Source organism: Bombus impatiens, unplaced genomic scaffold, assembly GCF_000188095.3.
Source record: "Bombus impatiens unplaced genomic scaffold, BIMP_2.2 scf_0320, whole genome shotgun sequence".
NCBI lineage: Eukaryota > Metazoa > Arthropoda > Insecta > Hymenoptera > Apidae > Bombus > Bombus impatiens.
Genome location: NT_176739.1, coordinates 14422 through 158600, shown reverse-complemented (window position 1 = coordinate 158600; position 144179 = coordinate 14422). Strand labels below are relative to the sequence as shown.

Genomic DNA, 144179 nt, shown 5'->3' with positions numbered 1-144179 from the left:
TTATCGAATTTACATTGTATACTTTCGTAATATGGAATATTTTAATTTTGTTATTATTTCTTCTTTTATCTAAATTTTATACTTTCATAAAATAAAAAAAAAAAATTAAAGTATTTTATAACACTATGATGTATCATTTTTTTCAAGTGAAATTCTTATCGTACCTTCGATTTGTGTAATGAACTTCTATAATGTATCTACTATTTTAATATACGTTTTGTAACCTGATAAAACAATAACCTACTTTGTTTACGTTTTTCTAATAGCATTTACGCAACTTTTACGTATTACATGCATGTATTTTACTGCTTGGTCTTTAATGGGTTAAATAATGATACTCCAAATTGGCCACAATATCGAATCCACCTATACTTACCTTAATTCTCCCAATATCTCGATTTCGACGAGATTATTATCACCAATTATTCCGCGATCGTCGAAACGGAGCTATTAATCGTAAAATAACTTCTAACTTTCATCACGATGTCCTAACGTCAATATGAAAGTAATTTTCCAAGGATTTTGAACGTTTCATCGATGCACGAGCTCGCGTTTCTCTAAAAAAAAAAAGGAAAAAAAGAAAAGCTTGGGATTATCGGTGATGAAGAACTCGCGACTAATTAACGATAGCCACTGGTTCACACGGTTCAAATATGTCTCATTGCGAACTGCACTCCCGTTTTCAATCGACACTCATCCCTTTTTGTCCACTTTGTACGCGAAATCACCTTGCGATCGGACGTTTTTGGAATATCTACATGATCAACTTCGGATCGCGACTGTCTTCTCTTTCGTATTTCAATTGTTACGCGGCGTGATGCGCACGCATCCTCGAGACCAGATGCAGGAGGGGCCGTAGGCGCATGCGCAGTGCGACAACAGAGATTTGGCGCTTAAGTGCGTTCACGTAACAAGAACAAGAAATGTTATTACACATACTGTAAGAAATAAAAGATTAGAATAGTTTATATTTTAATACTTACAAACTTATAAAATAAACTTATAAAATAAAGGTATATACGATTTTTATTTTGAATAATCGTTATTTAAGGAATTGAAACTTTTCTTCTCATTATAATTCTTATATCGGTTACTATATATCACTACTAGCTTATTGCTTTGCTTGTTTCGATTCTTGTATCAATTTTACAATACATTAAAATAGTTCATTGTTTATTAGACTGCGGATATCTATTCATTTATGGGAAACTTCAGAAATGCACGTAATATGCAAAAATATATGAAATATTCAAAATGTAACATCTGTTATGATATTTAATAGATACAAAAAATTTCTGTTAAGCTTATGTATATCATAAATAGAGTTGGAGAGATATTTATGCAAACTATTATAATATTTTTAAGGATAAAATTTGAAAATTTTTATTTCTACATTCTCTCTTATTGTAAATTTCAAGAAATTGAAGTATTTATAACAATATGATTTGTAATTTCATATCTTTAATAATATAACTAAGAAAGTGGAACTTGTACATAAAAATTTATTTCGTTCACTAAATATTATAACAAGTGCTTCATTTTAAATATTTTATAATTTATATTTTTGTATGTTATGTTTTTGTACTATGTTCTGTTAGATTGTGAAAATATAAGTAATATAGTAGTTAAAGATATAAACAGTATAGATAGGAATAGAAAGAATGGGTTTAAAGAACAGATTTAAAAAATAGATTCAAGAAATGAAGAAATGCAAACCGGAAATCATACTAAATTGAAAGGTAAAGAATAAGAATAATAAATAAAAAAATAAATATTATGTTCTTTACATATATTTGCATTCTGTGCATTCTTGCATTTGTAGATTTTTGATAAACGCATAAGAATCTACAATCTACGATAAATTATGTTTTACTTGATCATAATACGCTAATAATTAAAATTCATTTGACCCCTACATATATGCAACCCAAGTTGCGTGTATGTAGGACCGCGTTGACGCTGCGGACGAGTTGATTTCGAGAAGAGATCGACGTCCGTTTTGCGTATTTATTTATTCGCTGTAGAAACACGGAGACTAGCAGCGTTCAAGGTCAAGGTGACATCACGCAAATAAAAGGATAGAAGGCGACAGAGTTGGATTTTTACCATCCACGGGGCTGTACTCATAATCGGTACATTTTTGGGTAGAGTGTGAAGTGTATGTATCCACTGCGCACAGATCATAGACATCAGAAGTATAGACCGCGGATGCCGTGTTGAGAAAATGGGCTTCGTTAAAAAAGAGATAGAGAAATAAATAACGCGTCTCTCTTTCCTTTTCTATGGGCGGAGCGTAGTATCTGTTAGAAAGAGACAGTGATACCACGTTAGATATGTCTATCTCTTTTTTAACGAGGACCATGCTCTTCATTTGACACCCGCGGTCTATATTTTTCATGTCTATGGCAGGGATGAACGTCATGAAGAATGACATTTAAAATTTGCAGTTAAAGATCAAACGATAACAGAACAGAGAAGTCTCACGGATTCGCGGTGTGACAGTTCCCATTACATGGAGTATTGAACGAGGGACGAAATACATTATGAACATGGACAACGTGGACCAGCATTTGCTTCACCAGTTTAGTTGTCTAGGCACCACCGACAGAGATGATCTGGTGAAGCAGCTGCAGAAGCTGCTGGCTGGCAGCCAGCTCAACGAAACTACTGCTGAGTTCTTTTTGGATATGAATAATTGGTGAGATACTCTCCCACTTGTAATCGTTCTATGTTGGTCAAGTTTAGTCCACCGACCTAACCCTACTGTCGCCATGTTTACTTGTTGTATTACCTTATCCATCCTTGCTTATTTATGCATTTATATCACTGACAACTCACACTCGCATAACATTTGCAATTTCTTCAGTTATTGTTCATGTATTACATAAATTGTTGTTCAATGGAGTAACTGCTACATTAGAATATCAACTTATTCTTTAAAACTGTAATTATGAAAGACAAATATGGTGACTATTGTATAGACATTTGTTGATGAAACATAAACAAATACGTAAATGTATATGTACGTGCAAATAATCTACATAAAATTTTAGGAATCTCCAAGCGGCAATTTGTAGCTACTTTGACTTTGAGTCTCCAGTTCAACATAAATTTCCTTGTATGATGCTGATAAGCGATAGCACTATTGGCGAAGGAGAATCAATACCACCACTTACTAATTTTCGAAAATCATGGCATATACAAAACAGTGGTAGAGAAGCATGGCCTGATGGAGTTTGCTTACAGTATATAGGAGGAGTGCAAATGGGTGAATGTACAAAAATACCAGTCCCATCTCTAGGCCCAGGAGAAATAACAGAGGTGAGCGTGGATCTTCAAAGTCCTCCACATTGTGGTACATTTCAAAGTAAATGGAGGATGATGGTAAAATCTACAGAAATCTTGTTTGGAGGTAAAATCATTTACCTTCTTGTTGTTAGTCATTTGTGATATTATCTTTTAGTAATAATCTCTTTTTTCAAATTTAGATATTATTTGGATAACTATTACAGTAAGTGAAAGTGGCACTCTGGCCATTACTCAACAACTGCATCAATTAAGTACTTCATCGTCTAATGATACAAGGATGTGCTAGCCCCTAATATCCAGAGAATTTTCTTAATTTTCTTCTCACATTTTTTAAACGCTTCCGATTATTTTTTAAATCAACCAAATTAAATATGACATGTTCGTTTAAAATATCACTTTAAAGATACTAGAAACGTTTTTATTTCCTTCTACAATCACGCGAGAAAGTAATATTTTCAATGGATAATTATATATATGATTTAAGATAGTACTGGACCTAGACACTGTATAAAAGTAAAATTTTGTTAAATTGTGAAAGTTGCTTACACAAGGCCTTTTACCGTCCATGCTTGTCAGTTACATCCTTTTGAAAAATCTTCTTTTACTTGATTGTTTCTGTGATGCAAAGTGTGGCGAAATGATTATGGTTTATACTTGTTAGAGCTGTAACAGACATGTATGGACCACTTTTGAAAATAATACTGATAGAAATTGATATAAATATAAAAAACTAGAAAAAATATATATATACAAAAATATATATATATTTTTTTGCGTGTATATGTATGTATAATTATTAAGATACGAGTTTATTAAAGATATGAACGAAAACTTTTTATTAGAAAATAAAGTATAGATATGGTTGAAATATAATAATGCTATATGAATATATATTCATTTACCAATTTAATATCAATCGAACATGTATTTTCTTAATGACCGAATCTTACTTCTAGATAAAAACGTGTACATAAGCTTGTGTCAGTACTCTGTGTTCAATTTTGTTTTTAAACAGCCATTGGCATAGATAACTTTGTGTGTGGGTTGTATCCGATAAGTTCGATATCATCTGCTGTAAAATCTTCTATGTTTTCAACGTTCCTAACGATTTTTAAATATGGGAATGGTTTTGGCACACGTTTTATTTGTTCCTCGAGTGCGGATATGTGATTGAGGTATACGTGACAGTCACCCATTGTATGTACAAATTCACCTGGCTAAAAATAAACAAAGAGATACAAGTTTCCGTTAAAAAATTTTGCCAATTTTCCTTTCTTGTAAATTTACCTTTAAATTTGAAATGTGTGCCAGCATGTAAGTTAACAAAGAATAAGATGCGATATTAAATGGTACGCCAAGACCCATGTCAGCGCTTCTTTGATAAAGTTGGCATGATAACTCTCCATTGTTTACATAAAATTGTACAAGACAGTGACAGGGAGGTAGAGCCATTTTTGAAATGTCGCCTGGGTTCCATGCTGACATTACAATTCGCCTATCATTGGGAGAATGTTGTATCTTATCTATGATCTGTTTTAACTGATCTATCCCTGTATAAACAAACCTTTCAGTGTACTTGTAGATAATTAAATTTGTACAATTAAACATAGGAATATTCGATTATTGTCTCACCTTGTCCACTATAATCTGTATCCATATTTTGGTACCTTGCACCATAGTGTCTCCATTGAAATCCATAAACAGGTCCTAAATCTCCTTCTTTCCTATCTGTGAAGCCACAAGAGTCTAGGAACTCGCGTGAACTGTTTGCATCCCATATGTGGACATCCTTTTGACTTAATTCTTTGGCATTTGTCGATCCTCTAATAAACCATAACAACTCCTCCACTACACCCCTCCAAAATACTCGCTTTGTAGTTAGCAATGGGAATACATCTATGGTAATGATATCTTGTTATTGTAATTAAATATATAAGATATTAAACTTCTATTAAAGTATGAAAAACACTTACTGTCTCGTAAATTAAATCGCATCTGTGTCCCAAAAATGGACAATGTGCCTACACCTGTACGATCATCTTTCCTCGTCCCTTCTTTTATAATTTTCTTTATTAAATTTAAATATTGATATTCTTCGTGTTCTTCCCCGTTCTGAGTACATTTTTGGATTTCATTCGTTTCATTCGTTATTCTATATTTATTCATAATTCAAGAAAATAAGAGATTTATAATACTATAATAACTAATGTTAATGATTTCACCGTATAACATGGAGTAAATTTTGACGGTATTATGTAGCTATAGTAACAAAAATTTTTAATTTAAAAGCTTTTTAAATACGTTAAAATTTGTTAAGAATGAATTTTATTAAAAGCAAAAAATTATTAATATTAATTAAAATTATAATATATTTCTTATTTTCATCAATAATTTACGAGAACTTTATATAGACCTGATAGGCGGGAAAATTAATTATATACTTGTACGATTGTTACATCGATGAATGAATTTAATTTGTAAATTTGTACATTTAACATAAGTTTAGAATGATAATAAAATGTATTATGCTAGCATGTTTTAATTTTTCATCATTACTAAATACTATTACGATATTAATATTTATTATAAAAACTAATTCTAATTACATGTGAAATTATTATATCGATAAATATAAAAGAACTTAATATAAATTTAGAATAATTATAAAATATTGTATATCATACTAAGATGTTTTAACTTCTCGTTATTATTAGATATTATTATGTCATTAATATTCATTACAAAATATTTATACTTTTAATACATCTTACACAATTTCTCATACTATGTTGTATATATATAGAGAACATGTTTATTCTGACAAGAATTCTATTATATGATAAATTGTTATCACAACTGATAGAAAACAAAATTAAAAACAAATGTTCTTTGTTTGCCCGATCTATCGGAAGAGACCAATGATTTTTGTTCTGTACTATATATAGTGCATAAAATATAGTATATTAATATTGGAAGGTTAATTATTATTGATCACAAAGATCATATTTTATTAGATTGTTTAACAGATCAAAATGGTGTTGGGCAATGTAAATTCTTCCGTGTTGAAAATCATCGAACCATATAGAAAATGGGTTATAGAAAATCCACAATTGTTATCTGAGATTGAAAATACGGTCCATTGCTTACCTTACTTCACGGCTGGTTAGAAAAATTCGTTATTTTTATTCTTCAAATACGATGACTTTTCTCCTCGATTTTTATTCAGTAAACATTTTTTTTAGGTCATTTTAATAATTCCGCCTTTTGGTCGGAATTATTATACTCAGCTTCGAATTTGATAGTATTTTTCAATGATTTGTTAATGTGCAGCGGAAAATGCGTTCATTTACAGTTTCCTCAGTTCGAATCAAAAATTAAAATTTGGTTGACTGTGGTAGAATATACGGAGGCTCTTTTTGAGATCACTGCAAAAAAGTTATGTGGTCAAACTGGAAGATGGTTCATGATCACTATGGTCCAAATATTTAAGTAAGTAGCATAATATTTCTGAAGTTTAGATTACACGTTCCTCTCAATTATTAATATTTATAAATGAATCCTTCATAGGACTGTGTTAAGACTTCTACTGATTCATCTGTATAAGGAACGTATAATAAAAAGCCCTCCAATACAGCCACTAAACAGAGAAAAGCTAAGCAACTCACATGATGAAAAATTATACGAAGGATTCAGATTGAAACGGTCTGGCACTATTGTTAGGAGTATAAGAAATATCAAGCATTCACACATGCGTACTTGGGAACCATTGTCTTCTAATATTGACAATAATGATAACTTAAATAGATCTTCAGTATCAGAAAAAGATTTAATATTAGCTGAGGTAGAAATGTATTCAAATTCAACTAAGTATAATAGCTCCAGAAAATACTTATTCATTAATATTTCTTATTTCATTTTTAGACTCTTTATATTTTGAAACCACTTTTTCATTTGGCATGTATATCTTTTACTGGAGAAAAACGTTGGCCACCATGGTTGTTATCATTTGCTATTGATTTACTCAGGTAAAAGATAAAATTTAGTACCAAACTTATCAAATAACTACATAAAAAGGGTTGAATTATATAATGATATAAAAACTCAATGTTATTTTACAGTTTAAATATAGCTAGTAAAAGGACAAAAAATATATCATTTAGCAAAGAAGAAGAGAAAGAATTCTTCAGGCGAAGACTTGCTCTGCTCCTTTACATATTAAAGTCTCCATTTTATGATAAGTATAGCTGCATTAGAATATATGCGACTCTAACTGCACTTTCCAATAGAGTACCTTTAGCAAAATTTTTAACAGAGCCAATAAAAAAGTACTTGCCACATTGGCAAAATACATATTTTTACATGTGGTCAAGTTAGTTTATGGAGTTATTAAATGTTTAAGAGAGTTATTGATACACCTTATTTTTGGGGGAATAGGGATTATAAAAGGAATAAGGATAATTTTAAATTTAAAAAAAGAATATTTTTAGCATAAATTTGAAATGACTGATTTTTGTCATAAATTATATAACTGTTGACAAATTTTTATTTATTATAGGTAAGGATAAATTAGCTCTACAATTTACTGAAGCACTTGACAATTCATAGATATATTATTAATATATTTTACATTTGATAGAAAAATTAGAAATATTGTTTTAACTCTATAGCAAAATTGAAAGCCACCATTCCATTTTTGCAAATGCTGTGTTTTAATCAAAATTAGATTGAATACTTTTATAGTATTTGTAGATACATTCTGTTTAAATATGCGCGAGTACAATATTTTTGTAATTCGTTTCCAAACACACAAATAAAAATATATAAATGTACACGTTTATTATTTTTTATAAATAGTAAGATCTAAATACAGATTTCTTAACGAATACGGGATCTCCAATATGTAAATATAGAAAATTGAAATTTTTTATGTTATAGAACGAAACATATGTAGAACGAAACATATAGCTGTATATATAAGATGAAAACAAATGTAAACAGGATGAATGAATATATAAACGATTAAAAGAGATATTTCTTTAAAAAATATATTTCCCTGCCCAATATATTTTATGGATTCCCTTATATTAAAATCACTAAATGTTAATATACCATAAAATGCATGGTAGTAATTTGCAAATATATTACACATTCAAATACAATATAGCAAGAAAATACAAATATGGCCTTTGGAGTTAAATGACGAGTTGCATAAAAAGTTACTTATTCACACATTTGGAGTAATGAATTTATAGTTACATCTTTCTTTCCATTATTTGCATCATAAACTGATTTAATTACCTCTTTATCCACATTCGGGAACATCTCTGAAATCTATAAGTTATTACATTATTACAAAAGTTGTTTTATTGCGGAAAAAAGTGAAGCTATTATCTTCTTACATTACCTGTTTTAATATAACTTCAGCATCTGGCATAGAACTGGGAATAATAGGCGGCACTGCAGCTGTAGGAGGTGCTGTGTAGACATTTACTGGTGCATACTGTGTCATGCCAAGCATTGTTGAAGAAGGAACCATCATAATTGGAGGTGCACTCATGTATGGATGACACTTAGTCTATCAAAATGGATAAATTATTAAATACAGGTATTAACTTATTGGTAGTAGATTAAATATATTTTCTGTTATATTACTAATAACTTTTACCGTATAACTAAAAACTAAATTTATCATTCCTTCTTGATTGTCTCCTTGCTTTCCACTAAGCATGTACCAATCTTCGTGCATCTCCCCTTTCTGGAGGACCTTTGATGGAATATCTATGTGACCCCATGCAATTAATTCATCCATTACAAACGAACATTCATCATAAACTTCTACATATATTTGTGAGACTCCTGGTGGCAAGTAACTGAATAATAAAAAGATAAAAGAAAGTAATGGATGGAATAAGTATATAAATTTGATTTATAATAAATTTATTATACAAATTACATACCATTGAATAACTTTGTTCCAGTGTGGATTTTTTGCTCCGTTTGAACATGTGTGTGTTTCATATACAGCATGGCCTACTCTTAATCTCACATAAGGATCCATTCTTGTCATCCCATAGTTTTTTACAAGCTTAGCCTATAGGAAGTATCTTTTTGAAATTATGATTAAAACATTATTACAAAACATACACTACTACTTTTTAAATCTGAATTAACTCCTACATGTCTACTAAAATCATAGAATTACCTGAACAATTGTAATACTAAGTCTACCGACATGGGGTTCATGCATTGTTGGCATGTTCTGCATTTGCAGCTGGTGAAGAGCAAGTGCAGCCTGCTGATCTGCAGCTTCTTGCTGTTGTTGAGCATTGCGCTCTTCCAATCTAAGAAATCCTTGCGGAAGTGGACCTAGAAAAGCCTGGAACATTATTATTATTATTATTTCAAATCAATATTTATTTATTCATATATATTGTAAATTTTGCTGGAGGTGTGACAAATTCCACTGAATAATTACATCTCATTAATTGGCAACGTTATGTTAATGCAACATTTTATTTGCAGTTTCTTTTCAATCAATTTGCATTACTAATTCTATCATTTAATATAGAATTCCAAGAATTTTTTAAATGTATAATAGTATAATAAACTAATATTGTTTAACAAATCGGCGAATGAGTCATCAAAAAATGAATATTTATGAACTTAACTGTTAATTAATAATAATTAACGAAATGAATCTTTAATTTTAAAATACTATACGATTTGCATTTTAATTTAATTGAATATTAAAAATGAATTGACGTGATGGTATCAGTACTTGATTTCAAAAAGAATTGCAACGTTTGTTGTAAAAGTTACATTATTTACCCGTCTTTTCCACTCTTCGTACAAATCTGATCGCCTTTCGGTTTCCCTAACAGTTATCCGAAGATTTACTGAATTCATAACTTTTCCTTAATATTCTTAATATAATAGTATAATCGACTTCGATATAAGTGAAACCTGTCAAACTACACGTATTTTTTTTTGCATCAGAATAATCATAACACACATCTGTCACGCTGATGTCACGACATCTTAAGAGAATCTTTCAAACACTCGAATTACGTGTACATTTCAAACGCGAATGATATTACAGAAATTCCAATTCCAAACGAAAATCTAGAAGATACGTGAGCTAATAATACAAATGATTCTTATAAAAATATATTTTCCAGCACTAATTAAAAATCTTGAAATAAAATTAAAATATTGTTGTAAGATATAAATCAATTATAAGTAAATATGTATATGTAATGCAATTAATATTAGATTACAATATATAGTAAAATAATAGACTGCATATTTTTATGTACTTATAGAGAAAAAATATAAGAAAGAATATAAAATATCCAAAGTGTAGTGCTTCCTATAATACTTTGTAAATAAAATAATCTTCTACTGAGATTTTATTATTTTAATTATCGTTTTAAATATGTATATGAATTTGCATAAAAATCCGTAATTTAATAATGTGATTAAGTTTGTAAATGGAACTGAAGATTTGTTAAAACAGATACACGCGAATAAAGGGCAAAATTTCATGTTGCAAAATTTCAAAAATTTTTATTCGTCTTAATAATAATATTTGAATAAGTTGCATTTTTCGCGTTTGAAATAATTTTCTGTGGGTTTTTACGTCGCTTCTTTTTCAGTTAAGATTTTTTTGTTCAAGATAATAAATTATAATCGCTTGGTTTAGAGCACGGTCGTACGGCCGTGATTTGGAGCATTCTTGACAGGTTCACTGGCGTGACGTACGTTTCTCTGTTGCTAGGATCCTCCCGAAAAGTTCTCCTCTAAATAGGTTGTGTATCGGTGGTTTCCCCTAATTTCGGATTCTGTTGCGATTTTTTTCATCGTGTTCTAGTCATTTGAACGGTCCGTTTGTGGTGGTGGTGGTGGATCTTTCGTTCACGATTAATCCGAAGAGGTCGGGGAGGAAGCGCGACTAATTTCCTACCATATTTTCAACAGAGCTCGAATTTTTTACGAACCATGTCACATCAGACAGGGATCAAAGGTACTCATTATTACATTGTAATATTGATTCCACATAACAATCTCGTAGAAAGTTCTACAATATAGGCCATTAACCTCAAAACATCTTTACAACAATAATGACAAATTAATGGTTTGGTTATTTCAGCGAACGATGCCCTTAAGAAATTGTTTGCTAAATGTCGAGATGGAAAAATACGAGTCTTGAAAGTTTCCATTGAGAATGGTAAGTTTGCCTCTTGCCCTCAGTGAGTGTGAATTTAATACAAGTTTCATGAATAAAAGTGTATCTTTGTTTCATAGAGGAACTAACACCTGCTGCTTCTTCAAAACCAGTGAACAAGTGGCAAGATGATTATGATAAGATGATCAAACCGTTGATCATTGAGAATCAACCTGCATATATTCTTTATCGATTAGATACTAAGTCTTCTGACTCTGGTTATGACTGGTTATTTATCTCTTGGTCACCTGATACTGCACCAGTTAGGCAAAAGATGTTATATGCGTCGACAAAAGCAACTTTGAAACAAGAATTTGGAACTGCGTCTATAAAGGAAGAATTGCATGGTACGGTGCCAGAGGATATAACATTAGAAGGTTATCACAAATACAAAAGGAATAATGCTGCACCGGCACCATTAACCACTGCAGAAGAAGAATTAGCAGAACTTAAAAAAAGCACAGTTACTACAGATTATAGCGTAGAAACAAGGCATCAAACATTGAGTGGTGTTGCCTTCCCTGTTACGGACGAGGCAAAACAAGCGATCATGGAGCTTGGTAAAGGTATACATGAATATGTTCAATTAAAAATCGACTTAGAAGAGGAGAAGATACATTTAGTTATGGCTTGTGAAGTTTCACTGGATAAACTACCAACAAAAGTCCCATCTGATTCTGCTAGATATCATCTTTATAATTTTAAGCACACGCACGAAGGAGATTACATGGAATGTATAGGTATGTTCTAAAAATAAAAATGTTAGTCTTTCAATCAATAATGTACCTCTATGTTGCAGTTTTTATATATAGCATGCCAGGATACAGTTGCAGTATTAAGGAAAGGATGTTATATTCATCGTGTAAAGCTCCGCTATTAGAACTTATTCAATCACTTGGAGTGACTATAACGAAAAAAGTAAGTAAATAAATAAAAGTTCTTGATGTAAACCATATTTTCTAATTTATTTTGTTTCTATTGGTTTGTTTTTGCATGAATGTCTTAACAGGATCATTTAAAACTGGTAAATCATATTAGAATCTATACGCTTTTTGAAAGATAAAAATATTCAATTGTATGTTGTGCATTTTTTATACCAGTGAGAAATGTATTTCATATTTAATTAAAAAAAGATAGTTCTTATAGCGTGCATTGATATTAACGAATATTTTACCCTTTTAGTCGCATTGTGTAGTATTTCTTACTTTCAAATTTCATTTCTCTTCATGTGAATCTTAATGTTGAAATTAAATTATTTCTTTTTTTCTTTTTTTATTTTCGTAAAAATTTGATAAATCCTAGTTGGAAGTAAATAGTGGTGAGGAATTGGCAGACATGTTGGAAGATCCTCCAACTATAAAAGAAACAGCTGCAATAACTCCTGCAACTCCATCAACGCCCTATGCTCCTCCTCAATCTATATCCGAGAAAAAGTCAAAACAGAAGAGATCTTGTATCTTGAGTTAACCGAATCTACGTTCTTTGTCTGTCATTTTTAAATGTTTCTTAAATGTTATAAAATATTTCAGATGTTTTACACATTTAATATCTTCCTTCGTAAATTCTGAATTTGTGATAATACGATATTAATTGATCGAATATGTTATGTAGTGTAAGATGGTGTAATCGGTTTTGAATAACTTCGACATTAGCACAGTATAGTTATGCAGTTATTATGGAGTGATTTAAATGAGAAAATGTTTAATGCGCATCTTTACAGAGATAAATCTTTTATTAATTAGCAATATATTTATTGATATTTAGTAATAATTGGTCAAAGTGATATGTATATCTATGTAGCAATTCAGAGTAGACCAAACAATGTATTTTTCTAAATTTTAAAGAGCAAAATTGTCATGTTAAGATCTTTACAAAATATCTTTTTGATAACTATGAGAAACTCGCAATGCATAGAATTCCCATGAGATGTAGTTCTTGTTGATCCAGTACCATAATGTAATGGATAATTGTTTATTCGTGCAGAAAATACTGTACGAAAAAGAACAAGAAAAGCAGAAAGATCATGAAGTGAGAATTAGTTGCTTGACATTGAAAGTGAAGCCTTCTATTGGATTTTGCATTTTTTTAATTGCGTTCCAATGTCTAATAAAAAATCTTATGAAGATATTTTTTTCTCTATATAGTTCCTTTAATTTACATCTTTTATAGTTTATATAATTCTTATGCTACTTTTAATGTTTATTGTGTCAGATGTGAAAAATAAACCCAGTGAGTTAACTGTGTGAATTAGTTCCTAGTCCAATGAAAAGTGATATATTGTATTTTTAAGTATTCATTTTTCATATATTAGTAATTTTATTAAGTGAAACTCGAAGGCTTGACTTTCAAATTCATTCGAACACTCATATAGGAATTAGTGATAAATAGAGGTAGAGTGTTTCAAACAAATATCTGTGGTAAAACCTGCATACCTTATGTGATTATTAGAGAGTTAGGGAAAATTCCATGTGCTCCAGTTAGCTAATGCCACTCACCTAACTTCTCTATGAAATATAAATAAGAAGATAAATGGATAAGTGATAAACGTGCAAATTACCACATTAATTTGTGGATATATTTTCTTTGCACATGATTATCATTTTTGAACACAAGCTAGTGATAATACTATTTACTTTATATACATATTAAATTATATATGTATATATATATTTATATACATTATATTATATATGTATGTATGTGTGTGTGTATATATATATATATATATATATATTATCATATTCTATACTATTGTAAATTATACAAAACATTAGATTCCACAAATATATATATAAAGACTGAACTTGGTATGTCCCATTAGTTGTACAATCGGAAAAATTGTGCAGTGTTTGAATTTATATAGATAAAAATATTTGAACATTCATATACACGTATGTACGCACTTACCCATACACCCACACCCACACACATTCTATATACTTTACGGTTATTTTTTAACTTTTTATTACTTTCATTTTTAATAAAAGATGTAAGGTATAATAAGATATGTTTTAAATAAGAAAATTCATATATCATATTCTTATACGCTTCAATTTAATAATTTAAACTAATTAGAGAACAGCGCATAATGAATTGTGATAAGTTACTGTTATCTCTTCTAAAGTATTTTTACATTTCTTCTAAAACATTCCTAATACGAAATGTATAGCAAATGGGACTATAATCTAGTAGCCAGCAAACAAGATATTCGAGAGGCATTCTATTTTTTGTGATCTGTATTTTTTTAACTCTCGTAGCTTTTTATAAACTTTTTAAAAATTTTCGTCCAAGAAATAAATAAAAAACTTATTGAAAGAGTTTGGCCTAATTTAACAAGTTTTATAATAATAAAAAAGTGTGTCAGATTCTTGGCATTTATTCAAATCCATTGAAAAATTTTTGTTACTTTTCATTTGCTACCAAGTATATATTATTATACATACATTTACATTGATATGAAAGTTAAGCTCAAAGTATGAGATTTTTTACAAGAATTGGAAGTTCTTGAATATAATATACTCATAATTTATTAGTATTTCATTCCTTTATAGTTGTGTAAAAGCTTTTTCAGCTTAAATTCCTTATCGATGTTTTCCTATTTTTACATGTTGACGAACAAATAGAATTTGGCACACATTTCTATGTCTAGTTGCAAAAAAAAGGAAAGTTTTTCGCGAAGTGCTCAAAAACTTGTTAATGAATAATGTGTTCTATATTTAAACATAACGCACACTGTAGCCTGGGAATATTTCAATTTATAATATACTGTACCAGGCCTATTCTGTAAGTTTTTAGTATAATTCCGTTTCCAACCTGTTAGTACATAATTGTAGGTTCATTATGATCAAACAAATTGTGTATCTTGCCAATACTAAACACGCTAGAAATAATAAAGCATTATGCAATTTAATCTCACACTTTGTTGTGTTTTAATTTGCCAATAAGGTAACGTGTAACACTTCTTTATTTATCATGATTTATCTGCACAGAATTTAATAGGTTTCTAAGGAGCGAACGTGAATCAGTCGTTGGATGGGTATGTAATTATGATTAAGATTTTAAGATATGTTTAAGACATTCAGCTTACAGAATAGGCCTATCAAGTTAGAGTTTTATTTTTCATTTTTCATGTATTTTTTTCTCACAAAGTAAATGATGTTTCTAGTTTGTAATGCAATGTAATAATTCTCTTTAAAATATGTTGATTATATAGCTTGAAATAGATGATGGAAGAGAACTAACTGAAGAATTTTTACAAGAGGAATTACATCCAAAAATCAGTTTACATCAGCCAAAATTTGCGAAACCTAAGGGTCCACCAGGCAGAGGGGCAAAACGCTTAACCAAGGTTCAAGATTTAGGAACTTCTGAACAAGAGATTTAAAAAAATGTTTTTCAAATTTGTTGAGTTGAACTAAGAAGATATATAATATGCTCATCACATATACAGATAAATATATATTGTGTTCTCTTGTGTTAAAAGATGAAAGTTTTTTGTTTTATCTAGCTTTTTTCCTTATTAAGGAGGATTATTTGTTTTATAATTTAAGAACCATTTATATGCAGATACTTCAAATCTTAAAAAGAAGTTTCAAATATTAGGCCTATTCTGTAACTACGATTTTAAACTTGTATTTATACTACATTCATTTATAATTTAATGCACAGAGTATTATTAGGATGTAAATAAGGATTGTTCTTAATGACAATTGATTATATTACAGAATGATATTTTTATTTATCATTCATCTTAAATATTATGGATAAGACCAGAATGATTTGAATATGTTCTATAGATGTTTTGTATTTATCAAATATAAATATTATTACATAATATTTCATGTAATAATTACATAAATTAATAGATATATGTTAATAAGATATATACATTCGTTATTAAATTTTTATCTTTTAAATTCTTACTCTTTCTTCTCCTTATTAAGTGCTTCATTCGCTTCTTGATTCTTAATATACATCATTTGCAGTTCTGATAATTCGTTTGTTTTCATGGACTTTGCATATTCTTTTATTTTACTAAAAAATGGAAATTTATCTTTGGTATTCAAATTTGGAATGGAAAATTTTTAAGTTCAATTAATATAGCAAACATACTCTCGTCTTATGTTCATTAATTTGCTTCCAGCTTCATAAGCGTTCTCCATTTCAGATCCAGTTATCCATAAAAAGAATTTTGTGACAGAGCCATAAAAGGTACCCAATATTGTACCTACTATAGTTCCTGCAGTTAATCCCTTTATACCCATATTCATTTTGAATATGAAACCAGTTATAGCACCACTAAACGTGGAATTTAGTATATCAAATTTGTATCCTCTATATACATAGAAGAATGAAGACATGCTCCTGATAAAGAATATTAGATTAATTTATATTTGTACAATGTTATAATAGAAATTAGTTGCAAGACTTACGAGAATAAGAAACAAAACAGTCCAGTTTTCATGGCAAATGGAAAACCTGCTTTAAACGTAACAATTTCAATTCTTCTTTGCAGATTCGATTGATATACAAACTTGTTTTCATATAATACAGCTTGATTCTCATGTTTGAATTTTTGTGGCACCTCTTTTAATTTATATAATGCCCCCAAGACAAATCCTGTTACACTCCCTGCACATGTTGCATTCAAGACTGATTGTACCTCTTTGGTTGGATACCCTTTTCTGTGCAAAGTAAATATTGTAATAATGTGTTAAATAAATGGATGAATATAAATTAAATGATTATTCTTACTCGTCATAAAAGTAACATCTGTATTTGCCTAAAAATCCTTTTACTTTGGATGTATCATTGGAAGTGTTGTCGGACGAAGAAGCAAATGGGAAAAACGCAGTGCAGATTAATCTTCTATCTATTACTGTACGTAGCATGTTTCTTCTATATTTATCAGGTCATGTATTATTTAACATACATTCAATAAGCACTGATAACACGAAATACTATAAACATATATTCATAGTTTATTGGCAGCAAAATTAATATTATTACAAACTAGATTCCAAATTCAATTATTTTATTATACAATCATTACTTAATAACGAAAGTGAGGTTAAGGATTCAATTTATTAACACTTAGCCAACCTCGCGCATCAGAGCGAGCTACACGCTTCTCACTGTACTAGACAACCCAACCTATAAGCTGTGCACCGTACATTTTTTCAAGTAACGAGGACTAATATTCACTACTTGAAAAACAAAGAACTCTAAAAATTATTTAAGTGGTCAATTATATTTTGAAATAATGATTTTGTTTAACGATTTCACATATCGTTTATACAAAACATCAAATTAAAAGTATATATTAAAAGTACAAAAAAATATAGGTAAAATTAAAAACATTAAAGATGACTAAAAATAAATAACACAACTTGAATGTGAAATTAAAAATTCGATATTGTTGATAATTCGGTATTGTTCGATTATAACTTTATTTAGTCATAACTGGTAGTATAACTTTTTAATTAATTTTAACACCATCAAATTGGTGTATTTTATTATATACCGTACTTCATAAAAGCAGAAAAAGTATCGCAATTAATTGGGAACAATTCCAGGTAAACAATAACTGATAATAACAATAAAAAAAGAAGAAAACGCCTTGCTAAAGGCAAAAAGGGGGATCTCCCCGTTTGGTTGACTAAGATCGATTATATAAATATCGAGAATTGTACGAATATAAAAATGGCAATATATGTATGACTCGAGAATCGAAATTATAAGAATCGATATATTAGTATTGCGTTTGAATTTCTCAATGTGAATTACGTGTACTTCGTTAACGTAATGTTTCCGTGTTTTATTCAGATTTATCCCGTGTTTATTCGTTTTCGTTACTTTCTACATATCCTGAAAGCCATTAGGCATCAAAGTTATATATTTTCAACTGCCATATTCACAAATTATGTCGATCTTTAATAGACTTCGCTCCTCTTCCGTAAGTACTACATGAGAAACAAAAAAACACAATTTCTATCGTAATTTCTAAAAAAATAATTTAAAAAATTTAGTTAAATTTCCGTGTGAACAAATACAATGAATGGTTTATTTAAAAAAATGAAGGTTTATGTTTATTAACTTAACCTTGAAATGATACTTTGGGGTCTTTTATAATCTCAACAGGATACTGGTTTTGATTACCGTATTGCAAAATAATTGCAAAAGAAGGGTTCTTTAACTTTTTTGAATATTTGAATATTCGAATTTTATAGTTTGCATTTTAGGTATGTAAAGTATATTTAGTGAATTGGAGTCCTATCTAAGAGAAGACACTATTTCTTTTAATGATCTTCTTAGATTGAAATTAATGATAAAAGCCCCATTAAGGAGAAAACATTATAGTAGAAGAAACAAATTTTAAATATGTATTATATATTGATATTAATCAACACGTTTCACGCATAATTCATCACTATAATTATATCTAATTAGAAATAGTTATAGTTATTTTATATAGTTACAAAAAATAGCTTAAATATTATTATAAATTAATGGTTTAAATATTCTAAATTAATGTCACTATATAATTACAGACTAATGCTATGCACAAAATAGGTAGAATTATAAATGCATAAATCGTATTTAAAGTTATAAATATGCAATTGTCAATTCTTTAACCTATATCGGGTAAACTTAAAATGGATATGAGGATTTCATTTTATGAACTTCATTTTGGATCATACTGAACTTATGACTTTATTTTATAACATTTAATAGTTTTTGACGAAAAGAATATAAAAATGTATTAATTTTAAGACGTCCTGTAAAAGAGATTCGTATCATGACGATGACTTTGTCTACTAAGTCAATATGGCGTCCAACCGTGCAATATGATTTTTATATGCGTGTAACTTTGAAAGTCATTATTTTCACGCTTTAGTACCAATATTTTTGGATTTTACTTTATAGAACTATCATATGTTATAATAAAAATTTTGTATATATCAAGAAAAAGTTCGACCAAAATTTACTTCCAACCTATTCGAATTAATCTCGTGAACGACATCTAAACCTAAAAGAAACGAACAGGTGCATCGTATATGCGCCGGCGTACGATGCTGTTCTGACGTAACAATATTACGTCAGAGCATGGCCTGTGATACGCAAGAGGGATAGTACGCGTGGGTGTGCTGGAAAAGATGAAGGAGGCGTGGAGGGAGAGCTGTGGAGGGGGTAGAACGTCAATAGGAGAATCCTTCATGCGCATGGTGGGGGAACCAGAAGAAGGTGAGGGAGGAGAACGTAGGGATGGGCGCTAGGGGTGGAACCAGGGCCGTACATTGGAGTAATATTGTAATTGTATTGTAAATATAATATGCATAATGTACATAATTTTTGTACAAAAATACAACATATAGATGAATAATTCAAATCTTTTTGTTTTTTAAATATAATTTATTCGTAAAACATAGTTTGTAAAATCAAATTATTATATCATTCACAATTAAAATATTTCTTCTATATTATAGAACGATATAGAGTATTTTTAATTGGACCTTTAAGAGGCAATTATTTACATCTTCTCTTCGTTTTATTAAAATCATTTACCGAGCATTAACATCATTTATTTCATTCCTTCATCGAGTGAGTCAAATTTTCATTTAATAATTTTACTTAACTTTCCAAATACATTGGTATAAATTGTACCGTGAGATTAATTTGGATGGGCGATACTCCTCGTTTTACTTGCCGTTCTTGATTAGTTGTTTTTACGAGGCCGTGAATTTTTATCGGGCAACATTTGGGATTCTCAGTTTTCTTAGAGTCGCCCCCCCCTTGGTTTCTTTACGGCACTGTTGGGATCGTCACGCTCGGAGTGAAAGTTGGCACAGGACGGACAGGTTACGTTTCGCCTCGCACAGTTTTCTCAGTACTCGACTTGGAAGCCTCCGGGACCGAATAATTCAATGCATTTACTATAATTATCACGTCGAGATCTATCGATCGAACGATGTCTCGCTTTCACGTTCTACGTTCCAAACGTTTATGGGTCTTTCTCTATGAAAGTCTACAGAGAATTCAAGTCTACTGAAAATTATTAATCGAGTCTAATATTAATTCTTCGTCTGACCATTCTCGAAAACAACATTTTTTCGAAAACTTAAAGGCAATTGAATGGAGTTTAATTTCTCGTGTAATTTACTCAAAAAACGAATTCTCTCAAATACTTGACGAGACGAACATGTTCCCTCGTTCATTGACTCAGAGTCTCTAAGTAAAAAATGTTATTTTTGAATAAAGAAAAATTCAATAAGGTTTCTGCATGTCTTTATTTATTTAAATTTAATTTCTAACATTCTAATAAATTTTGTAGCAAGGCAAGGTTACATATTCTTGGTCTTTCAGTTCTATATTCTGAGATATCACAATTCATCGAACTTCATCTGGACCACAGTGTAGATACCTTTTGCAAAGCCCCGTAGCAAGATCAGTTAGCTTCAGTCACTAGTCTTATAGGCTCACAGATCAAAACAAGTTTTGTCCATTTAACCAGGGCCAGGAAGGCAGACACGGTCTCTAGATAGACGTATCTAGATAGCACGTCTGCGTACACTATTGAGCCGGGGGTGCTCTTGAAGCCACGATGCGGCAGGGGTGGCTTGCTCGACGGGGATAAGCTGCCGCTTTTCTGGGGATGCCACAGACACGTACTGTTTTTTGGGTTCCATACCACTATTGTATTATTTGTATCTTAAATAGTTAGTTAGAAATTACTTAGCCAGTAATTTATTGTTGGGTCCAAGCTAGTCAATGTGAGTGATATTAAGGAATTTTAGGGAGTTCGTTTTTTGCATCTGGAAATTTGGAGATTTTTGGCTACAGAAATTGAAGAATTAGAAATTCAGAAATACCCAGGCCTGGAAGTTGGAGATTTGAAAATCTGCAGATTAGAAAATTGGAAATTAGAATTTCTCGAGTCTGGCAAATGGAAATTTGGAAATTTCCAAGTCTGAAGATCGGAAACTTCAACGTTGTCCGGTTTGAAAATTATGAAAAATTGGACATTTCCAACTCTGGAGATTGGAAACTTGAAAATTTCCAAGTTTAGAAATTGGAAGCGTGAAAATCCTGAAATATGGAAATTGGACATTTTTCCAAGTCAAAAATCCCAAAATAATCGATCTTTAGATCACCGTAGAATTCATCTATGCTATTGATAAAGGGGTTGAGGAACTTGATCGATCTCTTTGTTTCAAATTTTCCATCTTAATTATCTAAATTTTCTCTCGATGATCTGGCAAGCTCAATTCTTCGAATTTAATTACTTCAATGCAGTCGCTCTATCTCGAACAACATCGAAGAGATACCGTGTGAATATTTCAACAGTTTAAGTTTAAAGGGATTGTGAAAGTTTGGTCAATCGATAATCGTCGGGGGAGCGGGTGAATTTTGGGCCAGGATAAAATTCCTAGTCTAAGGGAGGATCGTCTGCAAATGCTGACAATCACAACGTTCAGCTATTTTAAAAATAAATTGCACCATGGTACCGGTTTAGTCATGCAAATATCGGGTCGTTTACAGGTTCCTATTTAGAAGAGGTTCCTCGGACTGGATGGTCGTTTACAGCAACTGGTGGATCTGACCGCTGGAATTATCTCTTTGAAAAGGGACTTCTCCGAGACGACTTTAGTAATTAATTAATTCCGAGGAGGTATCACGTTGCATACGAGATATTAAACTACTCCCTTTGTATAGTAATAGCTGCTATAATAATAGGCAATTATATGGCTACTTATGTGTGATTACGAATAATTACGTTGAATGGAAAAATAGAGGAAGAATAGAGAGTCATATAGATCTTCTCAGCTGAATGCTTCAAATAGTGCTTTCTAATGTTCGCAGGTCCCTATTTGTTTGTGCAGGAGATTTGTAGAATATTTTAGGGAACAGGGTGCCCCTGGAGATAGTACACTACCGGGTTTTATTGGTTTGTGGAGGGGAAGCATGGTGAGGCTTCAGTGGTGTATCATTTGGCAGGGGTGTTTCAGGGGGTGCTAGTGATGGAAATAACTTGACACAATCTACAATTTTTCTGTGGAACTATCATCCCAGTTCTAAAAAATAATGAACAAAAAACATACTTGATGCTAAAGTACTAATATACTTCTAATATTGTACTGAACTATTGTTATTTATTTGTTCAGTATACCATGGATGGTATTATAATACTAAAATACCATGCCATAGATATACTACAATTACAAAAGTTTACTTGCAATAATGTACTAATACCAAATCATTTTCCAGGTGTTCCTGTAGTACCAATAAATCCACAACAAACAATGTAACTGGTTACACTGCCAGGGGTCTGGAAACGATATTTTCATGAGCAAACCGATACCATGAAGAGGTCTAAACCATCATTACTATAGCTACCACCACCATCACCACCACTCTGTTGGGGGTGTATCGTCAGGGGGTTGCACGCAGGTGGGGATTCGCGATAGTGGGGTCGGTTGTCTAGGGGCGGGATAGAGGCTCGACCAAGGCGGACAGAGACGGAGGCAAGCTGAGAGAGAGCGTAGCCCCACGGAGTACCGCCACCCGTGTGTGTCGCACTAAAATGTGACTCTGGCCAACAGCATCGGGAGCCGTGTGTGAGCGCGAGCGCGAGAGCGAGAGAGAGTCGTGTGTGCCGGAATTTTCGTTAGTTTAGAAAGCGGCAGCTACGTTTTTCTCACTTAAACAGCCGACCAGCGAGCTGACACCAAATAACACCAACCAAGCAAGAACAAAAAGCTGAGGAAGAACAGAAAAAGAGGGCAAAGACAAGAAGAGAAAAAAGGCCCAATAAGGAAGGGAGGAAATCCGGCTGGACGACCGTCGTTGGTGAACCAAACATATCATAAAATATCATTTTCTCGTAGCTGTGGATCACTTGGCTGGTCTGAACTAGCTAGAATAGACGAAGCTGGACTGAATGGTGAAGAAGAAGAAGAGCCAGCGTACCTAGTGCAAGGATAGGAGAGACTGATGGGTCATATCGTGCGAGTCTGATCAAATCTAGACCGATAGGCTTATAGATAGATAGATAGATAGGTATATATGTGCATTTAGAAACGGAGAGAGTGTAGCTGGTTTCGTCCTCCGTTGTACCATCGTTATCCTCGTCTGTTCGCGTTCCCCTGCTACGTGTGGCAGCACAACTGGCGTGTTACACGTCCAGGATCACTCAGCTAGTTCCGATGACCGTTTTGGATTAGTGTACCAATTCGTACCACTCCACCGTGAACTGTGATTCCTTGTGGCGTGGACGCAGAGGAGGGTGACCGCGACGACGGGGTAGACGAGACGAGGTAAGTACCTTATTCTGTCATTTTCTATTAATTGGTTGTACTCTTTGTCGAATAGTGTTGGACAGACTTCTATAGACTTGGATCAGTTTTGGTGCTTTCTTTTTTAGAAAGATTACGAGTTCTAAGCCTCTACAAAAGCTAAGTCTTATACGAGCTTTGTCTTATGGAGATATTTCAAGTAGTTAATGACTACGGATGATTGAAAGGGACTGTGATAAAGTAAGACACACTTATTGGGGTAATTCTTGTCTGGCATAAGAAAGTTGGAATGTAGAGAAATGGTGTTGATAGTCTTGTTTGCTTAGCTTTGAGCTTTATATAGGATGGTCTAAGTGTCTCTAGAGGAGGATCCTGGTTTTTATATTTGTTCAGAGGCACTAAGGCCGGGAAACAAGAAGTTAGACTTTAGGAATCTTCATTGGAATAAAGATAGAGATTATCTGCTAATACAAATTATCTGCTATCTATTGGAAATCATTTTAATTGCCAAGAAATTTCATAAATTTGATCACTATTTGTTTTCCAATTTCATACCATTGACCCTAATCAATTCTCTATAAAACCGCCTTGAAAGACATCCACTCAGTTACAACAATTCACAATGTGTTATCACAGAGGTGATATTTCCAGAAAAGAAGCAGTCCATCGCGTGCACTGTGATCTCCTTCGCGATGTCTAATTTTAGATCAGTAGTAAACAGTAGAAAAGAGAACTATTTCTCTTGCTTATGGTCCTCTCTCCATTAACTTTGACGTTCCCTTACTTTCGAAGACGTAGCACGAACCTATACATATATATAATATATCATTCTGAAATAAAGAAAGCTGGTTAATTTGCGACAGGCGGCGGCATTGCATGATCCATGAAACGGGAAGAAAGGGAATAATTGAAGAGGAGTTTCGATTCGAATTTAGTCTGGTCGGCTGATGAGGAACGACATCTTATTCTTTTTCCTTCTTACACGTCGATGGAATGAAGCATGTCAAACTTTCCTTAAGAACTGAGGCGACGGATAATAGAAGAAAGTGCAAAAGATCCAATGTTTCCCTCCGAGGGGCTAGAAACTTGTTCTTGTCGTTAATTTCAGATTAATTTCTTGAGAAATAGACAGGAGAAAACCTTGTTCTGAAGAAATTTCGCTGGGTTTTGAAATTGAAAAGCTGTGAAAAATGACTTGATATCATTTTTAGTTTCACAGTTTATAAGTCTAATGTTGAGGAAATTTAGATGACTTTCATCAACATTTTTTGAGATACAGATCTTTCGGGAAAATATTATTAAAATATAGGTTTGAAGAAATATTGACAGCTTTTCTCATTAATAAGTGGAAAGTTATGGAAACGAATTAGATAATTGTTAGACTTGGTCTTTTTCTTCTATAATTCTTTCATTCACAAAATTTTATGTAACTACAGATTTGGTAATATTTGGAATTTATCTTCTGTCACTTTTCTTCAACTTAAATTATCCTATTTATACAAAAAGTAATTTCTTCACAGTCCTTGTTATGTCAAAGTAAAGCTTTCAAGTTCGTTCCTATTTATTTAATTAGCCTTTAAAGTTATTATCTATTTTCCATCCTAAAAAGATTTTTCAAATAAGATACCAATCAGTGTAATAATTATTTCAGTTGTTCTGGGATCAAGTGTCCCAAGGCTAGGCAATATAACAGTGCTTTTCTCCTTCGCATATTCCCAGTGGAACATCTCTATGAAGGTCCTCTTCGATCTGTCCGATGTCTAGCACTCTCGTTTCCAGTAATACCTGGCAGTGACATTAAACGGCCCTGTCCAGGCTATCGTATTTCCGTGACCGATCGACCAAACAGTTAAGCCGCTCGTCGTAAACACGAAAGACTTGTCTCGATGCGTCGGGAACGTGATAAAAATGTTCCTCTGCACGCAACAGTAGCCTCTTTACATTTTGTTTATTTCAACTATGATCATTTCACGTTAAATGACAAATTTCTCTATATGAATATCTAAAGAAATTATTACTCTCTTTTGGGCTTCAAATTGAAACCGTGAATTGCAAAATAACATAAGTTCATCAACCAATATTTTGACAAAATCAGCTTTTTGTGCTTATCCTTTAATATATGTCAGGTTTCGTGTAGTAAATATCGAAAGGAATTATTATTCTCTTTTGGGCTTAAAATTGAAGACATGAATTGCAAAATAGGGCAAGCCCAATAATCGATATATTGAGAAAATTAGGTTTTTGTGCTTATCTCCTTAGAAGTCAGGTTTTATATGGTAAGGATTCTTCGCTTCAATTTGTCAGAAGTAGGAGCTTGTAAAGAATTTTTGCAATATTCAGCTTATTGATTTTCTGTTCAGTTTTTGAGATGTCTGTGATCTTGCTGGTCTGAAACCTGGAGACTCAAGAGGACTGGGTTATTTGGAATATAGAAGATTCATAGTGTGTACTAAAATATAGGAGATTTAAATCTAGAATGCAAGACTTCATTAGATGATTTAAATACAGAGATTTAGGAAATGCAAATTTAGAATATCAACACATTGCACATTTAACATATGAAGAAATTGTAGTATAGGAATTCTAAGCTTAGATTGTCCACAAAATCAATAACATTTACCCTATTGAAATAGCCTGAGTTTACATTAGACATAGAGGATCCAATTTTAGATCAAGGAGAATAAAATACGAAAGGTCTAAATTTAGAATATAGAATTTCTACCTTTACCATTCAGAAATTGAAACATACAAACTGTAAGCTTAAGATGTCAACAAAATCAATAGCACATTTATTCTATTAATGTAACCTGAGTTTATATTTTTAATACATAATTAATTGAATAATTATTTATATATATATAAAATAGAAACTTAAATCTAAGAATTAGAATTTAAATGCAGAATACATGTAGAACTCCTATTTTGAAACTACAGCAATTTTATATAATGTCCAAGAAATTTCAACCAAACGATAACAAAATAATTTTATTTCTTCTATCATCCACGTAATTCCCTGAAATGAAGAAAGTAGAGAGTAATATGCCACTGCCAGAATTTGGAACACAAAAACAAGAACAAATGGAGGGGGAGGGGTTGAGAATATTAAGTTGAAGAGACAATTTTGCAGACAAGTTTTTCTAGAAATACCTCTTAATGATAGCTCATGCTTGTCGTTAAAAGTAAAAGAAGAGGAAAAAGGTCGATTTGAAAGAGCAACGACGAAGGAAACAGAAGTAAAAATGGAGAAAAGAGGAAGGTTTTTATCGAACGAAAGTTTGTTATATGACCGCTTGATTGCATCTCTGCATATATGCTTGTCAATTTTTTCCTGACCACGATAAAATAGAAGAGCAAACAAAATAAAGAAGCAAATGGTCCGTGATGAATAAATAGTAGATGGTATATTCAGATCTAGTGGGAGCACCAAATTGGAGCGATAAACTGGAAAGTGGGACGATAATGTAAGGATTAAATTGGTCCCTGGTCGTTTACAAAACGTGAAACATTTTCCAGTGTGAAAGGCAACAGTTTTCATTGGTTGATGATCCAAATACTATGAAAGAGAAGAAATATGATGCAGAAACTGGCTTCTGTGGGATTATTTGATTTAATGGTTTATGATAATATTCGAATACCTATACAAATAATTTGTGAATATATTATATGCATTGTACACTGCAGGTCATACGTATTAGGACACCTATTTGTTACATTGATTGGAGAACTCAACTAAATTCTATTTTAATAAGCTTTTTTACATTATGAGGTATAATTAGAAAATACAAGCAATGAAAAGAATACACTTTTTATTAGATATTGTCAGGTGTTCCAATATTTATGGCTGGTGGTATATGTACAGTAAAACCATCTTTATTACCATTAACTATATGTTTGATACTATTCATGCTGTATTCAAATATTTTACAACTACTATGGTAAATGTTCGAATACTATCGTGAGCCACTGTATTTTTTTTAAATGAACGCTGGGATCCAGTGCTAACGTGAAATTGCTCGGAGTACTCTACCTTGCTTCACGCGAAACCAGCCATTGTGCGAACCTATTCCTGTTAATTGACCGACTTCTCGAGTCTGTGCGATTATTCGAGGCAGCTATTCTCCTCAGCCATTTCCGGTAATCCGTATTTTCCTTGTTTATTCAGAAACCGTGTAACTGATACCTCCTTTTCTTACTAATTAATCGTATTCCATGATTATTATCCTAATATCTGCTTCTATGGATGATTTACCCTATACTTAAGAGAATAATCGTCGATTGTCTGAATGGCTTGTAATGGAGGAACTGATAATGTTGATTCGAGTTTGGTGGATTTTCAATGGGTTATTTCGAACAGCAATTGCTCAGGCAATTTTATTTTTCCTAATCTAGAAATTGTTCAGTGGACTCTTCATTCTGCAATTTATAATTCGATTCTTATCTAAATTATCTTTACTAGAAACGTAAAGCAAAAGCTCCGTGAGAATTGTATACATAATAGTTACTTTTCTTAACCTAAAGATTCATCTGGGGACATTTCACTTAACTTTTTCTGAACATGTACTGTTTCTATCGCTCTGTTTATTTATGAATTATATTTATTCTCTTAAGCCATTCACATCGGACTTTTATTTCATTGTGACTCGATTTGTATATGAAATATGTTCCAAATAATTATAATCGCGCAGAAATCGAATCATAAAGAAGTGAAAATTCATCGAGGCTACTGTGAGAAGTTGACTGAAAGATTTTTAGGTTAGAAAAAGATAATTACACAATTCTTTTATACTTGTGGGCCGAAGTGTTTCGAACAAAAAGTAGAATTCAAGGTGGAAGGGCGGGTTTTCAAAGAAAGCCACAAAATTCTCAATTAGGCCCAGCCTAACGCTGCCTTCTGTGAATTTTTAGCAGGGTTTCTTGATTTTTATTCTTGAAAGACCGACTTCCAAGCGGGTCAAGTATGAATTCATGCGTCTGGCCGCGCACTCGTTCATACCCATTCCTGAATTAAATATCTGGTTTCATACCTATAACTATATAACTTAGTTATGCTGCTTAAGATAGTTATGGAATCACTACACTACTTCTTTATTTACTCCTACATCCATAACTATAAGAAAGCTTCGAATAAATAACACGTAGTGTTCCAATAATTATGGCGCAGCTGGCAAAAGGGCAATTCTATATGTAAAAATAAGTCGAACATATACAATAAAATTTATTCAGAGCACATTTCGTTTTCGATTAAATTAATGTTCATTGATTAAATTAATTTTAGGATGTCTGACTTTATTTTGTAAGCTGCACTTCGCAAGATAAAGGTTATCAAATGGTTCTTAACGTAAAATTAACCGAAATGACAAAGAATTGAGAAATAAGTAACCTAACCTAGCTTAATGGTAGTAGATAAAGAATTAAGTAACCTAACCTAAACTAATAGTATTAGATAATTCTTAATTCTTTATCTTTTAGGTTAACAACACTTAACTTGCAAAGCATAGCTTACAAAATAAAGTCTGATATCATAAAATGATAAATTAATTGAATTTTTCATTCCTCAAATTTTGTTAAACTATTGCTATAGCCATCCATCGGTATAATACTCTGAGCACTTAATATTACTGTAACTTTCAATGATACACATCCATTGAAAGTTAAGATCCCTAGTTGTAAATTAAGTACAGTCGAATTAGAATCAAAGACTGACAGAATGAAACACGATTGAACGTGAAGAATGGCGTAAGAGTTAGGTATTAACCACTTGTACAGAATCAGCGTTGAAGCTTTTCACGAAACTCGTTGAAATCTTCAAACGAGACGACGGAGTACGTGATTCTATCAAATCAAACTCATTAAACGAAACATGTTATTGGGTGGAAAAAATACTGGTACGAACCTGATACTAATTGCTTCCATTCTAATTGCATCGATGTTGTGACCTAACTTGTTAACTTTGCTAAGTCACAGAAGACAAAAATTATTACGAAAAATTAAGAGACAACTGTATAAAAAGATAAGATTTACATAATAAGGCGAGTAGAAACCGTGAGAAAGTTTGCGATACAATAGATCGAAGAGTGATAATTTCTCCTTCTGGTATCGATAGCACAAATAATTTCAATGCTTCGACATAGCAGATCCATTAAAAGTGGATGTCCTGTATAATCAGTGGCAACGTTCGAAAGTACAGGGGAGAAAAAAACACGACGGAAAAATAGCGAAACGTTCCGGCATGAATATCAGTCGGTCGACGTGCAAACCGGAACAATCGCGTGCCACATACACTATCGGGTAAAAGTAGGAGGGCAGAGCTTAGTGCAAGCACTAAAGATCAATTTACAAAGCGCCACCGAAGCTATCTGAACGTTTTACAATATAACCTCTCCACTAAATCAATTTTACACACTTTAAATAATTTCACGAATTTCGTAGATACACACACAGATCAAATGTCTATTTATAGTGCTTTTAACGAGCACTATATACATATAGTGATTGATAAAAGTACATATATACATATATATCTTACAACTGCAATGGTTTCTTTCGGTTTTTTTCTGCCTAGAAATAAGATTTGGCTTATACTTCTTCGCATTCGTTCTTTATTATTCATCTGCTGTTTATCCGCTTTTAACAGCTTTGCTAATTTATGAAAACCGGGTCTCTAAGTGATAAAACAGTTTCTACTGCTCGTTGAAATCTTTTCCTGTTCTTCTCTTTCATCCTTTCCTTCTTTTTTATGTTGATGATTGTGAAATTGTCGGCTGGAAGGATAATCTCCAGCAGCAGACTTCCGGTTGGATGGCTTTGCCTAGGCTCCACCCATTACCACGATGAAGTAAAACGTATTTCCCATTCTCTGCGATTATTTCTCGTTAATACTTTTTCGCTTCTTCCATCTGGTTGCTCTCTTGTTAGCCAGCGAATGTTAGCCAGAGCAATTTGCTTCTAATCCGTTGTTACTCGGCTTGGAAAATTGTTGCCAGGCTTCCATCCACTTGTTCTACATTCAGGTTTTTAATCATTCGATAAAAAGTTAAGGATCAAGTAGTAAAATAACGTGTAAAACACAGGCATTGTGAAATTAATATACAATTTTATATTAATATATTTATAAATTAGATATTTATATTAATATAAATATATAATTTTCAATTTACAAGTCCTATGATAAATAATATTTTTATTTTTCCCTCAAATTCTTGTAGTCTATATATTCGGAAAATAATTTTGTATATTCAGTGAAAATTTACTTGATTTTGCTGTCCTTGGTCCCAGGAAAATTGATAAAAATGAATTATATCGTGGAATTATCAGGATTGATGATAAAATAAAATCAAATTTGATAATAAAATAAGATACTGTGGCTTAAAAATTGCATAATAAGCAGAAACAAAGCGAAGAGATTAGATAGTGAGTCTTCTAAAGAATACGGATGAATGAAATTTTAAAGGAGGGAGCGTGGTAGAGCAACTGAAAGATACTCTTTGTTCTGCACAGTATGAAACAGCGTTACATCCTACACTTTTCCTCTGGAGGAACTATGACCATCTCTAGAAACTTCTACGCCCTGCCTCAGGCGTTTCCCGCCACGTTTTAATAGGTTTACTCTTTAATGCAAGTTAGATTCAATTTTTTCGCTCAACTTCCGACAAACCTGCGGTCTCGTAGCAAAAAATTGTTCCAGTGAAATTGCTTCTTAGCAACTCAGAAACCGTATAAATTCAGTTTAACGAGCTATTATATTGTAGATCTTTCGAGAAATCTGTTTTTTCTCTCTTTTCTTCTTCGCATTTTCTCGAGAAATTGTTAATGTAGGACGCACCCGGTGCGTCATCAATTTGCAACAATTTAAGATAAATTAATTGACCAATTTACAATAATTTTCATTCATTCCAAGTGCATTTAATCGATAAAAATGATAAAGACGAAGAATTGGTTAACACCACTAATTTCTAGATTCCCGAGTTTCATTATGCATATGAATTAAAAAAAAAAACAAACGACTTGGTATCATAAATTCATTATTAATATTCAATTAAAATTAACAATTAAATTCATTCTTAAAAAATGATGTAAATAATGGTAAAGACCAAGGCATATTTTAAAAAACTTGTTATCGCTATTCTCTATTTTCCAATTTTGGTGTTGATCGATGATAGCTTCTGAACGCGCGCTACTTGACAAATTTTCAAACTCGAGTTTCCTGATAACGAGGCCTCGGACCAACAAATTTTATTGTTTCTTTTCGAATTGCCAATCAATTGTCCACAAATCGTGATATACCCTGTACATTTTCGTGTATTAATAGATTACGAATAGGGTTAGGCAGAAATAAATTCTTTTCGACACACTTCGCATTGATTACATACAAATTTTGCACAAAACTCGAGAAGAATTCATCTCTGCATTTAATATATGCATTGTTATATGTGCATCTTTGCACCTTCGAATATTTCGTAAATGCAAATATTTCGTATCAATATCAGTGAAGCAGCCTATGAATTTTATTCCTATCAGTCCCTCTATAATTCTTTTGTATAATAACTATGCCACATAGTGTCAATGTTTAAAGTATACCTTCCTCGGTCTTCTCCACTCGAGAGGATCTTCTTTCCCGGGTTCTTCTTTCGCACGAGGAGGCTTCCTGGTATTTCTGCCCGTTGCATTGCGGTAGATCGATGTACCAGAGTTCAGGGTTACGTTGTAAGGCCTCCTCGTCGCCAACAAAATCTGCAGTCGCGCGTACGCCGCGTTAATCAACGACAATGCAGTGATATTTCGTTAAGAATAATTCCCTGTAATTGACGAACGACAGCTTTCCTCCCGTGAGAGCTTCAGTAGCTCGAAAATCTATCGTCCTTCTAAAATGGACGCTTTATCTGGTATTATAAAACGTGTCCGAGACGGAATTCCTCTATATATCGTCTAGGAATTTTTAGACTTTTATTTTTTCAACTTTATATTTTTAGAATCTTAGAGGCTTTACTTCTTTTTGTGTCAAATTTAGATCAAATTGTGTTAAATTAGCGTTTAATTCTGCTAAAACTGCCAAAAGTTCGTTTATACTGAAATTTTCTTACAATTTTGTTGGAATTTTACTAGGCCTTGATTCCTAGGGACATTTTTAACGAAACTGCTCATAGTTTGATTTTGGCTAGCTTTGTTGTATGCTTGTTGCTAATTCTTTCACTAAGAACATCCGTTTTCTCTTTTATGTGAATCTGTTTTTGAATTGTTTTTGTTTGACGATTCTGATATTTTGGTGACGATTCTTGAAATTCAATTCCAACACTAATTATACATCTGTACAGTCTCCGGCATATTTTGTTGCCGAACTTCGTCCACAAATTATGTAAGGTTTTGATAATTACTGTTCGCCAGTTTTAGTTTCCGGTAACAGTTTCCATATCACGTGCACGCACACGAAATCTCGCTTGTTCCACTTTACTTCTCATTAAAAGTTTCATCATTCAAGTGCATTTTCTCAATCGTAGTGAGAATTCCTCTCATCGTAACGTTATTAATAAATTTCTTTACCATTTTCTAAGCTCTATTTTGTAATTTAATATTTCAAAAATCAATCTTAATATTTAATCCCTTTTTCGAGATTTCGTTATATGAATCTTTATTTTCTTAAATTCTAATGTTTTACTAGAACCGCGCTTTTGTCAGTACCTTGTACTTTTTCAAATATTTTTTTCCGTTTGTTATTCTTCAATTTTTTAAAATCTTCTATATTTTAAATTTCGAATCTTGTTTTTAAAACGAGCGGAAGGAACGAAACTTTTTCAACAGCTTGAATAGGATAGTCGAACTTAAGACCAATTGCAGACCGATTTTCCGCGGATTAAGCCTCGGCTAGAAATCGTAAGCCGATTTCCCCACGGTTTTGTAAAATTCCCGCAATCTAATTCTCCGTGGTCTCGTTTTGGACGCGTTCCAACCAGATAATCTCCCGAAACATCTGTTTGCCACCATTTCTCTTAACTCTGAGTAATTTTGATCCTGGCCTTGTCTTTGTTTTTCTTACTGAATGTCTAGAATTTCCAAACATTTTCCAGTTTTTTCCATTTTTTTTCTCAAACTTTTATTAAAGAGAATTTAGTTTTTAAAATATTTATATCCTTCCCTATGGTTTCCTCTCGTACCTTCAATTTTACGCTTTAAGTTTATCTTTTTTTATTTTAATGTTTTTTAATGTTCTACATTTTGTATACAGTAATTTACATATTACTAACCTCGAAACAAATAATGTATCAAGGTCAATAGCAACTAAGAAACAGAAATCTACTAGACAAATCAAAGATATAAAAAAGGTTTCTAGATCTAGGAAAATTTCCTGGATGTACATCCTGCTTCTATTTCTGTTTGCTCATCTAGAAGTTGGCATTGGCTTTTTCCTTGAATTGGAATGGATAGACGATTAATAGTTTCAAAATGAGAATTGTCGAAACAACACCTTCCCTCTACTCCTGTGATTTTGTATATTTTATTAGATGAAATAAAATTAAAATAAAATTGCAATCGTGCAGAAAGGCTAATTTTATAGGGAATTTTCGTATCTTAACGAATATGTTTAACAGGTTTATTTTTTCCCCTATACAGTCCAACCGGAATGGTAACCAACGAAGATTAGTGGAAATGGAATGAAAGTAATATCACAATCATGCAAATGAATACAGAGAATATGCCATACGGAGAATATTTGATTTCAAACGATGATTAGGGTAAATAAAAATGTAATCATGCAGATGAATGCACCGTATAGGGAATTTTCTATGGCGATCGATTTCTAATGAAGATTAGGGAAAGTATAATGGCGGTAATTAACGATTGGAAACGATAAATGGTATAGAGACCTCCAGCCTCATTGCTCGGTGGCATGCACGTGGAACTGGGTCACGTGGTAGGAGATAAAACTGTTCTTAACTAGGAAAAATCTAATTGTGAGCAAAACAAGTCGCATTCGTATTCTTGATCCATTGATTAGATAGCAGCGAAGCTTCAAAGGAATCTGCCAACCAGTTCTGTCGAATAACCAACGATTCCACGTGTGAAAATATAAAATTTTGATGAACCTGGCTGAAAATAGGGGAATGCAAATTGATTCTCGCTCATAATTAAATTGTAAAGAAACAGAAGCTATGAATGGACCCCTGGAATAAAATATGGAATAAAAAGACAACGATTAATCCATTCAGGGTTAGAATAACCTCAAAATTTCATTCGCATTCGAAACCATAAAAATTCCAAAAAGACCACCTTTTGCCACTATGAGATATCGCTTCAGTTGTTTCCAAGTTATTTACACTTGTTTAATAACGTTTCAATTGACATAAAAATCTCACCTCTTAAGTACTTTTTAAGGGGAAAATTATTTAATGAAAAGTAAGTAATGTCAAAATTATTCACATACGAATTTTTGTGGCAGTAGTCTGATGTAGGCCTAAAAATTTAAAAATGAATTTACAGTATAATATACATTTTTTATTTTACATTTTTCACTATTTTTGTGCAAAACTCATACGTTATTAAAGAAGATACGAGAAATCTGGTGTATCTTTAAACGAAGTTCAACCATTTAGAAGCAATAATTTAATGAGATTATAGCCAAGTGGAAGCGACATTAATGCGACCATTTGTTGCAATGAGCCACGTGGAGAAAAGAGGTGCATGATCGATGACCACGATGGCTGGCGAGCGTGCGTGTCAACGTTTTCACGGTACAGCGCCGTATTTTTTGAGTGGGCTCTTCGCCCAACTATTACGCGACGATCGATTTAAATTCGCCGATGAAGATAATGATCAACCGTATTAATTATCGTTGCTCGAGCAACGGTACATTAATAAACTTTTATTGTTATTGTTAATTTTCAATTAACAAGGGCTGAACATGTTTGCCGGCTTCCTAGAAATCGTCATTTATTATTGTCCAAGAGGCGTGCGTCAATTTTAATTAGACAAGTGGGACAGTCATTTATACGATCGGTGTTTCGCATAACACGACACATTTTCAATGAACAGGTTGTACAAGCGAAAGGATCGTATTAATGAACTTGTCGTTAATTATCCGATACTTTTAATTCGATAATTTCAATTTAATTTGACTAAGAAAAGAAAATAGCCTTAAAGAAAAAAAAAACTTTGTTTTTATATTAAAATGTATAAAATACAGTAAGAATAAAATTCAATATAATATAATAATATATATCGCAATGAGATGAGAACGGAATGAAATACATATCTTCGATGAATTTTCAAGTTGCTAAAGTTTCAAATGTTAATGCAATTTGACATTAGGGATTATAATTCCGACGATGATACATTTAATTTTCAGTAGTAGCGTTTTCAAGTATATCACGAGAGGGATTAATAATAACTCCGGTTTTATCCATTGTTTCGCAAGAAACAACGCGCAGTCGAAACAATCGAATTACATATTTCGCGTTGCCAATGGCTGACCCGCATCCTAACCTCATTTCAACGATATATACTATACGTTCCAATCCTCTGCTCAACACACTGTCTCTACCATTTTACTGGAAATACACGGTTTGTTCGTTGGCCACGACATTGGAAAAATAGAGGGGAAAAGGTATTGAATCCAGTTACATCACACAGTTATCGACCCTAATCGAAATGCAATTAGCGACGTTAACAGGTTTTATCCACTGTCTTCATTCTGCTTCGCTTTACACTCCCAGCTGGATGTCGATTTAATGAAATCTTCTCTTATAATCGAGTTTCTCCTAAACTTGAAATATTTTCGATTGTTTCAAATAAAACTGGAAATTTTGAAACCTATATTATTTTCCACGTGTTTCGAATCTCCATATTTATATTATTTTACGAATTTTTCAGATTTCGAAATTTATATTGCATTTATGTTACGAGTTGGTTGAATTGATGAAATGTTTTCTTGCACAAAATTTCCAATATGTTTAACACATTGCAATGAGATCTCTAATTTTAAAATATTCTCAAAATAAAGAAATTTCCCCGATATGGGTACTGCCAGGAAATGAAATCGTAAAAATAACAAGTCGCACCTAACCTAAAAAAATGGTCCGGTAGCGGTCTGGATCCATTTAATTAAACGCGCCCGTGTATAATCATCGTGGTAGCCATGTAAATATTCATCCAGATCATTGGAAAATAAAGAATGGTCGATGTTTAACATTCGAAACGGTTAGGGACGGGAAGAAAAATCGTTTGGGTCGTTCCGTTCAATTAAACCGGTCGCTCGAAATGGTAATTGCGGCAGAACGCGATGTTTTTGACGCTGTCACGGTGAAACACGAGCGAACGTAATTGCAGTTCTACAAAGACACCATTTTACCTGGCGCATCCTGTCGTGTACACAACTGCCTGTCCGTTAAAATGTCAGCCCTTGCAGGGTTGAAAGAAATGTGACGACTGTAATTATTGCGCGGGCAACGTATGCTGTTATTTGTTGTTGGTATCTTCCAGTTCATTAGATGCTGGTGTTTCGTGTGTCACATTGTAATTGTTTTTAATCGCTCAAAGTTCCAGATCCTCTATTATGAACCCTCTGGAGGAATTACAATGGAACGCATCTTAGAAATTGTTCCTTTAAACTATAGCGGGAAAATGGTACATAATAGGTTAGTAGTACGAGAGATTCATTTAATAGCATTAGTAGTAGTAGTTTAGTAATACTAGGGTCCTCATAGCAGTACACTAGGTCCCGGTGGAGGAAGTATAATGGAGTTTATCTTGAAATTGTTTGTTTAAAATATAGCGAGAAAATGGTAGATAGTATGTTAATTGTTAATAGTACTAGGTTCCAGAGGAGGAATAATAATAGACTGCGTCTTGGAATTGTTCATTTAAAACATAGCGAAGAAACGGTGGATAATAGATAGGTTAGCAGTAGCAGATTCCAGCAGAGAAATCATAATTGAGTTCGTCTTGGAATTGTTCGTTTAAAATACAGCGAGAGAAAATTATTAGATTAGTTTAAGGTAAGAGTAATTTCTATTATGGTCTCATTGAGTCATTCATGAATTTCGATGCAATAGTTTGAGGTTAGGTTACTAAATTTTAGAATTTTCAATTTTATTTTGTACTTTTTGCTTTTTACGTGGTACCGATGATCTTTATCATTACTTGTAAAGTATAAACCGAAATAAAAATTAATGGTTAGGTTTATATGCGTAAATTGTTGCATAATATGTTCATAAAACTTGTCTGCGAGTGTCTGAATACTTTTATGAGCTTGTACATATTTCCCATGGTTGTCTTTATCTCTGTTAATAAATGGAGTGTGATAGGTTAGGTTGATACAATTTTTTGTATTGCTGATTTGAAATTGCTGATGCATTCAGAATGTCCATTTGACAGTTAGATCAGAATGTAGAAACGGACTGATATATCGAATTCTCGTCGCTCAAAGGCGGGGCATATCCTCGTTGGATCAGGTGCGCCGAAACCGTATGAAAACCAGGTCAAAAGAGGGCCGTGCGACGAAATTAGACCGTGGTCCTTGACGCAAAAATACTCAATTCTATTATTGTAATACACGGTATTGAAATATATTTTATTTGATTATTCATAATCGTCCAAGATTCCCCTCTTGTTTTTAAAAATGTCAGGAACAATTGTGAAACTATTTCATATTCTCTTCGAATCTCAGTTCACTTTTCTTAAGCGAATGGAGCGAAATTTTATCAGCTTGAATTTCTTTCCTACAGGTTTTATTCTTATCGAGAAAGGTTTCAAATATTTTGCTTCATATAACAATCGCATAACGTAACAGAGGCATTGATACGTACCTCGCAATATTTTTTGAATTTTTGAAGGTTTAAGCGACTCCTGTTTGCCTATGGAATATGATCGACGCTTTCGCTATGACCAACGCAACTGTTGCGTCTTCACGCGTTTTGACAAAATTATGTACAACTAGAGAGAGCGAGGAAGCAATAGATAATGTGTTTGTACAAATATATGTGTGAAACAAATTTTTGTTTAATCTTTGTTGCTCTGATTTTATTCATAAACACATGAATTTGCATAATCATTTAGTCTAATCATTTCTTAAACTAAAAGCACATGAAAAATGTATAATTCTATACATTAAATAATCTAAATCCAAAATTATGATATTTTGAATAAACAAATCTTTTCGTAACAAGCTATAAACATCTGACAGGAATCTCACGGATGTAAATCTTTTCTTTTACTTGGTTCTCGAGTTTGCCAACTGCAAAAGTTCTCAACTTTCAAGTCGGAAGTTTCTGTTCCATTTTTGATAAATTTATGCGGTGTTTCACGGTCGTACGCGTTTCCGTGTCAGAAGTAAAAAGATTTCTGTGCGAGTGTTTGACCCGGAAAGGCCAGGTTGAAATCGGATGCTCCACACACCTTGACGTTGAATTACGACTATTTATACGACTTTCGAACGATCTACAAATTATCTTCGTGTCTGAAATCGAAATTTCATGGAAGTAGAATCGCCCATAAAAGAAAAAAATCGAACGCGTGTGTGGTTACGTTTATCAATGTTTTACGAATATGTTATGTGTGCTATACGAAATACATAGAAATTTCATTAATCTTATTACGAGATTCTACCATCATAATTGGACAAGCTTGAAACAAATTGGAAAATGCACGTAGGAAGTATAAGATATTTAGTGCAAGTATGTATTTCACAGGAATCACAAAAATATTTCAAGAATCAATTATCCATTGTATTAATAAGACTCTCGATATTCAATCATTTTAAAACTATCTATGCTCTATATTATACTCTATACTTAATATATGTTTGCTGTAAATATACTGTAACTCCTACATACGATACACTTTCAGGTTAGTTTCCAACTTTTTCTCTCGTCATAGTGTTAATCAAGTTTTAAAATGTTTTATATAAGATGCATAATATATATACATACAATTTTTCTGTGATGAATGTTGAGATACATTGACAAGTCACTGTATGACTACATCTATCAAACGAAATTTTGCTTAAGTTATTTATACAGTTGGTAAAAATAGAGAAACGTAAGGCACGCCGATACAGGATTATCTCCGTGAACTTCAAAGTCGAGAAATAATGCACGAGGGTTGAAATAGGCGATTGGAGAAGTTGGGTTACGCCCCCGATAGATGCGTCCCTGGGTTCAGGTCGTTCTCGGTGCGAAGGTCGACCCTAGAGAAGTTGGATGACAGCCAAGAACCGGCTTGCTAGCTATCTTCATAGGGGAAATAAATTCACGGGCAAGTGTGCCTTCGTTTTCTGCTGTTCCTGACACGAGAACGAACTGTGGGATGCTTTTCCCCTCTTCACCTTCCTCTCTCCATCCGATTTAATTGAATGAGATCCCACCCCCGTTCCATCCTTTCTCCTCCTTACTCCGCTTTCGTTTATCGCAGACCTACTTTTTCACGCGTTCAAGTTTTTCTTTGTCTTTACACTCACCCCCTTGTGTTATCTTATTTTAGAAATGTCAAGATAATTTTTTCCTTGGAATTTTTCATCTTACACTGCTTTTACTTTTTATTTATGTTTCGTTCCTTTGTGAAACAGCTCCGTATATTTCCTCCCTTAACCATGATATTTTCTACGAATTTCTAATTCCATTTTTTACAGGAGCTTCGAACAGTGTTGATTATATCTAGTTTGTTTCTGGAAAACTAATATTTTTTGTGGGTCGGATTTTTCTCTTCGTCCGTGTGTCCTTCCATGCTCTTTCCTTTACTTTAATTTACTACCTTCCCACATTTTCATTATCCTCTTTATCTCTATATTTTCCTTATTCCTAAAATATTTTCTTCTGATACTCAGGTTATATTTATATGTCCATTTTTCTTTTCGAATACCTATTTTCTTCTTCCTTTTTCACGCAACCTACTTCTTTTTTCCTTCTAATTTCCATTAGAACTTCTTTCCTTACCCCAAAGCTTTGAAGACTAATTTTCCGCTCCGTTTTCTAGGAAAACTGCTATTTCCTCCCATTTTCCGTAAATTTGCCGCCACATTTTTCCCCCGTTTCCCCCTAATCAGTTTCCTCAACTATATGGCCATTAAAAATCTTGGAAAATAAATTTTCTTAGTATTGAGGATCCGAACCTTGTTCAATCTCGTGGTGGCCAACCATGTTACCCACTGAGCCAACCATTCTATTTTGAACCCTTAACCTATTTTCATCTATTCCTTCCATTCGAATCCATTTTGTCTTCACCAGTGGTTTCCAGATGAACAACGGTTCGCACTTTTCTCGTGATTTCCCTCGAAAATTGCTACACGTGAAAGCATAGAAGCATGCAGGGCATTGTTTATCGTGATTGAAATTAGGGTAAATAAAGTGTAATGAATCTTCTTAGGAGTCCAGCGGCGAATTATTAATGTTTCGCGACAGGAAATCGAGTTCTTCGTCTTACTGGCAGGTACAAGAGTTGGGCTTTGGAAAAACGCTGCGGGAAACGTCTGGATGCATCGCGTGTATACTAGTGCTCATAAGACTTTTCGAAAAATTTCCAATTTTTAATGTATTGTTTGATACATTTGTTATCATTATTGAAATATAGTTATTAAACTTAACAAATGGTGGGGAACCGTTCGAAACCGTGAAACATCACGTGATCCAATTTCGTTCCCACTTGGAAAAATTTTTAAATGATTCGCGCCGGGAGTGCTCGCGGTACTTTGTTGCCTTAAAAAAAGCATTAAGTGAATTTTAGTCGACAATGCTCTTAGAAACAATTTTCAGAGTATATAACTATAATGTACGATAATGTATGATAATAAAAAAAAGTCGTTGCATTGCCTTGCTCAGTGCAATTTTATTTTAACGTCTGACCATGTACGAAGTTACTCCCCTTAAAAGTTGGCTACCATGTATAATTCCGTTCTACTTGCCTGTGTCTGACTACAGTCTATTACATTCTGGGAACGCTATATTCTGCCTGTAAAATTCGTGAGACAGATTTTAGTCGATGATCGTGACACAAACAATTTTTGTAACATACAACACATGAAGTATAAAAGATATATACGAAGTATGCTTTTACATGTACGATACTCACAAAGATAAAAAAATAAATTGTTCCATTATCCTGTTTACTAATCTTATTTTATGGCCTGTATGTGTGCTATAAAAATCTTAAAATGAATTTTCGCCAGAAATAATTATAATTAAAATATGCTTATAGTTAACTAAAAATACAGATTATTACAATATTCTGCTTACAGCAATTTTATTGTCAAGTCTGACCATATACAAGGTTGTTTTTCTTAAAAACTGAATGTTACTATTATAATATTGTATGTACATTTCTCTTTTATTTGCTATAATCTGATCATAACTTATATTCTACTTAGAAATCGTGTCATTCTGTCAAATTTTGCGAGACCATTGCGTGTCCGAGCATATAGTGTTTAATTCCACTTATAGCATGTCTAGACGGACATAAAAGCTTTCTAATTTTATCCCGTTTTATTTCTATTCGATTTAACGAATATTTACGATAAAATGATCGATTCAGACATTGAGTTCCATATAGTAAACATTGAGATGTTGTTCTATTAGCTAAAACATGTTCCATACTTGCACAAGGTTACAATATTTTTTTTATTCTTTTTTTTGATATTTTATGACATTTTTCTCCCAGTTCTGACAGAAAGAATGATATTCTATGATTTTGACTACGATTTTAAATTACCCGTTTCGTGTGGATACATGTTTTAAAGAGAATTATGAAAAATGCCTTGAATAAAAAAAAAAAAAAAGAAAAAGTAGGGAAAAAAGCGGATATCGCGCTTTTCTATTGGATATTCAAGGGGATGCGGATGAAGAAGTGCGGGATGCTGGTCAGGACGTGCTGTAAATAAATCCATACCGGTGCAATATCGTTTCTTGCAGCGGCGACCTCGTTAAACGCGTAATGGATAACCAATAGCAGTCGGTAGATTAAAGGACTGATTCGAAATTGCGATCGTTGATCAGCTTAACGAGTCACGACATGCGAGAGGTTTCAAAGGCGTCTATCCATGGAATTGGCAAACGTTCTCTGTTTCCTTTCAGATATTTCCAAAAATATCCTGACCTGTATAGGTCTTCGCACACTGCAAAAAAGAGAAAAAAAAATTGTACTTGAAAAGCAGAACTTTTTTCAAGGTCACTATCCATGAAGGAACTCTTGATATTCTTTTGCGAAAAATTTATACAAACTGATTTGATATAAGAATCAAAATTATTTAACATTGATAATTCATTTAAAATAAAAATTGATTTGATACGTAAATGAAAAGTATATATCTAATTCATTAATAATTACTTCATTCCATAATACAATTTACCCTTTCAGCTAAAAATTTGTACACCATTGCATTATTACGAATTAAAAAGAAAATTGCTAATTATTCGAACTTTAGAAAATGAGAAAAATTAAAGAAATTGCTCAGATGTGAAAAGAGCCTTATATTTCCAGGATTACCAATAAGGAAAATGATTTTTTAAAAATTCTGTTCCATTGTGACTCCCCATCTGTAATAAGCCATGGACGTATTTAAAATTAATAGAATGGAAAGTGGAATAACAATCAGTATTGCTTTGGGTTATGGATACTGCGAAAAGAGACCCGAATAGGGAATTCCTTTGTCCCGGTTGTGCTGGAAGATGGAGGCCGTGATTGGCCGACCAGTAGCGAAGCACTTTCCTCAAAGAAACGTTCAGGTTCTGCTGAGTTAATTGTCCTCGAGCAGTTTCTCTACATCATTGGCCCGGCATCGGTGCCACTAGGTCATTTCACGGCTCGATTTCTCAAGGAAACGCCTTATGGTATTGTCAGCACTTCTATCGTCTGATCTACTGACTTCTGACTAGGGAATTTTATTCATGGCACGCATTGATGCATTGAAATTGTAATGCGATGGAATGTACAGATCTTTTTTCTTACATAAAAATGAAAAAAACAAGAAGAAGGAAAATTTATTTTCTGGAGCAAGTAGAAAAATACCGGACAAATGGTTTATACGAGGAAAAAATAGCGTAGATACATCGACAAAGGGATTCGATCAATCACACCAGGTTCTATTTGACAGGAACCAGTTACCACTTTCAGCGGACTGTAAAAATATCCACGGGTCATCTATGTCCATTTTCATGCCTTAAAATACAGCGAGTAAATCAATGGATGGGTGCAACGAAGCGTAAACGAGTATCCATCGAACGAGATTTCATTCGCCGGCTGTTCTCAATCTGTCACGTGATTTATCTGTAGCAATGGCGGCAGCAAAGTTAACGCCATAGGGTCTCTGACCCCGCTAAGTTTTATTTATGCGTATTGCTAGTAACAGAATTTTAATTTGATAACTTCGAATTAGACAACTTCACACCTCTCCTTAGATAAAATTTCTAGAAAGCCGCAAAAAAAATTTATTTTTTATCCTGAATAAAAATCTCACTCCTACAAATATATTGAAAATTTCGTTACTTCACGGATAGGTTATGTACAAACTAATCTTCACAGGTTGGTTCATAACTGAAGAGCGTCTGAGGCATCATCTGTGCTGCGATTTCGCGTTGCGTTTACGCATCACGGCTCTTCCATACGATAATTCTACTGTCTGGCATGAAATACGTCTGGAACGATGATATAATTAATGGTGAAACTAGAGCACACATTTCTGACGGCAGACTGAGTTGACGTCTACCTGGCTGTCTAATTATAACCTCGCGTATTTCACCTTTTGTTTTTGTTTTCCCATTTTCTCTCGTTTTCCTTCTTTTACGACCGCATTACTTCTAATTGCTTCGCTGCTTATTACCTTCGGCGTTTCTTCTACCCTGTTCACGGTCTTAGTCGTTCTTGCTACTAGTTGTTTGCTAAACAATTATCGTTTGAGGTTAGGGTTAACCTAACATTCATAATTCACATTGTTACACATGCGCATGGTTCACAATGCGCAACTACAATGTTCACGAAACGTCGTAATTTTGTTTCTTTTGGGCTCGGCTCTTCCTCGGGAGCCTGTTCGACAAAATAGTGTTAAACATAATACTGTCAAGCGTGTAACAGGCTGAACTGCGATATCCTGAGCTGTGAAAGACTGTAACCTAACCTTGTTTTCCTCACTATACAAGGTATTTCAAAAATTGTGGTACAAATAGAAAGTGGGTGGTAATGTATGACAAAATAAAACAAAATTAAGTTGAAAACTGAAGGTATTGCAGGTAAAGATACAGTTTTCAGTTAAACAAGATAGGAAATTTAGTCTTCCCAAATTTTTTTCTATAATTTGACCTTATTTGTTCAGAAGAAGCATACCCTTTCCAATTGAATCACAATTTCTAGGACACTCTGTATAATTCGAAGTGTAAGGGTGATTTTATGCAAATTGTGAATGTTGCAAAGCTTTGGAGGTTATTGTAGGTTAGGTTTTCTCGTTAAAGAACTGGAAGTGGGGAACGAAGCTGCGTTGAGCAGCTTATTTCTGATTAACCATCGCGATTCTTCCTTAATTACGAATTAAAAACGAGCGGAAAAAGAGTAGAATAGAGGAGAATGCAATTTTCTGAAAGTTTCGCAGAAGGTTTTCTTGGGGGGACACCTGTTCTCGCTCGAAAGAACTTAGAACCTCGTTAGGAATTAATGTGAGAACTTGGAAGTTTTTCATCTATCATATTCATCCGGTAGCACCTTAGTTGGCTTCTTTCATAAGTAGCCTTCTTCAACAAAGTTGATATTCTGATGTAATCTTTAGGTTAAAACTAAACTAACCTAATTTATATATTATTAACTTTGCTTTTTAACCGATATCAACCTTATCAATCAAATTATTTTTTAATATTTCGACTATTTTCTCTGCAAATTTGTTGCGAGTACATCCATCGGAAGTCTCGCAAATCTTCAAAAGATATTTACACCTTTTTGGAGCAAAAAAATAAGTGCGTTTCACCTTGGCAAGCTCTTGGCGAACGTCTAGGTTAGGTCGTATCGCGCTTCTTCATGCAGAAGGCAGTTTAGTAGCCGGCGGCCCCGTTTATCGCCCGTTGCGGATGCACCGTCAGCCATAAATAAACAAATGAATCGCGCTTCATAAATTTCCTCGGTGCACGAATCCACCATGAAAGTTTGGTAAAAGGGTAGAATTCTCGTTTCCATGCCTTTCGAAATGAATGGCTTTGGATGAGCCTCCTTTCGAACCATTAAAAGTTCGAAAAAGAACTTTAAACGACTTTATGGCGAGTTTGGCATTAGTCTTGTATCATTTGACACATTTGTTGCTATGAAAATAGCCAAGGAGGCGATACTACGTGAAAAAATATATCGAAAATATGGAATGAAATTTTTCTATCGCCTCTTTTCATGCTGCACACACCTAAGCCAGGTTCTCATTAATTGCGAGCAAGATTTCTCCGAGAATATGCACTAAATTAGATTTTCGTCTAGAGCTTGGAGAACTTGTTTGATCGTGGTACTTCCAAGTTAACCTCTTTCAAACTTTTCACTGGGATGGATAATGTGCTGTCTGACGCCATGTTTGAAATCGTTCAACAGGAGCGAATTATCCGGGGCAAATCAGTTAATGCCGGATAATAGCGTGTTCACGAAAAAAATCTAAAGGAACCTCGTAATCTATTTTGAAGGTTTCGCAGTTCGTTCCACAAAGGAGGATGGAACCCTTTACAGATACCGAGTTAACTCTTAAAATAGTTCCTCTAAAGTGTGTTTTACGAGAGTGTACATGAGATAGAATGAGGTGGGATTCGTAATTTTGGAGGTGCACAAAATTCACAGTGGTACGAAAATAAAATTTGCATGGCATCGAGAAATCTCTCAACAAGTTTTTTACCTAATAATCTTCGAAACTACTTGCCAAAATTTTCTTCTCTAAATATCGAAATTGCAATTTCTCTACAACGTTCTTAATTTTAATTTGTATTATACACTTTACGCCACTATGGTTTTTATCGAGTTAAATGTGAGGTTAAATTTGGGCAAGGTTAGGTTACAGTTGAATTGGATTTGGGTGAAATTTGGGTTAGATTACAGTTTAGGTTACTTTACGTTGTTACTTAATTTTAATTTGCTTGGTACTTGGTTACCTAATTTTAATTTATATCGTGCACGAGAATAACCACTAATGGCCTTCATCACGTTAAATATGAAATATCAAATAAAATTGTTGTGGTCAGCTATGATCCATGCCAGGATTAATAAAACTTGATAAATTGCGGCAAGGTATACGCTTGGTAGTTTGACGTCAGAAGGCTATCTAACCCACGGAGTTGAACGATATGGATAGTGATACAATTAACAACAATATACTGCAGTTGGAATTTCAGACTCAAGGAGACAACGCAGATGAAAGAGACAACATGCACTGCACGCATCAGTCGCCAACAAACAATCGCGTACAAGCTCATCTCTCTGAAAGACTCGACATCCGGGACCTAGATTGCGTCGTGGAAATGCCACCTCAGAGACATTCCATTATTATTCATAAAAATTTCCTAATCTGTAATGTGCATCTTCCTTTTGGAAGAGCAATTTGGAATAAGCATTTTAGGAACTAATATTGAAAGTAAAATTTCGGTATGAAGTATTACTTTAGAGGTTAGAAATCGTTTGCGAATAACGATTAACCAATGAGTCTTAAAAATGATATATATTCTGTTCTCACAAGAATCCTTATTCCTTGTTTATTCTCGTCTACGATGTTTCCTAATCTCTCTATAAGCCTTTACAGGCCTCTTCTTGCTGGAACTATGAGCATGAACATTTTAGAAATTATTTAGAAGATAAAATATCAATACGAAGTGTTGTTCTAGAGGTTAGGAATCGTTCACAAGTAATAATCGACATATTTTGTCCTCACGAGAATTCCTCCTAACCTTTTGATTTCCTTCCTAACCTTTAAACTATCTTTTTGTATAAAAATGTCCAGAACGATTGTTTTTAGACGCCATTTTCTATTTTTGAGTGAACATTTACATGTAAACGAAACGCACTCGGTCATATAAGTTTTATTGAAGCGAAATAGAAATGTAAAATAGACAGAGAGAGGTTAGGTAGAAGTTTTATGAAAGAAAAATCGCGTAAAGCTTTCGAAAAACTGGTCGGAACTGTGCGAAACCGCGTACGTGTCCGTTATGACGGGAAATGCCGCGTCGCATACCGACGAACCACTTTTGTGGCTCGTTACCAAGTAACCGGAAAAATCACGTCCCGCCCCCATTGCGCTGAAAGCTCGCGATTATTTCTTGCACGCTCGTGTGCATGCCCGAACGTCATCCGTGAAATTGCGAAACTTTCATCCGCTATTCTATCGTGCCGCCATCTCGCCTTTAATTGGCATTTTCGTTTCGCGTGCATCCTACCTCCGCGATGGAAACGCACCAGAAACAACCGCTATAAAAACTTGCTCGACGGAGAAATTCCAAAATAGTTTTGATACTTGGAAAGTAAATTGCCAACTTAAACTTGATGCGATTTAACTCAAACTTAACTCCAATGTAACTGAAAATTGACCCGGATCTAATTCAATTCTAACCTAGCTTTTCCCAAATTTCATTCAACCTAACATAAACCTAAATTATTCTCAAGTTTACCCAAATATAGTATAAATATAACCTTAACGCTAATCTATAGGCGTGGTCACCACGATCCAATTATTTTAAATGAAATTTTGCTTTTACTCAAATACAGTCTAGATATAATCTAACCTAATTCAAACTTAACTTACAGCTGTGGCCACCATGGTCTAATTATTTGAAATAAATTTCTCCATTCTCTCGTATATTTGGATACCATTTTAATATACAGATAAATCATTTATTATCAAATATTTAGCTGTATGGATTAAGGCAGTATTCGAATTGAAAGATGTCGGACAGCTTAAAATGTAACAGTTGATTTAAAATGGGCAGGATTTGGATGCAGTAGAATGGGTCTGTGAGCGATCGGACAACGTTCAGGAATTCCATTAGCATCGCTGAACGCAAGGGGCATTTTCATAGACGCCACTTTCGGAGCGTGCCTTGAATAATTTATCTGCCAGTACCCTTCACTGAGTGCACCTTTTTTTTCCTGAACGATTATCCTTCCTGTTTACACCCTTGCACAATCCTTCTTTTCTCTATTGCGTCCATGCTACTCTCTGGAACTACACTGGCGTCTTTCACTCTATTTTTAGTCCACTGTCTTTTTCTCCTTGAAAGTAGCACCTCCCTAAATGGAACAGTCTGTTCTAAAAATTGCTCATTTAACTTTTAGCAATCACTTTCGAAATATCTCAATATTCTCTCTTCTTTTATCATTTCTAATTAACTTCTTCGTTGCACGAGATATTTCTTCGATCTAAAGTTCTGATTTTCAACAATTACCTACGAAATATTTCGATATTTGTCTATCTGTTTCGTCTATTTTTTATTTTATTACTCTCATAGACAATGTCGTCGTAGTTTTAAGAAATGAATTTTTCGTTTCGTACAAAATTGAGATAAACGTTTGAAAATGGCATCTACGTGGAGAAAGGTTGCTAGAAATAAATGTTGATACGCTAGAATGTCCTGGTCGCGTGTTGGATAGGTGGTTTTCTGTTTGGCCGTGGTTTCCCCGGGGCAATATGGTTCCTAGCAAGTGACTAAGAGTGATGAGGTCGCGGGACGTAATTTTCTTCTTTCGCGTGGTTCTTTTTTTCCAGGGATATCGTGTGGAAGGACAAAAGACGCACGCTGCGCAGACGACGTCAGACGTCGCTGGATAATAAATCGATAATTCGCCTGTGCGACTCCCTAACCTTTCGAAAATCTATGAGGGACATTATCGAGCCCATCCGCGAATCTTCATGTCAAATTTTCATTCGAATCCAATAATTCGATTCTAGGGATTTTTTTTCTTAAATTTGACCTCCCCATTTTTCTGTAGACTTTTCTCAGTCTTGTATACTAGACCTCAATTTTTCTTTACGAAATAAGGAAATATTTAAAAAATTGGCTTTTTCTTCATGAAATAATAAAAAGCGCAGTGATTTCTCGAGATAGTGAGAAACTAAAATTTTCAAGCAAAAAATCTCGAGTCAAATAGCTAAAACTGGGAAATGTCTCTAAACTTGAATAAACGTGAATAAATTTAATTTTGTAAAATAGAAAGTAAAGGAGGGACACCGAAGTGCAGGCGTTTGTTAATTAGACGAAGAATAGGGACTTTCGGAATGACGAATGTTGCCATTAAAATGTCCCTGGTAGAAAGAAAAGTTGACATCGTGAAATATGAGTCAGCCAAATTTCAATTAGACTAGAACTTTGCGAGGTTGATTTAAAATTTTGTCGAGAGATTTCGACTATTAACATTAACATTTCTTTTCTTTTTCAAATTTCAAGAGAAAGATGATCCTGTTTGTTGTTTGTTAAATATTTTGATGGCATTTTGTTGCAGGAAAAATGAAGCTCGAATTGATGAACCGAGAAAAGGGCCTGGAGCTCTTCGGGAAATTTATACGAACGAAGAATGTAGACAGTCTTCAGGGTGACCAGAGGAAAACTGGACCGGAGCCACTGCATCCGACCGATTCCAAGCAGAAATTACAGGCAAGTATCTTCTCATACTAGATCTCCATTCTCTTTTGAACTTCTTCAAACATAACCTCAAACAATCCAACTGAAAATGGGTTCAATTCTGTCTGTTGAACTTTTGATATTGTAAACAACGGTCCTAATTTTTCAGTAATTTCAATTATCTTAGCCCTCAGAAATATACGAAAAATTTAAAAAGGAAACTTGTACAGAACTAATGTTAATTTATCCTACGATTCCTTTTTTCCCATAAAATAATTCTAACTGCTCTTTACAATTATAATCGAATATTTTAACAGCTTTACGGAAGATTTTACCAAATATTAGTAGAAAGATACAAAGTGCCAATTTGTCTCATAGGGACTTTTTATTTTCCCTAGAAATACGATTCTTTCTGAAAGATTTCCCACTTGCACGGTTTCATACGATCCTCCAGCGAATCAGAAACTTTATTTATCTCATCGAATGGATGTTGGTTCGCGTAGGTAGGTACGTTCCGATAATAGACAAGGTGAAATAGAGTCGTGGAACAAATTTAACTCTCCTTTTTGTGCCGGGGAGCAATCTCCATGTTTCTTTCGACGACAAGCCGGCTGACATTAAGATTCTGGATTCTTGAGAGGAAGAAGCATCTGTGTACGTGTTATCCACCTGCACGTATCGATCCCTAGCTATTTTTAACAGGATTTTACAAGCCCTTGCGCTCGACTCCTACGCTACTTCAGATCTCCTGTTCTGGCTAGGTGATCAATCATCGCGATGATAGACCATGGGGAATTAATTTCTTTTCGCAATATGTTATGTCTTCGCTCCTACACATCATCTTTCTTGTCTGATAAAATAGGGAAACAGATTAGTGTCTTTCTATATTAGGACGTTCGGAAATTGTTTCCTTCAATTTAGTTATTTCTTTTTCAGTGGAAGTTTGTGTCTGTCACTTGATTTTTTTTTTATTTGAAAAATTGGGAAAGAGATTACTCTCTTCACGAGTTGGGATTGTTTGAAATTATCTAGTGAATTTTATTTTTCTTTATCACCAGATATGATGAGAAGACTTGTAAAAATCCTCTAGATATCTTCTAGAGTTTATTTTTCTTATTTTGAGAACAGTGGAAGAAAATAGTTTCTTTACATTTTGGAATTTCTTGCAGTCACTAGAATTTGATGAAAAAATTCTTGGATATCTATCCGTATATTTTTCTCTTTTTTAATGAAATTCGACAGACAATTTTCTAATGTCAATGACATAATTCTTCTACAAAGGACTAAATATATTACTGAATATCATATGTATATATAATATTGCATTAAATATTGAAAATAATATGAGATGCAATGTTCTATTAAATATTATATTAAAGGAAGATTATAAAATAGACTGTTAAACGAAAGTTTTTGTGCTACAGAAGTGCCTGACGACTCTGGACCTGACGTCCTTGGGGGTTGGCTCCTGCGTTGGGACAGGGATGTACCTAGTCGCGGGGATGGTGGCGCGCAGCGTCGCCGGGCCAGGCGTCGTCATCTCCTTCATAATCGCGGCCATTGCTTCCATCTTTTCCGGTAAGTCAGCTCTTACAAGAATTTGCAAAATTTATACGATATAGAAGAAGCCAAAAAATTGCAAAAGGGTACAATTCCACCAATCAGTATTTCGACAAAAATTGTTATTTTTGATTCGTTATTGATCTCGCTTATTTTTTCTTAATATTTCAAAATATGGTTGCTTGCTTCTACCAATGACAACAGCATCTTGCAAATTTTCTGATATCTCGCTATTCCAAGTACAATTGTAAATACTGAAAAATGTAGCCAACATCCAGAAACAAAATATTGAAAATAAAATGAAATATTGTAAGATAAACATCGGCCTGTAATAACAAGTCCAAGGATTATGTGTTTTTCCCTCGAGATGAAGGATGTTTTAACCCTCTTGTGTGTTAGAGAAACGTTTGGGAAAAGTATAGTATACGCAGCTGTGGGAGCAGTATGTCTTCATGGGAAGCGTTGTTTTACCATCGCTGCCGGCGAGAATTCTCGACCGTATTTATCGTCGGCTAGATACGCGGTCGGATTAGATTTACGGTGTTTGTGTGGCGGAAACCGTCGAGAACGGTCCAAGGCGGTAAAACATCACGTGATCTAATTCTGTTTCCACTTGGAAAAATTTTAAAGTGGCTCACGCCGATCGTACACGCGGTTCATCGTTGCCTTAGGGCGCGTTTACATCAGACGAATGAATGCTCGATCGCTCCCCACTCTAATGAAATTATCCTCGTCTGAACGAGGATTCGGGACAAAGATCAACAAATGCATATAATTTTTAATGTATAATTTTCCTAAAAATCGATATCAGATGTTTAGAAGCCTGTTTATTAAATCTTTATAAAGCAATAAAATTAATAAGAAGTAAAACGAATGAAATTATCTTTACGCATTTACAGGTGATCTCTTAAATAGTGATCTTATAAATAGTCGGGAAATCGCATATCATCGTTTCCTCTTTGTCATTTAGAATTAATCGAACATTTGCAAGCATACGCCATAAAAACATTCTTTCTCGTTGCTCATTCATTCTGTGACGAGAACAATCAAGGCTGTTTTCAAACATTCGTAGAATATTCACAAAAATGCTCATTTTAAATCATAAGGTGAATTTTAGTCGATGACGCTATTAGACAAAATTTTTGGATGCGCAACTATAATATACGCGAAGATAATTAAAAGATAAATCGTCATATTGCCTTCCCTAGGGGAATTTTACTTCGAAGTCTGACCATGTACGTAGTTACTCTCCTTAGAACCTGGCTGTTATGTATAATTCTGTTCTACTTGCTTCTGTCCAGTTACAGTCAAGTATATTCTACTTGGAACGTTGTATTCCGCTTAGAGAATTCGTAAAATAGAATTTAGTCGACGTGCATGCCAGAAACAATTTTTCTAATGTGCAATACATGAAGTATATCTTTACACGTACGACATGCACGAAGATAATAGAAATAAATTCTTCCATTGTCCTGTTTAGTACAACTGCATTTTATGGTCTGTCTATATGTGAAGTTACTCCCCTTAACATCTGATCACAGTCTGATCACAATTGGTGATATTCTACTCGGAACACTGTGTTGTACTTATCAAAATGCTGAAACGAATTTTAAATAGAAATAATTGCAATTAAAACACACGTGTTAAGTTGATGAGAAATACAAATTATTATAATATTCTGCTTACCGCAATTTTATTCTAAAGTCTGATTACACACAAAGTTATTCTCCTTAAAAACAGAATGCTACGTATAACTCTATTCTACTTGCTGTACTCGGGATATCGCGTATATTCTACTTACAAATCGTGTTATCATGTCACATCTTAAAAGACTTACAAATGTCTGACAATGTACAGTCTGCTTCTACTTATAGGCTGTCTAGACAGATATAGCCTGACTATACTTTTCTTTGTCCGACCGGTGTATATCGTGGGATACTTTTTAACAGTTGTCTAATTAGTTATAGGAATCGTTGTTTCTTCGTATTATAAGACAGAATCAACTAAAATCCTGTTTTTTAATTATTTCGTTTGAATTATTCTCTTCGAGTTTTCCTCGTGGATTGAAATAAAATTTTCCGCAAAAATATATCAAAATGAACGCGCGTGAAAACGACTAATTGAACAGATATTCGAAAATTTCAACGTTGCGGCATAGTGCTCAGATTCGTTGCTTAAAATTTTGTAAAATCAAACTTCACAGAGCTTTCAAGCTTATTTTCCACGTTGATGCCATACCATAAAAAAATGTACTGACCTCGAAACCTCTACAATATTCTCACTCGTAAATAGTCAATCTAAGCAATTTCATTTTATCTTGATAAAATCTTTTACCGCTTTCGTTGCAAAACTATTTTCTCAAAATTACAGTTACACGACACGTGGTATATAATCGTATTATCCATTTTCTCGTCTAACTTGTATCATCAAAACTTCCCTTGCCGCTGGAAAAACCCGTTTTCCTATTTTCCCTATATCAGGCCACCGGTCACGAATATGGTCCATGATCACCATGGTGCACGTGCTTCCATACATCTCTGTTTGCTGACACATATACGGTAGGACAGCTGCTATGGCTCGAGGCGAGTGGAAAAGAATGTCGGATTAGATTTACGGGCTGCGCATCAGCCTTGCTTTCCTGTAACCAGACGCGCGAATCCCATAACTGTACGTGGATTGCTACGTGGCGATTTTACATAATACGTTTGTCTCTCAGTTTTCTATGATATACAATAATAATATATTATAAAAAGACATGTACATGATACATTGCATTATCTTTAAAATAGAAATATCTTCTGTATGAAATATATTCTTTTTGTTGTAAAGGAGATGCTCGGTGCTGCATCGATTAATTTTCATTTTCAATTTGCGAAAGTAAAAATATGAAATATGTTTAGTTAATGGAAATACGTTGTATATACAATATGTTGATTGATAAAATATGTTACAACAACACACAACACATTGTATTAATAAATCTCCAACTTGTGAAAGTTGAGATATCTTCTATGTAAAATATGTTATATTATATATAATATATAATATTCTCTCTAAAATATGTTAGTATCCTTTTCGAGGTAAAATACAACGTAGCTTGTCTTCTAAAGGTACAGCATATTGTATCTTCTTTTTTTTTTTTTTGCATTGAAGAGAATATTTAGAGAAGATTTTTCAGTTTGAAGAAAACGTACGATATGTTTCCTACTTATATCGAAGAGAATACTAACATAATTTTATACAGAAAATATTTTTGCTTCCATAAATTTGCCACAAATTAAACAAAAACATAAGCTAATTATTCATTCCTTATTCTTACCATCGCGGCGTTATTTTGTCCGATATTTGCCGAGTTAAAATTTCCAGTTTCCAGACCGAAACTCCTATATCTGTACCGATAACGTAAATCTAAAATACCACGGAAATTGCACGTTGATATCCTCGCGAAATACGCTAGTTTCATAAATAAACGAATTAAACAAACACGTGGTAAACGTGCTTAATTATCATGTCTGAAAATTATCCGCCGCCGTACGTCGAGATTATCGGCGATGAAACGCGAATCGAACATTTTAATATTTATTCGAGCGAGGCACGTGTCACGGTCAATGAAATTAAAAAAAAAAAAAAAGTGAAAAATCAGGAAGGAAATTGACGCCGTGAGGCTAATTAATTTAAATCATTGCAGGTCGTACTCGCGCATCAATTAGCGGCCTTTAAACGCGTGAAGCTTTAATCAGCTGTTACATCAGAACGTGGCTGGTTGTCCGATCGAATCAACCAACGGATTAAAACGTCGATAACTGATGTACGCCGGTGCCGACTGCTAATTTATCATGTCATATCGTTAATCGCCGCCTCTGCCTCATTATTCCGTTGATGTTTCTCTGGCTACTATCCATCGATTTTTTTTTTCCGACGCCAATCAGACGTTTCAGGAATTTTTTGCTGTTTTGCTGAAACAATAGCTTGACAAAGCTTGTTGATATTAATGAAAAAGGGCGAAATGGCTTCGAGAGCTTTTGTGATATTTTCCATTGGAAAATATTCTCAGAGGAATTTTCAATACAGTACGAAACTTTTGAAACTATTGAAAATGCGAACTTCTTGGTTGCTTTACTTATTAGTATTTTCAGAACATTTTTTATATTTGGTTGAAATTCAGGTTGGACAGGGGTTTTGATATTGTTGGAAAGAGAAAGAGAGAACGAAAAAAGGAGTTTGGGAATTTGCGTGGTGTATTTAATTTGCAAGAATTTTCACAACATTTTTCATATCGTATTGAAAAATATTCTGGCTACTTTTTGTTCATTCTACGTAGAAATAATTTTAAGAAATTTTCTGGTATTTTGCTAGAGTGATGATTTGAACATTTTTCTTTTTGATATTATGGGAAAAAGGGTTTTGCAAATTCTATACGTATCTTTAATTAGCAAGAAGTCTGAGAATGTTTTTTTTTATTATATGTGAAAGAGTTTTGGAAACTTTTTGGATATTTTACAGACAACTCGTACCGAGAAATTTGTCTATGTTAGAGCAAAAAGGTCTTTGAGTATTTTTAAAATATTCCGAATTGAGCGTGTTTGTCACGTGAAAAAGCATTTTGGTAAATTTTGGATATTTTATCAACAATTCATATTAAGAAATTTTGTTACGTCTCAACGAAAATGTGTTTGCGAATGAACAAATTTTTCCTGGGAGAAGATTCCGAGCATATTTGTTATATTGTAATACAAAATATTTGTAGAAACTTTCCAAATATTTTACCAACAGCTTTTTACAAATTTTGTTGTATCATATCGAAGAAAGTTTCGAGAATTTTTCTCATATTCTCTATCGTGTTATCGTGGACAGAAATCTACATCGTGTGACTATGCATTTGATTGGCCAGAAAGTTCGGTCAGTTTTTTATACGGTAGCCTCCTTTTACCAAAGATAGGGAATTTTACTAAGAAATGTATGAACCAAGTTAAATTGCAATCTTTGAAATTCTACGTTACTGTCCAAACTAATATCTGCTCCTGTTGAAAATGCAACGTGAGTTCGCGCTCGCCATCTATATGCAGATGCGCTAGTTACAATAAATAGTAACTAGAAGATAGTTCTAGATACAATCGATAGATTTAATCGATAGGTTCAAGGTATTCTTTTGCTTTTTATCCCTAGTCTATGTAAGAAAGTGCAATAAAGGTTTCTCGGCTCAGAACGGTGTGATGGATTTATCCAAAGAAAAAAATAATAGCTTTTGTGATCCTACGTCTAAATACAGAAATAACAACAGGTTATGGGCCCAGGTTCAATAATTAGTTATTATTTTATCGAAAGTATTATTAATAGTAATAATATTGCGGAGCGCAGAAGATAACCTGAAAAAAAGATTCAGTGTAGAATATCATAAAGGCGCTTTATCAAATATATAATAAACGCTTACGTGATAATACGGTTATCAAAAGAATAATCCCGAAATGTGGGGGTAAGAAAAATTAGCCAAAGAAATAACAACGGCTCGTTTGGATTTTATTTAACTTAACATGATATCTCGTGTTGATGTTACAGGAGCATGTTACGCCGAGTTTGGAGTACGAGTGCCTCACACAACTGGCAGCGCTTACATGTACAGTTACGTGACCGTAGGCGAATTAATAGCATTCATTATTGGATGGAACATGATACTGGAGTACCTTATAGGTACGAGCGCGTGTGCCTGCGCTCTTAGCGCCTGCCTGGATGCCCTTACGAATGGAGCCGTTTCCGGAGCGATAGCCAACAGCGTGGGAACCATTTTTGGTGAGCTACTATCCCATTCAACCGTTTAACTACGTTCCTACCCCATCCGCTCACTATACCGCGACTACAAAATGTATAGTGGAATCCGCTAATTACCATTATATTGGGACTTGAAATATTTCATAATATTACGCGCAGGATAAACAAGTTCCACCATTGAAGTGAATTTATTAGAAACGATTCTGACAATAGTATGTCAATTGTACGATTTGTATTTATCACGAACTGTACACGTAACACACAACATTTACACATTTATGCTACGTTGCTGACGAACGACTGTTTTTAGAAACAACGTGAAATCTATTTGAAAAACTTATCGACTGTTTGTCGGCTGTTTGCGTTTATTAGCTGCTGAGTATGCATCATTCTCACAAGGATAATGTTTTTCGAACATTCCAACGACGCATAGTGTTCGTGTTTGTTCCTGGCCATTACATATTGTGAAGAGTATATTTCGAAAAGATGAATTTATTTTTTACGATTTATTTACGTATTTTCGAAGAATTTTTGCCGAATTCCTGAGAATCTATTTTCGAGTTTGAAAACTTGCAAAAGAAAAAAAAAATAAATAAAAATGATAATGGGTACAGCTGTTGATTATTATGAGGTCATCCCTTACGATAAATTTCAAAATGAAATTTTCCCTCTGGGAAGAGCGGTAAAGGCTGCCATTATGACTAATTGAAAAATAGTTTCACGTGAAAAGATGTTTAAAAGATACTATATAATACGTTACTTGGTAAAAAGCGTTTCTTAAAGGAAACGGTTAGGAGATGGCATTATGATTCGCTGAAAAATTGCACCTGCGCTAAAAAGTACTAAGAGGTGGTACACTATCGCTTCTAGGCAAAATGGTAAAAAGGTAGCCACAGTGCTTTTATACAACAGGCCCGACAATTTTTTCCGTGATCCATCAAAGGAGCTGAAATGCATAGGCGAAAATGCACGAAGAAGAGAGATTTACATCGCGTACAAGCTCAAAGAAACTTCATTTGATAGTCTGTTTCTTTCACTCACGCTCGTCGTAGTCGTTAATACGATGTTTCACAAGTGGCAGTGCTGCGAAGACTGAGCATGAAGATTTCATGGCTGGTCCGATAAATCGTTGGCTCGTACTACATGCACATGTACAGGATGTCCAGATGTCATGGTACGATGGAAAGGAGAGTAACTCTACGTTAAAAAATAAATTGGAAATGTAGAATAAAGATTTCTCATACGATGCTTCGTTTTCCAAAGAATTGAATCTGAAAATTTGTCGGGTATACTCAAACTTGGCTAATTTTCGATTGGACAGGATAAAATCATCGACAGGAGGTTATCGTACGTGTGGAAATATGTGGAAAATGTAGAATGAAATTTGTTCGTGCGACGTTTCGAGTTTGAGAAAATCGAATTTGAAATTTTGTCAAATATATTCGAATTTGGTCGGACCCGAGTTGGACAGGAGAGAAGAGTCGGCGGGATGTTATTCTACGTGTGAAAATTGATCGAAAATGTAGAGTACAGTTTTTTCACAGGATACTCTATTTCCGAGAAAATCAAATTTGAAAATTTACTTTTTTTTTACGGAATACGTTTTCAAATTTTATTTTCCTGAAAACGAGGCCTTTTAAAGGGAAAATCTTATTCCATATATTCCACTTGTTTTCGTTTCAAACCACTAACTGTTTCTCTCGTATTCAGTCAGCAATTAACCAAGTTTAAATATGAAGGATCCACGAGGAAAAAGGGAAATGTCAATTTTAGCGAATTTTGAATTTTACATTTTTCCTACTGTGTTATGCTACCGTGTGTGCTCATTATCACGGGCTACGTCCTATTAATTTGAATGAAAATTTCCTGCAGTTTCATGGTAATTACAAGAAATTGTGGTGCACAATGTACTTTCCATTTTTCACAGTCTAATTTAACGCATTATATATTACTTCGTATCATAAAGAAAAGTTAAAAATGGTGCCGAATAAAACGATGAATAAAATATCTCATTCTTATCTAACACCTATGAGAGAATATAAAATTATGACATGATACATCGAAAAACAAGTGTTCGTTTTCTCAGAAATACTAAAACCTCCCATTTTTCCATTTTATTATGATACTCCATATATTTTGCATATTTTCCATTTATTTTTTCACGTAGAAATACTCTCTTTGTCGCCTATATCAAAATTGTTAGGACACTGTGCCTGCGGACTTGTGCTAGGATTATTCTACTGCATCCGATTATTACACGGTATGAATACGGGTTGATGAAACAACAAAGAGGAACCCGGGTAACTGGATATCCGGTCTCCCTGTTACGAGTTACATTTCTGGATGTCTGGCTACTCACGCGGCGCTTCTACTGGCGAACGCGAAAGTGGAACATTCTATTCGCGGTGGATCGATCGCGTACAAGGATCATTCTACTCGAGTGTCTCACCAGTGGCGGATTGTTCTACTTGAGAGTATTGGTTATGCATCTCGTATTTGGCTCGTGACACTTTGATGTCTGTATGAGTATGGGATTGTTCTACTGATACCGAGGCCTGTGTAAATGCATTCTTTCAGGACAATCGGACTTTAAATAATTTATAGAACATTTATTTAGCAAATGTTTAATAATTCATATGTTCAGTGTAGTTACTTCAATGTGCAATTTATCATTTATTTTATATTATTTTCACTGTTATTTGTAGTTAAGAAAATCATGAAGAGTGTGCTCTTGTACGGATCGTTTAAAGCAATTAGCTTAGGTCATTGGTTGTCTGCAACGAAAAGGCAACAGTGATGAATTACAGGAACGGAAAATCCCGATTACAAAAGGGGATGGGAAAACAAATTTTATGTTCTAAAAAGTAGAATTTGTAATCGGTTTCATTATCTTATCGTTATTTCTTATCGTATTAGACGGGAGATAGTGATGAATTTTTTTATAAAAATAATCTTACTGCAAAGGTCAATAAAACTCATGAATCTCGCGGAAAATCTTCTAAATTAAATTATCAAATCTTCTAAAATTATTGAATTTATTAATATTATTTAAAATACTTTATAATTTGTTTTATCAATGCTATACTTGATTTTTTCACAGAAACACACGTGTTATGTAAAGAGAAAAGAAAATAGAAAAAGTACTGCTGATCCGACCATTTTCTCGCTACTATCGCTAGGAAAGCAAGTGAAGCAACGAGAGTTGAGTTTGCGGTAAAATTAATTTCATGAGATCGAGTCGACCCTTCGCACCTAAAGGTTTGTTCTTTACCCCGCGACAAATACGTTCGTAATCTGATTATCAGATTTCTCTAGCGCGAGAAAAGATTCTACGAATCCAGTTCGGATCTTCACTCGAACAATGCGGTTCGTTTCGCAATTTCTAACAAGCGCTGATTACGTCTAAATGCATGAACGCCTTCCCTGTAAAGGTAATTGTGTAATACAAAATCAAAAGAGTAAATTTGTTTGTGAAGATAGATCTTTGAACGTACGTTTATATAAGTCTTTTTCATTCTTATTTGTCGTACAACCAGCTTCTAAAGTTAGTCTCGCATGTTCTATTATACCCTGTGTAATTTCAAAATAAAATCCAATTTCTCAATCAATTGAACAGTCTTTCTTCTAAATGTTTCATACAAGACACATAAGCTGTCCACAGGTGTTTCATCGCTTTTACGATCCATTATATCCAAATATATTTGTTGAAAACGTTGGCAATCTTGATTCAGCGAAACTTTTTTTTACGAGAATTCTGCTTTGTGGGTTGTGAAGAGCGTGGTTGAGGAGTTAGGGAAGTTTATGGTCAGACAGTTGGGACAGTAGTACGTATGGTGGAACGCGGTGCAAGTGGCATGAATTCGACCCTAGTCAGACCTGCGGTTTAAGTAGCAAGTTTCAGATAGTCGGACTTACAGTTGCTAAAGTCGATATAGCGTGCTCGTAAAATCAATGGGGCGTTAAAGTTGACGCGTTTCGAGTGACGAAACGGTCATTTGAGGCAAATAAAAATCTTCAGTACAGTTCTATTACGAGCTTATACCGTGTGCACTCCTAATCTTCTTCTTTTGTAATCGTTAATATATTGTAGGAAAATTTGAAAAAGACGCGATTTAGGGCATAGATTCTAAGGATATGTAATTTAATATTTTTCAGAACTTAAAAATGTCATAACGTTAGATTTTATAACTTTTATATTTGAATTTTTAATTTTATATTTTACCTTCTTCTCAGTTGTAACTTATTACTTGTTTTTTATTTCTATCATCTTGTGTTGTAGTATTTTTTTTTACACTTCTCCTACATCGTCTTCTTTTTCACTAAAAGAGCTTTCCTACTCCGTCAAAGTAACAATAAATAATAATTTTCTGAAAATCTAATCTTCAACTGATTAGCGAAAAAGACTGACTCGCCATTACTTTTAATTTTAACTTTGATTTCAGCTAGTTTCAGGGAGAATTCTAAATGAAATATACTGAAATTGTAAATTTATAACACGATCGTTTAATTTATAGCAAATTATTCTATGTTTCATACAAGTGTACAAATTTACCTTGAATTTAATTCCAGGCAAAGAGTCGATGAAAATCTAGAATTCAAAAATGACTTTCTCGTTCAAAGAATCTACACGCTAGGAACCGTATAACATAGCATACTAAAATGATTTAAAACATATTGAAACGATACGTTGCAGTTCCAATTCGCGTTACAAAGGATCGATTAAAAAAATTAATTATCGGGAAAAGGTGAGAAAAAAGAAGGGAAAAATTGGAAAGTGGATTGCGTTTATGATTTTGTAGGATAGAATACTATAGAGATCGTTTAAAAATCCTCTACGGAAATAGAAAGAGACGAAGAGAATAAGAGATGAAAAAACAGACAACGCGTTTCAGTTCAATATTCCTGGCCACCATTTGTCTCTTTGTGAAACAAGCTTGAATTCCTTTCTTCCTTTCTTTGTTTCACTGTTTTTTTCCTTCCACCATTTGCGAAGCCATCTGTTTCCAAATCGACCCGCCAGTACAAAAGTTCCAGCCATATTTTTTGTCTGTGTTCCAAATCCCTTTTAATCCCTTTTCCTTTTATTTTTATTTATTCGCGACGATGGTCAAAAATCTCTTGTCTCGCAGACTAGTGTTTTCATATGTTGAAAATGGCAACACTAGTTCGTGCTCGCCATCCATATGCAGATACGCTAGTTACAATAAATAGTAACTAGAAGATAGTTCTAGATATAATCGATAGGTTTAAGATGTTCTTTTGTTTTTATCCCTAGTCCATGTAAGAAAGTGTAATAATGTTTTTTCGACTCAGAACGGTGTGATAGATTTATCCAAAGAATAAAATAATAGCTAATATGATCCTACCTTTGAATACAGAAATAGCAACATTATATGACACATATTATACAATAAAATAATTCAATAAATTATTTTCTCTATATCTTCTTGGAAATTTTTAACAAACAGTATTGTAAAAAGTTGCTCAGCCGGACATTGAAACTTCTATTAAATAGTTAATAAATATATATATATAGAAATATGTGATATAAAATATAACCTACGAAATCGAAGAATTACCATCATTCAGCTATCGTTGAACACAGGTTAGTTGTTCGTGAGACAAATGAGATGGGAAATTTCTCTATCTGAGGAAAGACGAGAGAAATATCGGAATTTCCCTTTTATCGGATCGTTTTCAGGAAAACTCGTGGTAGAAGAAACAATGGAAGACATCGGCATGGCGATTGAGCTAATCGAACATGGCAGTTTGATCTTCGCTAAGGATGTTTTAGTCTGAAACAACATAACCGTAGAAACAACGATATAAAGGCCGGAAATTAGAAACCGGACGCGGTGAAAATATGAAATGTAAAAAGAGAGAAGGGGAAATGAAAGGAAACTGGAAAAGGTTTGCGCATAAATTAGTCGAACATTTCCATTGCTTGTAATAAATTAAGAATACCGGAATGCAATAAGTAACGATTAATAATGACAGGTTTATCAGTACATTCGATATGCGAAGTGTTCCGTTTTAATATCTCACAATTTTTCACTTGTTCATGACAGTTTAATAAGGGAAGTTATTTGTTCATCAAAATTTATTTATGTAAATTAAGCTATGTCTGTTTAATAAAGGTTGGTTATTTGATATTTATAGCTGTGGATCTTTTTCTAGTAAAATATGGAGAAGAATGTTTGAGATTTTATGAACTACGCTTTTTCCGTGGAAAACAACTTTATTGTATTCGTAATTTACTTCTAAAGAGTTTCCTTTGAATTTTAATTTAGAAGATTAATAAAAATCTTATATTCTCTTAAATCCTGATATAAAATATCTGATGTATAATATTCTTGGATACTTTATACTTCCTAAATTATAATAATGTAATAATACTCAAACTACGTTTCTTTAACAAAGACTAGTAATATCGTATCTATTTTTTAGCTAGGGAATTTTTTCAATCGGTTCGGGTTATTCAAACATGGTGGACAATAAACCGTTCCACGTATAGAAATAACCTAAGAATTGATACTTCGTTAGCTCGATTATCAAGTTAGGGCTCTCGAGTGCACGAGGCCAAAGGAATATTTCCTGGCAAACAATGAAACTCTTCTTTGTTTCCTGCCTTGAATTGTTTCAACGCAAAAAAAGCTTAACGAGTCACGAAGACCTGCGATTTGCCGATAAGGCACGTTTTCCCGCATTTTAATCGTCGAGGGTCGGTTTCATCGTCCAAGAGATACAGTTCTTAGCAAAATTTTAATGTCGTTGCAAATTTTTGACTACACTTTACGTTGACACACGATAGTTTCAATGGTTATGTCATGAGGCTATTGAAGAACTTGGTGGAAAAACTAAGTTAGGTTATCTGTAATAGTGATAAATCTAGGTTTATGGGAAATTAGAATTATGCAAACTTAATCTACATAACCTCAAACTATTCAGATTTGTTTATTTTCACCAAGAAGTATTTCAAGATAAGGATAAATCACAATTTTTCATTAACTGCAATCAGTTTATTTCTCATAATCTTTGTGACTATGTATAATAGAATATCGCCAATCCAGTCAAGTGTTTACTTAGAGTTCAAGTTTACGTTCGATCAAAAAGCATTTTTCCATGATTTTCCACCCAATTTTCTTCTCAAATCTTCAAATATACTTAAACATGTCAAATATTAACTACTATTATGTTGTTGCTTCATCTTTTAGGTTATGTTTGTCTGAAGCAATAGTAATATCTGAACTATCTGACACACTTCCACGTGTTCGCCAAGGGTTGCTTTAACCAAAGCATTGAAAAATCTAGTGAGAACATGGAAAAGCGACATTTTCTGTATATTTCCAGCTGGCTGATGAAAGTTCCTTGCACGATGATCCTTGAATGAATTTCCTTAACATCTTCACCTTTGCCATTTCATCGTCCCAGCAGATGGTAACGGTTCAGCCAGCTTTCTCAACGAAGCGTGCGTTCGCCATTATTCGAATGCACCACGTATGCTTCGCTTCCTAGATACTTTGCAGCTAGGTCGTACTTAGGAGTCCCATCGGAGAACAAAGGAAGAAGTGCCAACTTATTTTCCTCGTTTTTCTTTTTTTCTTGGTCTCAGCCATGTAAAATCTACGGGGTGCTCCATAGATTTCGATCCACGTCATTACATTTAGTCATATTTTTCATAAAAATACCTAATGTGTATTTTTATTCTTTCGTCATTAACAGATTTAAATTAGTTGTAGAAGTTTAAGTTAATTTGAAGAAGATTTATTCTGTAACAAGTTACAATAGAATATAATCTATATTTAACAAGGCTTCAATTTGGGCTTAGAATGATCTTAGAATGACTTTAGAATGACAATTCTTTCAGTATTAATAAATTCCAAATGTTACCAAAATTCATTGAAGTCTCAGGTTATTTAAATAAGGTTTACTCTGCAACAAGTCGAAGTAAAGCTAACCTATTGTTAACAGGATCCAATTTGGATTTAAAATCGCTTTAGAGTGTTCTTCGAAGCTGATAGAAAGACTTTCGATGTTAGTACAACAATGATATTTAATTGTTACATTTTTAATAGTTACATTAGACTTTAGTGACTCCATACGATCTGTAGTGCTGCTATAATTTGTCATGAAATTTGTATACTCCGATAAAATACACATACTATTTTTTACAGACGAAGTATCCTATATATATATTTATGAGTGACAGTGTATATTCAACCAAATTCAATTTATTCTTGAAGAAAAATAACCCTAACTTAATTATAAGCAGCCATATTTCAAGGATCCCCACAGGATTGTATCCGAAGGAGTAAATTGAGTTTAGAAATCAGATCTGCCAACTGCAGTGTTAGAGGTTAGGAAGAGATCAAAGGATCGATTTACAATAAGAGAGAAGACGAAGAATCCGACATCCACCGGATGCAGAGAATAAGAATAGAGAAAGTGGGTTCAGGTGGGCAGGTTAAAGAGCATCGAAGTGCTCGGCTTCGTTTCGGATCGATGAGGTCCACAGGTGCTAGACTTGATCCGCGCAAGCGCCCCTCTCGCACCCCTTTTTGTTATCCCCGGGTTCCCTTCTTCCTCTGGGCGACCCTTCGCCGCTTTTTCCCCTCGTTTCGCAGCCAAGGATACACTGGGTGATCCATGATTCACGTATCCAACACGTACACGCTATTCGAACTTAATATTCATGAGGACAAGCCTTAAAGAGAGGCTGGATAACGTGAACTAAGGTATCCTAGGATGAAGAGGGGCTTTCGTAGTTTTCGCTGATTTCTCACATTTTTCTTTTCATTCGTTTTTGACGTTAGGTTTCATTTGTTCAATATTTCATTAGAAAATGGAGAATCTATTTGATCGGTGATTAGAGGAATTTTGATCCATGATTGACGAGGCATCTATAGGTTAACCTATATTAATTTCCTATTTTGAACATTTTTCTTTATTCAAATTGGGTTATATTAATCTTCCTTTTTAAACATCTGTTCTTTCCATTTTCCTCTAACCTTGGGAAATTAGCTTCTAAAAAATGTAGCCATGAAATGGGATAAAAATGGTTTACTTCAATACTTGATAAACATATACTTTCCTAACCTTAATCTTAGTCTTAATAAATTCATTCCTAAAGGGGTTATGTATAAAATGGAACTGTAGCCTTTGTTTCACATGGAGAAATAAATCCTTAATGTTACTGAATAACAATATTGGTAAAATTCAAATTATGAAATAGATTCTCAATAAACTCATAAAATGTACAATTCCTAACCTCCAAAATACTACAGGTTCGATTCAAACCCCACCGATGTTAGATTTAATCCATAATGCCGAAAACTTTCACATTATCAAGTCTTCAGTTCCTCAAACGAGTACAATGGAGCACACTGATGATCGATTCGATTGGAACCTAGGAGATTCCCTCTGAGAATTGTCTTCTTTGTTCTATCAAGCGGACCAATGCGCCATTCGACGATATATTGTTCGATCAAACAGACTTCCAGTTCCGCAGGACGAACTTCCTAAGCTCTGCCAGGCGTTACCATTATCATTGTTCGCCCAAGATGATCGAAGTCCTCTCTTTAACTTCGACATTTTCGCTTCTCCATCATACACATCGATTTTCTATATTTTTTTCTTTCACGTCCCGGTGGCTCCAGTAACTTGATAGCTTTTCAACAATTCTTTTTCTGCTTTTTATAGGGTATGTGTATAGTGAAAAGTATATGGTTTTCGATATTGGACGCCAAGCCTAATACCAATCAGCTTTTAGATAATTATTAGAATATATTAATTTTGAATAATGGCAAAGATCTTTTGGATAATTATTTAAGGGGTTGGGAATCATAGTGGTGTAAGACAGTCCACTACCGTTTCTCGTAAGTTGGAATTAAATGAACGATTAATTTCGATAGTGTTCTGACAGAGAATTTCATTTGTTAGAAAACTCATTATATTTTTCCGAAAAAAGAAAAATAAGCAGGAAAGGATAAAGAGAAGAAGGAAAAGCAATTTTACCAGGAAGGGTCACAATGTTTCGATCTCGAGAAAAGAACTAAAAAAAAAAAAAAAAAAAGGGAAGGGAAGAATAATGGAAAAAAGAAGTGAAAAAAGAATATAGCGAATCGAAGTTAATGTCTCGGTGGAAAACGGACGAGAAATAGAGCACAGTAAAATTCATATCCAACGAATGGATGCAAAATCGACAATAGTGGTGTGGATGTAGGGGGAGGGGAGGAAAAGGGACTGGTGAAATAAATAAAACAACGATCAAGGGATGAAGACGGTCAACCGCTGCAGGGGATGAAGATACTGGACGATTGAAATGCAGAAATTGATTTTCTACAGAAATCCCGACGATGAGGGAACACGTAAAGGAAACAATTCGGTATTAACGCCGCCACGACGGAAATTGAGATCCCTTCGACGCGTTTCCATCAATGCAGCGACTTTGCCTCGTTTCGTTCGATCGAAAATTATGTTTCTGTCGCGATTCTTCTACTCTATTTTTATATTGTTAAATTGTTGAAGAATCTTTCGAAGAGTATTGCCGTTGTATCCGTTATTATGGTAACTCTTCGTATAAATTAGAGTCTAGGGACTTCTTCAGCTTTAGGGACTTCTTGAGGATCAAGTTGTTACATTTAGTATTATGTATCATGATTGCCAACTATTTAGATTCCAAGATCCCTTCTAAGAATATCTTTTTAAAATCGTAAAAATTGAAAAATTGTTCAGATATTATTGAAATTGAACAAATGGTATCATATCGTACAGGGTGTCTCAATAATCATGGTAAAATCGGTGAAAATGTGATGCTACCTGAAAGGATTTTTTCACTCGAATGAGGACTCGGAACAAAAGATACAAAATTGCACATAATCTGTATCTTTCCCGATCAATTTTCAAATTTCATTCTCTCAGAAGAAAGCGTCCTGCGAAAAAATTGTACTCAACATTTTTCACTTATTTTCTCACATAGAATCGTCGTCTTATCCATCATACCATGTTTATTACTATTTTTACGACACCCTATGTAATATATCTAACACTTCGTAAAGTATGGAAAGTATCGTGGTTGTGCATAGGAATGGTTCAGATTGAAAGCAATCGACTCTCAAAAAGTCAGAAGGGGTGAGATTTCGAGCTATCGAGAATGGTTTACAGAGACGAAGTGAACCGGAAACGTTCCACTAAGTCCGATATCCCTGGTCTCGTTAGTCGATGGCACAAATTGGGTTCCGTTAATTAGCATGACACTTTTCAATCGCATATATTCCAAGCTTAATAAAGATGCAAAAAAATGAACAAACATTTCATTTCGATACCACGGAGTTTCCTATTTTAACATTAATTAATTTATAACAATGATCTTTATGGTTTACGTATATATGCAACGAATTATTTTTGAGGAGAATTCGTTCGACGATCCAACGCGAAAAGAGTATAAATGACGACGAATGAGATAATTTTGATTTGTTAAAGGTCGGCCGCCCGATTTCCTCGCATTCGTCATCACCCTACTGATGATGCTGCTAATGGCCGCAGGCGTGAAGAAATCATTGGTGTTCAATAACGTGTTAAACGCCATCAATCTCGCCGTTTGGGTGTTCATTATGACGGCGGGGATGTACTACGTGGATACCGATAACTGGAACGAGCACGACGGCTTCTTTCCGTATGACTGGAGTGGTGTAAGTATTTTTAAATGCATATGCAAGTTAAACTATTACAAGGAGTGCATGTAACGATGGAAAGAACTTTCTTCGAGTTCATTTTGTCGAGGAGATTTTAAGGCCATCGGTAGTTTTTTTTAAATAGAACTCTAGATTTTTTATTTTATACAGAAAGGTATTAAGACATTTGTGTTAGAAAATGGATAATTTAAGAGTTATTCGGCTTTTAATTTCATCGAATGTAATGCATGAAAGACAAGGTAAATACGAACTTCTTTGAATTTACTATATATGATACTATAAAGAATCTTAGCCGAATTGAATGAAAATTTAAGTAAAATTGCACCAAAAACTAATTTCAGTTTAAACTAAACTGGATGCATGCTTGGTCTAACCTCAATAAACCTAATCACAGTCTTTGCTATGTCAAATTTAACTGGAATGTTACTAGGACTTTATTTAAAGACGACACAAACTTAATAACCAAACCTAACCTAAAGCTAATCACAATTTTAGTTAACTTAAAATTTCAACACAAAAGTCCAATTTTCATGCAAATCTAATTATAAATCAAGTCAAACTTAATGTGGATTGTACCAAATCTAGACCAGTTCTTGCATATGCTAGTACTAACCTGATCTACAAAGCTAATTTAACCTAACTCGACAGAAATTCATTCGGATCTAACTCTTATTAACTTCATCCACCAATTAATTCAATCGGAAAAAAATATGGAAGCATCTTCTCTAAATGCTTGAATATCTTCAGAGATTAATCTTCCATAAATGAAAAAGTATGTATTCGATTTCTTAAATTATTCCTAACCTATACAGAATCAAACGTCTGTACACCTTTCAATTAAAATCCTCTATATCCTTGAATGCTTTCAGATATTAGTCTTCCATAAATGAAAAAGTCAATATACAGGGTGGTTGGTAACTATAGAATAAAAGTTTGCTTTTTTAATTTTTTTTTTTAAATTTTTCCATCGAGACAATGATCTACAGTGAGATTGAGACGCGAAGAAGTGCACGCGTACCGAGCGAAAATTCAAAGTCGATTTTCTCGAAAACAGAGCCTCAAACGAAAAATCGTTACTCTATATTTTCGACTTCTTTTTTCGCGTAGAATCACCCCCTTTCCGCTTGTACCACCAGTTACCAACCACCCTGTATATTCGATTTCCAAAAATTCGCGCTACGAATTTTAAATATCGAAAAGTACGAATATTTCAACATTAATCGTACCAGGCCCGATCTTTAACTTCATCTTCATGTAAATTATTATAAATTTATGTAAATTATCATAAAAGGTATTTAACTTTATGTAAATCCCTACATTAACAAAAATCGAGATATTGATTAATCGGATAATATAAGAATTTGCACAAAGTTAGACGAACAAGAGATACAACAATGCATGTACAATTTTCAATTAAATTTTGAAACTGGCCGTATAATCCTGTAAAGTTAGCGTTAAATATCGTGAAATCTACGCGATTCTGTCACCAAATCGAATAGCTTCAGCATCTCGTCTCAGCGAGGGACAAAAGAAAAAGTGTGGGAAAGCGCGAGGTGTTTGAAAGGAAGCAGAGTTGCCGGTCCATTTCCGGCAGCTTTTCACTCGCGGTTCACGGAACAATGGCAAACTTGTTGCGTCGAAAGGGTTTCAACGAAACCGGTGAAACCGTACAGTGCATCAGGTGGACAAACGGAGAAAGGGAATTCGGATTCACGGCTCGCGGGCGGGGAATCCACGCTAGCCGGGAACCGTGTGACCCGTACGGATGGAATTGGATTTAGTACGGGGATGCATTATTTACGTTTCAACGGGGATATCGTTCGTTAAGTAGTCGTTTCTCGAAAATCATCCGTAATCCTTTCATTTGCCAGGCGAGAAATCTATCGAATCAGAGATTTCTTTAAATATTCATCTTATGCGACGTTAATTAATCTGTTCCACAGAATTTATAGTATTTTTTATCTCATCTTGAATAATAATATAATTATTATCTCATTTTTCTTTACGTTATTTATAATCGATTCTCCTTAGCCAGTAAAATCTCGAATTTTGTCGATCTTCATCTCGCGTTACTTAATTTGTTTTATAGAATTTCCAGTATCTATTAGTTTTATTTTATGCTATCTATAATCAATTCCTCTTAACCGATAAGATTTTAAATAAACAATATATCTAATCTAATAAGATCATCAAATAGACATTTACAAATAGACATATATATATATATATATATATATATATATATATATATATATATATATATATATATATATATATATATATATATATATATATATATATATATATATATATATATATATATATATATATATATATATATATATATATATATATATATATATATATATATATATATATATATATATATATATATATATATATATATATATATATATATATATATATATATATATATATATATATATATATATATATATATATATATATATATATATATATATATATATATATATATATATATATATATATATATATATATATATATATATATATATATATATATATATATATATATATATATATATATATATATATATATATATATATATATATATATATATATATATATATATATATATATATATATATATATATATATATATATATATATATATATATATATATATATATATATATATATATATATAAACATTATTACATCTCACAGAAAATAACTCTTTTGATATAAGGTATTTCCTCATAGAAACGAGTCACATTTAAACCACTCCATTTTCTTCAAACCACTCGACAACCATTCTTCCACTCGAACTTCCTGCAATTTTCAAGAGCAAACTTTAGTAAAATTTCATTGTTCGATAACTCGATTATTTTACACGCATGGCTGCTCAAGTACGTGGCATGCAGAGTAGCATTTTTGCACGGGACCAAGGGGCAGATAGGAGGCAAACGAAAAAAGACAATATTCATGATACTAAATATCCCGTGGGTGCAGCGGAGTTTCTTCATCCCGAAGGATTCGCGAAACGTTTATTCAAAGGACGTCGGAGGTGTTGAAACGGGTAAATATTGGAATATTCATCTCGTTGAAAAGCAGAATAAATAGAAGAAAATTGACAACGCCCGCATTTTATCATTTTCAGGTTTTTCTATCTTCGTGTTTCTCAATGAAACGTTTCCATCGAAGAAAAATGTTCAAAAATGGCCAACTGTGGTATCACCCGGAGTTGAGAAATTCATGCGGTATCTTCAAACGTGTTTCCCAAGGAACAAAAGATGTCGCTTTCTGAACAAACGATGAGAAACTTATGAATGATGAGATATAGTGATGGAGCTCACCTAAGCGTTATATTTGCCCTTTTGTTTAAGATACTAAAACCGTCTTGAAAGTAGTTAGAATGGGAAAATTAGCAACCAAATCAATTGCAGATTGCGAATCGTGCGAATCCAAAATAATATCATTGTCACATGCGACCAGCAACCAACAACGTGAACAACGACTTTGCATCCGCATGTGTTCGTAAGAATATGCTCGGGTTTTGGTCGATTTAAAACTTTAGTCATTTTATCATCGATAACTTTAGTCGATTTATCAACTGACTTTCCTCGTTCATCTTCTTGAAAATCGTTCAATATCTGAAAAAGAGCAAGATGAAATATAGCGCTTAGGTAAGTACGATTACTGTCATGTTCGCATATTTGGATTTAATTTTTAACAACTTATCCATCGTTTCTCAGGGAAATGGTAAGAACGTTTCTTCTTCCTTGGGGAGACACAGTCTTAAGGTTGTGCATGAATTTTTCAATTCCAGGCGATGTGAAAAATGGCGATTTTCTAACATTCTGCTTGCCCTCCCTTTCACACTGTTTCAAAATAAAAATTAGATTCAACTGCGTTACGTGGCATACAGAATTTATGATTTCCTTTCATGACACATGATGTTGCTTTTTACGAGTAGTATCTAGAAATACTAGTTTCACATTAAGTGTAATATACAGTACAGTGAGCTATAATACATGCATTATTTTTAGGATAATGATCTTCGAGCCTTGAGAGCAGTCTTTTTGCATTCTACTCGTCGAAAATTATCCATATGTTATAAAAAAAAAATATCACAAATTTGCCTCAAAACGAAGTTCAGCCAAACGTTATGTATTTAGTGTCGGTCGTCAGCGATCCAAAGTGTCGACGGTCGTGAATTATTAATTAAAAAGAGAAAAAGTTTGCCTAGTCGTATTCTGGCATTTATGCACGCGATACTTTCCCTTTTCAACCCCCTCAGCAACCCCCATCGCGTGTTTATCGGCGATCCACGATGAATATTTCCGTCGCCGAGACCGTGTGTGTCCCCTTGAAAACGTGAATTTTTCATCGTCACGTTTCCAACTTGCGTTACTTTCCCTGAAAAGCCTGTTCGTGCCTTGGAAAAACCACCCCATACCACTTCATTATTCGCCCCTACCGAGAAAGCAACCTTTCATTGACCTGATTCTACCATTTCTTCGATAAATATTCCAAGTTAAAACTTGTTTGTATAAAATTTCGAAAACCTGACGAAAGTGAAGTTAACTTTGCTGAATATGCATCCGTGCGGATCGAAAATAAATTTTAGGGATAAAATGAACGTAGGTTATCCGCTATAATTCTATTTTCTTTTGACGTTTTTCCGAAGAGATCCGAACGAGTCTTTAATCCCATTCTGTTAAATGTCCGATATTAATATTGCTTGGCTTTGTTAAATTAACACTTTCGCCTGCTAACGCAACGTATGCGTCATGGGTATTTTCTGTTAGGTGTTTAGTGACGTGACCTGTGCATCATAGGGATTTTCTGCGGTACGTCTAATGACGCAAACGATGCGCCATCAAGTTATTTTCGGCAAAACTTCATACTGAGAGAAATATCTTGCACATAAAGGGCGTTTATTATGTAATGATAATAATAACAACAATACCTATCGTTATGGCGCAATATTGTTCTTTCAAGCACAAAGCTGTATGCGTTAAAGGCGGCAAAGATATTAACTTATATGAAGGATTTTATAATAAACCTAACCTATAACAGTCTTATAGTCTTAGAACCATAAACAAATATAAGAGAATACATATTGATATTTAAATAGAGAAATTAAATTCAGAAATATAAATTAAGGAAGTTAACTTCTAATTTTCGACAAAAATTCTCTAGATCCTTAATTGTCATTAGAGATCTTTCAAATGTATGAAGCTTTTTTAACCGTTGCTAATCTATAAAAAACTTTCTTTTCTCCTTTTTCAATGAAAATCCTCGAGATTCACAAACACCCTTAAAGATTATATATATTCGGTTTTCTGAATTACTCCTAACGTACACAAAATTAAACTTTTCCTCGAGTTTCAATTAAAATCCTGCAGATTCCAGTTTCTTCAATGCCTTCAGATATTAATCTTCTAGAAATGAAAGAGCCAGCGGTATGTACACACTAACTCGTTTGCCTAAATTATTCCTAACCTATTCAAAATCATACTTCCTCCTCGCCTTTCCATGGAAATTCGCCAAATTCTCAAATGCCTGGAGAAATCAACGTTCCAGAAACGGTTAATACGCGCATTCTATCTGACCTTAGGAGTATGCGTGGGTTTTCTGGGGGTGGCTTTTCAAATCTTTAGCGACCTCGTCCCTTCCTATTTCTCACCCCCACGCCGGAAATTGCTCGAGAGGTCACGGCAGACTGCTTGTGTCAACCTCTCGATTAATATTAATGCATGCGTTAACTACCTCCTCTCTCTTTGATCACACCTCTGAAACTACCCCTTTGTAAGGGCTGACTATCGACCATCGAGCAATTTCGATTGATTATGTTCCGTAATGTCCATCGAATAGTGACGCGGGAATTCTGTAGTTGTTTCTCTTGTTGTAACTTCGATCCCTGTTGAGGCCTCTTGCAAATACAACTGGGGATAAAGAGGTGCGTTGTAGGTCAATGGCCATCCGAACCGCCGTCATTAATTCGGAATAATAAGAATACGGACGAATCGCGATTCTTTAACGACCCAAAGATACTTTGAAACTCCTCCGTTCAGCGTTAGGGGAAATTTTATTTCCCTATTAAATAATAAATAGAAAGTCAAAATAATGTTTTAATCGTGAATAAGAATTAAGTTTCTTATTGAAATAAAGATCGTTTTAACGATGTTAACAATAATTTATTTATTATTTATTATTTGCAAATGAAACTCTACTTTTTGACGTATTCATGATAGCTAACAAACATTATTAAAAATTACAAATCTTAATATACAGTCATCTTTCTCATTGAAATGTTATATTCGTGTAAAGATTAAAGTCTTCTTTAGGAATATTAACTTTTTGGAAGTGGCTACCTCTTTGCCTTTGGCTTGGTATTCTGATCTCTTGTTTCGCTTAATTACTTCGTTCCCTAGCTGCTTAATGAGAATATATCCTTTTGGTTCGTATATTTTTGTAATAAAGATATTTTTTACGATAAAGCAACGTTGTCTACTCTACTTAAAACTGACAACATCAACAAATATATTTTTATACAATTTGATGCAACATTTAATAGAGTATAATTATTTAGTAGAATTTACTCTATTACTTTCTTTAATGATTCCTCCTTTGTTGTTTTGGGCCTTGAGGGGCTTTGGTTTTACATCCCTATATCTGCCAATTTACTCCGCTAAAAGCGAGCCATTTTGTTCGTTAACGTTCTCTTGTACGACCATGTATTTCATCGTGGTAACATTTGCTTCCAACATAACCTACAAATTTGCTCGTTTAGCTCCACGCAAAAAGCACGTAATAAATTTCAGAAATAAAACGAAGCGTAAGAAAAAAGAACGAAGGCTACAGGGCGAATGGTTGGAGGGGGGTTACGCCCGTTTAAATTCAGATGTCTGTGTCTTTTTAACGAGGAAATGCATTCTCTGCTTGGAGCATTTCCACTCGAGGCTTTACGTGGGCGGTGCTTGGAATATGGGGGCGTGAGAGAACTGCGGAGGCGAAATACTACAGGGTCAAGCGTGTATTCTCAAACATTCACGAGATTTTTCTCTTCCAAGAAAAGAAGTCATCCTATAGAACCTGTTAACATTTCAACTTGCCAAGTTCCTTCCTCGATGAACACTTTGAACGAATAAACCTGTCCGTCTAAACTAGTTTCCCTCCTATCTTTTACTCCTTTTTATTTCATTCGATCGTTCGGCTGAAAGAAACACGCGAAATGGTCGTAGAAAATAAAATTCCGATCAGTTTTTAGGAATCCCCAGTATTCTAGGGATTTTTACGGCGATTCGGTTAATAGGGAAAAGCTAGTTGCTCTCAATCTAGTTGCTTTGAATTACATTCCAATCTACTTCTATTCCCCTTCTATTCTTCCCGTCCTATCGGAGTAAAGAAATCCCCATAAAATATAATTTCGATCAATTCCTAGGGATTTCGTTTTTAAATCCGATTTTTAGTATTCCGTGGATTTTCACAGTGATCCAGTTGATCGTGGTATTTCGTCTTCAGATTTAGTTCCTCTCAATTGGATTTTGATCCATTCCTATTCCAGCGAGAAATTTTTGTTATTTCATCTTCATACTCATTTTTCGTTCCAACATCTACACACTGCATCGTTCTCTTCTTGTTTAAGTCTTTCCTCCGTTAAGAAGATTAACATAACATGTAGCAAACAAATACTATTACATAATATTCTACAAACATGGAAGAGCGTTCGAGCATTTTGGGATTCGAATTTTCAAAGAAACCTATAAAAGAAATTGTATGGACTTAAACGATCCAATGTACAGACGACGTGACGTAAAGAGTCAAGTAAAGATAAGGTTACAGACGGAGCGTTAAGTATAATTTCTAGAATTCTAGAAGAGATGCCTAGTATTTTCCGAATAATTCGATCGATAGCGGTAGCCTTTTTTCACATCCAATTTAGTATCCAAGGTTGTAACATTATTCCAGTTTACGATTCGTCACTTTTATGAAATAAAGATGGTCGTAATGCTCAGGTTTCGTTTCCTACGAGATTGAATTAAATTTTCAATTTTATTCAGTTTCGTTGAAGCTGCCTACATCAGAATTCATAACGACATTAGGGGACCTTGAAAAATTTAATGGGCTACGGAGTATCCGCGTTGAAAGGAGGCCTGGAAGACTCTTCAGCTCTCAAAGAACGTTTTTATTAAGGTAGCAACTTAATTTGCCGATTTCTATCCTTCCCGTCCTGGGGATCTACTCTTCCCAAGTAACGAAATATCCTTTGCCATTGTTCCACTGATTTATTCATTCCAGTATCTGGTTATTTCAATCGCATAGTTATTTTATCCCTAAATAACTTTCTCATAGATTAATTACTAAATATTAGGTTGTTAGAAAATTCTTCAAAGAATCGTTTCTTTTTGTTAATCAGCAATCGTCGAGTTGTCCAAAATGCTCCTATGATTTTCACAATTGGAAAATTTCAGTGAAACCATATTATTAATTGTGAATATTATCGTACATTTATACTATGTATATCGGATTGTAGATCAGATTTAAATTCCTTGTAAAGTTATCAACGATATTTCATTGTGAGTTAGATTTCAATTCGTTGCGAAATAAGTCTCAGCCAGAATTGCAGGTTAAACGGTTGTGCAGAAAAGTTGCAACATGTTGAGGTTAGTAACGAAACGAGCGCAACTTCTCGTTTGTCATTCTGCTCACCAGAACTCCAACCCTAACAGGCTGCAGAACATTTCTCATCCTCAATTATTCCCCCTTGTTCGCGATCGAGCTTCACCCAGAATGTGATCAGTATCTTATTTTAACTTTTCAGATAAATTTCCCATCACTTTGTACGAAGGGATATGAATTTTCAATTCGACAAGATATTAATAACAAAATTCTGATGCAGAATTCTATGGATAAATCGCCTATTCGAAAGCGTACAATTTTTATATCATCTTCCAGGATATTTATTCTATAAATTCTTAGTTGAAAAATATACCGTTGTTACAGAACATTTTGTAGACAAAATGTCCTATTCGGTGACATAAAGTTTCTGTAGAATATCCCCTGAATAAATTCTTAAATAAAGAATGCGGGGTTTTACCTAGAAAATTCTAAGGATAACCTTCTAAGTTAAAGAATATGAAACTCTTCAAGAATATTCTACGAATATTTTCATCATTGTAGAATGTGTCATTCTTTCGGAATGTTCTATGAATTATTTTCCAGACCAAGGGTACATGGAACTCTTTAAAAATTTATTCCATGGACAAATTCTCCACTTGGGGATATTGAAAGTATGAATTGCAAACTAGAACAAATCCATCGATAAATATTTCAGAAAGAAAAAACGAAACGATCGTGTGCTGTTGACACATTCATACACACGTCTGAACAGGAATTCCTGACTTTAACTGTCCTATTAATAGGCAATATACTTGTTGCAGGTGTTCACCGGTGCAGCGACGTGTTTTTACGCGTTCATCGGCTTCGATATTATAGCGACCACCGGCGAAGAGGCGACAAACCCGAAGAGGAGCATCCCCCTCGCTATAGTCGCCTCGTTAATCATAATACTCACCGCTTATGTCACCACCAGCATGATGCTGACGCTGGTTGGTAAGTACTTGTCCGGTTCCCTTTACTCTCTGCTGTTTCTACAATTTTCAGATGCAAACAGGACCAAACATAGGAAATACAAAAACAGAAAAGTAGAAGAGTTCCAATTAAAAGATTAAGCTTCGATTTAAATTCACCCTTTCGTGGAAAGAAGAAATATTTGGAATTGTACAGCCTGTGTCTTCATAACAAATGACAAAACAACTGCCAATAATGAATATATATATATAATACTATTTTAGAGGGAATAAAGAAAAATGAAATTTCTTAATTTTAATATTTAAAAAATTTTATATAATTTAATAAACATTAATCTCTTTCTTCTTTTGTATCTTGAATTATAGAAAATGTGAACAATTGGATAAATATATTATGGCTTGCAACATGCTAAAGCAAGAATGTTAACATCGTCTTAATTTAAACTTTAAGTGCTTACATTCAAACAAATGGTATAAGTTCCAAGATGAAATATAATTGTGACAACAATAGTTTACAAGTGCAGCATAAGGAGTAACCAAATATTCGATTATTTTATGAATTCAATCTCTTAGTTTTATTAACATTATTAACACAGAAATTTGAAAATTATTCTAATCTCAATTTGACGTTTGCTTTAATTGCAACAAGCAACAAAATAAATATAGCTACGAGAACAACATTCTATAGATGTTCTAGACTGAATAGTTGTTATTTAATGACGCTAGTTTAATTATTAACAGGCAAGTGATGGCATTTCCACAGATTATTCGCTTCAACTCTGTCATCCGTCGACCAAAAGGCCTTTGGCCATCCTTGACCTCCCTTCACGCATCTCTGGCCACCCTTCAACGACACGTGATCCTTCGCTTACCCTCGTCACACAGGCACGGTTCGTTATGCTTCTAAATAACGGACATAATTGTTGCTTCTAAAAAGCCAACCTTTACATTTTTCGAACGCGAATACTTGGCAGTTCTCTTAACACAGTCTGCTGATAAAAGTCCTTAGAAAAACAGCCTAAAAAAGAAGAAGGGAAAAAGTAAGAAGAAGTAAGAAAGGTACTAGGTGGGAAACTGATAGAATGTTCTACTTCCTTTTTTCAGTGCCATACGATGAGGTAGATCAAGATTCAGCATTGGTGGAGATGTTTGGTCAAGTTGGAGCATACAAGTGCAAATATATCGTGGCAGTTGGTGCGTTGGCTGGATTGACAGTCTCCATGTTTGGTAGCATGTTTCCCATGCCTAGGATAGTCTATGCTATGGCCCAGGATGGCCTTATATTCAGGTAAGTTTGACCTGACAGCGTTGTCGGTAAGACTCGACTCATTTGCGTTTTTAAATCTTCTTCTATGTAAAGTTGAATTGGTATTAGTTAAAATAAATATTAATTGAAATTAACTAAATAAGATGAGAACAAAATTGGCAATACATTTTCTAGAGATGTTACAAATTTCTATTTGAAAAATCCCAATTTCGATTTTTGTATCTTTATTTAATTCATAAATATCCTTTTGTATATTTCATTAATGATCACTTTGTAAGATTTACACTTTCTAATGATGTATTTTTGTATGGTCACTAGGACTCTGAGCCAAGTGTGGCCAGCAACAGGTACTCCAGTCATAGCAACACTGACTTCCGGTGTATGTGCAGCCTTGGCTGCGCTGTTTATTCAATTAGAGGTGTTGGTAGAGATGATGTCCATCGGTGAGTCCTATAAAAAAATCAGCTCTCCCTCTTCCTTCACACCGTAAAGAATCGAAGTAACCCGAACCAGTTAATTCTTTCAATATCGAGTCTTCTTTAAGTCACGTGAAATATTTCTTTTCATCGATTACTAACGATAGCGAGACGTATCTATCGTTATCTGGTTAATAGTTCGTTAAACTATAGTTAAAACACAGAGCGACTTTCTTCACTTGAGGCTACAAAAAGGAGAAGTTGCCCTTGAAGAGTTAAAAATAAGAACCGTTTCCAGTCATTGTTTAGGTGGAAACAATGTTCAATCAGCAGCTTCTTCTTTGACGTCTCCAGCGAGATAGTCACCTCGTATATAGTATCAAATACATAGTTAAAATGTTCTTTGTCCTTGGATTTTTAGGTACTCTACTAGCGTACACTTTGGTGTCTACCTGTGTACTGATTCTCCGTTATCAACCTCACTCAACGAACCTTGTAGAGTTGCTACCACAGAGTTTAAGAACACCTTGCCGATCACCAACTAAAGAAAATCAGGGAAATGGTCAAGTGACTTATGGAAAGGAGCTGAGACCCGATCAGCTAACTACTGCGCTGAATTCTGTCCAGGCTACACAGTCAGATCTTGCTGCAGCAAACAGTGGCCAACGTATCATGGTAAAGTTGCAAGAATAATGAACACTGTTGTGACAATAATGATAAAAATGTTTATACGAATGAACAGTCAAAGATGAACTGCTTGTTCTTCAGGTAAGAAGAGTGAGGAGATGCAATAGTTCGTCGCCAGACTCGGACGACACTTATGGTGCAGAGGAGGATGAAGTTGGTCTGGGTAAAGATGACCAATATTTAGTCAGTGATAGAACTGAGAATAAATTCTACGGTAGTGTGCATGCAGCTGCAGCTGCCTCCGGTTGTGGCAGTGCGCATCAGTATCCAGGAAATACGCCAATAATTGGACCACCTTTGAATTACCTCCAACGTCGATTGCAGGTATAAAATTTAGAAGCTTCCAAATGTTTCTTTCTTTCTCTAATTATAATTCTGGAATATTCTTTACTTTCCTAATTATAACTCTGTAACATTCCTGTTTTCCCTGATTATAACGGTATAGAATACTGTTTTATTCTTCTAGCTATAATTTTATTTATTTTATTTATTTTTTGTTATACTCTATTAAAGTAATACATATTTTTTACTGCCAATTATAATTTTATTCTAGAATCTTCTTTCAGTATTTAATATTGAATCTTTCCCTTTTTTCTTGAATTTAACAATTAAATATTTTTGTAGTGTACAAAGTATATAGTATAAGTATAATAATTAATCTGTAATTTTTTCGTTTTTAAAATTTAATTTGGAGTTTATTCTGATATCTAATATAAAATGTCTTGTTATCTTAGGCAGCGCAATATCTCTGTCCTGCCATCTTCCCCTGGGTTGACAGAGGCCCAGCGACGGAGGCGTCTGGTCGCTACGTCATGAAATTAGTCGGCGTACTCTTTTTGCTGATCCTCATCTTCGATTTGATTATAGTTTGCGGCATGGGTGAGCCACAGAGAAATAAACCTTTAACCTTTCACCTTTCTTTCAACTTTCCAATCGATATCAATAATGTAATACTAACGTTATTCATTTTAGGAAATATGGGAACGTTCACAACAATAATGATGTTCGTGTTCCTCTTTGCCATAATTGGAGTGTTGCTTGCCATAAGTAGAAAGTCACAAAACAGGTAAATTTCAATTCGAAATAGAACTTTTACTTAAACTTTAACTAAATATTCTCTTACTCAGTTATTGTGAAATTGGAACATTTTTAGAAGTAGCGTAATGTTTATGACACCGGGACTTCCATTTGTACCGGCGATTGCTATCACTGTGAACATATACCTCATCTTCAAGCTGAGCATCTTGACACTCGTCAGATTCACTGTCTGGATGATTCTCGGTAAACCTAACAAATTTCTTTTTTACTTTAACGCAATTTGAATCATAACTACTCGAAGAGATACTGCATCTTGTAAGCACCTTGTAAGCTAATGCAATGCTAATGCAAAATCCAAATATAATTCTTATTAGATATCTGGTTTACAACCTGAAGCTTCCAGAAGTAATAATTTATGTAATATGTACAGTACTTTGGATATTCTAGTACTTTGGATGTTTCTTTATATTATTAACTGCTAATACATTTTTGTATCTTTAAATTTCCCATAAATGCACAGAAATGTCAAATTCCTATTAATAATAATTCTACTCCTAATCTATTTTATCCTATTGATTACCTAGAATCACTAATAAGAAACGTTTAAGGTACCCTAGTCTAAATATGTCCTAATAACATTTTAAACTTTCTCAAGCTTCTAAAGTTCCAAATTATAAAACCTAACATAACCTAATCTATAACCAATTCTAGGTTTCATCATGTACTTCTACTACGGTATCAAGCACAGCAGCCTGGAGGAGGGAAGCACTTCGGAGAATCTAGAGGAAAGTGTGTCAGCCGGGAACATCGAATTGACAGTAACAGATACACAAAAGCAACAACCGCAACAACAACAAACGCATCCGTCGTACACGACGACTGATCGCAGCATCTATGAGGGCCAGCAACTAGATGCATTTGGGCAGCCTGTGTTCGGCAGCACGAACTTCGGTGGGACACCAAGTCAAAGGCCAGAAACTGCTGGCCAATCATCGCTGTTCATCGACCACGAAAGCTTCCCCACCTGGGACGATTGAGCGGCTACCAGCGCCGATATAAATATATATATTTGATGATATCAAGATAAATTATTATGCGAGCCTGACCGGCGTCGAGCGTTCATCGGCGTAAAAAAACGACCCTTTCGGAGCTCGCGGTGTATAATGGCCTTTGAGAGGTTATGAGGCGAGGGACTATGGAGTTGGTACTCGCGAGGCTATTCATTTATAATTTTTAGTTAGCTAATACACAAGTTAAATATTTGGTAAGTGCCATTATGTTTGAAAATATTTCATTGGTTTTGAGGTTTGGATGGTTCACAGGAGGAAGTTGGATAATTGTTTTTCAAGAAGGTACTTTTAAGTTCATGTTATGATTAATGGAGGACTATTTGAGATTATGATGGTTGACAGGAATAGGTCGGATAGTTGCTTTTCAAGGAGATATTTTAACGTTAGGTTATGTTATAATTATTGGAGAATTGTTTGAGATTAGAATGATTGACATAAATAAGTTGGATAGCTGCTTCTGAAAGGTCTTTTAAGGTTAGATTATGTTATACTTAATGGTGAACTGATGCATCTTGCTATAGTAAAATTAGAGTTTCATTGATTGTAAGGTTACAGTGGTAAACAGATAAATTAGATAATTGGTTTTCAAAGAGATTTCTTTAATGTTATAATTTATATTATGATTAATGCAGAATATGCATTAATGTTTGATCTCGAATTGCTTTAAAACAATTTTGTTGATTTTAAAATTAGGGTGCCCGACACAAATAAGTTGGAAATTTATTATTTAAGATGGCTGAAAGAGAATTGATGCATATGCTTCTTCGAGTAGAGTGTAATGATTTAATCATTTGTTTCTTCTATGAAGAATTAACGAGGAAATTTCACGAACTGGTTTTTTTAAAAAAAAGGATATAGAAACCCAGAATCTTTCTCGATAAGCGCTCGACGATTGTGCAGGAGGTGCTGCTTCGAAATTCTGAGCTTCCCTTACTAATTTCACTTCTCCACACTGAGAAACGTCAATTTCCAAATCCATCCTAATCGATCGTCGAGCATAATCCACCTTTTAATGATCATTCAAAAGAATCCCGTTCAAAAAAACGTAAAGACAGAAACAAAAATAGCGGAACCGCGAGTCTCCGATGGGCGAACTTGTTGACTACTGTTTGGGACGAATGTAGCAAATAATTTTCGCGGCAATATTTATTATTCTAGTTGTATAAAAGTGAGAGAGAGCGCGAGAGAATGGGAGAGTCTGAGAGTGCGAGAGAATGAGAGGCAGAGCTGTCAGAGGCGGAATCATGAAGAAGAAGAACAAAAATAGAAGTTGGGGGAGAGACCACGGCTAAACTTTATTTTGGAGCATTCCGAATTTTTTACCTTTTTAATAATATGTGGTAGTTTTCGACGAATAAAATCTGAAAATACCGTATTTAAAACGCAGAGATTATTATCTTTAATGTTGTCTATACATAAAGTTTATGAATATTGGACAGTTTACTTGGATATACATGTTTTATGACTCATTCAGGTTGAGAGCTCGATTAACTGAATAAATTGATCTTTGTTTGAGTTAGGTATAAGTTAGATTTAATTAGTATTATTAAGAAACATGTTGTTCTTAGATAGATACCAGCAAACTGAAGACCCGCAAATGACGGGATGCGTTATAGAAGCCAATATGATAAAGACAAAGACCTTGCTGATCAAAGTCTAAACATCGTCCAAACAAACTGCGCAATGTGTTTGAACTTTATATACACATAATATATAAAATGATGATCCCTATCCATGAAAGTCATAGTTCTGCATTTTACTTCTCAAAAACTCTCATACGTTATAAAAATAAGTATAAATTTGGTATGCCCCAAAAAGAAGTTGAAGCGCAACCATTACCATTCTTAGGTGTAAAGCGACACTTATGTTTTCCAAGAGAGCATTTTATCTGCTGAAAGATGCGTGTAGACGTGCAGCTAATTGATGAAGAGAGAAGAATTAAAGAACAAGACGATCGTAACGAAGAAACGTTGTTCCTGAGAGTTGAAGAAAACACGAGAGTAGAAGATGAAGATGGAAAGAAACAAAATGGCGGAGAAAATATGAAGAAAGAAAGAAACTGGATCTTGCCTAAATCTAGTCTTTCCCAATCTTGAAGAAAGCTTAGAATTATATGATTATAATCTTACAAGAGGAATTTTAATCTTATCTTGTACATTAAACTGGAATTGCGACGTGAAGTCGCGTTTCCATTGGACATATTCGATTAAAGATTGTTAGCCCCCTGCTAGACACCATAAATAGGGTTCTATGGGAGTTGCAGAGGGCTGGTATGAATCAACAAACAGGCAAATTAAATAAATAAATAGATAGAAAGACAGAGACACAGAGAGAGAGAGAAAGAGAGAGCAATATGTAGATTTGAAATTATTGATATTTTGAAATTGATACAAATTCTCAGCTCTGGGGTGCCCTACTGTGGAGCACCATAGGAAAATGGTATCTGTTATTTGATTATAAATGTTCTTCAGTAGAGAACATCCAGTTCTAATAATGACAAGTTCCTACAACGACTGTTGACCACTCAATTGTTATTATTTATAAATGGTTTTATGTATCTTACGTTCTAGAGTAGAGTTGTGATTGTTACTAGTGGATATATTACCGACAACCTTAGGTTTGTTTGTTTTTAAAATTTACAAAGAAGAGAATACTCTTGGAATATCATAAACGTCCATTCGATGATCGTATTTGTCACTTTGCTTTGGGAAACAAAGAGAAGAAATTGTAATGAGGAAAATTGTGAGAACAAAGGTAGCTGGTATAATCGTATGAAATGACAAGGATGACAATGATAAGGAAGATACTAACTAAATATAAAAAATATAGGAAAATTGGGTAAAGTGAGAAAAGTTGGTAAGTGAAAAAATTGAGAAACTGAATAGAAGAGTTAAAAAATGGGAAAATTGGGAAAATGAGCAAGTGGAAAAGTGATAAGGCAAAAGGGAAAGAAGAAATTACAGAGGAAAGACAGCTACAGGGGGCAGCTTGGGAAATTTACGTCTCTCCATTTATTCTATTCTCGGATCTCCATATCGGATCTACATATCGATCAGTGATCTTTTCACATATCAGTCTGCACCTTTTGCAAGGGAAAAACCGTGAAATTCTGGTAGTGGAACGAATGATCAAAGAAGAGAGCGCAAGAGTGGGAGTAAATGTCGCGGAAGAATGAAAGATTGATCTGAACATTTATCTTTAAGTATTAATGCGTCTGTTAAAAAAATTTTTCTAATATATATATATATATTATATTATATTATATTATATATATATGTATCATATATATATATATGACGAGATATACTTTCTATGCGCGACCATCGATCTATAGGTTCGATCGCGGATCGATCGATCCAAGAACGAGGCTGCTGTATTAGGATTTTTTTAGTTTTCAGTTCCGGCCCCTGTAACGTCGCCATTAGGAGCTTATCGGCGGATGAAGAAGAGTAACAAACAGTATTTTCCAAATATGACTTTAACTACGATATCGATTTTGTTATGTTTACTAGGTTAGGTTAGAAAGATTCTAGAAAAATTTACTTGAAAACAAAGTACAACCATATCTCAATTAAGATAATCTAAAAAGGAAGATCGATTAAGGAAGGCACGAGTCTTCAATGTGGACTAGTAACATAATTAGGGGAAAATGTCTTCTTCATCCCCCATATGCTTCGATCTAAGTTGAGCGGTGATCGCTGTTCCGAATATCCGCTTATTCAGCATTGATTAGCAATCTTTGAACATCCCTGACGACAGTTTTTGAACGAGTATCAATAACATCGAAGCACTTTTAATCCCTGGAACAATATTTGAAAAGGGAATTGCCCAAGAAAAATTCCTTAGAAGGCATAGCAATCAAGTTACTGGACATATTATCAACTTTGTTCGTCTAAAAGAGCTTTAATATACTCCGAACAGTTGGTAGCATTTGATTTAAATCCAAGTCAAACTATTTACCGGCTGGGTATATTCTCAGTTTGTGTTGTTAACCGAATACATATCACTATGACTAACGTCCTAATAGAAGAATATTAGAAAAGAAAATGGTTAATGATTGTTGATACTCGTTGAAGAATGAAAGATTGGAAACTATAGCGTAATTATCGATCCACAAAACGAATTAGACCTTCGCGCTAGGGAAAAAGCCAGGAGCTGAAGTTGTTTGAAATGGTTCCATTTTGTGAAAGAACAGTGCCTGCACATCCACTTAAAAAATCCCTGGATCGTCAAACAAGGCTCAGAAATAATTCGAGCCCCCCAAAAAATAGAGAACTTTTGATCTTTCTTTTTTCTCGTGGAACGTAAAATTTCGAGAATCTCTTTTACAAACCAATGGAGAAGAATAATGACGGCAAAAGCGGAATCTCGACGCGGCACTTTGCTCTTTGCTTTTTTAGTTAGTCTTTCAAATTCTTAGATAGGAGGAAATGGCCTACTGCGACGTATGGCTGCTCGATGAACCTCTGACATCTTCCTACCAACGCGAATAAAATCTCAGAAACTCCCTAGAAAGAAGAAACTTTTATTTTTTGACAACATACATAAGACGAGCATAAAATTACCAAAAATTCTTATCAAGTTGATTGACAATTTTTAAAAAGAAATGTTCTTGTGTGATTGTATAAGTATTGGAAACATAAGGCGACGTGTTGTTCAAATTTTTCTTCTACTCGTTCTCTCGTAAGGAAAACAGGCGAGAAAAATGATTTTTCCAGTAGAATCGACTAACGTTAGGTTCACTCAGGCTCATCAAGCACCATGCTCGAACAAAGCGTACTTCGAAATTGCGGTAAATTACTCCGGAACACCGAGAAGAGAGCGGAATGGTGTTAGAAAACTATAGTCACGTGTTCAGTGGCGCAGTTTACGATGAGAATTATCTTCCAACGCGTTTAACGAGCGAGAGGGATCGTGTGCGTCCATTTGAATAAACATTCGCTTCTTTTTCTCGTTTGCTGCAAATAGGGAAGTGACGCCAGTACGGGGAAGAAACTAGTTTTCTTCGTTTCCCGTTCGGTTTCTACCTCCAAGTGACCACAGAGTTCCCATCCAGATCCCTTTCTCTTCGTTCTCTACATATATGGACAAATTCGTGAAATTTCGTTCGAAAACGAGGGTATCTCGATGGAAAACTCGCTTTTCAGAGTTCTGATCGTGCATCCTCCACCAAAAGTGGGGAATTATCTCGTTTGGTACATCGTGTGGAGCGATGTTGGTCCTTCCACACATTCGGTTGGATGATACATGGTCCACCCACACTCTGGACGAAACAAGAAATCAGATTCGTTATTTATTCAACTTTTATTCGGTATATTTAACATTTTACAGTATTATATACTTACAATTCTATATTGTTTTGAGGTTAGGATACGTTTCTTGTTACGGGAACGGATAAGGAGTAAAACAAAGAACATTGCAGGAAAATAGATAATCGGACAAAGACATATCGTTTGAGTATTATTTGGAGAGGTCAATTTGATTGTTTTTGAATTGAATAATGCAGAAGCTTTTCGAGTCGTCTTTAAAGTTAATAATTTTAGAAACAATGTGAAAATTGAGTAATATGTTCCAGTGTGGAGGAGTGAAAAATGACAAACGATAACGGAGTAAGAGAGACAGAGAGTGAAAGGTTGAGCGTGAGAGGGAGAACTAGATCGGAGAATGTGTGAGTCGGTGTAATTATCGAAATACAAATTTTTTTTCTTCTCTCGGGGAAAATCGTGGTATCTTGGGAAGATATATGCGCACTAGGAAGACAGAATTTTCCATGTAATATATATACCCTTACGTAACTACGTTGTTTAATATTGATAAGGATCAAAAATAAAAGTGATTATTCAGAAAGTAACCAACTGTAGATTTATTTTCGAAAAATGAAATGTCTAACATTCCCGAAAGAATCTCGAAATGTAACTCAGCTTGACGTTGACGAATAGAGTCAATTATTATCATATGTAATAATATTTTAGGAAAAGTGCAGGCACAACGAGATTGAAACTCTGGTTTCGTGGTGGTAGCCGGCCACGTTACCGTCTTAGGCACTGGTCTGCCAGATTAATTCTCTTAATTTCTTAACTTTCTTTGCAAATGAAAATTTGTTTGATTTGTAGACATAGTGACTGATCTCAGAGCTACACACATCGCCAACTTTAGACCAAAGAAGTGCAGGGCAACAACTTCAGGCTAAAGAAGTTCCCTGCGTTATCATCCGCCAAAGAAATCTATGTTACTGATCAACGATAACACCTTGTTGCATATTATTATCGACTGAGGGCATAAAAGATTGTGACATACCTACCTGCCAAAAAATCGGAGTGTTTTCTATACGAACTCGATTAAAAATGTAGTTTTATACCTTATTTGTAATTTCATAGAAAAATTTAGTTTCGATTCAAACCGCTACTCTACTGTTGATAACGTCGCATGCGATACAAAAATGATACGAGGAGTCAGGTGACCCCGAAAATGCAGGACATGAAAAAACATTGAACGTCACATCTATTCGGTACCTCGGCAGTGACATTGTTATCATATCACATTTTACATATATTTTAATTATTTTTATTTGTTATCAACGTATTTCTTTTTGTAAATAATCGATTAGGGACAAGAGTTCGAAGCATTGAGACGTGCCGAGAAGGTAGGGAAATTTTAACGAAGTTTATTATAAAGTTTAGCTTCGATTTAGAAGATTGGATTAGGTTAAAGTGTTAAATAAATAAGCTTAGTTCCGCTTATGTAAAAATAAAGTGTTTATTGTGTCCAAAGTGATTCTGAGCATTTGAAATAAGTCACAAGATCCTCACAGTGTCCATAAAGTGAACAAACCTTCATCAATAAAACAAAATTTAATTAAAGGGATTAAATTCAGCTTTCTCTCTATATTCCTTTTAAATCACGAAATATCTATATAAAGGTTTACAAATTCTAATCAAAAGATCGAAGTACTCATTTAAATAATATTTAATTTTTCGCAAACTAGTTTTAAACTATGAATCGAGATTGCACGTAGGCGCAATTGAAAGTATTTAAAAGGAAGCAGATTAGTTCGCTTAAATATTGTGGAATGTGTAATTAATACAAATGGAGGAGACTGAATAATTCAATGAACACGTATAATATAACCTTCACTCGTTTTAGGTCGAATTATCCAGTATTATCATATTTAATCCAATATCATAATCTGGCAATGTAAAATATGTGTATTCCTATAACTTATCCTGGCTCAAATATGTTATTCAGAATAGTGACAACAATCGACAAAACAAAATAAAAACTTTCATTGTAAATTTCACAAATATTAATCAATTAATAAAGATTAATTAACATTCGTTTTATTAATAATTTGTTTTATAATGATAATATTCTTCATTGTATATCAGATTTTACATCTATTAAGAGGAATTTTATTATAATAATTTAAATGTATTTTATTAGTAAATATTAATTCATATTTATTATCTTTAAAATTTCATTGCCCATTCCACTTTGCATAATATTAAAATACATGAAAATTTAAATAGGATATCTGAAGGTTATATTAGTTTTCCATATTGTTATCAATATTTATTATTTTATTTGACTTACTAAAATAATCTATAGCGTCCGGAATTATAACCATATGCTCCATCATGGGTAAGGAGATGCAATAAAATTTCATATCACGAGTCCCACGCATCTCGTTAATTTTTCAATTTGAATTCTCTCGTAAAAATAATGCTCAACCATACTATAAGGCGTAAACCAAAATCGATTTCACGTTATAATAACCATCGAACGCTACACAAAGGATCGTATCGAAACACTGCTGGGAACGAATTCTGCTGCAAGACCAGAGTCATGTAATTACTCGTTACAATGGCAATGAATGAAACGGTGCAAAGTCAATTCTTCCTCCTGCAAATTAACACGAAAAACAATTGCTTAAATAAATTGGAGATATAGAAAAGAATAGAAATTAATAAATTTAAAACGAAAAATAGAAAAAATAAAGATCAAAGTGTACAAATGCATTCACCTAAGTGCAAAACTAATTATCTCGTAAGAGTTTTATCTACCATAATTTTGATTATCGATAGAACACATAAAACATTTCCAAAAAAAAAAAAAAAAAAAATAATACAGACAATGTAACTGTGTTTACGAAGAGATTATGAATATTCAATTTCGATGATTCACTTTCACATGAAAGTTTTAAGGATACAAATCCTTTCGCGGAAGTACGAAAGAAAGAATAATACACATATAGAAGATATAGGAAAAAAGCGGTTAAAAAGATACAGGAATTTGCGTAACGTCGGACGATGTGCTAAGTTTCGCGATTGGAGAAGCCTCGGGCGTCCAACCAGCAGAGCCTTGACATTTTCTTCGATTTTTTCTACGTATCGCTCGTCTACAAACCTTTTCTTCGATACATTAGAAAAATATGCTGTAAGATGGACAGACTCGGTTTGGAATGTTACTTTGTATTGCGAGCTCGAAGAAAGTGAGGTTAGGATGGCATTATAGACGCCGTTTTGAGGAATCAATATTTCAAATCGGAAGAACTATTTTTGAATAAGAAAGGTAATGCAATTGTATGAAAAAGATTAATTTATTCATACACATAGGTACGGAAATTTTCTATTTTAATTGTACCTATAGATTGAGATATAAAAAATATAATTTAAAAAAACATAATTATGCATTAGGTCATCGTTTACATTTTGTAATATAGAAATACACCAAAATATAATTGGTGTATTTCTATATTACAAAATATAATTCCATAAATACAGTTTTTGAAAAATAAATGAAACGTACATAATGCATACAAAATATGTAAAATATCCAAAGTAGATGAAACAAATCTCAATTCTAGGTCCTATCCTTTTATTTGTGTTTCTAAAAATATATATTCGCAGAAATATTTGCAGTCAAATATGATTTTATCTAATTAAACATTATTGAATCAAGTATAAATATACGATGCGCTACTAATATACAATATTCTCATCCAATTTTCAATTCCTATCCAAATTCAAATTTCTATCATCCTCCCATAGTAATCCATTGTAAATCCAAATTTGTCTTATGTAACATAGCATCTCAAAATTTTGAGTGATCCCAAAAAACGTATGAGGGAGGAGAAGACCGAGAAGGAGCCGGCATGCGTGGTGGTAGAGCGAAGATCATAAAAGCTCGTGAGCAGGAGGATTCAGATAGTTTTGGTTTCGGAAGTCGAGACAGCAGGAGCTCGAGATGACCATAACAACAACGACCGTTCGTTTGTTGATCGCCTGCGGCGTCCTCGGCTTCGCGAGCTGTGAGTACTGTGACCAGTTGGAAAGTTTCGCGGGACGGCACAGGGGCAAGAGAGGGTCTGCCCTCTATGGCCCTTTTCACACGCGATACGTGTATCACGAACTGCGTATTGCGATACACGTTCGTGATACACTTCTGGAAATGAAACATACAGTCTCATTTGTTCGTGTATAGGTTGCCTGTGTCTATCGCCTGTGTTGATCATTCTTTGATCTACCGACTTCGTACGAAAAGTATCGCCAGCGGCGGAGGTACTTGGGATACAGGAAACCAGTATCGCTATACTATGTATCACGAAAATCGTCATGTGAACGCCTCCATTGGTATATACGTAGGGTAAGTGCTCCTAATATCGCCTAGGCCTAGCCCGTAATATCGCTCACCAGTAATATTTTGAAAAAAAAGAAGATATAAAAATATATATATATATATATATATATATATATATATATATAAAGACGTATTTTATATTTGTACATGAAACACAAATAGTATCTCTTTCGCTTGAGACCTTACCTTTTATTTGAGAACAACTGAAAATTTGGTAGGCGATATTGGGGGCACTTACCCTAGATTCAGTATCTATCTGAAAGGAGGACTATCGCTCACGTATTTTTATATCCGATATTTCCATATGTGGCACTTTCAGCCAATACGCGTGCTCCTCTTTATGATTGTGTTACGTCTATTAGAAATAACCAAGCAGACTCGCATTCCTTCCAGAGGGCTTCTTTTCAACTCTCGTCTATACAAGATCGTATCTTCGAGAAAGCGAACGCCGTTCTCTTCATTTTGCAAAGCAGAATCGGTGACATTTCTTGTGTCTTATAATGCATGGTTCCTGAAGATATGTGTGCTCATCTGTGATTACTTATGAGAGACTCTTCCTTAGGCAGACTATCTTATTCGTGACAGACTGCAAAATGAAAGATATTGTTATCCCTTGCAATTGAAATTATTCAAAATATATCGTTTAACGAAGAATACGTTTTATTTGCAAAAAGAAAAATATTATCACTTGTAATTTGCTCGTTATGATGGAATTTATTAAGAATGGATGATTGACAAAAAAGAAATTGTGTAATCATAGAAAAAAATCTCTATTTTCAAGGATAACGTTTCTAATTTTTCAATTTTCTAATAAACTATGAAACTTTAATGAATATTTTTAATAAATATCATATTAATTTCTGCCAAAGGCCTTCGATTAATTAAATGTTATTTAATTAAATGCAAATACTAAGATATTAATATACGATTCTTATTCATACATACGTTCTTATTCAAGCTAGAAGAATACATACCAATTCTTAAAACATATAGATAGATGAATATACATTTTCCAAGTTCAAGTGTCACATGATAGAACAGGTATAATTAGCAATTTTGTATTCAGTCAATGGAATCATATGATTATCACAGTTATTGCGATAATAGGGATTCCAGAATCAGTGTAAGTGCTAGTAATTGCAGCGAAGATAAAAATTGGCAGAGTACTTGTTGCAATGAAGTTTACAGCTCTTTAAAATCTGATCTTCTATAATACTGAATTCTATAATACTCATATTAGACGTCTTCTGTCATAATGCCCCATAAAACAAGATATCTACAATAATACTAATGTTATCAAATATGTTATCTATAATAATACTACAGATTCATATATAATACAGAATATCCATAGAATATTTCCCATAATACTGATCTAACCGGTTCTTTCAAGAATCCAAGAATTACTGCCTCTTTTATGGATTCAGAATGCATTAAAAGATACTTCAACAGATTCTTCTGGTCATTATGTAGGTTTGTAAATTAGTGGAAACAGATGGAGAGAGATATTTCAATGGCTTCAGCTTGTTTGCTCATGTAAATTGTGTCTTGTTGCTTAGGTTCCAAATTATCCCATCGATAAAAATAGTCGTGTTTGTTAAAATTCATTGACTGTCCCGGTAAACCATTCAGCTTTTCATCATCATGTTGCATCACCATGTCACGTTTTGCACGACCATTCTCCCACGATAATTCTCATTATCGCTTTATGATCAAAACACACCGTTTCTCATTAAGATACTCACTCGATTGCCAACCTGAGTGTTATTCATTATTCACGCTACAAAAGAAATCAATTTTTTAATGCCGAAAATTTATCTAGAAAAAAGGAAACTTCCAAGTTTTAATTCGCTAATACCGAACACATCAACTAAGAAGTGAAACATTTACAATATACGCTTGCAATATTTTCTAATCGTGTAAACAAACGGAGAGTTCCAATAAAGCATACTATAAATCATAGATTTCCGATTTTGTAATAAGTTACGTAAACTGAAGACGACGATCTCGACGCCCGAGGGAAGCTACAGCTTCCGCTAAGTGAAACAGAGATGCCTAATCCTCAACTGGCATTAAGGTGGTAATTTAACAGTATCGTCACGCTATACTTTCAGACTTTCATACTTTCCGTGATTTTTACGCGTTTTACATATACACATATATGTAAGAAATTCTACAAAAGTTCACTTAAGTACTTTCAACCATATAGTTTGAATCTATAACATTTAAATTTTCAAAAAGGTTAAACGGGGGAATCCTTTTATTTGCAACTATTTTCTATCGCCAACTACTTTTCCAAAATACTTTTCCACAATTGCATAACAATGTTTTATGTACGTCTTTTAATAACATTGCATTTACATAACTTTTACGCATTATTTCACTCCTTAGTTGCTAGTCAGTGAACTGAGCTGCTTATTTGCCAAATCGGTTAACTTCGCAAATCGTAAAATAGAGAAAGTTGATGAAATTATGTAAGATAAGCGTCAATTAAATGCTTTTCCATCAAGAAGTTTCAAAAATATCAAAAAATAGAATTAACCACTTCGATCTGTGAACGACTTGAATTAGTATCAATTTCTATTTCGGTTCGTATAATTGAATAATATTCAGTGTAAGATGAAGATAGATAGAGAAGTGCGGAGGTCAAATCGCATCCTCGAACTTTCTCCGTTCGAGAATTCGATAGTGAGCGTGAATACATGCGCAGTTCAGGGACCGGTTTCGTCTTCAAGGTGCTGCATTATGCAAGGGGCCAGGGTTTCCCAATTCGAAGGACCGCGAAAAGAGCTCTGCAAGTATTAACCATTCATTAGCAATCAGCGTCTTCTGTGTTTGTTTAACTTATCAATAAAGAAATAGAATGGCGTTAAGCGTAAAAGGAGGAAGACATTTTTTAAAAGCTCTGAATACGTAAAACAGGAAAAAGTATATTACAGAACTGATAATCAAGGATATTTTTGATATTCGATAATAATAAATGAAAGAATTTGGAGAAAAGATTTTATGGGAAGCTTGTGCAAAAAATGTTGAAATAAATTATGATAGATATATAAAAGACAGTAGTGAATAAATTCGAACAATTAATATACATATATACATAATCTTATATTGAGATTGACGAGTTGAAGAAGAACTAGACCAGATTTATAGAGAACAGATTATTAAATTTAGTAAAACTAAATCGAGTGGATAAAGAGTGGATCAAAAATTCTTAATAAACTGTGACGAGTTACTTTTATCTTTTAAAAAATGATAAATCACAGAATTTCTTAAAATCTACTTTGAACTGATGGAAAATGAAAACATTTGGCAATATCTATTCCTGGAAGATCATCGTCGTGGATCACTTCAGAAATTATGAAGTAAGAGGCACAGAACCAGTGCAAAATGATTCTGTAACAGAAGGTGAAGTAACTCGGACGATTTCATAAAACTCTCATCGAGAAACTCTGTCGTGAAATAATATTGGAACAGGTGTTTGACAAATGTACGTTGAAAAACCTGGATTCTCCTAACAGCTTCATCTTCACGTTCCGTAACAGTTACTTGCAATCTCAAGAGAATGTTTTTCTGTTATACTGTGACTGCTTTATTATTTTCCCTGAAATTCAAATTTTCATTATTAATTTATTTCATTATTAAATATATAACATATATTATATATATACTAAATATAATACATATTAAATTATTATTAAACAATTTTACTGATAGCATTACATATAAACATATTTTTTAGTATTACATAGGCAAACTGGATCATTTAATATGTTTAGGACAATTTCCATCTATTACTTCAATTAAAAAATATATTTGGAGATTGCAAAAATATTAACAAATATATACTGCAACATATCAACAGAAACAGTTGTATAGGCTGCTGTAAAAAAATTCCAAAAGGGAAACCTAAAAGAACCATATGTTATAATGAACTTATTATTTCTCTGAACCAAATTGTTTCAAACATTTTTCAATGTAACAATTCCTCTGGAGGAAAATCGAGGGTGGAATATTTACTGGATCATTAACAACCCAATTTTTCCCACAGAGTATGGAAATAACATGATTCAAGATTAAATAGAGTTAGCAAGTAAAGAAAACTGTTTATCTTATTTTTACAGCGGCCAGCGTACACAAAGATAGCTGTCCTGAAAAGAATGGTCGATTTTCTGTGCCATCCCAATGTGACGCTTACATCGAATGCATCGATGGTATCCCGGAACACAAATTATGTCCTGAGGGACTCTTATTCAATCCTAACGTGAGGTTCGCCTATCCTTGTGAATATCCTGCCGGTGTGAATTGTGATGGAAGACCTAACCGACGTTAGTATCATGTGACAATAGTCTTTTCAAATTTGATCATTTTTTGTAAATTAACTCTTCAATATTATACTTACATTTTACAGGTATAGAATTTCATCGTTGAAGATATATGAAGACAGCATTTAAATGCCTGAAAAATAATTTTATTGGCAGTTAAATTAAAATAATAAAAATTAATTTTCAGAGACACCACAGCCAACGGATGACTGTCCCCATCAGTATGGTTTCTTCAAAATCGGAGATCAACAGAATTGTGGCAAATTCATGTCCTGTGTAGAGGGGAGAGCACATGTTTTCCATTGTCCCGAAGGGTTGGCCTTCAACTCTGAATCTTATCGTTGCGACTGGCCTGATCAAGTACCAGACTGCGATGTTGAATGTGAGCGGATTTTATATCTCCTCTTCTTTACATCTTTTAAACATGTTTTTTATCTTCTTTCGTCGCATCACAGCGTAAGGAATTTTTTACATATTAAAAGCATCATACAAGAGCAGGATTCCTACAGAAAGTGGAAGATGACGACTTAACCTAAACACATCATTCTTTTCACATTCTCGAATTCTTACAAATATATATATTTCAATATTGAAGAATTATAAACATTTGTAAGATATTAGTTTATTTTTAATTTTCAAGTTTATCGTCAAAATTTCAAGTTAATGAAAGACTTGCCAATTATATTGGGAATAACTGTTTTTGTTATTGCAATTGAGGTGCATTCTGTAACAGGACAGATACACCAATTAATATTTCAAGAGAGTTAGATTTTTTGGAGTAAGTTCAAACAGAGTCTTTCATACATTTGTGATGTTGTTGACACTGTTGTCGTTAAGATACCCAAAGGAAAAGATTTTGATGTTATTTTAAATGTCATTAAATATGTCTAATTAGAGCGAGAACATTTATACCAATAACTTACATAGTATGGTAGCAAAAAGTGAAATTGTGCTGTTGTGTGATTCGTGACTTCAATTACACTGTTTAATTGTTAATTGCTGCTTTACTATTGTCAATATAGCGTTCTTAGGACTACGGTGCCCAAGTGATCCTAACGATGAAAATCGACTGTACAAGTTTGAGTTCTACGCCAGTCCTTATGACTGTCAACGTTATTTCGTGTGTGTGAATGGTCGGCCACGATTGCAGGTCTGCGAAGAAGGAAAGGCTTTCAGCCAGCTGGAAAACACATGTCTTCCCGCGCACAACGTCAGTGGATGGTAAGTGGATTTATAATAAATTTTCAATAAATCTCAAACAAGAGATGCAATTCTGTCAACACTTCTTCACTCGCCTATTTGACTTATAAGTCCTTCACGTACAAAGGAAATTAAACATTATATAGTCTAATAGTTATATCAGATAATTAGTGTAGAATTCATAATAATAACAATAATAATAATAACAATTTTTCAATTCTCTAATAAATCTTTTTCACTATTTTGTATTATTAAATATTAGTAATATAACTATTTGTCTACTTTAGTAGTTAGGTAAATTTTGTGATTGGAGCTTCTAGGTAATTGACCAACGTATAGAAACGCAATATTCCATTAAAGTCTTTCCTCCATAATTTAATATTACGTAATTCTTCCATAAAATTGTTCATTTTTTGTGAATTTTTATTTAATATACCCTTTTTATTTTCAGTGAACCACTCGGTTTGCCGCATGAGAAAAAGAAAGTTCCATTAATAGGTACAGTTATAGAGGGAGAATCATAGTGATGACTTTAATGTACGAATGAATGATTTGCAAAGAGATACGCTCATTTGAGAGTAAAACTATCACGAGTTGCTTTCGAGACCATTTCTCGCAAATGGACACTATGTTCAGAATGAATATCCGATTTGATAGTGGCCAGCATAGTCGATCTCAACGCAGTGTCTACTTGCAAGATATATCTCAAGAAAATAACACATGCAATTTCTATTGTGTGCCACTGTAGAAACTACAAGAAAATGAGTAGAATGTAATAATGTAAATACATGAATCATTGATAAGAACTATTGTAAAAATGATGTGCTTGTATTTAGCACAAAATTGTAGACCAAATAGTTTTCAAATAAAAAAATCTGTTAGGAAAATAACAAACAATGTATACATATACTTTCACTGTATACATATACGTTCCACTTTATTTCAATCAATTATGAACTTTTACATCGAATATACATATATAAGAGCTTCGACTTGATCTTTAAAATAGAAAGCTGTTGAGACAAAAGGTAATATAAATGTTTTTAAATATGGTACGATCCAAAGCAATTACGCATTTGTACTTTTTAACAGATATAGTACTTTTCCATGATTTAATCAGAGAAAATGTTGTATCAGAGACGCTCTCATACACTGGAATATTTTATGTATCTAAAAATTTACATATCAAAGTACTGAATCTGTTTATCAAGTCTTCATTTTAAATTCAAGCTACTACACTGATTTATTAATTATGATTCTCATTCTTAATATTGATATGTTCGTTCAATAATATTTTTCCAACGAATCTTCCTGGTAAAACAATAACAGCGAACAAGAAGGAAACCAATAATTGACAATGAAATTGACATCGAAAAAATTCCACGTAACCCTCGTTAATCGGAATGTCTCCATACATCTATGTTTAATTATGAACAGTCGAGAACGTGATAACGGATAATGAATTGATTAGATTTGAAATACAGATAGGCAATAAAGCACGTGGAAAATTTTCAAGCGATCTCCTCGTGTTCGTAAACTGAATTCATTGCAAGAAATAACAACCCGAATACACACATACAAGTATACACAAGAATAAAAACATACATTTGCTTGCAATTGTACATCATAAATACACACGTCACTGACAATTATTCACATATCCTATGTACAAAGTGATAAACGACAAAGGACTACATCTTGACAATTAATCCAGACTCATTGGGAACGGATATGGACATCATTCGATTTCAATCCGTTCCATATTAGCAAAGTACAAGTCTCAGGAAATCCACGTAACCCTGGTCAAATGAATTCTTTGCTGACACTAGTACTACCAACCTGAACTATTTCCTTAATCTTTTTATCCTGATAAGAATCAAGAGTAATTTCGTCAAACCTATGTTTTATATTTTTCGCAAAACAATTATTGGGTGGTAGTTCTAGAGATAATGCGATATTCACAGACTAACGGTCGTTCACTTTGCTCGTTGACTACACGAAAAAATAATTGAAGATGGATGTACAATATATAAAGCTAATACATATGTATATCCAACTTGAATTATTATATATCTACATCCGTTTACAGTCGGGTTCAGCAGATTCTGATGCAGTATATATAACATCTACAGGTCAAAGGATAGAAGAACATGTATAAAAAAATAAACGTGTGTCTTTAAGTTTAAAATCTCCAGTTTATAATTTTAAAGAATCTGAGATATATTATTATATAAAAAATAGCTGCTTAAAAGTCTTGAAAAACATTTGTCGTTAATAATTTATTACAAGTATATCCACAGTGCAATGTTAAACGAGGGAAGATAGATTTATTAGCCAATAGTTTCTTATTTTCTAGTCGTACAATAAATATTTCTGTAAAGAATAAATCTGTGTGTTTACAGTTAGCAATTTAAAGCAAAATGGTCATAGAAATACTGGCAAGTCATTCATCACTGTTACAGTTCAGCGTTAAATTGCATTAATTACCCTACGGTGATAATACTTGTCAATTAAATTGTTTCGTAAATCACTCTATAGTAAAACTCAATGAAATCCTTTAGAAACCTTTGTATAACAATTATAGTGCAAATAGTAACATCTACTACAAAAATAGAAATTTTGTAAGTCCATCTTCCCTCGTTTTAGCAACTTCATTATAAAAAATATAGAGTAATACAAAAGCAGTAGAAGAAATGTGGATTTTGAACAATTCGAGACTTTTTAGCAGCGTTATGATTAAAACAATTTTGGCGGACCGTTGATGTATTTACAGTCTTCGTACGTTTTATAATAACCGTGTATAGTACACGTTCTTCCACTGAAGAAATTTTCTCATTATTTTTATTAGCTGTTTGCACGCAGAGTCTTAGTAGTAAACTGATTTAAATCTGATTACGGGTTTTATGAGGACCCATGATGTAAATTGTGTAGCTCGTAGGCGAGATGACAACACTCTGAATCACTCCAACAATGCTGCTCTCGAATTCTATCTGTATTGAGCCCTGTGCAAGGCGTTACTTCCGAAACCTAAAATGAAATCCAATCTTAGAACATAGATCTATTAATCCCTAGTTAGCTGAAAGTTCATGAAAAAATACATTACCTCCATTTAATATACTTTTAAGTATATTATTAAATATTTAATTAATTCATTAATTAATTACATTTATTTATATAAGTAAATAAACGCTTCGATATCTTTGAAATTTCTATAACATTTTCTGAACATAAAAAATTACTTTTATAAAATTGCTTTTTACACTTGACCATGTGAATAAAGAGAGTGTGACTCCATCATGTAGATGGGTGAAGAAAACTCTGTACTCACGTTCGAGCAAAAGGAAAGTAAGGATTGATCCGTGTATTTACTGTAGAGGGGTGACGCGTGATTCGCCTGTTGATCCTGATTTCCCGGATATGCGCTCTGTCCGTTCCCTGCGATTTCCAAGTAACCTCTGCTGCTCGCTAAACTACCTCCTCGCGTGCCAATATCTGAGAGAATGAGCAGTCACATTCCTTAACGCTTCACCCTCTTCAACTCCATCAGAAATACATCAATTTTACAAACAGAATACTTTCAATGTTGACATAAACAAATATAGAATGGCAAATAAAATTGTTTACAAAGAGTTTGAGAATTTACAATTATTCTCCCGTCTAAAACTCATTTTTTGGGGACAACATTATATATGGCAAGACAAAGGAGCAATTTTGCATGAAAGATTGAAGAGGCATCGGTAAATCAACGTGGAAAGCATTGAAAGCGATATATCATACTATCTCTAAAATTTTAATATTCTTTCCACTTCGGGATGAAAAATATTGGAGATCTACAAGCAAGAGAGCAACTATTCTGTACAGAGATTTGCAAGGACAAATGCAGAGATTCGCTGCTTCTACTGAACCATCTCGCGTGCCAATATCTGAGAGAATGAGCAGTCACATTCCTTAACGCTTCACCCTCTTCAACTCCATCAGAAATACATCAATTTTACAAACAGAATACTTTCAATGTTGACATAAACAAATATAGAATGGCAAATAAAATTGTTTACAAAGAGTTTGAGAATTTACAATTATTCTCCCGTCTAAAACTCATTTTTTGGGGACAACATTATATATGGCAAGACAAAGGAGCAATTTTGCATGAAAGATTGAAGAGGCATCGGTAAATCAACGTGGAAAGCATTGAAAGCGATATATCATACTATCTCTAAAATTTTAATATTCTTTCCACTTCGGGATGAAAAATATTGGAGATCTACAAGCAAGAGAGCAACTATTCTGTACAGAGATTTGCAAGGACAAATGCAGAGATTCGCTGCTTCTACAAAAGAAAAAAAAAAAAAAAAAAAAAAAAAAAAAAAAAGAAAAAAAATAAATGGGAAGAGGAACTGCATCATCATCATTCACGACAAATTATAGCAAATGACTGGTAAAAGTCTTGAGCACTGGAATATTAATAACCAGAAAAGAATATCAAGTTGACTACTAATGATTCTCGTTTTAATCACCAACTATTCTATAGATTCACTGTAGAATAACAACCTATTTCTCAAGGTATTATAATTTAATATGGATTGATATCTGCCGAAAGTAATGAAACAATGATCAACTAGTCCATAATATCAAAACAAATGATCCGATCACGCATACCAATTTTTAATGTTGGTGGGAATCTTTCGTCAAATTAAAATACATTAATTGATTAGAACATAACACAGAAACATGCAGACTGGTGAAGATATGAAAATGAAATGTCAAAGACAGTGTTGAAAATATAATAGCCAGCGGTATGAAGGCGTGCGTGAGAGAACGAAGGATTTGATAGGATAGAGAGGACACCTTGTGTACTCGCCATCGAGTGGGTTGAGCGTCGAGCTGTCCTGTCGTGAAGAAAACAGAGCCAAGGTTCTTTCCACCAACGTGGCCGCTTTGACCGTCTACCAAGTTTCGATGCATTGCAGCTGCACGTGCTGTTAGAGTGGGTGGATGGTCTTGAGTTCCACCTAGTGCGAAAACGAGGCAATTTCTGGCTCCTGATCGCCTTGGTTACCTCGGTTCGCACTTCACCGTTCAGGAAACAATACAAAACGGCCACGAAAAAACCCTATTACCAAAAAAAGAACAAGTAATTTAATTAAGAACCATAATTATAATGTGGCAATGAACAACTGACGAGGAGAGAACTTTAAGCCACAATGAAATGGAAAGAGCAGAGAGAATTGGACGTTGCAGATGAAGATATTATAAAATAGTGAAGTCGAAGAAAAGCGTGTAGAGACTCTCTAAGTCATATACCTGAAAAGAAGCGAACAGTTGGTCGCAGAAGAGCCACACAACTTCAACAGTCTCATCTACACCAATACTATAAGACATGCCTAAGAAAACGGTATAATGTACTCCAAAAAGTGGCACCAGGACCAATGTACTTTTCGCCCACCTTCTGCAAAGTAATTCAGAGTCTTTAACACGCGAAGAACAATCTACGCTCAAAGAGAATTGAAACTACTCATCTTCTGGAACGAGGTATAACTTGTAGGAGTTCTCAGAGAAACTAGGTTGTGTAAACAGGCGTATAACTCAAGGGACTTATCGGAAATTAGGTGGCGAAACTTACTTGTATCTTTGCGTCTCTTCCGATACCGTGGACTTGAGCTTCAACAGGAGCACTCTAACGATATTGACGAACAGCCCAAAATTGATCTGTGGAATTTGAAACCGGTGATTCTCATATTCAAGTCTATCGAAGTGATCAAAAAGTTTTAATGTGGAAAAAGTAACGAACACTTTTCCCAAGTTGCGACAAGGAGAGTGAGACAAAGTTGAACAACTTGAATAGAATATAGAAGATACACGATTATCTTGGAAAATTCCTTATATAGCTTCACGCAACTTACCAGAATCGACAGCATAGTCGGAACTCGAATAAGGAGGAAGAGGTTGGAATTTTCATGAGTGGTCCAGCAATACTTGTTGTCGAGAGTCACTCTCGCCACTATCCAGCACGATACGAATACAGCTGGCAGACCTGAGGGCACAGGCACGTAGAGAAGCTAACTTTCCTACTTTACATGATAATTTCACTAAAGCAGTTTAGGAAACTCTAAGCAACAACAAAAGACAACACGAACGACAAGTTCACATCGCCACTGCTACCTTTCATGATGCAAGTCCTTCCAAAATTGATATTTCTTACCACATTAATATAAAAAAAAAAGAAAGGAAAGAACAAAAACAGTACTATGAATTATGTATATCGTATGAATGAACAATGTACTTGATAAGATTTAGAGCAGCTCAGAATCTTCAAGGAATTACTACGTTACTCAGAAAATAGCTATTGAGAGATGCTCACCCCATCCGAGGCAAACGTAGCCAATGATGCTTGAGTTTATATCGGTGAAGAGTGCTAGAAAGACTAAGTTGTGCAAGTAGAGACCCTCCATTAGTATCCAAAAGTAGTTTGCAAGGATGAAGTATTGCCAGAAGCTGGTGAACACCTTGCACAGCCAGCTGTTTTCTTTCTCGTCCACTAGCCAATATGTGTTTCCATTTTTTATCATAACATCTGAGGCTAAGGCGATTCCAGAGACGAACAGTATGTCCTTCATCAGCGCCATGAACGCGCGGAGCATGAACGAGGCGAACAAATGCATGTGCAGCATATTCCGGGGGCACCTCAATTTCCTACGTCCAATTTGGGATAAACTTAAAGTAATGATTTGGGATTTTAAAGATCAGATATTGAAACATGTTAGTTAAAATAAAATTAATAAGTTGTTCCATGTGTTTGTATTTCTAATTTTTCTTGTATGGAATTATAAACAACACTAGCATTAAAAGCGTCTGGCGGATGCAGATGATAAGAGAATTGCTGAATAAGAAAAAAGGAGGATCCGCCATCAAAAAAATATAATTTCTCTATGACTAAATTCTCTTCTCTACTCGATGAAATTATAATGGTCGGATTACTCGTATTTTGATTTACCTCCAAGAAATAAAATTAATTCAACGTTATACTTTGAAACGCAGAATTTGTGAATTAATATATGGAAGTCAATAATTGTAAGTATTAGTACAAACTCACGCGACAACCTAATATAGTGAAAATGGAGGATTAGAAAAATTGAAATATTACAGGCTCCAACTCTGAATAATAAAAATACCTTTTACCATAAGCTACTTATTAAAAATTGAAAAACAGGAATAAAAAGTAATATCCCTGAGCTGATACTTACTTGATCACAACCAAAATTAAGAAAGCTATCACCAGAGTGAAGAGAGAGACGGTATACCCGACTTTCGAGATGGTCTTTACTATCGGAAAAAATTTCTGAAACATAAGTTACTGTTAATTAGAATACTTATTAAATCTTGCAAAGGTAATTGGAGACATTACGAAGCACGGGGGAAATCAGTCTGCGCGAATGTGATCGATAAACCGCAGGTTTCAATCAAAGAGAGGCCACCGATATGGTTCACATGCTAATTTTGTTGCGAAAGCAAATTGGCCATGATACAATATTCTGTTTCCCCGTTTTTCACAAAACGATTGTAACACTATCGAATTAATTACACGTAATGGGACTTCACGTCGTGCTAAGCAATTCCGAGAATTGCAACAGGAACGCAATAAATAGTCTCTAATCATCGATTGCCTTTTGAAAAATGTTTGACCTCATTCGCGTAATTCCCATCGATTTCTATCTCCTCTGAACGAGTTTCTGACATTTCTGTTCCTTTTTCCACAGATTAGCTTTTTTTTTCTTCTCGTGATCAATGAAGTCTTGAAGCTTCAAAGTCGTCAAGGTTTCTTAAAGATGATAACAAAAAAAAACTAAGAATCTGGTTCCACAATAGTATTATTATTATATTTCCTAACGACCCATTCAATTAAATATGCTATCTGTGGATTCATTCTGGATGGTTTCTTATTAATGTCGCTGATAAATTTAGTAGTGTTCACAAGCATTTACTTTAATAAGAGTGCCGTTGTTCTTTTCACCACCGGGCAGTGCCACTACAACAGTCACCAATGAATTTCTGTAGCATTGACTGTAGTTGCTCCAAGTACTATTGGTACTACTATTCCAAAACCACTGGCCATCTGACATGCATTCTCTGGATGCATTCGCCTGGAAATTCAAATGTATTCGTTAGAACAGATCGTGAAGTACAAGCGAAACACACCATGAAAATTGGAACAGTTCAAATTCGTTATTAAAGCGTTAGATTTCCTGGTAACTTCAGATTCTTGTGACCCCTAATGATTCAATAATAGCAATACGACAATGTAATAGGCACCATTTTATTAAGTTTTCATTAGAAATTCCAACAATTGTAATTTTAATTATGATAATTACCTGGACATCAAACCCAGTGATATAAGATGGACAGGGCAGGATGGCCAACTCCCCAGGTGCCGTTGATTGCCAGCACAATATCTCATCCCAAACTTCCGGGCACCAGCCTGCGCACCATGACATTCTTTATGTTTTTTGTTTTCATTTTTTACACGGCAGGGAAGCAATATATCACGCTATGGTATCGCGTGTGCATGGAAGAAAAAAAGCTGACCGGGTGGTTTTTATTTGATATCACTCATGGGAAGGTATTGGATTAAGGAGCTTTTTATCATCATCCCACATTTACTCGGCTTTCAAAAGTTCGTTCAATTTTGCTCTGATTTCGAAAACTCTTCATTTCGCCGAAACGTGACTCTGCTCTCTCATTTTCGTCAGAGGTAAAAGCTTTCAACTTTAAAGCAATTCCCGTTACACATTTTATGTAAAATTCTCTACAAATATTTAAACATCTTTAGACAGTTCTTTACAAATATATTTTATAATTAATCGTCCAGTGAAGTGGTATAATTATAGATGTGTGATTAAGGTCCAATCAAATATTTATAATTTACCCCTTAATTAAAATGTACAACAATATAATTTCCCTGAGAATATCGTTGGCTATGGTAACGATCGAGATCTGTAGAATTTTTACAAAGGCTCTTTGTCGAATATTTTGAATTTATTTCTTGATGAATATTTTCTAATTAAAATTTCGTAGCAACGAAATCTGAATAGATATCGTTAATTAAATTAGGGATTGGGTTTCTTGGAATTTCTTTCTGAGAATTTAAGACAGAAGTTTTAATTTGTTCCTCGATAAATAAAATTCCATTGGTTCGAGCCAGTGATATCATGGACAAAAATAATTTTTCAATGAAAACGGTTGTCGAAACGAACCGGGATTTGCCCGGTGTATTTTTCCTCGAATAATGGACACTTCGACATATCGTGCCGAGACATTGTGTCAACTGAACGATCTTGTCTGCTTTTTTATTCAATGAATTCTCTTGTGGCCATGCGCGACGTCAAACGAACGTTCTGTTTTTACATCGAATATTGTCGTATTTTAATTTTACATATTTCCATTATCTCCTACTATATAGTATTATTATTCTAAGTACAGCATTATGAGATATTGAACGAAATGGAACTACAGAACTGATGCAAACAACATTTTTTATCGCGTCAATCGATAACGCAGTCAACAAGTTCGTCGTGTTTGCCTTTTCTAGAATAAACATTCTTCCGAGCAATTTTCTAAAAAATGACAAAAGGAACGAAACGCTACTGTACACGCGTAACGCTTTAATGAAATAAAATTGTAAAATCGAAAGAAAATTCTGTGTTTCCTCTTACTGGAACAAAGTAAACTTTCCAATCCTGCTTTTTACAATTAATGTTAAATTAACGTAGGATGAAATTAATAACAAAAAAAAAAAAAAAATGCAGGATGACTAAAATTGTAATTTCGCCAAAGTAGAAGCAAAGGAATTCGCCACTCTGGCTTTTCGTGACTTGTAAAAAGCGATATTGCATTTCTGACTCATCTGTTTCCTGAGGCACGCGTGGCCCACTTCCGGTACACGCTCGGCGAAGCTACTGAATCGAAATTCTCCATGAGTTGTTATCACCCCATCGACAGCCTTGTAAATTATCTCGACGTCAAGATTGATTTATCGGGCTCGAAGTTCTCGAAAAAAGGGAAAGAAGGAGGAGCTGGAAACCGGAGTTAAAAGCAATACTTGCAATCCCTGTTGGTATAAAATTTCACGAGTTGAAGTAAAGTAACGCAATTGACATTCCAACGTTATCGATCATTCCAGTACGTTGAAATTAATCAACAAAAGTTATCTAAATGTGCCAAATTTTACGCCTTGTGCGATTTGGGCAAAATATGATGTAAACGAAATTTGTTTAATCTTTAACAACTTTTTAAAGAAAAAGTATAGCTTCCTTTTTGAGTAAGCTTCTTAATTCTTTTTTTTTTTGTTATATTTGTTACAAAGGAAATTCAATATTTGCAGCTAAAGTTTGTAATTATTGTATCGCTATGTGAAGTAAGAAAAAGTATAGGAAAAGAAGTTACACAATTCTTTTATGCAATTTTTATGAGATTGCTTTAAAGATGTTGTTAAAAGTCATCCGATATTTCCTTTCGTATCTTTTGTTTGATAAAACAATGTCAAGTGATAATTAAAATGGAAATTAATTCTCGATAGGCGTTTACTATATTGCTTCTTAACAGGGAGATCCGAAAAGGCTGGTTAACGGAATAGCTTTGTCACGAATCGATTTTTCATTAAGCGATTAGTATCAATATCAATATATGCTTCCTGTCACACGATGCCTCGTAATTTAATTATTATATCAGTCTGGTCGTTTCCTTTTCTTTCAATCCATTATCTGCTCGAGTTCTTTTACTTCTACGGAGCTTGTTTCATTCAAGGACGGAGACATCCCCGTTAATTAATTAAACGGTCCACGCAGTTCTTCGTTTGAATTAAAATGTAAAATACGATCAGCTAATAACTGTAAGAAAGAAATTCCAATCCAATTAGTATTTTTTATTAAAATATATCATGTATCATATATAAAATATGTATTATATATTAAATGAAGATATGTGTCTCAGTACTCTAGACAAATTGCTCTACTCTTCATTGCACTCTCTATGAATATAGTCTTTTTAAATATTTTTTAATGTCCACTTTCATAATTTGTGCTTGCCGTTTTTATTTTTGTATATCTTTGATCTAAGTTAACAAGAACGTTCAATCGTTTTTTCTTGTTTACAAAATAGCAACGAGCTGCATAACAGTAACATTTTCGATACGCTTTTTCATAAAATGTACTTCTCTTCAAAATTTACTAATTTCAAAATATTTTGCCAATTGGAAATTATTACTCAATTTAATACGATTCAAAATATACTTTGTTCTACTATATTACATATTATATTCTTGTCTCTTCAACAGAGATATCAAAGATAACAAAGTGATTATTACAATCGTAAAAATAAGTCGACCCTATCGAACAAATTATGAAATAAAATCTATAGTTTTGATAGATTCGCTAACAATCTTTAATCCTATGGCAACTGAGCAATCATTACTGACTCGTGAAAGAGTATCATGCGTTGAATGGAGTTAAATCCATCAATTTCCTTCAAACGCGTGAATTTAAAAACCCAAGTTAGCGATTACAGGACACGTTGAAAAAATGAACAAGAAGAGAAATAATTTTCCAGCAACAAGTACTATTTTTGCCCGCATCTGGGAGTGCGACAGCCATAATTGGATGAGGCAGCAAAAGCCCTCGACCGACACGAAAATCGTGATTTGAATGCCAGTTCTATTTTCCATTTCCTCGGCCGCTTTTTCCTTGCTAAATTTTTCCCCGGCAGCGGCAAACGACCCATGAATTTCCCAAATCCTTTTACGATTCGAAAGGCATTTAAATTCACAGCATTTTTCCCCAGCCTGTTCTCTCGAATTACAGGCGGCACTAAAACGTGTGGGACAAATAGCCAGACTAGCACTAGAGAGCTGCTTGGGGTCGTATTAAATTTCCACTTCTAGTGCGTCTGTCGCGTTTCATAAATTTCTCGTTACAAACGGGTCATGGGAAATTCATGGAATGATCGTGAAATCCCCTAGCTCAAAGCTGATGAAGCAGTATATTTGTGTGTGTTACTCACGCTGAATGATTAATTACAGAATTGGCGCTGGTACTTTCATTATCCAAACACGAAATTCAATGTTATATGAAATGTTATCTCCAGATGTTTCACAATTTCCGCGTATTTAACATTCGAACGTCAAAGGCAGCGTTATCGATATGAAAATAATTTTCACGCCGGACGAAAAAAAAATTCCACAAATTTTCGCGAGGAAAAAGATTGGAAGAGAAAGATGGTGCGAAGTTACGTTATTCACTGTTATTTATTGTACGTAGCTCTCGTCTTCCTTTTATCTCATCTTCTTCGTTGGTTGTACTTCAACTACGCTTTCATTCAAACTCCTATCGCATGCCTACAGACTAGTATAGCGTGCTATTGTATTTGTGAGATTAATCAGATGGATCACACCGAGAGATAAGGAATGCACGGAAATAGTAAGAGCAACAACCGAAAAATGTGGGAACTGGTATACTTCATAAAGGCAAGCATAAAGCTTTCCGCATGGACAGATAGACAAACCGAAGAAACACGAAGAGAAACGAAATTCCAAAGACCGACGTAGATATATGGTATGTATGGCAATCTATATAACAGCTCAAGATGTAGACGTACTTAGATACTTAGAGGATTAAGATCTGGCTTTAAGGAATAAACTAACGGTGCTCTTAGAGGATTGGTAATATTGTCAACAAATACTGATGATATTGTATCGAAGATACATATTGATCTTTCCAGTTGAGAATCTTGAATTATTAACAATAAATATTGAGAATATGTATTAATCATCCATAATGGTTATTCGCATCCGAAACTTTGTAAGCAAAGAAATTAGCTCTAATGGTATAATTTTTCAAATTTATCTAACAGTAGTTACGATGTGTGCTTTAAATTAGATAATATTTCATTACAGGAGGAAAGATCGAATGAAGATATTACAATATAATTTTAATCAAACTACATCAGAGCGTGTCGAATATCCAAAGATAATTAGGGGATTTTCCATGGAAATGGAGAATGGCTTTAGAGGAGTAGCGTCAGCTGCCAAACGTAGCTACACTTCCGTAACTGCCGATGGTCTGATTCGATGAAATAACTCGAATTAAGCCGTGCCAAACCCCTTGGCTATCAGCTTAATCGACATCAAAGTCAGTAGTCGTTGAAACCCTCGACCTTCCAGTTCCTGTTAATTATTTTAGAACGTCATTCATATTTTCAGCATTATGCACAGCATTCGATATTTATTTCCAACTACAATAAGTACTAATTCGGCTTTATTTTTTTCCTTTTTAAGGGAATCTTTCAAAATTACTAAACGCATAATCGACATAGGGACAGACGTAGGTCTCTAACAATGTTGCAATTGAAAAATGTGTACTATCGTATGAAGTATGTTTTGTTAACTTTTGTTAAAGCGATTTCGGGAGCCTTTGTACAGTCTTCAAGTTTTATTTGACGAAGAATAAGAACAAAAGAAAGGAGAACAAATACTTACCAGACGATGAAATGTTGCCCTTATGGCACTGGTCAGCTTTCATTTTCAAGATTCGCTTCTGATCGCTGAGGCTCACAGGTTTGTTAAAGTCTACGTTCTCCTGAAAACAAAGATGAAACATTTTTTAAGACTGCTTTGTTTTTTCCTAACTTGTAAGATCTTTCTAAAAAGCATTAGAAATGAAGTTCTCAGGAGATGAACATGAGAAATTCGTTTTTGTAAATTTACCTAATTTCAGTAATATTTGATATGGAAATAAAGGAAAATATGATAATTCAGATACTAATATCACGTTACAACTAAAAAGCCATATTTCAATATAGAATAATTTAGAATGAAAAGAACCTGCGAGATACATAAGTATCGTAGTAGCAAACGTGTAATTGGAAAAACAAGCGATATTTTAATATTCTCGGTATTTGATATTACCACAAGAAATACCTCTAAAATTATGGAAAAAATGAATTTAATTAAAAGCATTAATCCTTTTGAAAGTCAATTAATTAATGGAATACAGTGTTTTAAAACTAATCCTTCATAAAAATATGACTTTAAGTTTTCTTCTGTCGTAGTCTTCAAATCTTTTTGTTCCTTAAAACAAAAGTGAAATTGGAAGACCATAAAAATTAAAAGAGTACAGCAGGGTTAAACTAACCAGAATTTGGAATTATTTCTGGACTAGGAAATCCCTTACGTTTGCTTGCACTATGATCTGTGTATTAATCTTCGAAAATAAACCAACAGATCTCCGCCCACTAACCGTTTCCACTGCAACAAACCAGCCCTATTCTCTCATCCAATTATTACCAAACATCAAACCTGGCTTGTAATAGTTCCAGAGAGTACACTGACAAGTGCACCGGTAATCAAGACAACGAGAGACCCGAATAAATTCAAAGACCAGGTTCTTTCATCTTTTACGGCTCCTATTGAGAAGAGAACCTGATATTTTTTGTTAATACACTGTGTGCTTGGTCACAATGGACCACCGACCATTGTTCAATGATCAACGAACTTTTCCAATAAGTTTAATACCTTCATTTGAAAGCGTTCTTAACAATTCGTTAAGCTGACTTTGTATTATTTTTACATGCAAAATTCATTTTTTGTATTGTGCTCGATAAAATCTGTGACAACATTTAACAATAAATTTAATATAATTTATAAAATGAAGTTAAATGAAATATCAGTAAAATTGTATAAAATGTAAATGTTATCCTATGTATTATAAGAGTATTTGTGTATTTCATACACATGAAATTTATATTTATAGTATCATACATTTCTCAATTTAATTATCATTCTGCTCACACAGTGATAACTAGACTGCGGATTTTTATGCATTTATGGGAAATCTGAAAGTACAGGGATGCATCTGATGTATGAAAGAAATATATAAAATATTATATATGAAATATATAAATATGTATATCATCTTCATACGACCTACGTGCATTTATTTACAGAGCAAATAATCGCATCAGATTATATCCCACTCGAAATCATTAAATTATTATCCGAATATGTTTTCCATACAGCAACTAGTTTAACAATAATTCACAAGTATAGGTTAAAATCGGTCACCTTATATATCAACATACATACATACATACATACATACATACATAGAGAAAACAAGACTTGTACATCCGATTATTTTTGTTCTACAACATGCCAGTTAATCTTAAAATATACATCAGCTGGATCATCGAACCACAGAATGCTATACTAGGATTCAGAAATCCAGCGGAAGCTTATCTAACAAGGTTCACGTGTTCGAAAGGGAAGCTTATCTCACGGATGAAACAACAGAAACGAGTTTTCCAAGTTTGTAGAAATATTTGGTGAGCAAACGACGGGTGTCGACGATATTTCCCATGCAAATGCGAAGGGTAACATATGTACATATATTTCAACATCTCGTAAGAAAATCGCCTGCAGCGTGCAATTCTTCCAGTTGCAATTGGAAAATCCTGGAAATTCAGTGGATGCCAGTAGCTCGTATGTTGCTCGACTGTGAAGTGCCGGGGGGAGCTGACTTCACAATTTTTTCCATTACTCACATTCAATCGCTGCTATTTTCCACGCCCTTTCTCCGAAATAGAATTATAGTTACTTACTCGTAAATCGTTTTATCAAAGTATAAAAAATACAGAAATACGATTTGTAAAAGGTTGTATAAAAACATATATATATATATAACATTGTTGAATGACAACTTATACGCATATTGTTTTGTCAAGGAAGGGAAACGTCTATGATATGATATGAATTTCAAAACAAGACAATTCGTAATTGTCCATTGAAATTCATCGAATTTATAGGATTCAGTTGAAAGAAGAAAAAGATTTCTTCCTATCAACACATTATTTCATTACTTCTTTTTCATCTTCTCAACGTCAAATACCGAGACGTGGATTGTTTGCAATTAAATTAAAATAATTGAATGACGCTTCGTGTTCATAGCAGCGAATGTGATAATCAGAACTTAAAAATAGCATTCGATAAGATAATTTGATTGGAAAAAATTGTAAACACAATGTGTGCAACTATGTACAAAATTCTATATGAGATGGAGTGTACATAAATTAAAGTAAATATAGGATTGGCTGCATGAAAAACAACAGTGATACGAGCAACGTGGAATTTTTATGAAATATCCTATTTTTCCCGCATGATGAAAGCTTATTTCATTAATTAAAAAAATATAACGCAATTTGCCCCTGGACAAACGAGTTCCGGATAATATGTGTATTTTTCAATCGATGGAGATGAACCAAGTCCCAAATAGCAGTTTCCGTTTTCCTGAGTAATTGTAATTACGGTGTGCAATATCTCGGTGACAAATAGTTTTCTCAAAAGAAGAAAAATAAGGATTTGCAAGGGATTAGTCGTTGGCTTCTGTTTTCAGTGTGTCGTACTAAAATATTTACATTAAAGCTATAACGATCTTCCTTCACATTGTAGAAGAATGTTCTTATACTTCAGATAATAAGTCCAAAAATAACAACCACGCAGGATGAAAATAAATAACTTTAATATCAGAGTTCGCAATTTTTATATAATACCAGAGCACAATTTTTACTTCGGATAAGAGAATGTTTATAGAACGAAGACGTGTGTGTTTCAAACTTGACAGATAATAACACTATGGAATAAGAAAGAAATAAATTTAACAGCAGAGACCAGAAAAATACCGAAGATCCCTACATTGTTCTGTTTGAAGAAAGGGAATTGCAAAATTTAATGCTAACGATATTGAGAAGTTTAATACACACCCTATCCAATTTCTGTTTAAACCGCATTTACAATGATATAAATTTGCGTAAAAATCCATTTATACGGTCTATCGATAATTTTTAAAGAGTACAAATTTTATATGACATACATAAGGTAAATTTAATATGGGAGTTCCAAACAATACATTGACGAAGCTATATTTGAATAGAGAGGTGGTATAAAGGGACTTGATTTTCAGGAGAAAATTCAAGCACCGTGATTGTTTTATTCCCAAGTATAGAGAGAAAACAGAAGATGAATGAATAACAATTCTGTGACAAAGGGATTATTGATATTTACAGAGGATTTATATCGAAACAAGAAGGGATTCGTGACTATCTAGGAAGCTTCGATTCCACACTGTTCCTTCTATTTCTGGCTTTTCTTTCGGTGAGGAATTCTCCACCACGGTCATTACTCTCAAGCATAACGTACCAAATATTGGTTCAAACATGCAACACATTTTACTTTGAATATCTTAACGATTCTCAGTTTCACATTTCATTCTATACAAGTTAAATAATCAAAGTAAAATTCTATTTCTTTCTATTTTACTGAATTGTTATTATCAAAGCCAAGTACAACTACTGTAACAAACTCGCACATTTGATGTAGTTATAATAAAACATAGCAAAATATAACGTGATAAATAACATACTATGAATTAACATAATGTAATATAATCAAATAACACAATATATCAAATAACACAATACAATAATAATGATAATAATAACAATAATACTAATAAACTTATTGTACTGTTAGTACGATACTACTGTTTGCCTATGGAACTTACGTAGCCATTCATGTTTCCAGTTGCGTCTTATTCTGTTTGACCTTTGAATCAGCACACCGTACTCGTGTTCTATTTCCCGTACCCTGAAACGGATTATATTTTGTCAATTAGATACTATAGGCCACGTGGAAATACCACATCTAACAAATTATCTTTCACGACACATAAATCGCATACAAACATACAAACATACGATCATACTTTCCCTAATCTACAGATAATAAAAAGTGAATCGATTTTCCTCATAACAATAATAGAACAAGGTCTAAGCATGTAACTAAATGCAATGTCAACAAGTATTTTAAGAAAGAACTTTTCTGATTCTCTTTAGTCCTTAATCAATCTTTTCGATTCTTTTTGTAAGTATTGTTTACACTATATATATCTTTACCATCTTTATATTTACAACACACTGTCCTTCACTTTATGTGACTCACAATGTTACATGTTACATTTCCGTAAATGTTTTAAAAATTACATAGCTTTTAAATATTTGGTTATAGTATACAATATAGTATTACTACTTTTTATACATCCCACGCTTTTTACGAACAAAATATCCAAAGGAGAAAGATAGCTAAAAAGATACAAATGTGAGGAACAATCGTGAACGTTATCAAACAACTTGTTTCCGCCTAAAAAGATTTATAAATCTAAGTAGAAACTCGTAGATTCAATAACAATAATTTCATTTGCTATCGTACGGTAAAATTAGAAGCCCTCGCAATTCCGACCTACAGAATCCCTCTGATAGGGTTTGTTCAATACTGGTAATTGAATTGGCCCTAACATGGTCAATCAAATCAACAAGATAATCACGATTTCGCAAACCAAGGCTGAAATGGACTCGTAGGCAAACCCAAAAGGCTACGTCCTTGTTTGTCATTTTATTAACTCTCTATTAGTGTTCCAAGAGTGAGAGGCCCAACCCTTTATGAGGGTTTAAACCATCAGTCACCTTCTACGAATAATTATCCAGCTCTTCTTCCAATCGATTTCTCATCTAATATCAGGTCAATTTTTCTAAACTCAATTTGTCCATCTACTCGTTCTTTCCTTCTGCTCTGATAAATGTTTATTAATTAGTCATAATACGAAGTGAGAACTTGGTAATGTGATCTGAAACATTTTCAATCACTTCAATTGTGTATACGTGGTATTCGAGAAAGTCCATTATTATTATCTATTATTATGACTATTCTAAATTATAATATGACTACGAAAGATCACGAGCCTAAAGATACCTAAAGATTGCAAGAATGTACAGTAGTAAATCGTGAGAAACAGAGTAAATTACACGATTAAAGTAACGATCCTCGTGTGTCATCGACTTCTGGGTCTTGATCCTCCACGTATTACTGACGTCTGTTTTCATTGGCATGAATAGGCTACCCATTTATGGTTGCCTTTGCACCACGTTCCTTTGACGAATTTTTTTGCTTTGCAAGCTTCGACGAGATTCGTTTCGTTATTGGCAAGAATGCTAGGCTTCCACAAAGAAAATGGAAATGCCAATGGCAATGGCGAGGGCTCGATGTCCTGAGGACTCCGAAATTGAAGTTACCTTACAACCCTCGCTTCCTTTACGACGAAAGTAGACCAGCGATCCCGAGGAAAATTAGGGAAAAGAGTAGCTGCGATTCAATTATTTGGCCAATATTAGATCAGAAGCAGAATTGCTGCCCTTTTCTCGATAAATACAATAATAAATATTATTGTTTATTCTATTAATATTATTGCTGTGTTAGGCACCGAAATTATAAAACAAAATCCTCGCCTCGAATTGTTTTTTTCTTAACGATTCTGACATTTCTATAGACTTCTGTCTACGAATCGTGCGATGGAATTAAGTGGAGTGTAGAAAAGAATGGGAAATGGAGAGTTTAATTAGTTGTGGAGATAGATACGTGTGAAAGAATGTAGTGGCAGGTTTCTGGGAAAAATGTTACTTTTAGTATCTCCTGAGAGAATTGTCCCATTTGCGGTGCGGACGATAGAGTTTTGATTAAAGAAAATGTCCAAAATAAAAGGAGCGATGGTGACAGGCTAAAAAAAGTGTACTAATAACGCCGTCATATTTAAAGAAATCATTATAATAAATAATAACTCAGCAAAATTGTACGATTTCCTACAATTAATCTCTTGGAGATATCACTTTATGAAAGCATCAAAAGCTACCCAAATGAAGTAATTAAAATCATTAACTAACTGGAACGACATTGAAACTCCAAAATAAAAATTTTTTATCCAGCAAACACACAAGTAAAAAGATTCTGATTAAAGAATACTCAGATCTAAAAGATTACAACTCTTGCCAAGTAGAATAAAAATTTCAAATTGCACACCTCACTAAGGGGTGCGACGATAAACAACAAATAATATATGACAATGATCTCTCGATTGAAATATTTCTACCCTTAATTCACGTATTATACGCTCTTAAAGAGATATTTAAATCAAAGAACAATCAATTAAACATCCATTGAAAATAAAACCGAAATTATATTTGCGTTAGAACAGCTCTTAAGTCTCTGAGAAGAAACGAGAGAAGATAAACGTAATCCAGTATATATTGTAGGCTATCACCGCCAGGTTCTATCTTAGAGTTTGACGAGGTATTCAGAGAGGCCAACAGATTGTCATGAACACGAGAACAATGAGGAGTCTTCTTTGCAGTGACGATGGTCTCGTAAAAGACAGACTCGTAAAAGCCACGGGCGATAATAAAATACGGGTAAACGGCGATGAATCATGAATAAATCTGGCCTTATCCTAGGGATTTGCAAGCAGCGGATTCGCGAAGCCGCGGACGACACACTTGAAGGCTTCCCGGTTACGCGACACAACCAGAAATGGGGTCACGCACGCGAATGCCATCGCACCAGCCAAGCCTTTCATCCTGAACGACATAATTGATGATACTCTATGCTAAAATCCATCCTCGATTCCTACGACTGAGGATTTTTATTCATCTGTGGAGATGTTGAAGATACATAGATGTACGCAATGCACAAATATACAATATGTCCAAAGTAAGGTGCTTATCATAATATTGATAATCAGTGGCTGGTGGATTTTACACGTAGCTTGGTGTATGCCACATGCACGTGTAATCATAAATGAACAGTCTCAAATTATTAAATTGGCTGGACGATTTCTTTTAGCTGTGAACACGTCGGTAACTCTGCTGTTGTATGTGGAGTTGCTTTTCTCTCCTTGGTTATCCGAACGATAGTCAAATCAGGGGTCTCCAGTGTTTTAATTTGAATTTTTTTTTATTAAAACGATCACCTAGAAAAAGGGAAAATGCTCTTAACAAGAAATCCAGGGAATTAATTTTTAAGAATTGGTATATTCGCGTATCAAATTAAGATTCGGATTAAATCAATACAATGGAGAAAGGAACTTTTAAACGTTCGCAGCAACCACAGAAAAACGAGTAGAATAAATGCTTTTTGTCGTGATTGATTTTATACGAACGACGTATTTGGCTACTTTTCTCTATTATTAGACCTCTATTATAATACTATGCATTATATCAGAAAACATTGCAATGTACATATGGTGTAACAAATATTACTATTCTATTTATTATTTTATTTGCAATGACGTTTGCTTTCTGGTTTAAGATAATTTCCAGCTCACAGTATTTATGTCATAGAACATACTAGTGTTCGTAAAAATATGAATTTGCACTGATATCCATATAAGGCAGTCTGTTTATGGTATGTCACCAAAGGAATTATTTTTGGTCCGTCATGCAGAAAATTAAGCTGTTCTTCCAGCTCCTTTATATTTTCTTTTTTACGTTTGTTTGACTCTTTGTAGTGCATTTTAAATTGTAACTACATTTTATAGCAATTCTATAAGGAATTTTTATGAAATAATAAAACATTCGAACAAATGTTACTCTTATTTGGAAAATCAAAAGCACTAAGGAGAAACATTGAAAATTCGTCGATGAAACAGGTTCCATTCATTTAGTTACACAACGTTGAACATCGTATTCTTTAAACATTATTATTTCTTGTTATTTCAATCCTTGATAATTTCAAAGTAGTAACAGTCTGAACCAATTTCGTAATAATGCTCCAAAATTTGTAAGTAAGTCAGTATCAATATTAATTTTTTCATAACATTCAAAACTAGATCTCGTAGATACATAGTATTTCATTTAAATTATAAATTCTCGCATCTAATAAATTAGACAATATCAATTACTAAAGTCACTTTTCCAAATGAAGATTGCTATTCTGATGCAAGCCAGACGTGCATTAAACTTGTACAAAAGTTGGAAGATTTATAGAGAAGTAATAATTCAAGGAAGTTATACATTTTCATCCTTGTAGTTTACTAATGAAACAAGCAGGGGAAGAAAGATTCTCTGCGCAAAAACTGAAGAAAAAGAGAAATGAGGGAAAAGAAAGTTCCGTACTTGAGTTTCACAAACATAGAAAAGAGCATCCCTTTTTATATGGCTTCTACGGTCTGTTCGTTTCAGATCATTTCGATAGTTGCTACCACCTACCACCCTACACTATTTCTCTGTTTTTATCTCCGCAAATTGATTGCAATATTTTTCCTCTTGTCAATTGTAGCTTGTTACATTTTTTGCAATTACATCATATGTTTGCACTTTTTCTAGATATATATATACTATCAGCCAATTGGCCATCTCTTCATTTTCCTTTTCGGTTGAACAGCATGCAACCATGTGATCAAAGACGTCAACTGCATCTTTGATAAGTGTTATAATCTTCAGCTGCGAGTAGCTTTCCAATTCCTTTGGTATGATGGAATGTTCTTCTCTTCTTTGAGTTTCTCGGTTTTAACGCCTGCTTTTGCATTTCTATTTCAGTTATAATGAATTGAGCCGGATGATTATGTTGTAAACATGCACTGCGTTAGATTAGCCGCATCTTTTCTCTAAGAAAAAGATATTAATGAGTATTTCCATCTCTAAAAATTAAATTATGTATAATGACTAAATAATTGAATCATGTGATAATACATTAAATAACGTGTCATAAACATTTTAAAACAACTGTAAGAAAATCTACGACACAAATATCTTAAAGAATTGTGGCTTCGTTTTACGATCTGTTCAATAATTCAATTTCTGAATAATACTTTAGCAGAACCTCCCAACAGAATAACGTCTCAAGCGAGAGAAATGAAATGTGGTTTTATATACAAAGTATTCCTATTTCTTTTATAAAAAAAAGGGAAGAAAACTAGATAATAAACGAAAAATGGAAGTATACAGGAGCGGCTTCCTGGCTCGTTAGTGGTAGAACTCATCACTCATAGCTGAAGCTTGTTACGGAGCACTTGTTCAAAACAACCCCGCTTTTCGCATGTTACTTTGCTAGCCCACGTTTATTTCCAGACTCAGCAGGGTCACCGAACTTTAATCTAGCTGCAATTAAACGTGCTATCGAGCGGAGAAGCTGGGAACAGAGCTACGTAAATATCAGTAATTTTCGCCGGACTGAAAATGGTCCGCATAGTTCCTTGGACTCTAGCAACTATCATCTCTCGTTTTATATTGTAAAACTGCGAGACGCTATGGTGCAAAAATACCTGCCGCCTTTGAATGACGATGAGACAATAGTATTGTGATAATTAAAAGACAATAGAATTCTACTAATGAAGTTACAATTCCAGTAGTAAATTTTCAATTATAATAATAGAATTATAGTTACTATTATTATTAGTATTACTCATAATCTTTGCCTTCCGCCTTAGGATAGCTTTCAGCTTATACTTCCTTCTATTTTCGTATCTCTGGAATCTATTAAAATTATGGCAATTAAAACTGACACAATCTTTTAATTCAATAATATTCAACATAACAGAGAATACTTTCCAAGTTATTTGCTATTATAACTGTTGTTTCTCAAGGGAAACTAGGTCTTCAATTTCTTCAGTATCTTACACATACCCATTTCTCATTCTACTCTGACAACAGAAACAACTAATTGTTCAAAATTTTATTCCAGGCTCGTTATGAACACAAGTCATAGTTAGGAGAACATTTGACTGAAAGGATATTCCAGGAAGAAATATGTAAATGCGTTGTTATTATATGGTATATAATATCTATAATATTAATAAGATTGTATTAATATTATGCGAGAAATAATAAACATTGGACTCACACAATAAAAAGGGAGAGGAAGATGATATCTGTGCAGGTTGTATAATGCTCTAATGGAACTTTAACAAAATGTGCAAATTAGTTAGAGGTATAAGGGTGCATCGAGGTTAAACTACCGATTCCTCTGAATTGACAAGCAGATTATTAGCCACGGATAACGAACCACCTTGTCTGCAACATTAATCTCTTTGAGAGATTAATTCTCGATACACAGAGGAACGTTGTAGAAACAAACGATCAGATAACGTGATTACTGTAATAGTGATCGTAAATAACAGTAATTAGGAGGATACAGAATCACGTACGGTCGTAGCTGCAACTCTCTGAACGACTATACAACGAAGTACAATAATAATTGCAGAAACCTATCCTTGACACTGGCGGCATAACAAAATTTTCATAATTATTATTCTAGAAATATCGACGTTTATTGAAGAGGTATGTATGGTATATCGCATTAGAAAATTGTAAAAATTAAGTTTTTCTAAATTCAATAACGTAGACATGTTAATTTTTACATATATAATAAATTTTTCCTAATTAGTTCACTTAATTTTCTACAATTTTATTGTATCTTTGTTAAATTATTAATTGGAAGAAAGAAATTTTGTCAAGAAATTCTATATGGAGCAAGTGGGGTATGAAATAATAAAGATCTGGAAATAGTTCCTAATATCATAAAGAAGATCTTGTTTGATCATGGATGGGCATTGTGCCACGTTTTAATAATATTCAAGGAGAAATCAACATCTGTCAGCCAATGGAGCACGAAAAATATTGAAGATGATTTACAGATAATTGCAATTTTAGTAACACTTTGCAGTGAACACTGTGTATCATGTTGCAATAATGTTCTCAGACAAATCAACAATTGTCAACCAATAACAAAAATTTCGCAGGTATTTACCTAATTCTCAAGGAACTACCATACTTTGCTGATCAGCAAGCATTGCGCTAATTTTCAGTAAGTGCAGATGTGACTCGTACTAATATAAAATTAAAAAAATTATATTGTAGAGCTACATTGCAATTTCAAAATCAGAACAAGAATAAAATTGATGAAATAAAATTAGGAAAATCTCTTAATGAGAAAAGATGCAGTCGATAAACCAAGTAATCTGAAATCTCGATCAAACTCAACTCTCATTTGAATGGCCCATAACTTAAATTACAATTTTGTTCAATACAGACACTGCACAATATGATCCACGCTAGAAGTCATGAGAAGGAAGTTAGAAACTGGCAAGTAAACTACAAAGGGCGATGGGTCTGTGAAGTTGAGCAAATCTTCAGTGAGAATTTTTATAAAAAGTAAACAGTATTTGTTTGCATTTGTCCAATCACAATTTTCATTTGCCCACTCCTTCAGAAAAAGATTATCAAGAAATTAAAAAAATTTGTTATCAGCACCCCCATGAATTATATCCCATTTACAAATCAATGAAACATCTTCATGATGGTACTGCTAACAAATTTCTTAATTTGGTGGTAACCTTTAATTGAAGTGTAAACATTTTGATTAGGTAAATGTGAAATGTGGCCAAATCGTGGACAAACGAATACTGTTTGATTCTTACAAAAAAAAATCTGCGCTTGGGAATATCAACTTCACAGACCTAAGGAATATCTTTAAACGGCCTGATGACACCAAAGACCATTTCAAGAGATCGATAGAGGATCGTCTCATGGAAACCATACATACATATATATAGAAGATCGCACATACGCAGAAGGCAATAGGTTGAAAGTAAAGTGGGGCCGATGTCACGCTATTAATTGGTTTACTCCGCAATGTGTCATCTCTGTAATTAATGCCCCGAAGGGCCAACAAAGGCGCGTTTCTGTCTTAATACGATGAGTCACGTGCCGAATGCCGAACACATTGTGTGACGCTACGTGGAAGCTTCGTGACGCTACGAGCTTCGTGATACTACGAACTTCGCAAATTCCAAAAAGCTAGGCTTCAATTTCTTCGAAAGGTCATGACAAGAAGTTCATTCTGACGGAGAAATTGACAAGCTGTTAAATAACTTTTTGAAACTTTTACAGTAACTCTGTGATAAGAATTTAATCACCTTTTTCGAGGAACTCGTTTAGAAGTATTTAATTTTACAATTTTCTAAATTTGCAGATTATGGAAAGCAACGATTATCGAATTGAAGATGTTAAATCTGTGAAACTTAGTAGCGATGTAAAGAAAGTTTCAAGTAAACAATATTAAGTAACTAGTAACGGTATAAACAACTAATTCACAATTTCGTTAGTCAATTAATTCACATTTCTTTTTGTCAATTCATTCAAAATGCCAATTTCATTTAAAAACGCTTTTAACCTGAGTTTTTTGAAACTTCAAACACGCTTTGATCTTTCACAATGGCCTGACTATTTCTACCAAAATTCCTATAGTATTACTACTATACTACTGCAACAAGGGGGAAGAATACGCTGGCACTCCGGCTCTTCTGAGCCACTGGACCCGGTAATTAAGTAACACACTGAACTTTGGGAAAATTGAGATAAGACTTTAATTAAAAACTGTGAACATAAAAAAGAAGAAATATATATAAACAGGAAACAGTCTATTGCAAAGATTGATTAAACAAATCAAATAGTTTTGGCAAAAAAGAGATACAAATTCTGAATGAGATAACTTTACACTGAACTGAGCATCGAGGAAAGTTGAAACAATCTCGATAATATCGACAATAATGTAATTCATTAACTAAAGTTTCAAAACTAAAAGGGAGAGATGAAAGAGACAAAATTCAATCTCAAAAGGAAGAATTGAGAAACATATCGTCAATCGAGGACATTGTCGCGTTAAAACGCAGGGACGCATATTTCAAAATCGATGATGAACAGCAATATTCAATTAACACAGGTATATGACGTTTACAATTAATTTCACATCTTTGATAATTATTTCTTTTCAGCAACGCGTCGCTTCTGCTGCTGCACGGGATGATAATGTTTATCCAAGAAAATGCCGAGAATGGTCAGAGTTCCTCACGCTGTCTCTGTTATTCCAAATTTCCACAAAAATATCCTGAAACATTATCCTTGCATAACATAGGTGTAATATGCCCGAGAGTTGTAATAACAAAAGTCATTAACATTTCATCCGTGATGGTATAGTGTTCTTAATAACGAGAGTACAAAAACAACGAATTTGCAAGTTTTCCCTATACAAAAATTTAACAATGTTGAAAGATCAAAGGAGCTTTTAAAAATGTGGGAAATACACTTGAAATTAAAGTATTTCGATATTTCATATAATGCAACTATAATTATCCATAAAATAAAATTATATCCATGTTAAAAAAATTACATCTAAAGCCAAACCACGCCAGTCACTGAATTTTCAGTTCCAAAGTCTTGAAGTTAAAATGTTAAATAGCAAACCTGAATAGTTACAGTAATTTTAAGTTAAGGCAATCGAATTAGAAAAATCAAATAATTAAATTTTTCAATGGATCTCCCGATTCGACGAATCAAGCATATGCAGAAACAATGTAGCATGGCCACGCTATTCAAACTACCTTTAATCATGATAATGTGTCTGACTATACATTAGGTCGTTCTACTACCAGGCTTGAGAATAAGCTAGAAATTCAACGCATATGCCTCCTAATCAACCATCAAAGCTAATAAACTTCCATATACCAAATTATCTGCTTCCAGTCATATACTTCAACAATCAACGAAAACCATGATAAACGTTTCTGCTCCATATGCAGACACGGCACCAAAAGAACGTAACAGAATTGTTGTAAAAAAATATTTTTCTTCTGACATAAGCCAAGGTTTATATGTATAACGTAGTAATCCACACGTGAATGTCCACAATTAAAGAAAAATGAATGTATAAAAATATCATTTAAAAGGTCTCAGCGTAGAGAACTTCTGAATGCAATGACTATGCAGCGTGGAAATTCTAAAACTTCTCCTTTGTACTTTTAGGCACTTATTTCCAAACATATACAAAATTTATTAAGTAGTATTTTTTAAATAACCATTACCGGAAAACTGTATAATCTTTTTTAAATTAATCAAAATTTACAATTTCTACGGATGTATTCAGAACACATTTTATGGATCTATGCAGAAAATGCAGATAAAGATATTAAAATTTCCGATGATGGATATTTAAAGGATACTATTTAACAAACTTTTTACAAATTCCATAATGAGTGTTTAAGAAATATAAGAGAGAAATTTCAAAATTTCCACATTATATATTTTATATATCTTCATTTTATAGAGAATACAAATGGAAAATTTTACGAATTCTATGATTTGTGTTCAGAAAATACAATTAAAAAATTGTTAATCTCTATTGCGAGAAAAATTGTGAAATCTCCATAAAAAATACAAATGAAAAATATTACAAACTTTTAAGTAAGAGGTAAACCTTTCAAGACAATATCGAAGAATTCTGCAAATTACTGACACAATGTTGTAGGTATCACAAAAAGTCCTAAGATCTTAATGTACATGAGTGAGAAAACAAAATGAGAGAGAGCTGTATCTTAAAAGTGTTCGTTACTCCTTATTCCTTCCTCTGTAATAATCTTCAAGAAAGCTCATTTATAAAGCCGATGTGCTGCATTACAGACATCGCACAGCTCGCTACTCTTTCTCTCAAGGGTAACTTTAATTAAATTCCCTATGTGACACATTTTTAATACGTAAATGTTGGATTTATTATGAAAATACATAAAATAGTTGAAATATTTACGCCTGGAGGATTAGATCAAACACCCTGACTAATTAATTACTTAATTATAACAGTATGAAACTATTAGACGCTTGTTTCAGTGTCTCGCTAGAAGTATTATCTTCTGTTAATTAAATTAAATTTGCTTTATTAAACTTTATAGAACATCTAGGAATATTCTATCACAAAATCAAATTTTCGAACGTGACGTGGAAAATTTAAGTCAGAGCTAATTTTCACTTGATAGAAGATAGAACAATTGGAGATAGAAAACGAATATGAATGAAAAATATTATCAAAATATCTTCCTTCCTTCAATACTATTATGTATAAGGAACTGATAATTTAAACGATAATTCCTCTTCCTCTCTCTCTCTCTCTTCTCTTCTCTTTTTCTCATTAGTTCTTTATCGGTAAATCTACACATCGATGAACAGAAACCGCTTAATTTTACCGAACGTAACTAGAAAACATTTTCTAATTTTTCCTTCGTTCTTCTATCTTATCAGATTACAAGGGAAACAGTAAAAATTCCAGGCAACGTTTATCAACAGCACTCTTGTTTACTACAAAATCTTGCTTCTCTAAAATCAAAGAATAATTAATGGCCTTAGCCAGGAATTTATTTGATTTAAAGAAACTAGGCGCATCAAACATTTTCCTACTTTTTCCTCGACTTTATATTTCATCCAACTTCAAGAAAAATAACAGCAATAAGACCTGGTAGATACGTTTATCAACAACGCTCTTCCTTGAGCCAAAAATCTGTTTCAAGTACACGGATTGCTATCGGATCGAACGACCAAGTGGAGCAATATGGTATTAACACCTGGCGTCTAGTTAATTAAAACTCACTTTACTAATGTTTTCCTGGGACGATTAGAAACACCAGAAACGGATTCTGGAGTTTATTTATAAAAGCATCAACTGCTCAACAGGCGATCCAAAGAGCCGTCGTTTATGATAGTATTTATCTAGCAGCATGGATTCGAGAACATTAAACTCGTCTCGAGCTCCGCGAATTTCCACCGACGACCTTAATAAATGCCGCTTATGTGTTCACTCGCCAGATTCCGTACTTTTTTCTTCTGTTTCTTCTCTTTCACATTTTTTCTTTTTTTTCTTCTTTTTTTTTTTTTAAGAACATAAAATGCGAAGGAAGTCAGCTTCAAGGAAACATAATTGCCATGAATATTTTTTGGCACATATTTTCATCTAACCAGCCACCTTAGAAATTTATTTGAACTTTGAAGTTTAATAATCAACTGCTCTCATACCTTAGGCATTAAAAACCTACAAATAATTTTTCTATTCAATGTTTTAAAACCGTAGCAGCACTATTTGGAGAGTATCGAATAGAAAGTTATCAGAAATTTTTTAATATTCCTCTTGCTCTGAACTCTTTCGGGATGCACTTTATTTCTGAGAAACTTTACGCAAATAAATATTGCAGCGGCGGTGCTGAAAAACTGCCACAGCCCCTGACTCCTTTTTACAAAAATATTAAATATTCTACACGCGTTATTCTAAAGCTTTGGCAAGTGTTTAATCAATAACTACAATTACATAATGATTTGATAAAAATATTTTGCACACCTCTGTATTTCTATTCAATATTAAAAAATTGCACTCATTCTACAGAAGGCGTTATACAAATTTTAAATATTGTCACTCACCGGAAGCTGCTCGGCGAAATGCAAAAGAAGCTGGCAAAAGATGTGTAAACACTCCTTCGATGGATCCAAAATTGATCAGAATCGTTGTTTCATTCCACATAGAAGTTCTGGAGAGATACTTCGATAATCCTCAAAAGCGTTCTCCTATGTCACAAAATGCAAAAGTGGTGGAAATCTTCATGAAGAAAGTTCAAAGCACCATCCCTGATTCCCATTATTAGTAACCCCAACCAAAGATTTATCCGCCCATAAATGACAATAATCTCTTCTTCTCTCTAACTGGATCTTCCTTTTAAGATTCTTTTGGTGAAGAGGTAACTGTTCCTTGGATAGATTGGATGATCGACTGTCTCTGACGACGCACTAACACGTCTGACGCTGGGCGCCGTTTAAGCGCGACTGTCTTCTTCTGGTGCTCTATATCGTCGAATCTTACGCATGTGCGATTTCCGATTTGCTCTCTCTCTTTCTCTCTCTCTCTCTCTCTTTCCACGCGAGCTATACGTTCTTGTCACAACAATACTCGGGCATAGTTATTTCCTCGTCGCTCTGAAGCTCCGCCAACTGTTGCTTTTCGTTGACTCCGGTCACGAGGTGAAAAATAGAAGAGCACACTGCTGTCCTGACAGAGAAATACTATTTCCTGCAAACTGAATTGATGGCGAAACTGAAGGGATGCTTCGGGCGGGGTTTTTAAGCCTGGAAAAGAAATTAAAATATAATGAAATTTAAGTTGAAATACAAGGTCAATAATTTCACAGTGGACGAAAAATAGAAAAGAATTATCGTTAATCAAAAACCGAATGAACAAGTAAATTTAATATTTCACTGGACGTTACCGCGAGCTACAAGGAAAAACTAGTTTTCAAATTTTGGCAACAAGATCGCTACCACAAATTAAAGAGTAACACAGGTCGGTTTTGGAAGAGGATTTTGGAGTTTCGATTCTAGTTTAGACCATCTATTACTCATCAAAGAACCATTCTAAACGTCCATCAAACTTCACGGCGGTGAAACTTTGTTTAACTGTCAATCATGAATTTGCTAAATTAATTATTAAATTATTAAATTGTTAAATACATTATTCGTTGTACGTTTTCTCTATGAACTAATTAACCGATTCAATTCTAATTATGTGAAATAAATTTCTATAATTGATATATATGTAGCCGAAACAATAGCAATCAAGTGAATGTCTGCAGTCTTATTCATCTGAAGGCACATATGAAATATTTCACCCTGTTAGAGAACTGACAAAGCAAAGTAGGAGAACAGATTACTCTTCAAGAGCCATTCATAAGAAAAAATACAATGTATCAGATAGTCTACAATATACATTTCGTACCTTGCTTCCTTGGGAGAATTTCTACTTGTAATTGCAAATTGAAAACGTCAATTTCTAACTAGAAGATGATATAATTGATAAAAATGGAGGAAACAGATGTACAAATAAGAATTCTAATTTTGGAGTTAATCGATATTGATCATTGAGATAGAAGGGTGAAAAGGGGTCAAAAAGAATTATCTTCCAAACGGGTCACTCAAAATATGAAAGAGATGGAGCACGTGCAAGTATTTGGTGATCGACGATAACGATATTGTAAAATAGCGTCGATAACGATGATAATGGACTCGCCGCGACTCGATCGCAATCTATTGTTAGCTAAAGCTTGGGCCGCTTTTATAGTTGGGGATGTTCAAGAACTAATCCAATATTTTGTATTTACAGTAAAATCAGACAAGAGAAGAAGTGAAACTGACAGGAATTATTTCGCGTTCGATCTTACTGAAATTCATGTAAATAAAGAGCGATAAGACAATAGAAATTTTCCTCTTTATTGGAATGTTTCTAGAAACACGAATGATTCAATCTCTGAAAACATTCTAATTAATAAATTTGTCAAATCTAAAGTAACAGATGTAGAACAATCTTCTTTTTTTATTTGATTGAAAACATTGTTCTAATGAATAAAGGGAATGTGATGAGATTTGCCAGGACTGTGATTAAAGTACTAAATATTGTAATTACGAAACAGAAAAATTGTTATATAAATTATAAAATTATTGAAGTAATAAGTATTGAATTTTCATCGGTTCATAATTCTGGAATTTTCTGAGAAGAATATTCTGCTGTTTCTCTAATAAGTTACAAAGTGGACTATTTAATCAAGTCACTATGTCTACATGTTTATTCCCATTGTTCAATTAAGAAACAAACAGAATTGTCTTTGTTTAAGAGCAAAACGATAAAGGGAATATCAAATAGTGTTCGACTACATAGTATGCTACATGCGTCGCTTGATTTTTCTTCCTATCATAGGAGGAATAGAAAAACGCCTCTCAAATTGACAAAAGCAATTCATCATCAATCTCTTTCAGCATGACTATCAATATTCTAAACCATCGCATTTCAGTAATCGCTGTACAATCAACGTTCATAATAATCCATAAATTATCAAGCGTAGAAGCGTCTACTGTTATCGGTGTGGATTAAGAAGCAATTAACAATTATCGTGAAAATTTTCTTATCATACAACGAGATATAAATGGAAAGATAGGAAAAAGGAAAGAAAAATTATAATAAAAAATTCTTCGTTTAAAGTTCGAAGTACCTTCAGAATGTTTTCCTTTCTTCAAGAATGTATCACACGTTAATTAATCCGGGAAAATTATACCAACGAGCCGATAACTTTTTAATAAGCCGATAAGCAAATCTGGTTATTGGCCTATCGTTAATCTTAACGCGGCTAGTTATCATTAGCATCGATTATGAATGACTAGCCATTTACTTGATTATCATCGAATTACTTGCAATTGCGCAGTTCTTCTATCTTCCATCTTGATTTTTGATGTTGATGTTTTACGATCTCCCTGTTAAAAATTGACTAATTAGTTATGGTATTTGGAAAATTAATGAATAATATTTAGAAAAATCAATTAGTTGTGTTAACTTGAGTATATTTGACGATCGACGCGCTTCAAAATATATTTTTCTTAATAACTCAAGTTACTTTTATCAACATAAACTAAAGTTATATTATTTTAAACTACGTTAATTTTTATTATTTGCGATACATATAATATGTATACACTATATACAATGTATATATATATATATATATATATGAACAATGTATTCTAAGCTACTAGAAGGTAATACGTATACACTACTACATTAGGAGTACCAAAAGAGTTCAAATTACTATATTACATTATTATCATAACAATAATTAGTTATGACAGAATTAATGACTTAGATAGGTAATAAATGATACGAGCAGATAATTAAACAAGATTTGACTCAAGGACCAGTCACTTTCACACTCTATGCTGAGAAATTAAGAATGCCACTCTCGGCTGGCACGTGAATCAATGAATTAAGCATGAAGTGTAGCAATTTTGTCCCTCGACGCAAATTCATTGAATCTGAGTGGAAAACTAGTGTCTCGTTTTACATTTGTATTGTTGTTGGTAACCTTTGATCCTTTAAAGGGCTTTGAATTTTTTTAAAATATTCTTCAATACCCAGTTTATCCTCATGTTTCCTTCGCAACACCACATTAGAAATACTTTTCTACTTTTTTACTTTTATAGTTTGTGAATGATAAAAACATTAAACGTTCGATAAGATGTGGTGTGTAATATTCAGAAAGTGTATGGAATATTTGAAGGACTGGTGAAAGTGGCTAGAATACAAGAAAAGAGGCGAAAAGAGATACTACTCTGTATATATGTAATAAGAACTTGTATATTTCCCATATAGTGAAGTACAATTTTAAGAACATGTTGGAAAATTCAGAACAACGTTATAACAGCACTACTAAAAAACTTAGACAAGTTTCTACAACAAACTACAAGATTAAAGAACCACACTCTACTTACCACTAAATATCTCCAAAATTGTAAGAAATACAGACAAGATTTACTTCAAAAAAGCATACTTAAAGAAACATCAACGTTTGTACTGCCTTAAGAAATTCTATTTTTATATAACAAAATTTTCATATCTAAAATCATTTTTTAAAGAACCTACTTTATGATGCTCATAATTTATAAACAATTTATTAAACAAATACTCCCAACGACTATTTTATTGAAGTGTAATTTTTCAAAATGTAATTATTGACAAATTTTGTAAGATCTTTCAAAGGAGGAAAAGATCTTTTAAAAAGAATACAACAAATGACTATCTTTGACTTCAAATTAAAAACATACTAAATTGAATTCTATAAATAGTTAAATATATAATTACATATATAGTTAAATATCGTTGATATTATTTTTTAAACTTTTTACAAATGATAGAATTCATTAGAAATATATTTAGACCGCAATAATATGCGTAAATTCTCGGATTTCGTTATTGCCCAACACACTAATTATGTCCTTCAGGGTGATTTGATGGACGGTCTCGTTAATTTTGCTACCTACATAACTCTGGATACCTGGAAGTATGTCCGGCTTGATAACTTCTATGACCTTTGGTGTTAACTCCTTAAAGACCTACGGATAAATGCATGCAAATTCAATTTCACGGCCCTTCTGCCCTACCAATTTGTTACATTCGAACATTGAAGTTAAATAAATAATTATATCACCTTGAATCTTCTGCTTCAACAACTTTTTCAACAAAACAAATATTACAACAATAAAAATTCGTAAGAAACATCGAAGTAAATAAAAATTGATAAGATTTTTACTACAAATTATTTGTATCCTGATCTTTTTTTTCTTTTCTTCAAACCATGGTACAGAAGATAAGTACTAAAATGTACTGTTTTCTAATTAATTCAATCTATCAGAGATCTAAAATCACTTTTCTGCTTGATCATCTTCTTCACACAGTGAATATAATAATAATAAAAATTATTGTGAATTATTGAAATATAAAATTAGCAAAGTTGGTTACAAATTATTTATATCTTAGTCTTTTTCTCTTTTATCTTCAGTAGATGTTGCATAAGCTATATACTCAAATTCGAGTTTATTTCTAATTCAATCCGCTAAAGCTCCTAAGTTACAAATCAACCACTAACTATTGGTAATTTGATAAAGTGATCCCACCTTGTTCATGACGTCGGACAATTCATCATCATCCATGAAATTTCCCAAATTGATATCGATGGATCTCAATGAAAAGTCCATGTCAAAGGTCTTCAAGTACACTCCTTTGTGAAATCCCAATAAACTGTTCACATACAGTTGGAAATCATATATATTCGCTTTGAAAGACCCAGCACCTTTCAAATCGACTGTGTTCCCCAGGACTCCGGATATATTGTAAAGGCCTTCCGCGTATATTTCCGGAATAGAAATATTCGCCGCAAACGTTGGTCCGATCAAGGATAGTTTCGCCTTGTTGATCACGAAGGTCGACAAATTGTATAGCACGATATCCTCCAAAACGATGGATATGCTGAAAAATTCAATACAATGTTAGCCACTAATTTGAACAGATAGCGTGAGAATAGGTATTATATAAAAAGTTATTTTTCCTCTCATACAGGATGTTCCTTTTTATCTTGCTTTGGAAATATTCCTAACAATAAGCAGACGTAAAAAAAATGTTCAATATCTATGTATGTATTTATTTATTGCAGTCTGATGGCCGAGAAATTGGACTTGGTATTCCAAAACGAGTTCAACATAAAAATTACATTTTTTGAGCACTTAGAAGCTTGAAATAGTTTGAACACGCGGTATTTGAGTACGTAAGACTCGCGTAAGTCAAGTTCGGCTGATTTTTCACACATTTGCATAAAACTCTCCGGCAAACGTGACTTCCTAGTCTCAACTTTCTCTGTATGAAGAATTCCTAAACTTATCTGCCATATAATCTCAGGTTCTTACAAACTTCAGAAGTCTGACAGAGCCATGAAGTCGTCCATTAGCGAACATACCAGCAACTTCCGGGAAGTTCGTCGACTTCTTCCAATACCGGAAATGTGACAGAAAATCATTTGATATTCAAAGTACATCGGGCTAAAGCAGAGATGGTGGTTTAGGAATTCTTCAGGACCTTCAACGTGACCAAAGACTTAATCAATCCTCTAACTTACTTCCCTATGTCCGAATTGTCTACATGTATATCCAATTCATCAAGACGATACGGTTCCAAAGGTGGGATTCCAAGTTCTGGTATCCCATAGGGCATTCTGCTACGAAGTTTGTCTATGAACCTTCGAATTTTCAACTCCAGACCCTTCGAGGCTGCACTGTCAACTGTCCTTTGCTCAATTAGTGTCGATTGCAGTAATTACATACACTGGCTCACGAAAGCATTCAAACTTTTCGTGAATACACTATGTGTGTTGTACAAAACCATGTGAAAATTTCATTAGCATTGTAAATGAAATTTGATTATCATGATTACTAGACTGCGGCTTTTCATGCAAATTCATATTTTCATACATGTAGATAGAAAATTCTCTTACCTATTTATAGAAAGCACTTTACTTTGAAAATTTTATATATTTTTCCATATTATGTGCCTTCTGTACGATTTTACAGTTTCAAATTTCCCATAAATGCATAGAAATCCGCAAGCTATTAATTACATTGACCAAGTTTGAAGCAGATCTTCGATGTAATGTATTCGTGAAAAGTTTCCACAAGTGGTGCAATACTCTCATGAGCTTATAGTTTAGAGTACCTACTGTAACCAGTGGTGAGTTTAGTCGCGTTGATGAGAAGATTCCTCGGCGTCTCCACCGCGGTGTTAACTAAAACAATAAAAAGGTCCAGAGATTAGTTTTTATTTTTTTTTAATAATTACACTTACAAGAGCACTGATAGTCATAATAAAGCGATTTAGCAGAGGATGGAGATTGATGGTGATGCAGAAAGTATTCTTGTGAAAAATAGAAACTGGTAATGAATACCCATATCGAATTAGGAAGGTCAAATTCTACGGTAAAAAGTTGATTTCATTGGCTTTACAGGGAAAATAGGCCTGAGGGTTATCAACGTGCTCTGGAATTGCAATTATGGTTGCTGGCTGATGCGGTATTTTCTATGAGGTATTGCCCAAGCAGTGGTACTACCAAATTATCAGAAAATTGATGTTAGCCAAAGCAAGGATATATTTCAGAAGAAGCTCTTGAGATTTTTGCAACCGGTTGTTATCGCAATTGAACGATGTTGTTAGCAACTGAGACTCGCATTAGGCTTGTCCATTAAAAACGCTATTGCAGTCATGCTGCAATACTAGCTTTCTTATAGAGGCAACTTTCCAAGCTTCATTCCATTTTCATGATAATATCCTTGGACTAATTGTTGGCTATTACAAATCCAATTAACATTGAACTCAACTTTAACTGAATTTCGAGTAAACATTAATTTAACGTGAATACAAATTTTGTGGTGAAAATATTAATATTGAATTGTTCCGAAATAAATATTAATAATGAAATGGAAATATAGCTGATGGAATAATTTGGAAACTATGACTGAGAGAACTGTTTGGATGAAAGTGTCACATACTGTAATTAGAGGCCGTGTCCGTAACGCGGTGTATCAATTCTTTCTGTCGTTGCAAAAGTCCTGACACTGCAACAAACGAGTAAACGCAAAGTTTCCAGTGAAACACAACTCCTTTCCCTGACGAACGATCAACAAACGGTCGATTGGTCGTAAATTCAGCGTAGGTGCTTCTCATTTTCACGAGTGTACTTGTGACATTTGAACAAGGGTCAAACCGAGTTATTAACCACGATAATGGCTTCCAAATGAAAACTAATGTATGCAGTAGTGAATGATGAAGATTGAGTAACTGAACTCGGAAAATTAAAATACAGTAATAATACAGTAAGTTGAAGTATTTATATATAACAGCAACTGATAAATTTAATTTTAAAAAATCTAAACAATTTCTAGAAATAATACATTTCTCGAAACAAAGTAATCATTCAAAATAATGAAATTAATACGAATAACTTTCTTAAAGAAAACTTGCAGATATTAGATGAAAACGTATTGACAATGTAAACATGACGAATGATGCAGTAAAATGATGCAGTAAAATGATGCGAAGGAGCGGAAAAAATGAGGAAACGATTGCTTGAACGCGATACAGTCACGAACATTGGAGTGTACGTGTGATTTTTCAGATTCGCAGTAATTGAGTTTGTACAGCGTACAATCACGGGCATAATGAGACAATTGCTGTAGTTATACAATAAAAAGGATATACAGGTCTAGTTGATAATGATTATAAAATGACGCTCAAACTACAAAAAAACGTATGACTACTACTTGTTTCTGAATCATCTTATTATCTCACTGATCTTATCTGCGAAATATTAATTTCTTGTTTCTAAAATGTCTGTATGACAAAACCTTGATTTCTCCTCAGATTAACATATTTCTTCAAAGATTAATAACACAGCAAAAACGATGCTTATTTTACTTGCAAAATAAGTAATGCTTGTATATATCGTACAAATGACGAACATGGAACAAAAAAGATAATATTCATTATAATTTAAGGTACAGTGTAAATTAAGATACAGATTTCTATGTGTAAGACAAAACTTTCAAATCTAATAAAACTGGAGATGACTTTTTAAGTCAGATCACAGTATAATATCTAAGTGAAAGTATTTTCTTCTATGAACGAGTTAAAAATAATTGGACGAGGCTAACTTCCATAATTGGCTTTATATCTTGTTACACTTTATTCCATTTCCATACTTAGAAATCACTTGATCTACAAATTGAAAATCAAATGTAGTAAAACAAAAAGTACTCTACTCTTGAAATTAAAAAATCGAACTAAGAATCAATTTCACATGAAACTACTTAAATAAAGAGAGATAAAAAAACAATAGATTTACAAATTGAGAATCAAGTTTAGTAAAATAAGAAACATTCTATCATCTCCCATCATTCTCCAAATTCCATTGAATTATTCAAGATTTGAAGAAGCAACGAAGATCAAGGCTCAAACTAAAAAAGAAACCCAGTATCAGTGTAAAAGAAAATTGTTTAAGGAAGAAATAAAACTAGAATTATTTTTAAAATTACTTACGAAAATTAGTAGCACTGTTGGCGACATTTTCAATTCCTCCTAAAATTCCTGGAAGACCTTCTGACTCAGAGGAAACCACTTGAATGGCCAGCACCACGATAATAATTTCCTTAGGCACGTGCATCTTCTTAATCACCTTTCTTTACTAATGGAAGGAACAACACTGAAAATTGAATTTTCATAAACTGAATGTTTAAAAGACCGATCACGCAACACACGTAAGACCTGTCATTCAAACCGTTCGCGAAGAAGCAGGAAGGCCGACTGACAACATGAAAGAGTGGCAATACGTAAGTAAGTCAGCTGGTATAATTGTGAGCGCAATATTTGAAATGTGTGAGTAATGCACGAGCAGGAACGTGTAGCGAAAGCGAACGCTACTCCATGATCCACGAATGGTGATCCAATCAATGTAAAACATACTACAAACTACATTTCGCTTGCATAATTGAATTAATATTATCAGTGAAAATTTATATGTCATGAATTAAATTATTGTGCATTATTGTGCACAATGCATAATAATTATATCAAACAGAAAAGCCGATGTTTAAGCAATTCAGAATTACAGTAAATACATTGAAATGAAAAATTAATTCACAAGTGAGTTGAACAATATAGAAATATTAAACAGACACGTTACCTTCATGATATCTTCAGTTAAAACAAAACAAGTGAAACGAAAGTCTAAATATTACTCAAGAAACTAAAATTAATTTAAAAAGCAAACAAGAACATTGTCATTTAATCAATTAAAACGATGAATTTTGAAACAAAAATCTGAATGGTCACCAGTTAATAATGTGAAAGTAACAAATTTATAAATAGAAATAATTAAACTAGACATATATAAAAACAAGTAGATATACATATACAAATAAGTAAATATACATATAAATATATAAATATAAATATAAATATACATACATATAAATCTATATAAACAAATACAAGTAAATATACATATAACAAGTAAAATATTAACATATATTGTAATCATATAAAAAAAACAAAAAATAAAATATCCTTATAAAATGATAAAATAATTTCAAATTGATAAGAATGATCATAAACAATCATCGTCATGATCAAAAGTATGCGCACATATGCAGCATATAAAACGCGAGAAATTAAGAAAAAGAATATTTCTGTAGAGAATACTAAAATGCCATACTGTATCTCTATTACAGAAATATATATATATATAAAACAGTTAAAACAGACGTAAAAATACATGTTGGAGAACATAACAATATAACATATACAAAACATAGATATAAAAAATATATAAAAGCATAGAAAAATATATGCAAAAACATATTAAAAACATAGAAAAAGATATATATATATATATAAAGATATATTTATATATATATATAAAGAACATACAAAAAGTACATATGTATAAACATAGAAGAAATCACCCACAAGTAAGCCGTGCTCAAGGAGGTATAATTTCAACTACAACGCTTGTGTGCCATTTTCTTTGCTACTTGTATACCATTTTTGCCTTTCCGGTAAAAGAAAGGTATCAAATGCTTATAATGCACTTTGTTTCGTTCCATATTTAAGAGCATATAAAATTAACAAAAATTAATGTAACCGAACCAAACTATTATATGATATACAGATTATTAATTCAATTATATCGATTCGAATTGTATAATTTGAAAACTTCTATTTGGAAAAAAGGAATTCAAAGAATCATATAATTATAAAAATGATGAATTATACACCGGTAAGCCGGAATAATATTCTTAAATATAAAAACGAATTAACTGTCGTGTTCTATGTTAATCTTTAGCAAATCACAACGAGAAAATTTATACCTGACAATTTATTGTAATATATATTTCGATAGTAACGACAAGAACGATATTTTTTACAGAAACGAAAAGGTGATTTACGTATCGCGTTTTACGTTAATATCAATTTATCTGTATTTATTAATTTAAAAATATTAGGATGAACATTTTAATAGTATGAGGGAACTATATTCGAAAAAACGCTTTTCGTGTCGCGTGCAAATAACGTGGAATTTTCAACGAAAGGAAACGGTAGGAAAATAAGAAATAAGTAGCAATTTTTAACGTTAATCTACGTATTACGATATACATTAACTTCCCGAGCGACCCAGTATGAAATATTTTATCATATATCCACTTTCATCTACCATGAACTATCATCCGTTTTCATTGGAACTACCACTCACCAATAGTTTTACGAACATTGCAAACCGTGTACTTGACAAAATTACGGCTGTCTATTATTGAGACATAATGTATCCTTCCGACGTAGTATAGGATGGCCATTTTCGTATCAGCAAAGAATTCGTTCTACCATAATAACGCGGATTCCCTTGCAGTTGTACGTTATTCATGTGGGACAAGTTGTAATCGAATTATATCGGTGTTCGTTTCCAATGAGTCCTTTTTATCGTTCATCGCTTTGCAAGAATAAATGTTCATGATGTTTGTGTTAGTACTGTATATTATAAAAATAAAAAATAGTAAGTGTTTCCATACATATGTGTCAGTGGATACTTATTGTACGACTAGAAAATAAAAATTTCCAATGAAAGAAAACAGCGAGAAAAATAAAAAATAAGTAGCAACTTTTAACGTTAATATACGTATTATGATATACATTAATCATTTTTCTCTAATTATTCAGGGAGGGCTTGTGGGTGCATTTGAGTACAAAATATTGGAAAACAATGGAAAGAAAACATCGTCGCCACTTACCTTTCGTTGATTTCCACATTACCTTCTGCCGTTGATTTGCTATGTAGAAGACGATGGTCGAACAAATTTTCCTGTAACAAACAAGAATTGGTATTAAATTGCTGATATTTTATAATATAGGAATGAATTCGTAAGTAGACTTACATACAACTCTTTCTTTTAGATGAAATCGTTTTCTACCTTGTTTATTTCAGAAATAATAGCTAAATAGGCATATGTAGAATGCGCGTGAGTGAAATTTGTTAATAGAGATTATTAATGAAACTGGATAGCAAGGAACGAAAAGAAAAAATTTTTTAATTTTTTACTATATCAATGAAAAAGTTTCGCTACAAAAAATTGCACTAGCTAGAAGTATATCCATAAACCTATATCAATGCACACAAACGAAGCTTAGAACTTGACGGTGGAAAAAGTTTTAAAAAAATATCACATTTTTCCAGTTGAATTTTCATAAAAGCTGCACATACAGAAGGCAAGAAATTGAAAGGTAACACCACTTACCTTGTCGATATCGTTGTCGCGCGTTCTCTTCAAGCTCTTTGATGATATAGCTGCAATCGATAATCGACGCAAGTTTTCCTATAGCAGAAAAAATTTAATATTAAATTTCAAACGTAAAAGAAATGAAACAAAATTCTAATAATTTACAATTCGAAAATAATGTAAAAACAAAATATACTAAATTTTTAGTAAAAATAATATGTAAAATTGAGAATGAAAATACTTTCATCATAAGAAGATTGTTCCTTTTACAAATAGGAGATTCGAAAAAATTAACTTTCTGTGTCGACACTTCCTCTGGGACCCTGACATTATAAAAGACCATTGTTCATGCAAACTTGCTTGTAATATACGAAATTTCATATTAAATTTCTTATTCTTTACTAAATATTGAGAGTTCTGGTACACCTACCCATTCGAAAGCTAAAATCACGAAAATCAATTTTTCTATTAAAAATCCATTAATTTATTCCAAAATTTATACATATTCTACATGAAGAATCATTTATTTAATAAACTCACATGAATTTAGTCAGAATCACTGGACTTAAACCGCGATTATCTTACAAAATCCACGTAAAAATTTGTATTATCCAACTTATTTTATAACAAATACGAAAATATGCAATATTATATCAGTTTAAATTAAAATTTTGAAAGATCCGGTAAGATTAATGAGAAAATATGATCTAAATATGTCGTAAATCTTCTCTAACATTTTATCGATCGAAAGCCAAGATCCCGAAAATTAAAAAATCTTTAATTTATACCGAAATTTATACGACTCTTATTATAAAAATCATTTATTTAATAAACTTACCTGATTTCAGTCAGGATCACTGTACTTCAGCCGCGATTTTCTTAAAAAATTCACGAAAGTGTGACAGCACGATCTTAAAATTACTAATCAAACGTAACGATAATCTCGAATAGGCATAACCGACAAGCTCCCTCAAACGCCACATTATTCTCCCCACAGGGGGGAGGGGTACTACAGTAGTCAATTGTTCATACAAACAATGTAGTTTATCAAAATTGAGCCTTTTATATTTACTTCTCTCTATCTTAAAATAATCTGTCAATCATATCTAGATTTCTAAACCAAGAATTTCTTTTATTCATTTCCTAATTTTCATTTTATATTTGTATTGTTGCTTACATAAAGTTATGGCTTGATTAGTATCCACCAATCTCCATTGTCTTTTTTAAAAGCTTGTTTGTGATTGGTTGTTTGTGTTAGCGGTTTTACTTCCAGTGGAGAACATTGTTCCGGAATTCTTTTTAGTGCAATAAAGAATTCGAAGTAATCGGCCATTTTTAGTACGTGATTATAACGATTCTGTGATTTATGTAAAAAGTGTTGATAAATTAATGCAAATTCATCTAGAAAATTGAAATTCTTCTCGTGTTTTCAGTTTTACAGGTAATTCTTTAATTTTTTTTCCTTTTTATTGCGTTTTTGGTACGAAAATGTGACGAAAAATAGATTAACGTTTTGAACGATTAACGGTTTCCATATTAATATAATCTGGAATGATCTATACACGTAAAAGGTAGGAAGCAGGAAATAGAAAATAAAGAGAATATTTCTTTGTAAATTTCTTTATAAATTTCAATTAATAAGATCGATCGTGTATTTTTTAAATATATTAATGTCATTGGTTCACAAATTATCACACAGAGAACTGGAGGAAGTATACATTCAAAGAATCCATCTAATATTTATATGATACATAGAAAACACCACACTGAGTAAAAAAATTCTAGCAAACATAGGACGAAAATTTCACCATTCCCGAGATATGAGTATTTTTTATCCTAGCAGCATAATTGACTTACTACTGGTTACTTACTACTATATTTATAGAAAGTGTCCCCATGTCCTCTTTCCATTTCTATATACCCTTGACATTTTATAAAGTCGCATACCATCTCGAAAATTTTACTAAAGTTTTCTTGCTCAGTATAGTGCGTCATATGTACCATATATTTGAATATTGAATGTTTTTTTCCTGAACACCTTGTATAATAATCAAACGTTTGTCATTTTCAAGATGGCTAAAGAAGCAGCGAAAAATAGAAGCCGTCATTAAGCAGTATCTTTTTACAACTCCTTCGGTACGTTTGAAATGAAGAACAAAGGAGCAGTTCATCGAAAGGTAAGTCTTTCTTTCTACGACAAGATTCGTATCTTCATTGTTTAGACCTTTCTCGAAATTGATAATGTGTTTTCATTATCGATAGCGTTTTGTGCAAAAGTAGAAAGTAACTTTTTGGAATGACATGAATATGTAATTATATTAGGAAAATGGGATTGTAGAAAAATTAACGCGTTAAATATTAATAATTGTTTTCTTTTAAATTGAATAATTTTTTGTTATAATTTTCTACATTGTTTCTTTAAACAAAGTGAATCAATTTTTATTATACATTTTGTTGTTTCGATTTTACTAGATTATAAATTGTTTGCAGTTACATAACACTCTGTATACATTATACAATCTATACTATTATATCTAACCAAACGCAAACTAAATAAAATCGTGTTTCGCTTGATTGTTTTCAATAGTCTATAATACTTTTAAAAAGTAATGACTGGCGAATTGGACACCCGATAATATTACATGTACCCAAGAAGTTGCTTTCTCTCTGTCTCTCTCTGTCTCTCTTCTTTTATTTCATTTGCTCTTCATATACAACACATGTGGTCTGGTTAGTAAATTGTACCTGACCATGGTTAACTCATGAATGACTTACAGTTTACAGTGCGTTAACACGTTTCATTTGCTATCTTCCTCTAGCCAACTGGCTATTGACTTTTATTGAATTCATATGGTACTTATTAAAATGCAGATTTTTATTCATCTATGATATAGGAAATGTAAAATTACAAAAATGCAAAAAAAAAAAAATATAAAAATATAATACTTATTGTAATATTCAGTGGATGAAACAAAGTATTACTTAGATTGTGTGAAATTTGTTTCATTACGTTTATAAAGATGCGAATTTTCATAAAAAGCCACAGTCTGGTAATTATAGAAAGAAATTCCAAGAACTTACTAAATATTTTTTCCTTGCTACATATTTCTTCTTCCACCTAGATCTTCCAATTTTATGATTTTCATTGATGAATTGGTTCGACCGTGGGTTTTG

General features: G+C 33.5%; 10 protein-coding genes and 1 long non-coding RNA gene across 26 annotated transcripts in view; 5 read left to right on the top strand and 6 right to left on the bottom strand.

Moving 5' to 3' along the window:
* The first annotated feature begins 1939 nt into the window (after window positions 1–1939).
* On the top strand, window positions 1940–3755 carry LOC100749442 (protein ILRUN). 2 transcript variants are annotated; one of them, XM_003489269.4, is made up of 4 exons: window positions 1940–2158; window positions 2448–2698; window positions 3054–3412; window positions 3489–3755. In XM_003489269.4, the coding sequence occupies exons 2-4, from the start codon at window positions 2544–2546 to the stop codon at window positions 3593–3595; spliced, it is 621 nt and encodes a 206-aa protein (XP_003489317.1). In that variant the 5' UTR covers window positions 1940–2158; window positions 2448–2543; the 3' UTR covers window positions 3596–3755. The 2 variants fall into 2 exon arrangements, with proteins under 2 accessions (XP_003489317.1, XP_012240837.1); XM_012385414.2 differs by lacking the exon at window positions 1940–2158 and having other exon boundaries at window positions 2353–2698.
* On the bottom strand, window positions 3693–6594 carry LOC105680741 (thymidylate synthase). 4 transcript variants are annotated; one of them, XR_001102273.3, is made up of 5 exons: window positions 5283–5475; window positions 4942–5205; window positions 4597–4859; window positions 4260–4526; window positions 3693–3972 (listed from the first exon to the last, which is right to left on the bottom strand). XR_001102273.3 is itself a non-coding variant. In XM_012385412.1 (5 exons), the coding sequence occupies exons 1-4, from the start codon at window positions 5473–5475 to the stop codon at window positions 4317–4319; spliced, it is 930 nt and encodes a 309-aa protein (XP_012240835.1). In that variant the 3' UTR covers window positions 3693–3972; window positions 4298–4316. The 4 variants fall into 4 exon arrangements, 3 of the variants coding, with proteins under 3 accessions (XP_012240835.1, XP_012240834.1, XP_024223181.1); XM_012385412.1 differs by having other exon boundaries at window positions 4298–4526; XM_012385411.3 differs by lacking the exon at window positions 3693–3972 and adding an exon at window positions 6457–6594 and having other exon boundaries at window positions 4197–4526; window positions 5283–5568.
* LOC100748367 (peroxisomal membrane protein PEX16) lies at window positions 6160–8338 on the top strand. The gene is made up of 5 exons (XM_003489262.4): window positions 6160–6471; window positions 6552–6798; window positions 6877–7150; window positions 7231–7334; window positions 7428–8338. Exons 1-5 carry the CDS (start codon window positions 6342–6344, stop codon window positions 7681–7683), a joined length of 1011 nt encoding a protein of 336 aa, XP_003489310.1. The 5' UTR covers window positions 6160–6341; the 3' UTR covers window positions 7684–8338.
* Window positions 8127–10215, bottom strand: LOC100747207 (toll-interacting protein). The gene is made up of 6 exons (XM_012385413.3): window positions 10138–10215; window positions 9512–9685; window positions 9267–9400; window positions 8975–9179; window positions 8714–8884; window positions 8127–8640 (listed from the first exon to the last, which is right to left on the bottom strand). Exons 1-6 carry the CDS (start codon window positions 10213–10215, stop codon window positions 8530–8532), a joined length of 873 nt encoding a protein of 290 aa, XP_012240836.1. The 3' UTR covers window positions 8127–8529.
* Window positions 10216–10934: 719 nt separating this feature from the next.
* LOC100744930 (twinfilin) lies at window positions 10935–16270 on the top strand. Of its 4 annotated transcripts, none has more exons than XM_024367439.2 (6): window positions 10935–11332; window positions 11459–11536; window positions 11614–12273; window positions 12333–12451; window positions 12543–12557; window positions 15747–16270. In XM_024367439.2, the coding sequence occupies exons 1-6, from the start codon at window positions 11308–11310 to the stop codon at window positions 15915–15917; spliced, it is 1068 nt and encodes a 355-aa protein (XP_024223207.1). In that variant the 5' UTR covers window positions 10935–11307; the 3' UTR covers window positions 15918–16270. The 4 variants fall into 4 exon arrangements, with proteins under 4 accessions (XP_024223207.1, XP_012240855.1, XP_033176524.1 ...); XM_033320633.1 differs by lacking the exon at window positions 12543–12557 and adding an exon at window positions 15523–15569 and having other exon boundaries at window positions 10938–11332; window positions 15747–15855; XM_012385432.3 differs by lacking the exons at window positions 12543–12557; window positions 15747–16270 and adding an exon at window positions 12836–13545 and having other exon boundaries at window positions 10937–11332.
* LOC100745979 (RPII140-upstream gene protein) lies at window positions 16243–17696 on the bottom strand. Its single transcript, XM_003489243.4, has 4 exons — window positions 17288–17696; window positions 16966–17217; window positions 16646–16897; window positions 16243–16567 (listed from the first exon to the last, which is right to left on the bottom strand). Exons 1-4 carry the CDS (start codon window positions 17422–17424, stop codon window positions 16453–16455), a joined length of 756 nt encoding a protein of 251 aa, XP_003489291.1. The 5' UTR covers window positions 17425–17696; the 3' UTR covers window positions 16243–16452.
* Window positions 17697–23006: 5310 nt separating this feature from the next.
* On the top strand, window positions 23007–89284 carry LOC100742024 (probable cationic amino acid transporter). 4 transcript variants are annotated; one of them, XM_033320631.1, is made up of 14 exons: window positions 23007–23847; window positions 50236–50387; window positions 51779–51932; window positions 57471–57701; window positions 69162–69370; window positions 78806–78977; window positions 80060–80243; window positions 80541–80665; window positions 81060–81313; window positions 81407–81649; window positions 82060–82204; window positions 82298–82391; window positions 82479–82606; window positions 83075–83400. In XM_033320631.1, exons 2-14 carry the CDS (start codon window positions 50241–50243, stop codon window positions 83398–83400), a joined length of 2412 nt encoding a protein of 803 aa, XP_033176522.1. In that variant the 5' UTR covers window positions 23007–23847; window positions 50236–50240. The 4 variants fall into 4 exon arrangements, with proteins under 4 accessions (XP_033176522.1, XP_033176523.1, XP_012240831.1 ...); XM_033320632.1 differs by lacking the exon at window positions 23007–23847 and having other exon boundaries at window positions 50241–50387; window positions 83075–89284; XM_012385408.3 differs by lacking the exons at window positions 23007–23847; window positions 50236–50387; window positions 51779–51932 and adding an exon at window positions 57109–57381 and having other exon boundaries at window positions 83075–89284.
* A 1745-nt stretch (window positions 89285–91029) lies between these two features.
* LOC100740985 (protein obstructor-E-like) lies at window positions 91030–99491 on the top strand. 2 transcript variants are annotated; one of them, XM_033320555.1, is made up of 6 exons: window positions 91030–92045; window positions 92537–92740; window positions 97194–97397; window positions 97582–97776; window positions 98417–98615; window positions 99046–99491. In XM_033320555.1, exons 2-6 carry the CDS (start codon window positions 92677–92679, stop codon window positions 99116–99118), a joined length of 735 nt encoding a protein of 244 aa, XP_033176446.1. In that variant the 5' UTR covers window positions 91030–92045; window positions 92537–92676; the 3' UTR covers window positions 99119–99491. The 2 variants fall into 2 exon arrangements, with proteins under 2 accessions (XP_033176446.1, XP_003489417.1); XM_003489369.4 differs by having other exon boundaries at window positions 92481–92740.
* A 29-nt stretch (window positions 99492–99520) lies between these two features.
* On the bottom strand, window positions 99521–131637 carry LOC100749883 (parathyroid hormone/parathyroid hormone-related peptide receptor-like). Of its 4 annotated transcripts, none has more exons than XM_012385415.3 (14): window positions 131537–131630; window positions 128748–129446; window positions 116195–116277; window positions 112117–112216; window positions 106961–107067; window positions 106574–106732; window positions 105836–105930; window positions 104953–105305; window positions 104495–104625; window positions 104215–104300; window positions 103896–104040; window positions 103440–103704; window positions 101923–102086; window positions 99521–101621 (listed from the first exon to the last, which is right to left on the bottom strand). In XM_012385415.3, exons 3-14 carry the CDS (start codon window positions 116204–116206, stop codon window positions 101496–101498), a joined length of 1743 nt encoding a protein of 580 aa, XP_012240838.1. In that variant the 5' UTR covers window positions 116207–116277; window positions 128748–129446; window positions 131537–131630; the 3' UTR covers window positions 99521–101495. The 4 variants fall into 4 exon arrangements, with proteins under 4 accessions (XP_012240838.1, XP_012240839.1, XP_003489406.1 ...); XM_012385416.3 differs by having other exon boundaries at window positions 104953–105290; window positions 131537–131629; XM_003489358.4 differs by having other exon boundaries at window positions 104953–105284; window positions 131537–131627.
* An 838-nt stretch (window positions 131638–132475) lies between these two features.
* On the bottom strand, window positions 132476–138059 carry LOC100746302. Of its 2 annotated transcripts, XM_033320554.1 has the most exons (6): window positions 137776–138059; window positions 136230–136295; window positions 135404–135469; window positions 134807–134969; window positions 133812–134163; window positions 132476–133250 (listed from the first exon to the last, which is right to left on the bottom strand). In XM_033320554.1, exons 1-6 carry the CDS (start codon window positions 137897–137899, stop codon window positions 133071–133073), a joined length of 951 nt encoding a protein of 316 aa, XP_033176445.1. In that variant the 5' UTR covers window positions 137900–138059; the 3' UTR covers window positions 132476–133070. The 2 variants fall into 2 exon arrangements, with proteins under 2 accessions (XP_033176445.1, XP_012240885.1); XM_012385462.3 differs by lacking the exon at window positions 136230–136295 and having other exon boundaries at window positions 137776–138058.
* A 5406-nt stretch (window positions 138060–143465) lies between these two features.
* The window catches only part of LOC112212811, a 1375-nt gene continuing 661 nt past the window's right edge, over window positions 143466–144179 (bottom strand). Inside the window, exons 2-3 of the long non-coding RNA XR_004461676.1 lie at window positions 144087–144179; window positions 143466–143888 (exon numbers count right to left, since the gene is read on the bottom strand). The exon at window positions 144087–144179 is cut by the window's right edge and continues 157 nt beyond it. This is a non-coding gene — a long non-coding RNA (uncharacterized LOC112212811). The remainder of the gene's footprint in view (window positions 143889–144086) is intronic.

Coding starts and splice junctions, on each gene's coding strand:
- LOC100749442 (XM_003489269.4), top strand. CDS start 2,544: ATGAACATGGACAACGTGGACCAGCATTTGCTTCACCAGTTTAGTTGT. Junction 2,699..3,053: donor TTTTTGGATATGAATAATTG/GTGAGATACTCT, acceptor ATAAAATTTTAG/GAATCTCCAAGCGGCAATTT. Junction 3,413..3,488: donor TACAGAAATCTTGTTTGGAG/GTAAAATCATTT, acceptor TTTCAAATTTAG/ATATTATTTGGATAACTATT.
- LOC105680741 (XM_012385411.3), bottom strand. CDS start 5,475: ATGAATAAATATAGAATAACGAATGAAACGAATGAAATCCAAAAATGT. Junction 5,206..5,282: donor GCGATTTAATTTACGAGACA/GTAAGTGTTTTT, acceptor TCATTACCATAG/ATGTATTCCCATTGCTAACT. Junction 4,860..4,941: donor TACAGATTATAGTGGACAAG/GTGAGACAATAA, acceptor TTGTTTATACAG/GGATAGATCAGTTAAAACAG.
- LOC100748367 (XM_003489262.4), top strand. CDS start 6,342: ATGGTGTTGGGCAATGTAAATTCTTCCGTGTTGAAAATCATCGAACCA. Junction 6,799..6,876: donor ACTATGGTCCAAATATTTAA/GTAAGTAGCATA, acceptor AATCCTTCATAG/GACTGTGTTAAGACTTCTAC. Junction 7,335..7,427: donor TTTGCTATTGATTTACTCAG/GTAAAAGATAAA, acceptor GTTATTTTACAG/TTTAAATATAGCTAGTAAAA.
- LOC100747207 (XM_012385413.3), bottom strand. CDS start 10,215: ATGAATTCAGTAAATCTTCGGATAACTGTTAGGGAAACCGAAAGGCGA. Junction 9,686..10,137: donor ACGAAGAGTGGAAAAGACGG/GTAAATAATGTA, acceptor ATAATGTTCCAG/GCTTTTCTAGGTCCACTTCC. Junction 9,180..9,266: donor TGGAACAAAGTTATTCAATG/GTATGTAATTTG, acceptor TTTATTATTCAG/TTACTTGCCACCAGGAGTCT.
- LOC100744930 (XM_024367439.2), top strand. CDS start 11,308: ATGTCACATCAGACAGGGATCAAAG. Junction 11,333..11,458: donor ACATCAGACAGGGATCAAAG/GTACTCATTATT, acceptor TGGTTATTTCAG/CGAACGATGCCCTTAAGAAA. Junction 12,274..12,332: donor AGATTACATGGAATGTATAG/GTATGTTCTAAA, acceptor TCTATGTTGCAG/TTTTTATATATAGCATGCCA.
- LOC100745979 (XM_003489243.4), bottom strand. CDS start 17,424: ATGCTACGTACAGTAATAGATAGAAGATTAATCTGCACTGCGTTTTTC. Junction 17,218..17,287: donor AGATGTTACTTTTATGACGA/GTAAGAATAATC, acceptor TACTTTGCACAG/AAAAGGGTATCCAACCAAAG. Junction 16,898..16,965: donor CTGTTTTGTTTCTTATTCTC/GTAAGTCTTGCA, acceptor ATTCTTTATCAG/GAGCATGTCTTCATTCTTCT.
- LOC100742024 (XM_033320632.1), top strand. CDS start 50,241: ATGAAGCTCGAATTGATGAACCGAGAAAAGGGCCTGGAGCTCTTCGGG. Junction 81,314..81,406: donor ACAGTGGCCAACGTATCATG/GTAAAGTTGCAA, acceptor CTTGTTCTTCAG/GTAAGAAGAGTGAGGAGATG. Junction 81,650..82,059: donor ACCTCCAACGTCGATTGCAG/GTATAAAATTTA, acceptor TTGTTATCTTAG/GCAGCGCAATATCTCTGTCC.
- LOC100740985 (XM_033320555.1), top strand. CDS start 92,677: ATGACCATAACAACAACGACCGTTCGTTTGTTGATCGCCTGCGGCGTC. Junction 92,741..97,193: donor CGTCCTCGGCTTCGCGAGCT/GTGAGTACTGTG, acceptor TTATTTTTACAG/CGGCCAGCGTACACAAAGAT. Junction 97,777..98,416: donor ACCAGACTGCGATGTTGAAT/GTGAGCGGATTT, acceptor TTGTCAATATAG/CGTTCTTAGGACTACGGTGC.
- LOC100749883 (XM_012385415.3), bottom strand. Junction 106,733..106,960: donor TCACTGGGTTTGATGTCCAG/GTAATTATCATA, acceptor TTGAATTTCCAG/GCGAATGCATCCAGAGAATG. Junction 101,622..101,922: donor TACTTTCCTTTTGCTCGAAC/GTGAGTACAGAG, acceptor ATTTCATTTTAG/GTTTCGGAAGTAACGCCTTG.
- LOC100746302 (XM_033320554.1), bottom strand. CDS start 137,899: ATGCACGTGCCTAAGGAAATTATTATCGTGGTGCTGGCCATTCAAGTG. Junction 136,296..137,775: donor CAACAGTGCTACTAATTTTC/GTAAGTAATTTT, acceptor CGTTTGTTGCAG/TGTCAGGACTTTTGCAACGA. Junction 133,251..133,811: donor TGTCCGACGTCATGAACAAG/GTGGGATCACTT, acceptor ATTTATCCGTAG/GTCTTTAAGGAGTTAACACC.